A 144,179-nucleotide genomic window follows, 5' to 3' on the forward strand; every position below is an offset into this window, starting at 1 on the left:
TAAAGTTAGATTTTTAATAAACCGTTTTCTTCCCTTGCCTGTCTTTGAAATCGGACTTTCAGCCGTCGCGGATAATCCTCTGGTTTTATCTTCTGTATCAGTTGAGTTTTGTATAAGAAAAGTTTAAACCGTGTAAAATGTGCTGTTGGAACCTACGAGTCATGCGAAGTTGAGTAGCTTGACTCCGGATCAATGTCTCTGGTCCCTCTTAGACACTTTCTCGCACGCGTTCCATATTCGCCTCTTTCTTTGCTGACCGTGATTTTCCCATTCGTGGAAGGCCAAATACTGAATCCTATTGCAAAAAAGTATCCGTTACGCGACGAATCATTAATTCTGAGGGCAAGACTGTAACATTAAAATGTTGGCAATATGCTAGCTGTGTTCTAGCAATTGAATATTGGTTTTCAAAGTAAAACTGAACGATTTTGGTGCGTTGCAGGGTTATGAATTTTTCAATAGTGGATTTTTAGATTACAGGTCACAATTTCTAAAGAAAAAAGCTGACAACAAAGTTGTAATAATAATTGGTTATTTATTCTTATGGAGTGGAAAAATATGATACATGATACCTAAGATTTAATTTTTCGGTGGAGTGTAATTTATGATGAAGTTTTATTGTAAAATTATCATGTGTTTAAATAAACCAAAAAAGCTTTAAAAATTCGAAAAATTGTTCTTTTTTGTTATGTCGGCTCTTCCACATTCAAAATAACCTTTAAGAAATGTTTTTTTAAATTTTGTATGTTTATTATGTTAAATGAATGAAAGTATATTTATATATTTTTTTTTTTTAATGAATTATGTTAAATGAATCCGCTAAAAATTTATAATCACTAAAAAGTTATCCGAGGTTTATTTTTTGGAGGTGGGAGTGAATTATGATGAAATTCTATTGTAATATTACGACAAAAAAGTTTTTCATTTAAACTTTTAATACGAGTAATATTAAAACCAAAAAAGGTTGGGGGTAATGTTCGTACATTACCCCCATTTTCTTTTGTATTTTGGGTTTCCTGGGTTATTTAACTACAATAAACGCAAAAAAATCCACACCCCATTTTTTATTGATTACCATATTTTCTTTCTTGCAGCATAGCTCTAGAACTGTGATGGCATGAAATTAAAAATTATTAATCAGAAAATTTATTATCGGTCCAAACCCCGTCGTGACTTATGGGATACACGGTATATTTGGGAGAATTGGTAGGAACTTATAATATGAAAGGAAATTTTCATCAAAAAACAATAAAAATTAGCTGTTGCATATAAAAAAAAAATGTTCACTTCCTTTCTTTTCTACTACAAAAAAAAAGAAATAATAAAAACATAAATAAAATCAATAAATTTTATGTATTTTCAAGTTGAAATAAATTAGATGTAATTTATTGCTGCTATTTTTTTCAAATATTGTACTTAATATTTTACGACTTAAATATAATTAAAGCCGAAGTTTTTAGTAAAATATTAATTATAATTACTACTGCTATTACTGTTACGTGTGTTATTTTACTGTTATTGCTAATATTGTATAAGAAGATGGGGTTCAAAGGGATTATGTTTATCAGAGAGTTGTAGATGGGAATAGCGCAGTGAAGTGGTATTATCAATCGTTATGTACTGGTGCCCGCATGTTCTTTTAAAAAGAGATTAAAGCGATAAGTAAAAACTGGATTAGTATATAAATCTTAAACATATTTATCCTTAATTTACTGCACGGTTTTTTAATAATGTTTTTATTTAATTTTTATTTTTTTGCCTTTGATAAAATTAATTTTAATTTAATTATACTCATACATCCAGAAAGTATTTTCTATAATAAAACGATAATAATTTTTTATTTTTATTAATCCATATTTCAAAGCAAATTACTTATAAAATATTTACAGTCGCAACGATTATCATAAAAATAAACGTCTTTTAGAGAAAAAAAAACCATAAATAATTAATTCTTTGTATATAGACATAACAGTGATGAAATCAATAAAATTATGTTTCAAATTAAACTAGATATAACTGAAAAAGTTTTTTTTTTATTTTCAAAAATTGATTATAATTACAATGGATCATGGTATACAAAAATTTACGTAAAATAAATTACTGACCTGTTTGAGCAACGTTTTCGTTCTTTAAATTTAAATTCTGTGTGTTTTTTAATGAAATTTAGTTATAGAAAAATATCTGAATGAATTTATTATGAGTGCAAGATAAATTGAATATAACTCTTGCTCTCACATACAAAAGATAACCGATTTGAAATAATATACTAATAGTAGCTTTTATATCATTATAAATATCAACATTCCACTAGTTTCAAATGCTTTATTTAGGTAAGTTTATTAAAAAATACAAAGTAATCATACGCTTTATAAATAAAATTCCATTAACTAATGGTAATATTATACTCAGGATTCATAATTTTTTTTTTTTTTTGTCTTCAGTCATTTGACTGGTTTGATGCAGCTCTCCAAGATTCCCTATCTAGTGCTAGTCGTTTCATTTCAGTATACCCTCTACATCCTACATCCCCAACAATTTGTTTTACATACTCCAAACGTGGCCTGCCTACACAATTTTTCCCTTCTACCTGTCCTTCCAATATTAAAGCGACTATTCCAGGATGCCTTAGTATGTGGCCTATAAGTCTGTCTCTTCTTTTAACTATATTTTTCCAAATGCTTCTTTCTTCATCTATTTGCCGCAATACCTCTTCATTTGTCACTTTATCCACCCATCTGATTTTTAACATCTCCTATAGCACCACATTTCAAAAGCTTCTAATCTTTTCTTCTCAGATACTCCGATTGTCCAAGTTTCACTTCCATACAAAGCGACACTCCAAACATACACTTTCAAAAATCTTTTCCTGACATTTAAATTCATTTTTGATGTAAACAAATTATATTTCTTACTGAAGGCTCGTTTAGCTTGTGCTATTCGGCATTTTATATCGCTCCTGCTTCGTCCATCTTTAGTAATTTTACTTCCCAAATAACAAAATTCTTCTACCTCCATAATCTTTTCTCCTCCTATTTTCACATTCAGCGGTCCATCTTTGTTATTTCTACTACATTTCATTACTTTTGTTTTGTTCTTGTTTATTTTCATGCGATAGTTCTTGCGTAGGACTTCATCTATGCCGTTCATTGTTTCTTCTAAATCCTTTTTACTCTCGGCTAGAATTACTATATCATCAGCAAATCGTAGCATCTTTATCTTTTCACCTTATACTGTTACTCCGAATCTAAATTGTTCTTTAATATCATTAACTGCTAGTTCCATGTAAAGATTAAAAAGTAACGGAGATAGGGAACATCCTTGTCGGACTCCCTTTCTTATTAGAGCTTCTTTCTTATGTTCTTCAATTGTTATTGTTGCTGTTTCGTTCCTGTACATGTTAGCAATTGTTCTTCTATCTCTGTATTTGAACCCTAATTTTTTTAAAATGCTGAACATTTTATTCCAGTCTACGTTATCGAAAGCCTTTTCTAGGTCTATAAACGCCAAGTACGTTGGTTTGTTTTTCTTGAATCTTCCTTCTACTATTAATCTGAGGCCTAAAATTGCTTCCCTTGTCCCTATACTTTTCCTGAAACCAAATTGGTCTTCTCCTAACACTTCTTCCACTCTCCTCTCAATTCTTCTGTATAAAATTCTAGTTAAGATTTTTGATGCATGACTAGTTAAACTAATTGTTCTGTATTCTTCACATTTATCTGCCCCTGCTTTCTTTGGTATCATAACTATAACACTTTTTTTGAAGTCTGATGGAAATTCCCCATTTTCATAAATATTACACACCAGTTTGTATAATCTATCAATCGCTTCCTCACCTGCACTGCGCAGTAATTCTACAGGTATTCTGTCTATTCCAGGAGCCTTTCTGCCATTTAAATCTTTTAATGTTCTCTTAAATTCAGATCTCAGTATTGTTTCTCCCATTTCATCCTCCTCAACTTCCTCTTCTTCCTCTATAACACCATTTTCTAATTCATTTCCTCCGTATAACTCTTCAATCTATTCCACCCATCTATCGACTTTACCTTTCGTATTATATATTGGTGTACCATCTTTGTTTAACAGATTATTAGATTTTAATTTATGTACCCCAAAATTTTCCTTAACTTTCCTGTATGCTCCGTCTATTTTACCAATGTTCATTTCTCTTTCCACTTCTGAACACTTTTCTTTAATCCACTCTTCTTTCACCAGTTTGCACTTCCTGTTTATAGCATTTCTTAATTTCCGATAGTTCCTTTTACTTTCTTCATCACTAGCATTCTTATATTTTCTACGTTCATCCATCAGCTGCAATATATCGTCTGAAACCCAAGGTTTTCTACCGGTTCTCTTTATTCCGCCTAAGTTTGCTTCTGCTGATTTAAGAATTTCCATTTTAACATTCTCCCATTCTTCTTCTACATTTTCTACCTTATCTTTTTTACTCAGACCTCTTGCGATGTCCTCCTCAAAAATCTTCTTTACCTCCTCTTCCTCAAGCTTCTCTAAATTCCACCGATTCATCTGACACCTTTTCTTCAGGTTTTTAAACCCCAATCTACATTTCATTATCACCAAATTATGGTCGCTATCAATGTCTGCTCCAGGGTAAGTTTTGCAGTCAACGAGTTGATTTCTAAATCTTTGCTTAACCATGATATAATCTATCTGATACCTTCCAGTATCGCCTGGCTTTTTCCAAGTGTATATTCTTCTATTATGATTTTTAAATTGGGTGTTGGCAATTACTAAATTATACTTTGTGCAAAATTCTATAAGTCGGTCCCCACTTTCATTCCTTTTGCCCAGCCCGTATTCACCCACTATATTTCCTTCCTTGCCTTTTCCAATGCTTGCATTCCAATCTCCAACTATTATTAAATTTTCATCTCCTTTTACGTGTTTAATTGCTTCATCAATCTCTTCGTATACACACTCTACCTCATCATCATCATGGGCGCTTGTAGGCATATAGACATTAACAATCGTTGTCGGTTTAGGTTTTGATTTTATCCTTATTACAATGATTCTATCGCTATGCGTTTTGAAATACTCCACTCTCCTCCCTATCTTCTTGTTCATCACGAAACCTACTCCTGCCTGCCCATTATTTGACGCTGAGTTAATTACTCTAAAATCACCTGACCAAAAGTCACCTTCCTCTTCCCACCGAACCTAACTAATTCCTACTATATCCACATTTGTCCTACCCATTTCCCTTTTTAAATTTTCTAGCCTACCAACCTTTTTCCAGCTTCTAACATTCCACGCTCCGACTCGTAGAATGTTATTTTTTAATTTTCTGGTGACCCCTTCCTTAGTAGTCCCCACCCGGAGATCCGAACGGGGGACTATTTTACCTCCGGAATATTTTACCAAGGAAGGCGCCTCCATTATTGCTATGTGAAAATGCAGAGAGCCACATTTTCTTGGAAAAAAAGCAGCTGTAGTTTCCCATTGCTTTCAGCTGCGCAGTACTCAGAGGACTGAGTGATGTTGATACGGCCGTTTAAGTCGCCCTGACTCACGCCCCTAACAACTACTGAAAGAGCTGCTGCCCTCTTTCAGGAATCATTCCTTAGTCTGGCTCTCAACAGATACCTCTCCGATATCGTTGCACCTTCGGTCCAGCTACTCTGTATCCCTGAGCACTCAAGCCCCCTCACCAACGGCAAGGTCTCATGATTCATAGAGGAGGATTCATAGAGGATTCATAATTTAACAGATAAATACAAATGTGTTAGATCATTTTCTTGAAAAATAATCAGAGAATTAATTACTTTAAAAGTAATAACATACATCATGAATATTTTAATTGATTTCTAGCGTACAAAGGATTTATTTTCCTGTTTGATTGGAATTAAATCTATTTATCTTGAAAAACAAAGATAAAACTTTTTATCTTAAAATTATTTATATTTTCAGATTTATACATTTCTGTTAAGGAATCGAAATCAAATCTAGACCAGGCTTACTAAAACAAGGGAGGTTCGAAGGTATTTTTTCTGTTTGTTACTTTTTTCACTGATCCGAATGGGTTATCCAGAATGAGATATCCTCCAAGATGCACGTAAAAAATGTAAAATTATAATGTGTATTTGGCACCGTTGGGACTGTCTGTATAATGAATACAATTATTTTCAGTAACACCATTTTGTACCTCAGATATATGACGTCATAGCAGTAAGAAAATCTAGGAAAGGTTGTATTGAAATAGATTACTAAACCTGTGCCTGCTGAAGAAAAATTCATTATTTTCCTATTACTTCTACTCTATAAGAAAAGAAGTACTTTGATATTATTTACATATTTATTTTTATAAAGTCCAAACTTTTTCAGATACGCATGAAAACTTCCATAAATGACATGTTAATGATATGTTGTTAAATTTAATTTTTCATCGCTAATTTATTGTTTGGTATTTTGTTTTGCCAAAGTGAGAAATACGTAGTAAAATGTTTTCTAAACTAACTTAATTTAGTTTTATTTTCCCGTCTAGATAGCGTTATATCATAGCTACAGCTCTTAAAGTATTGTAATCGGTCCAATCTGGGCATATGCAGTTTTCATCGTATATTGACGTTTTGACACCTAAGGAACTCAAAAAACCTAATGGAATGTTTTCGGATATTAATGTTCTTATGTACGCTTGTACGGTGTTGGACCCTAAATCACCTTTATATCTGCAGAACTACAGGACCTATTTTGACCAAACTTGGACAATTACTTCTATATTTAGGGCATTAATGCCATTCAATTTTCAACTTAAAAGATCAAGGGGGTTAGCTATAAAGGAAGGTCACCCTCAGTACCTCAAGATTTTGCCTGATTAACGTCTGTCTTTCTTAAGCACATTTGTTAACAATTAAAAAAATAATATTTACAAAATCGCACCCTACCACAAAAAAATGTTCTAAACTACAGCTATATTGTGACATCACAGATGAGCAGTAGAATTAAATTCTCGGTACCTCGTGCGTTAAGCCTTGTGGCCACACCAGTCTATGAAATGTTTTCTATGTAAGTTGTGAAATTACATTAGTTTAGTTAGTGCCCACCGTCGCTACTAGTACCGCCACACCCACGCGATTTAAATACGGTATGCGCGCGCGCTTAATTACAGCCATTGAATTAAATAAACAAAAAAATATCATATATTTAAATGAAACGATAAATATTTTAAATTGTGTGTATATGTGTGTTTAAGCCGTGCTTAAACACTATCAGAAACAACCTACAGTTGTCACCCGTTTTTTAATTCAATGAAACTGTACGTAAAAATAAAATCATCATTGTCAATTAATGAAAACTGTCTATGATTAACTGGAAACTGATACGACTGATACATGACTGATATGACTTACGAAAACAAAAATATCCACGTTAATAGAGTTTTTTAATTTTAAATTGATTTTGGTCCGTCTTGAAAGCAATAACTACGATATGATTTTCTCATCGATTTTCATTGGATGATGAAAGCTTTAAAAATAACAAATAGCCAACATAGCTTAATACTTTAATGTATTCTCGTATTTATTTAATATCTTTAGGAAGTATAATTAATTATTTCTGATTTATACACTGCCTTTTTTAATATTTTTATTTATAGTCGTATCACCAATTAAAATCATTAGCGACTTATCAGTGTAATACAACTTTACCGGTAAATTTGAAGTCTTGAACGAACTCAAGTCGACTACTCCTGAGACGTGTTGTTAATTGAAACTTAATCACCAAAGAACAACGGTATCCACGATTTAGTATTCTTTCTTTCTTTTTCCTGTTTAGCCTCCGGTAACTACCGTTTAGATAATTCTTCAGAGGATGAATGAGGATGATATGTATGAGTGTAAATGAAGTGTAGTCTTGTATTGTCTCAGTTCGACCATTCCTGAAATGTGTGGTTAATTGAAACCCAACCACCAAAGAACACCGGTATCCACGATCTAGTATTCTAATCCGAATAAAAGTAACTACCTTTATTAGGATTTGAACCTGAGAACTTTGACATCGAAATCAGTAGATTTACGACGACGAGTTTACCACTAAATCAACTCGGTGGGTCTAATACACTGCCTAAAAAAAAATCAGTAATTACATTATTATTGTTGATTATCTGAAAAATCTCTTCAACATGAGAAATATTATTTTATTTCATTATACGTATCTCCGGTTCTAATAATTACTAATTAGATAATTTATAATATTTTGTAGATGAAATTCTTTTTATATCATATTTCATTGATATTTAAGTTAATTAACTTGATTTTTTTACATATATGCCGTATGCATTTTGATATAATGTAATATCTTACATTCAAGCTTTACATTTATAGATAATAAAATTTAATAATTTAAACTAATGATAATGTTCTCTACCAACTTCAGTGTTTCTGGAACAAATTACTGTAAGTAAACTTTAGTTTTTTGTGGTTTATGCATATATTATATCTGTCCATACCATATTAGTTTTCAAGCGTTTTTGTTCAGTCGTTCTGTCAGAAAGACAAGTTTACAACACTGATCGACTTAAGAAATAAATTCCAGTTTACAAAGAAAAACAATGTATTTATGTTTCTCTGAATTTCATGTTGTAATTGTTTATACAAGTAAAAAAAAACAATTTAATTTAAATTTTTTATAAACTGTTTAACTTTGGAAATAGGTGAACCCATAATTGAAATAATTATCCCCCCCTCAAAAAAAAATGAAAACTTAAAATAGCTACAAAAATTGATGTGAAACGAAGTGAAATTTTGTTTTTATGTTTTCTAATAAATTTTACGGTAGCAATACTTTAAAAGATCAATTTAATATTAGTTATTGCACTTTTGTTTATTGCAATTTTAATGCAGGGTTGACATTTTCTGGTAAAGAATAAAGTATTAGATTATTAACTAATTGATCTTTAATTATAATTAATTTATAATTAAAATTAATTTATTATACTATATTTTCAACTTGCATACTGCTTAAATTAAGTGGATTACTTACAAGTCTCCCTCCATGAGTTGTTGTTGCAGTGCAATAACAAAACTTACTAACACATAACCCTAGTAAATTACAGCTCCTATAAAAATGAATTTTAGGATCAAGTAGATTTTTATCTAATTTTCCACATCTTTTTTTTAATAAAAGACAAGATAATAATTAAAGTATCACTTTAACATAATTTCAGGTAATAAATGTTAACTGTACACGGCTTTTAATTATGAAAAAATGAAAATTATTTAAATATTTTTTCTTGAATCAACCTTTTGTTTTTTTTTCTTAATATAAAATAATTCAACAGTGTATTTTTTTGTGAATAAGTTGACATAAAAAGATACGGTATTTTTGAAAAAGGTTTTTATTAAATTATGCATTTCTTTTTTACAAAACCTATTACGTGACAATTCTCCATTATATTAACGACTGGGTAATTTAAAAATTCTTATCACCAGATCATATTATCTACGTTTTTATTTTTTATGACTTTAATTACTTAAAAACCTCCACAACACGTTTCATTCTTCCTTACAGTATCGATACATGCGTAGTACCTAAGGTACAAGAGTCGTTCTCCTAATCAGAATTTCATGCTCTGAAAATAGTCACATATATGCATGTCACTGAGTATATCATGTGGATATGTAAGAGAATATTCCTCTTGATACAACTATAATTTAAATTATATAATATTATTACTTAATTACTATTTTAATTATGATGTAATATAGCCTTTTATTGTAGGATTAGCTACTAAAATCGTTAGCAACTACTCTGGTGTTTCACCCAATTAAAATTTTCCCCACCCTATCAAGTTATCGAATCAAGTACATTCAGCATTATTTTTTAAAATTATTATTTCACTCACTGTGATAAATTATAATACTTAAAATATTAAACTTAATACTTATGATACTTAAATTATAAACTTTTTTATTTACTAAACAATTCCTGCTATGTCAGTGTTTTTACAGTCGTTCGTTATATTATTTATTTTCTACTAAATATAATATCAACCGAAAGAAAATTGGGAATTTATAAGCATAACATTAAAATTTCGGTTCTTGTAGCAATAAGAGAAGTTCCAATTTATTTATTTTTGATCGATTTTTAGGTAATAATAAAAATCAAACGATTAGTAAATGCATTTCCGAACTTTTTTGACCAGTATTCTCACTAATGTATTTATATAATAGTATAGATTTAAATGTCATATATTTTGCTTAACGTACAATCAAGTTATTAATAGGTTCAGAAATCATGAAGTTAGTATGTATAAATAAATTTTATTTTCATAAATATTGTTTTTTGTACATCCCTTGTCACGCTTTACATAAAATCAATATATCATTTAATTTAAGAACTGAAAAAAAAATTCCACGGCATTTTGAGAGTATTTTAGAATTAAATTATAAGCTTTTTTATTTACTAATTAATTCCTGCTATTACGTCAGCGATTTTACAGTCGTTCGTTATATTATTTTTTTTTTTCTGCTAAATATAACATCAACCAAAGAATTACTTTAATTTATGGATCGGAATTGATATGTTCCAGAATTCATACGGATAGTAATGGAAATTATTATCTATCATAATTGCCTTATATTAATACATTTTTAAATATTTTTCTATTAATGTTTTAAATAAAATCTCACTTTTTTTTTCTAAACAATATAAACTTAATTGTAAACCAAATGTTTACGAAAAATACAAGTTTAACTTTTGGGATAGTAAGAATAATTCTTGCCAACAAATTTTAATATCCTAATCTTACTTTTTTAAAGATTGAAGTCCAATTCAAAGTAGGAAAATATCTTTCTTGTCTATAATTCTTTGGTTTATCAAATTCCTTTGACATAGCAGTATTATAATTGGCCGGAAGTAGTATTGACGGCATAACCAGTTGTGTGATTGGTTCTAGGTGTACCTGTCTGCTATGAATTTCCTTACATCATGTTACCTTACCATGAACGAATAACTTTTTTTCATCGTTATTAATCGTTTTATTCTTTACCTTTTAGTGTTAAATTTTTTAATAATTTTTATATTATTTGTTGGTAAGTTTGGCATTAAATGCTTATTATTAGTTCAAATGTTCATATTATTTTCTGAAAAATTTGTATCTCATGTTAAATTACCTTAACCGTTTAGTTGAAGCGCTTACCACACATTACAGTTAGCTAAAAAGTAATTTATGGAATATTTAAAGATAAAGGATTAAGGTAGTGATTAAAAATATAATGATACACCGATTCATTTATAAATATTACTTTATTAAAAATATTATTTTTTCTTTAGGACAGTCAGTCAGTAAATGATATGTTACAATCTTTGTAGTTATAAATATAAGAGAAAAAAACTTTTTAAATATTAATAAATTCTACAATTTCAAAATATATATTAATGTTTTCAAATTTTACTCAGCGTTGACAACAACTTCACCATTTTTAAAAAGTTGTTGAACTCTTCGAGGATGAAGCTTCTCACAAGAAACCGAACGTAGGTAACGAATAGGCGCACCTCTTAAAATACTTTGTAGTTGAGGGATGCTCAGCTCTGGATATCTACAAACACTTAAGATTTGTAGTTCTGGGTACAGAACTTTCTGTGATTCCCATAACCATGTTGCAGTTTCATCCCACATTCTTGGCGATTCTAAAAACAATCCTTTTAAACGGTTCTTTTTTCCGTGACCTGTTTGAAACAAAATTTATCTACTTTGTAAACATTGTAACCTAAGTTTTATACATAATTTTACTCGTTTGCATAAATATAATTTTGTTCACGTAATCTTCCTCGAGTGACAAAAACTATCTGACAGATTTATTTTCTTGACCTTTCTCAGTGCAAGAAACAGTTTCATATGTTGAAGGACACTGTATTATTTGGAGTAAAAAAATATTTATTCTGTTACCTTGTTCCTTTGTATCATTTGTACTTTATTAAAAACTATATATATATCCTAAAAAATTTTATCTAAATTACAACAAATACTGTATGGATATATTAAATCTAGATTGATTTTAAATGTATACATTTATTATATAACATTAAGGTGACCACAGGATCTTTCAGTAAGCTGTATTTTTATTAAAGAAGACTTGCCGAGTGCTAAACTCGATGGTTTTTTAAAATGTGTATGGCTGAATAACATACGAACTGTAAGCCCCAATGGTTTGTCTCCAGTAATATTATTTTTTTTAGATAGATTCAATACCGACCACTTTCATTTACAAATAAAGGAATAAAGTGACAGTAAGGTTTAACCATAATAGGAAGCTCTCAATCTGTAATCGTTATTTATGCAGTAAGTATTCATCTATGATATTCCTTTCGCAGCTAAAAACCTGAAATTTTCTAACCACGTTTTCTATGAATTCATTGGTTTTCTAATATAAGAAAGAAACATTACGACAGTATGATCTTTCTATATGCATTGCTATGAATGCTGACTACACAGTTTTAAACCGTGAATCAATGTATTTATTCTGACCAAACATATTCCTAAACTACAGAACTAGGAATATGAAAATTTAAAAACGGAATCCATATACGGCCATTACAGTTGCCGTAACTGTGGTAAAAACGTTTAACCTCCATTCATCCAGGTCCAATCATCTAAAAGAATTTCAGTCAAGGATAAATGAAATACCATTATTTAGAAAAATAAAGAGATTAGACTATTCTCATTCCACAGTACCTCCGTATGATGCAGGCTGGTGACCCTCCTTTTAAAAGAATTTCATGAGGTTTTGTTCTGCAAGCATTTCAAGAAAATGTGGTATTTCTCTTACTTTTTTTACTGTATAGATGGAATTTCTCGATGAAAACTCTCTTAGGAATAGAATGATAATTTTAAAAAATGACGCATAGCAATATTTTTAGCCTATTCAAATCCATTTTCGTTTATCTGAATTATTAATAGGATTATTTTGGTATTTAAATTAGAAAATCTAAAACTGAAAAAAGAATAAAAGACTATAAAAAACGTAAAACTATTAAATTTGAAGAAAGTCAGTTCGGAGTTAATTTTATTCAAACATTATATCCATGACGTAGATTTTATTATTTACTATTGTAAATAGTAATGTATATAATATTGTAAATTATACTGATTTACTATTGTAACTACGTTTCTGAGAAGTTATAATTTAAAAAAAAAATGTTTAATGTTTTTTATAACATTAAAAATACAGGTTGGAATAAAACAGGAAATAAAAAGAAATTTTAATTGCACATAAAACGTCGAAATTTTCATTAAAAACAAATTCAGAATACCAATATTTAATTTATTTGGAAATAAGTTTCAAGCATATATTATTTTCAAATTCTCTTCTGAAGATGAAATCACACAGATCATCAGATCATACTCGTATAATGTCTTATAACAAATTTATTTGCTAATGTAGACTACATGACAATTTGGAATACTCTTTAACTAGAATAGATAGGATTGTTTTCACCACTGACTCTGTGTGATCTTATAACAAAATATTTCATTTGCATTATTTAAATTTTATTTAAATGTTTTACAATTTTTTTTAATCTTTATTTATAGTCGCATAAAGAGTCATTAGTGACTCATCACTCTGTGTGTATGTACTAGTAAACGTATAGTCTTCAACAGGCTCAGGCCGACCATTTCTGAGACGTGGTTAATTGAAACCCATCCACCAAAGAACACCGGTATCCATAATCTAGCATTCAAACTTGAATACTATCTTTATTAGAATTTGAACTTTAGAACTCTCGACTTCGAAATCAGCCGATTTATGACGACGAGTTTTACCACAAGATCAGGCCGGTGGATTGTTTTACAAACTTAAAACATGGTATTTTATTTAATGTTTACGAAGTGTATATGTTTGTATAACGTTAATGTCAGATAATTTCCTTTTTTGACTTTTATTTTTATTTTTTAATAAACTATAAAAAGAATAATTTTATGTTTAATTTTTTCCTATTTTATATTTTAACATAATGTATTGATAATGTCAAATTTATTCAAATAACTGCGAACGAAATGCTACCAAATTACATTTTGCCTATTCACACACAATATTGTATTAAGCATCGTTTAAAAGAATCAACAGGTTTTTTAAAGCAAATTCAAACATACAGTTCAAAATGAAAATCATCTATTACATATTATCATTAATAATATGTTTTTACAATATTTTTAAAACCCATTTTCATAAGATTTAAGTTAATCCATTATTCTTATAATTCAGTCAGTATCAAATATATTAGTTGTTACGAATATTCTGATAGACGAAAATGATAGAATTTAAAAACAGAAAAAAATTGTAATAATTTTAAAACGAAAAGGAAACAATAAATAATAAATAGTAAAATATACTACTACTCGCTGGTCTAGTCTATTATTGGTTAAACTGAACATCACAAAATCAACTGATTTCCAAAGTCGAGAATTCTAAGGTTCGAGTGCTTGTAGAGGCAGTCGCTTTTATATGGATTTGAATGCTACTCTGTGGATACCGGTGTTCTTTGGAGGTTGGGTTTCAATTAACCACACGTCTCAGGAGTGGTCTACCTGAGTTGTTTAAAAGTACACGTTTACCGGTACATTTGCACTTACATTGCATTACTTCTCCAGCTAGTCAGACCTGGCAAGCCGGTAGTGTTTGCATATAGACAAACACTCATCCAGACCCGGCAATAGCTGGAAAACTGGTTGGAGAAAACAAAATATATTACTGACTATTTATTTGCAAATTTTATCAGCCGATTAATAAATTTTAACTGCTGACTCCGGAAAGTATTTGTAAAACTCTATCTTTTTCAAAAGGTTTTTAGAAAATATAATTTAATTATATCTGGCTCAGATATTAAATTTTTGGCATTAACATGAGAGAATTTTCACTTAAAATACAGATTTTCATTGAAATTCTAACCGTGTTAATATATTTCAGGATATTTTCGGAAAATAACAATTACCTCTTTTTAGTCAATTTTTATATTGCGTAAAAGAATCATTTTCGCAATCATCTTTTATACTTTAATTGTAAAATGAGTTTAAATAATACATTGTTGTGTCTTTTTACGTTATTTAATTTACCTTTCACAACATTGTTGTCAAATGTATCAACTGCCTCGTAACCACACTTATCATCCAAATATATATCTATTATTAAAAATAAGACCATTTTTCATGGTTTCTTATTGATTTATTAATTGTTTTGAATATAAAATGTTAAAATCAGAACTCTCCCTTACGTGGAAAATGATTTTGTTTCGAAATTGTTTATTATTCAATAATGCAAAAGGGTCAGGTTGGCAGTGATGTTAAAAAATCCCCTGTTACATCTTAAAATAACTAGCCATTACATGAATGTGTTTGTTAAAAGAACACAGAAAATAAATTTTTTATTTAATTTTTAATTTGGTTTTTTACATGTCCATGCATTTTAGATATTTATAATTTCAGAAAAACAAGTTGACGCTCGATTTGTAGATTGTTTGTTTTAAGATTGTGAATGTTGTACCGTATATAGAATGTCAAGCCTGACCTAAAACCCAGTCGTTTTAGACGAAAGGCAGAAACTTCACCGCCGTGGAGATCGGCCAAAATGAATATGAAACTAGTTTTCAAGATGTATTAAAATTTTACTGGACATGATTCCAGTAAAATTTGAGTCATGAGTCCGGTGTGCGCCGTTTTTAGCACTAAAGTAATTATTGTAATAAAAACACATTAGAATTGTACATTTTTATTCAATTTAAAAAAAAATGCTCAGGATTTTATTTAACGTTGTTTACTTTCCAAAAATCATTAACTACAAGTTAAAAGAAATATACATACGGTTTTAACTGAACATTCCGTTTGTAATTAACATTCGTCAAAGGTGTAATTATTTCTTTTATAGATTTCTTACTTTTGTAAAATAATTGTAGAATCTGTAACCCAAATTTTGCAATTCAACAGTTCAAAATTTATCCATTTTTAATCAATTTCTGTTCTTTATCAAAAAAGGGCTTTTTAGCTATGGATCTTTAAGTTGTTTTGTAATTAGTAAAAAAAGATTAATTAAAAGAAATATATACAATGTTTTATTTAGTTCCAAAAGCGATTATTTCAATTACTTCTTCAGGCATTCTGCTTTTATATATTTTGATGATAATAAATTTATTAATAAATCTCTGTGGATTTTTAAAAAACATATTATTTAAAGGGATAAAGAAAATTTTTTTGGGGGGAGTAAATGTGGCAATCATTTTAGGATATAAAATTTATATCTATACATTTTTTAGCTTCTATTAGGTAAATTTCATAAGAAAGCTACCTATTATAATGGTTACCATGATTCGACTTCCGGAAAATTTCCACATATTTCGCGTTCACATACCCCAGATCCAAAACCACCGTCAGTTCAAAACTTTATTTCACTTTCTTGTGGACGCAATAACTGCCGTAATTTTGCGCCAGTCACTTTCAAATTGATACATAAAATACAATGACCCAAAATCTCGATCGAGTTCATTAATAGGCAAAATCGAACCATGGGAGTGGAAATAGGGTGACTTCTTTGAAAAAATAAAATATCGCTAAGTAATATAGTTAAGTAAAATATCGAATTCGTTTAATTTTCCAACTATTCTTTGGATGAGGGCCTAAAAGCCCTCATCCAATATAGTAGGTAAAGTTTTTTGATTTGACTAATCATTGACCCAGGGGATGGGAAAAATGGGCTACGAAGATAAAAAAAAATCATACCTTCCTTAACAGGCACAGTATCGAATCGGTTTAAACTGATCGTTAATCCTCTAAACATTGCCTAAAACTTTTGTCTGAAACAATTTTTGATATAACCAACCCTTACGGCAAGGGATGAGCAAAATATTGTTGGAATTGTAAAAAGAAGAGGCTTCCCATATGCTAAACATGTGAAACCTGTTTACATACGAAACCATTGTCGTATTGAGTGAATTTAAAGTGAACGCATTTAAACTGCCGTGACGTAGTACTGTATATATTTTAATTTTTCCAAGTGACAATATTTTATGTGGGTATTGTAGGCTAATTGTTCGTTCAAATCATCTTCTCAACATCATTGTTGTTACATTTATACATGTTTTTAAATAAAATTTTCTGAAAGCATTGTCTTTTTTTATCAATACAAAGAGACAAACCTGGAATCTCCCACTAATCCTCAAATAGGTGTGTTGTCAAGCAGTTCAGGAAAAATAAGAAAATCTTGATAAACTTGGCAATAGCTTGTAGTCTAATGAGAAAACGTGGTGTCCGTAAAACATAGAAAGTAATGTTTGATTCGAGCTCGTACAATCCGAGTTCGCCTACCCTTACTTTGTCACCGTGAAATCTACCTCCGCATTCCGACGTGCCAAAAGGAATTTTTTTTATATAGAATCCCTTAAATTATTGTAAGAAAATTTTTATAATGAATATTTTATTTTAAAAACTTCCTACTTATAATTACATTTATTTACATTTCATATTATTTGAACAGAAAAAAATATTTTCTCATAGTAAAATTCAATTCCATAATTTGTTTCCTGTGTTATTCTAATAATTAATACTTTATTAATCCTGGGATTGATTAATCAAAAATTTACGATTTTTTCTCGCATTTAAAAATATGAACTTTTATATAAAGCGCAACTAAAAATTTTAATTGATATCTTTATTAATGAATCTTACTTTTATTACAGGAAATTATAAAAGTTATCCGATTTGAATTATCCTTTTTTTATCAATTTTCTCCTTAATAATCGTTTATACCAAAATGTAATGTGAAATTCATTTTAAGCCAGTTGTTTAGTTACAGTAATTTTCAGTAAACTCTCAATTAGATAATAGATAGTATCTTCTTTTTTTTGTTGTTATAGATAATTCTGAGAAATGCCATTTACTCACCTCCAATAAATGGGGGAGTGTCGGACCCGCACGGGTTCGGCTAGATGTTATTAAGAGCCTATGTGTACCCGCACCCTACCGACTAAAATTCATATCTCACCGTTTCTCCTCCTCTGGGGACGGTCCTGCAGTTTAAGCATTGCGCTGGCCCAGGAGGTGCCTTTAGGGTCAAGAGGTCCAGAGTCTCCGTGTTTCATCACCGTCACCCATCCCCACAAGTGCAGACGCACGACGGCTCCACAGGGGGCTGTCCTTTGCCCCTTCACCTTCAAGTCACTTTCTTCGCCTGAGCGTCAGGTCTTTTGTATGGAACTCTGATTCCTTGCTGGTAGAGATGGTATCTGTTTCTGTTGTATTCGATTATTCTGTTGCCTGTGATTCAAATCTATGACTTTCCAATTTCCAAATTTTTTTTCTCCCTTAATGTATATTAGAAGTTCATTAAAATTACTGTTAAGTTTCTTCATAAAATAAATCGTGATCTAGTATTTTTTTTAACAAGAAATAAAAAAACCGTAAGAATTTTACGATTTGAAAAGAAAAACATAGTAAAAGATAAATATTAATATATTTTATCATTATGTAAATATACACCTCCTCAAACGCTTCAAGAAAGTAGATCAGATATTAAAAATATTATCCTTCCGATTTTTACACCTTCGTATGGATAAATTTATTTATTTGCTAATAAGTAATTTAAACGGTTAGTTTATATCTACACTATAACAACCTGGCAAAATATGTATACCTGGCTTGAAATTCAGTGTGGCACGCCAAAAACATTGAGGCATATGATGAGTCCAGCTAAAGTCGTCACCATCAGCATAAAAAAGAAGCCTTAATCTAGGAGATGGTAAAACATAATTGCTATCAGAGCAACCGTGGCTTGGACAGCTACTAGGAGTTACAAAACCGCAACCACTCAAAACTAAATTTTCAAGTTTTTGACAATTCAGTAGGATTACATGCGGATCAACTTCCTCGATAACCTAAATAAAAACAAAAATTATTTTTTAGATCATTTCAAAATACTTTTTTTTATGATTTTTTTCTATTATTACATCTTTAATTTGTGATTTTATTAATTTATTGGAGTAAATAGTTGATTCTATATAAAAGCAGTAACTTTTATCAATAATCTTACTGTGAAACAAAGGATAATTTATGTTCAAAATTTTGGTCTCCAGTTTAATTTTTTCGTAATTTAAACGTTAAAATTTTGATGGTAAATCACATTTTTATTACCGCAGAAATAGATTTAATAATTATTAAACAGTATTAATTATTTGCTAACTTCTCGTAACTTTTATTAAAAACGAAGTCTTTCAAGGCCAAATAATTTTTTTTTTAATAAATTTTTATTATCCATAACGTATATATTATAAAAACTTATTTTAATAACATTGTTTTGGAAACATTCAAAACTCCAGGAAAATTTCTTTCTTCCCTAGTTTAATGATTGTACTCATGATTTCCTTCATGCATTATTAATAATCTAGATTTATGCCTGACTAGTTGCAGCAAGCTAGTAATATTTTGCACACTTTCTACGTGAATTTGTGTTAATTGGAATACTCAATACGAAAGGTTTGAGCTGTTGTTATAATTTACCGTTTTTTTTCTTTTTTAATTTAACTTTATGAAAAAAAAAAACTTTAAATCGACCAAAAAAGGTTTCCTAGTGGTTGAATAAAACATAAAATTTAACTTTCCTTCAAAGATAAATTTTAAAATTATATTTACCACTGTGACCCTTGTGATTCTTTAATTGTAATTATATTTAAGGGTTTACAGAAGTAATATAAAAGAAAAAAAATGGTAGAAATTCAATTCGTTGATAAAATACTTCAAATATATTACCGAATGTTAAATACTAAATAAAAATATCTTTAAAATCGTCTCGGCCTTTCATTTGGGGATACTGGAAAATCCTGGGACCCCCGTTTGCCAATGTACAGGCTTCAAAAGCTAGTTAGGTTAATTAATTCAAGATATTAAATCAAGAAAAAATATATTTCGGATTAAAAGAAGAAAAAATAATTTTTTAAAGCTTGGTAAAGGCGAATTATTCCTAAAAAGGGGTTACATCATCCACTTTTTAGGAAAGTAATGACGATTTTTGTTTTTTTTTGTATTGTTTGTCATGACGGTTTCAATATTTATAATCGCTCTAACTTCTAACAATCCCTGTTTACTTAGAGAAATATTGAAAAAAAGAATATATACATGGTGAATATTATTTCAACCATAATTGAAATTAAGAATTTTTAAACATTTTTTTACGAGTAGATATTATCAGGGTAGAAATATTTTTCACCCTTTACCACAGCAGTAACGCATAACGGTTTTAAATTGATATTTAGTCCAAACAACCCTAAGTTGTTTGTTATAAATATATATAAACTTATAAGCCTATATCCCGTAAGTATAATGTTATTTAGTTTTTATAAATATAAAAAAATCGACTTAGAGCATATTTGTTTTCTTCTTTTTAACATTCTAAAAAAGAAATTAAAAAAATAGTAACTAACATAATTTTTTTTAGCTTTGTCCTTGAAGTAATCAAAATTTGATACCTATGTAAGTACAGGAAAATGTTAGTAGCATATTACCAAACTTTTTTAAATTAGTCAAAGACCAGATTAAATTTCTATTGTTAAAATTTGTTCTAAGGGAAAACGTCGTTTGTTTGAGTTTGGAAGAACTTCATGCTCCGTGTTTGGAATGTGCAATTCATTTATATACAGGTTAGCCCCGTAGATGATGATCAAACTTAAGGTTCACTCAAGACATCAGAATAACCAAAAAACGTTGTGTGGACAAATGCCTTTTTTCTTCGTTTCATTTCGCCTTCCATTTAGTTTTAATAAAACATTTTATCATTAATAAAAATTTATATTTTGTGAACGAATTGAGAAATTTGGTGTGAATATACCTAATATCTTCTACAAAAAAAATAAGTTTGAAAATTTTATTTTTGAAAATTCCAAAATAGAAGCCGTTTAAATTTTTTATTTATTAATTTTTGGTATATTACTTTAACCAAATTATTCTTTATCAGATAAAATCTCAAAAGTTATGCAGTTTGATAATTTTGTGCCTGTTTTATTATCATTAATAATAGAAATTATTTAATTAATTTTATTTCAATACTGAAGGAAGTGAAGATTGACGCAAAATTGTCAGCCGGCACACATTCTGAATAACTAAAATAAGATAACTAATCCAGGAGCGATAGAAATATTATTAAATTCTTTTTAAACTATTATTACTAGTATTACATTTTTTCAAACTAAAAAATTAATTAAATATACAACGATAAAATGATTAACACTAGCTAATTTTTCATATTTGTGAAACCGTATATAAATATTTCATTTTTACATACAGTTCTCTAAACCGCTAATGTAATTTTATCTTAACAAACTTCGAATTATTATTATTACTTTTTTTTAAATTAATCTTCTAATGTATTTTTTAAAGTTAACTTTATAAATCAGTTATAACTGTACTTATTCAGGAGATATTTTAATATTTTTCTATCTTAAAGTTATGAGCTTCCCTTAAAATGATGAATTTTTATTTTGTAATTAGTTCATACTTATGAAAGTTACTTGATAAAGTTTCACTACGACATGAAAGACTCTTTTATTTGTTAAACCCATATTACTCTACACAAAATAGTTGGTAAAGTCAGTTAAAAATAAATCGAATTAATACCGTAAAATAATCTCATAATAAAATGGGTCATGATTTAAATTTTATTTTAGAATAACACAAAAAACAAAATTTTGATCATAAACTTAAAAACCATAACGGTTAGTGTATATAGCTTAGTTCAGTGAACTAGCCACCATATGCCAATACCAGAGCCATTACATTCTCGTAATTCTTTAAAACGAAATTATGATTAAATCATTACCTTTTTTAAATATCATAATTAATTAAGCAAAGGTTAAATTTTAAACGATTTTATTGAATTACAGACTAATAAATATTAAAAATTATGCTACATAACTACGCTCAAATAAACGTAATATTTAATACAGCGGCTTTTAGAGCCGATCATACCATTTTCCGTATCATCTTGATCGGATTCAAATCGGGATGGTAAGAAAGAATTCACAGAATCTGATGCCCGTGTTTTTTGAATAGTTCATAAAAATGGTACTTTATTTTTGAATGTCTATGTGATTTAATTATATCGCCAAATTGTGGTTTTAACATTGCTTTATTAAACGTAATATTGTTCTTTCCTAATCAATTAATCATGCCAATTTTCCTGTCATTTAATTCGGAGGCTTTTCTTGAAGTGAATTGTGGTATGGTGCATTATCTATAATAACCACTGACTGGGAGGAAAGACCAGGAATTAATTTTTTTGTTGCCTACTACATGAAATCGTTACTGTTGATACTGTCGTGATAGTCACGCCTTTTGAAATCGTTTTCCAAGTTAACATCGCCTTCAGCATGAACCCAGATTTTCCTCCAGTGTGCATTATGATTAACTAATCATCTTTATTAATCGGCTCTTTTACTCCTCCGCCAATGTCATCTGACCACGATTTTGTAGTCTGATAGAACGGTAAAATATACGATTTCTCCAAATAAATAATCGAACAATTTCCTTTTCTGCAATCGGTCATTTTTCTTAAATATTCTATCCTCTTGCACCAGATGTCTTCTTTCTCAATCGAAATTTTCCTATTATTATCAGTTTTACACCGCAAAATCTAACTCTTTCAGGGTAGCTGCTAGTGTATGAAGATCTTCGCGTAATTTATTTAATGTAGGCATTCATTATGTTTTGCGTGAAACTCGTTAACTGTTCGTCTTACAGTGCCTTGATCAGAACTGTCTTATCCAATAACTGGTTTTTAACATTCTTCATACTTTATTAGTGTGCTGAATGGACGCAACTGCGATTTATATTTAAGAAAATCCTACTTTTCTTTTCGGAGTTTTTGAACTTGTGATTTTGAAATCCCACAAGTTGCAGCTTCAGTGGTTCTTCGCATTTTTGAATGCGTATTGTATGTTTCTCTTCTAATTTTTATAACTTTAAAGCTTCTTTTTTCATAAAATCATGTACATTATTAACTATTTTACGTGCTTGAATACGAAGAGTTTTATTCTCATCATTAACAACGCGTACAGTATATATCGACTTCAATTTGTTCATGGCTTCCACCACCCTCCATCCAAAATCAGCCTACTATTCGCCCACTATCCTAATTTTTGGTCGTTTTGAAATGAAATTCGGTTTTTATATTTGGTATTTTTTTTATCCTTTTATTTCTTTTTTCTTTCTAGTTTTTGACTCTGCCCTGTGCAAGGGACAGTCGCGGTTCTCCTCAGCGACTTTCTTCCTCGCGCAAGCAAGCTTTTATAATCATCATATGCATTAAACGTGGAATATGAAAGTGAAATATTTTAGCTTCTGAAAAATTCTATGCCTGACCAGGATTCGAACCCGGGACATCCGCATAAAAGGCCGAGACGCTACCACTCCGCCACGGAGTGGTATCAGATCAGATTTTTGGAAATTATTATGATTTTTGAAAATAAGATTTGAAACTGCTTCAGGTAATAATTGCGCTTAATCGAAACAGGTATAAAAATATATGTGAGAATAGTAAGAGTGTTATGTAGCCAACTTTTAAAGTAAAATATACTTCAATTTAAAATTAGCATTGTGCGTACTAATTTGAAATTTGTATTTATTTAAACTAAATAACATTCAGATCGAACATTTTTTCATAAGTAATGGTTTTTATCTAACTTTTTAAATAAAAAGTTAAGATACGTTTTTTGTACAGGATATGTAGAATAAATGAATGTAATATAAAAAAAGAGAACATAAATTCAGTTAAAATTAAATTCTCTGATTTATACCAAAATAACAAAAGTAAAACAAAATACGGCATAAAAATGACTACATATGAATTTATCATTTCCGGTAATACGGTATTTCTCAAAAAAATAAGAAAAAATTTGTTTTTCAGTTGAAACGAGAAGCATAAACTTATGTTTTAAAATAATTCAACCTTTTCTTCAGTATTATTTTTAAAATAAAAATTACCTTTTTACGCTCACGTTTTTGTACGTACATTACATAAAAAGTAACGAAAAATTAATTTTTTTTTTTGTTGAGGAGTGCATAAAAGAGTAATATAAAATTGTATTTCCATACAACTTTGATTTAAACACAGGGAGAATTCTGGAAATCAACGAAACGATAAATTAAAATTTATCATTTAGTTTTTTTTTCTATTTTAAAATGACAGCTTGCTATTATTAATTCATATTTTTATTTTTTACCTTAAAGGTATTTTTTTAAAAATTACTTTAGCTTAGTCATCTAATTTACTATGAGTTCAACTTTTAGTAAAAATACAGATTTTTTCATTTCAATTTTTTTGAGCTTTGATACAGCAAAAAGATATTAAAAAATTCACTGATTGTAGATAATGAAAAGGTTTTTATTATTTGACTTTTACATTTTCTTGTCTGTTTTATTTTATAAATTTTTAGTTGTATAATTTAGTGTATATTGGTAAAAATATTTCACCCGTTTACTTTGTTTACTTTTTCAGTAATATGGAGGTAGGCCTGCTAAAATAATAATATAATGGGTTACATGAGAATGTAATGTTCAAAATTCCACAAGGAATTTGAACATTAAATTACACAAAAATTATCAGAACGAATTTCCTTATTCGATCTCTATCAAACTAGTTTTAATTTTAAAATGTATATACATAATATATAATTTTTTATGAATTTAATACAATTAAAAGTAATGTCTCACCTTAAGTTCCAATGCTTGTAATGACTTAGGTCCATGATGTTCTAATAGAGGTGCTATATCCGAAAAGTCAAGGAGACATCTCTCACCACTTGATACGCAGACTGTACTTAATTCTTTTAACCGATGCAAGGAGATCAACGGTTGTAAAACATCATGAGGTGTGTTTGGATCGAACCTATGAATATTTTGTTATTATATATTTGACATCTATTTAAACATCAATAACAAACAATATGAAAAAAATTCAATTACGGAAAATATTTCAAAAATTCTATATTTCTGAAGTACGATTTTTTTAGTGCATTTTTCAAGTGGCTATATTGTCTTTGAGAACGAACATATATAATTTGTAGATTCCAACTTTAAACATTTTTCTTCGTAGGAAATATTTTCCCTTTTTGAAGTTATAATAGCAAATCTTTAAGGTATAAATTCATATTTTTCGGTATAATAGTAAAGTTTTGGACATATATTATTCAGAAGTTGCAGCAGTTTAAAACTATATACTAATTCCATTATTGTGACGATTAGAAAAATATTCAGCCCCTATCTTCCTTATGTTAATAAGTAAAGGAATTAAATAAATCAAATAAATTTTTTCATAATCATATCCAGATTAATGAAGAAAGAATTACTAATTCTACATTAATTTTTAGAAAAAAATTGTGATCTTAAAAATTTTAAGCTGGGTGATATATTGTCCGATTATAGCATAATATTTGTGAGATTTCTTTTATATATTTTTTTTCTAATAATATAAAAGAATGTATTGCTTAAATTCAGTTATATATTTTGAAATATTTATCATGTTATTATGTGTTTTTTTAAATTTCAAAGTAATGTCAACACTACTTTTAAAATTTCAAATAAAACTAAGTAAGAAAAAATTCGTTAAGTTTTACTATTTCAGCGCTCTCTATAGGTGTTTTTAGTAACTTCACCCCGACAAACCGATTGTGTTATCGACAAAGTGGCACTATTCAACAATTCAAAATATTTTATTTTATTTACTCAGTTACAGAAAATTCTTCAAAGAAATGAAAGTTTCTTTTTGTTTTTTTTAATTTTTTATTAAAATTACCCAGGCTATCGAGATCCAGATTTCTAGGTTTATCGAAAATCGTTTGAATTAGTTCATAAAATAAAATAGCTTCCTCCGAAGATAGTGTGAATGGAATTAAGTGGTAATTACTGTTAACCCACTAACTAAACTGCAGTCGTCTGGCATGATCACCAAGCTTGGAAGTGTTCAACTTTCTAAATATTATAAGAGCGTAGTCATATCTCATGAGTGAAGAGACGCGAATTTTGTCATCAAAGCATTCAAAATAGAATTTAGGTTTTTTAAATTCAAATTGAAATGGAAAAATGAAGCTACAGTTTAGAGTACAAGAAAATAAAAAATACAATATGACTCTAAAAAATAATTAAACACAATCAAAATTATGCCAAAAACCACTAAACCACCCAACACATAACCTCAAATTTATGATAACAATGAATAGTATAATAAAATTAAATTCGAAGCATACAGTAAGTTTTGCTAACCTATTTTTTCAGCTGTTGCCTAAGGAGGTGTTTACGTCCACTGGCGTCCTTGAGGGCATCAATGAAATTGACGGTTTGGCATGGGTGGCCGATCTTGCACGGGATCCAGATTGTTGGGCTAACTCGAGGCTGTAGAAGGAGATGCTCTGGGGCGGAGCCTGTGCTTCGGTCGGGCTCACTGCGGCTGGGCCAAATGGTGGTTGGCGGCATCGGTGCCGCGGACCTGGCCGACGGGGCGGTGAACATAGGTGGAATGAACTTTGTGGTGACAAAGGACTCCTCTGAGGGCGAGGAACGGTCGGTTACCCGTATGGTGGATGGAATTAGTTTGGCTAGTTCTGGCCGAGAATCCCAATGTTTGTTTTTGTGGCTGTCAAGGAACGGCGGATATATACTCAACCACCTTATGAAGGTGGCTGAGTATATGGCTCAAAGGAATTCTTCTACTCTCCGAGTACACACACACACGTGACTTCGTTGGCTGTTACGGGAGTCGAGTCCCGGTGAGAAAGCCGGTGGGTCCCCGACCGCGACGGTCGTACGCGGATCTTGTCCGGGCAGTGAGGGATACCGTGTCGGCACGTAGGAGTCAAAAGATAGGACCTCCACATAAGAGTTCAGGATACTGGTGACGTTGCTGTCAAGTTGGGACAACAAATACTGGAGAAGGTGGAAGGTACCACTGCCACAGCCGGTAGGGGTGTTCGGCGGTTCCATTTGCTGATAAAGGACATCTATGCCCTTACCTCGGAGGAGGAATTGTTACGTGACATGAGGAAGACTGCTAGGGATTCGATCACTATTGATGTCCTCTCCCTGTGGCTGTCGTATGGGGAAACTAAGGTTGCGTCAGTGACGGTTCCGCCATTGCTGACCGAGGCTAAATGTTGGCCGACTTCGTGTAGGATGGAAAGATTTGGGTTTCGAGGAGGTTCGCCGAAGAAAGATGCTATCAGGGTTGAAGCATACGACATCGAGCAGGGTCCTGCAGCGGCTCCGACAAAAGGGAGCGTTGTTTTAATTGTGGACCTCTGGAAGGGCTGCCAAACGGAGGTTAAATGTTCGGGGGTTAAATGTTTCCCCTCCCAGTTCCGGGAGGGGAAACAAACCAATGATGTACTCAAAAAAGAAAAATTCTAATTTTTCAAGTATTTAAATTTTTATGCCAAAAACAGCTGTTTATAATTTTTACAAATTCATAGTATTTTTCTGTTGTTTTTTCTTTTTTGTTTTAATAACAAAAGCTGATTCTTTTTTTTTCTTAAACTTTTTTTCAGAATTTAATTCTCTACAAGTTTTGATGATTTTTTACTATAATCATAAATAAATTAAAAAAATATTAGCAAACCAAAAAAAAGCAACAGTTTTAACACTGTCGTGACATATTGGCCACCCAATATTTATAAAATATATTTTTCCCATTAATGAACATCATTATCGTTTTTAAAACAAAAAAAAATATCAACAAGATAATTTAATATAAAATTTCATTTACTCGTTATAATGAGTAAAGTAGCAATATACTATTAAATAATATATAAATATAAAACATATTTATACTATATAAATAATATAATAAAATAATATATAATATCCATTCAGTGTTAAAATGAAGCCAACAGGAATGCAATTCACTCATCAGTTTTTCTTCTACGTCTGACACTGGTGTTGGTTATCTTGTGAATGGTTTTTCAATTTTAATAGTAATTTGTGTCTCATGTCTGGTATTTTATAATCTTATGGTTACGGCACTTAACAGACACGAAATGTGAGTTACTAATAAGTCACGAAATGTTATATTTCGTGTCTGTTACCATTAACAAACACAAAATATAAGTTAATAATAAGTTAGTATTCCATGCTCTACGTGTCTGTTCAGTTGTATTTTTGTAATATCCTTTCAACTATTGTTCAGAATATTAAAAAGTAGTATTAAAGAATAATAAGAAAATTATTCCAGTTGGTAATATCATAAATTTTCACAATTTAAATACTTTCTCCTCACGAAGGAAGTAAATAAACAAAAAAACAAACATTTAATAAAGTCATAATTCTTTACAAAGGTAATTCAAAACGGTCGTACAGTATTTATTGATATCATTTTTCTTTAATTACGTTGAACAAATAAATGAATTTAAGTGTGTTTCTAGTAAAGCAATGTTGTCTTAATTACCATGTATATTTAAAGGTCAGCGAGGAAACAATAACAACCTGACGCAAGTTTATTTAGCAGTACATTCTATATTGACAACTTGATAGTTCCAAAGAATTGTAAGCATCATCAGTGCTATTCAGCTCACAATTTCAATTTAATTCGTTTAAAGAGAACTCTTCCTTTCCATCTGAAGAAGATCGTGCTTGCGCATAAGAGCGTGTAAATGTAGGCCCTGTGTACGTGTGTGTGTCTGTGTGTGTGTGTGTGTGTGTGTGTGTGTGTGTGTGTGTGTGTGTGTTTGCATTCTTTTTCCCGTTGACTACATAGAACACATTTTATTAACAATGAATCAGTCAATCGATTTCAAGTGAATTTTTATTAGCTGCTTACTCTGCATACGTGTTCTATTTAATAAAATTTTATTTGTTCTAGTTAAATAGAATTTAAATATACCTCTCTTTCAAATACAAATTCATGAAAAGTATTATTTAAAACGGTAAGGAAATCATAAATAAGAATTATATCATACCTCATCGTAACATGTTAAAGATATTTTTATATTTATGACCTCATCAGTTTTTTTAACTGTTATAGAGTTTAAAAATAGAGATTTTTTTAGTACTGAATTTATTTAGTTATTATTAACGAACATGGAATTTATTTTTTATATTACAGAATTTATGAAATATTTTTATCATGTTGCACTTCAGCATTTTCTTTAATTCTGCGTAATTCCACATATCCTATTTAAATTCACAGTATTGAAATTAAGTTTATCGCATTATGAAGCCTGGATTTATCTCAATTCTTCTTTGACATAAGCGCCTCTAGATGGATTTTTGTAAAATAACAGGACGAAAAACAGAAATTATCGATTAGAAGCCTAAGGGGGTCCGTTTCCACCAAACTGTGCAAATATAAAAAAATCCCTTTCGGCAGGCCGGAAGGCGAAGGTAGATTTCACCGGTGGAAAGTAGGGGATAAAAAAGAATACCACCGAAAAATTAAGAGAAACCTCAAATTTACTCAATACGACAGTGGTTGCATGTGAAAAAAAGTTTCACATGTTTAGCATATGACAAGCCCATCTTCCAGCAATTCCAGCAAAATGTTGGTCTTCCCTTGCCGTAAGGATTGGTCATACAAAAAACTTGTTTCAGAAAAAAGTTTTAGGTAATGTACAGAGGACTAACAACCAATATAAACCGATTCGATACTGTGCCTGTTAAGGAAGGAATGCTTTTTTTTCTCTTCAAAACCCATTTTTTCCATCCCTTAGGTTGGTGATATCAAAAAACTTTACTTACAAAGGTATTGGGCCCTTATCCAAAAAAAAGTAGGAACTTTAAACGAATTCGATATTTTACTTAATAAGAAAGTTATAGCTATATTTGGTTTTTTCGATATATATATATAAACTTTTGAGCTGACGGTGGTTTTGAGACCTGGGGATGTGAAACGCAAAGATATGTCGAAATTGTCTGGAAGTCGAATCATGGTACCCATTACTATAGGTAGCTTTCTTATGAAATCTACCTAAAATATTAGATTGTCAAAAATAATATTAATAATATAAAATAATATTAATTTTAAACTTATTATTCATATTATAATTGATTATAAGCGTGTCATTACACGTGTATTATTCGTATTTTTTTATGAATTTTGTTTTTATAAGATAGACATTTTAATATTATTACGTTCTATTAAACGGAATGTTTTACTCTCTAATTTTTAAATAGATAATTTAATTTTTAAATAGCAAATGTAATAATATTTGTTATTACTTTAGACCTTAACACTGGTTTATAATTCTATTTTGTAATATGTCGACATTAGAATATAAAAACAAGTATGTATATATATATATATATATATATAATATAACCTCTTATTTCTGGGTTATTACCTTTTTTTTCTATTTAGCGCGGAAATAACGTAAGGTATAACTTCAGAGGATGAATGAGGATGATATATATAATGTAAATGAAGAGTAGTTTTGTGCAGTCTCAGGTCGATTATACCTGAAATGTGTTGTTAATTGAATCCCAACCACCAAACAACAATGGTATCCAATATCTATTATTCAAATTCGTTAGAAAGTTATTCTTGCCTTTGCTAGGAGTTGAACCTTAGAACTCTTGAGTTCGAAATCAGCTGATTTGCGACGACAAGTTAACCACTAGATTGGGTTTACCAATTACGCTTGCTACTCTTTAAGATCTGCGAAATCGAATTGTTACAATAATAAATACAATAAACAGGGACCAGTTACCAATAAAAATAATTTGGAACCAATTAAAATAATTAACTGTTATTTATAAATATTGATTTTTACATCCTTGAACGAAGTAAAAGAAGTATTATGATCGCGAATAATTTCAATTTTCAGATTTCAACGAAAATTTCCACTTGAACATCCCTGAATCCTTTTTGACTATTTTCGGTATGACGTCTGTACGTACGTATGTGCTTATTTATCTCGCATAACTTAAAAAAAGATTAGGCGTAGAATGTTGAAATTTTGTTTTAGGACTGTTGTAAAATCTAATTGTGCACCTCTTCTTTTGAATGCAATCGACTTGACCAAAAGTGTCCAAAAAAGCCCAAAATCCAAAAAAAAATTGTATTTTGGAGTTTTTCTTAACTGTGGTTAAGACAAAGAACCTTACCGAAAGGAATATTTCAAGCCTCTATATGCAATAGATATCCAACCCGTCAATTTTTTCGGGGATATCATTTTCCAAAATCGGAGCAGCACATCAATTACCGATGATTTTACGTTAGGTATTTCAAGTAACTAAAAAGTTTTTTCTTCCAAATGCATAAAATTAATGTGAAAGAAGAAAACTTCCGTAATGAAAATCCCATACTTTCCCAGAATTGTTTTACGTTTGGAAGTTTATAACTGAACTACAGATCGTTTCTCCAGAATCACATTGCTGGCTTAATGAAATATTAATTGATATAGCTGCTTTTTAAATATCAACTGTAGATTATTAATTCTGGTTTGATGTATCAGTGTAAAGATTTGTGAATACAAAAAAGGATTATATGCCCATTTTATTTTAAGTTTTTTGCGTATCAAGAGTAAAAACTTTTTATACCTATCTGTATAAAATAACTAGCTCTACCAGCCACACTTCGCTGTGGCACATTGTGGTTGCATGGATGAGAAATGAGAAACAAAACAAAGCATACGTTTTATACAAGTTTAATTTTGCAATACTTGTGGATATACAATATTTTTTTTGTTTTTCCACTGTCTGCGTAGATATAAAGGCTATCTGGTTTGCCGACTCGGGAACACGCAACATACAGTTGCCGATGTGAGAAACAATCCGCATCTAAATCTAAACCACACAATTCTAAAGATTGACCTTGAGCTTTATTGATTGTGATTGCAAATGCCAATCGAATTGGGAATTGCAATATTTTAAATTAAAATGGTGTATCGGTCGGGATTATGGGTATTCGAGGAATGAGAACATCTTCACCTTTGAAAGGCCCCGTTAAAATCGTTGATTCCACTACGTTATTCATCAATTTCTTAACTGCAAGTCGTGTGCCGTTGCAGAGTTTTGGCTGATTAATATTCCGCAACAGGATAATTGTCAGTTTTTGATCGAACCGTTGCTAAAATCAATCTAACGAGGAATTTTTTACCAGTTCCTCCTGGCGCATCCAAGAAGAAGGTCCCCCAACTCCCTCATTTATCATTTGCATTATGCGATCATAAATCCCTTTCTGTTCACGCATTAATTTGGGAATGTTTAATTGGACATATGACTGAAGATCACCAATGTTGTAACTCTGTTCACGGCGTAAATCCACATCAAATGAAGCAATCGCAGCTCGGGTGGGTGCTGGCATTCCCAATTGACTAAGAACTTTACTGGCAATAGCTAAGCACTTGTGTTCAATATTTATCAATGCTTCGTTGTAAATGCCTTCTGTAAATTCCATGGTCATATTGGTATTTTCTAGGCGTACTCTATGCAAAATATCCTCAGCCATATGCAATCGATATCTTTCCCATAACTCTGTGTGTGATGAAGGGAAGCAAGCGGTCAATATAATTGCGAATAATGCGCGAATTTGGTTTGGATGTGCAGTGTTGCACGCGTCAATAACACATATATCCCACTGTTGGTCGTTTTCTAATAAATTCAGAGCTTGGTGAAAGGCGCAGCTCAACCACGACACGATCACACAAAAGCACCTCGATTAAAGTGAATATTTAATTCAGATTGTATAATAATCTGAATCAGATGCAAGTGGATACGTTTTTTTTTTTGTTAATAAACAATGTAATTGGGAACAGGTATTGTTTCACAAGTGACTGCGGTTGTCGTTAGCTAGTATGGCGAGTGTTCCCCTCGCTTCTGGCAGATGGCGCGGTCACTGGTACACAGCTGACCGTTAAAAAAACTGTTTTCTCGCGGTCGCGGGTATGTGACTTATGCGAAAAATAAATAAAAACAATCTTTGATGCGGGTTATATATGGCGCTAAAATTTGAGCTCAATCGGTGCAGAACATTTTGAGTTTTTGAAGTGTACACAAACGAACTTAACATTTTTATATATAAAGATTTGTGGACTGCGAAAAAAAGCCCTTAAGTCGTGCGAAAAAACACATCATTTAAATGCTTACAAAAGCAGAATAACGCTTACAAATTACAGAATAATCAAACGGCGTTGATTTCAGATGTTAATAAACTGCTAACGTAAGTAGAAGTTGTGCTGCTTCAGTGTACAACGTGATTCTCGAATATGAATCTACTAATGAATTACGGTCTCCAAACAAAACAAAATCCCGCAGGTCAATTGAGAAAAAGGTGAGATTTTGATAAAACGCGATTCGTAAAAAAATTACATGAATTTGACTTATTTAGAAATAGTTTAGCGGTGTATTATATCCTTTGGAAGAGAATTCGGTTATTGTCTTCGACAACGCTTCTTATCATTAAACGAAAAGAATTCCAGCCGTGTTATAGAAAAACAATGATATCAAAATGTGGCTTAGTTCAAAAGGAATAATTTTTGAAGAGGTTTAAGTTAATGTTCAATCATTGCAAAGGGTTTCGCGTAATAAAAGTAATTGTAGTCCGTATAAAATTGGTTTGACACACAATGCCATATTGGTAAGTCGTGTTTTTATTCGGCTCCTAACGAATATGTTTGCCGGCCTCCGTGGCGCGAGTGGTAACGTCTCGGACTTTAATCCGGTGGTTCCGAGTTGGAATCACGGTCAGGCATGGCATTTTCATACGCTATAAATGATTCATATCATCATCTAAAGCAATGCATAACGGTGGTCTCGGAGGTTAAAAAAAAAACAAAAAAAAAACGAATACTTAGTTGTGTAGTTTCAGTGTTACTATTTGTGAATTTTGTTCTTTGCTTTTACATAGCAAAGAACGCTAAATGACCAAAAAACGATTGTTTGGTCATATATATGTAAAAAAATAACCTAGCAAAGGATTTTTTGGTCATTATGTAGGGATATTATTTTCTGTGTATTTGGTTATTTCGACTTTTTTTGTTTGCATAGTCTTAAGTCTATCTGGGCTATAAGAAAGATGGGTGTTTTAATTTATTTACTGTAAGTCATCCTTCTTGGTGGCTTTTCTTTTTATTTTGGTGTTTTTTTTTGTATTTTTTTAATAAAATACAGATGTTTTAGCTGTTAAATATAATTCAAAGAAATTTGTTACTTAATCAGTTGTGATTTTGTTTACATTGGCAACGGCCATACGGGCTCTTTGTGATTGGTCGTTGTGTTTGACAGCGGCCATCTTGCATTGATCTGATTGGTTTTCCTTTGTTTACATTTCCAAATTAATAATGTACAAATTAAAAATAGATAGATAGATTTATTAAATATAGATGAAAACAATCTTTGATGCGGGTTATATATCGTGCTAAAATTAGAGCTCAATCGGTGTAGAACATTTTGAGTTTTTGAAGCCGTACACAAACGAATTTAACATTTTTATATATATAGATAATATAACGTTACTTATTATTAGCACTAATGAAATTATTTTTAAAATAAAGAAATTAATTGTTTAACACATAATTGTAACACATTTAACGGAAATAATCGAACAGAAATAGTTAAATTATTTATCAAATACCTGTTAAAAAACAGGTTATTCAAATAATGTTTAAGATTGCTTGCTGCGGTCACTCTTTGAAGGTTCGATTAATGCCAGTTACTTCGCAAACTGATATTGTTCATTTTTCTGATTTTACAGAAACTTTTGTCCTTTATCATGAAAAAATACATTATTTTATATATACTTTGTTATACATTAATAAAAAGATCTATTTTAATTAAGCCGGATTATTAAATAGAGAAAATAAATTTGTACGAGTAAATTCTTTTTCAGATAATTTTAATAAGTTTAAACTTTATGAAAAGATCGCTTGTTAGAGCGCTCAAGACATTTTTTTTCTTTAAAATTCAGTTTTTCTTTTTCTTTTCACTGCTTTTTTTTACTCGTATTTATCTAGATATAACAAAAAACTTTATTCTTATCTTTTTATTTATTTTTATTTAATTTTAATTTACTTAATTATATATATATATATATATATATATATATATATATATACAGAGCGATTTTTGGGGAAAAGTAAATAATTTGGAACTGTATCTGGAGCCTGAAATAAGGAAAAAAGTTCATATAAACATGTTTCGAAAGCGCTTTGTCATAGACCCGGATTTCAGTCCTCCCGGTGAAATGAGATCATACTGAAATTTTTAAGGCGTTATACAGGATTAACTTGTTGATTTCTTATGCTTTTTGACCTGAAAAATCGAATAAAATCGGTCCCAAAACTGTATCTCCCGTATGTTTCATAATATTCAATGAAGAACGCAAAAATTCGGTGAAGAAAAACGCTTCTTTTAGGTTTAAGTAAAACAACTTTGTAAAATTACAAATAAATGCGTAAATTTTATTATCAAACTTGTCGAGAATTTAATTCTTAGAACATTGATGTAATAAAATCTATGAAAAACAAAAGTAATCAACTTTTATTATTAAACAGAAAACAGAACAAAGTACAACAAAAGTATTTTACGACTTTGTAGAAATTAAAAATAGTTGTTTTTAGTACAATAAGTTTAGACCTTTAAAAAATTACGTAATTTTAGTTTACTTTTAAAAAAATACATACTGTGGTTTTTATATTGTATTAATTTACAATAAATATACAAAAATTCCATCATTGTCATCGATACACTTTTCAATTCATTTCCATACATTTTCTGTCTTAATGCCTTAATGCCTGCCTTAATGAGGGCAGCAGCATTGAGAATGCGAGCGATCAGTTTATCAGGTGGTCTACTTTTTTACTTATAACCTCGAATTTCAAAATGCAAAGGTCCCGTGATCTAGGTGGTCAATTTTCCGGCCCTCTTTGTCCAGTCCACTTACCAGTAAATTTTTCATCTAAGAATTTTCTTGTTTCATTCGTGAAATATGTTGTTGCTCTATCAGCTTGTTAGAACATTTGCCAATGACAAATTTTTAAGCACTATATGGAATTCAATTTTTAATAATTCCACATAATTTTTCCCCGTAATACGTTGTTCTAATATGAAAGGGCCTATTAAATGATTGTCATACCAAACGTTCACCGAAAATCGTTGCTAGAAATTTGTTTTCCAGATTACTTACTCCTGTGGATTTTCTTCAGACTATCTTCGTGAATTCCGTGTGTTTTTTTGCCCTTACGGGTAAAAGTAGCTTCGTCCGAAAATAGTATGAACAGAATTAAGCGGTAATTATTGTTAACCAATTGACAAAACTGCAGCCGTCTGGCATGGTCACCAAGCTAGAGGTGTTGAGCTTTCTCTACATGATAAGGTCGTAGTCCGTGAGCATGTAATTTTCTCCCTACTGTACTTTGTGAAATATTGAGTCGTACAGAAATTCTTCACGTGCTTGTTGTAGGATTAAGCTAAATGTTTTCCCTTTCATCACGATGCACCAGTTGACGTTCAGATTACACGTTATTATTGGGAAGTGTACCAGTCTCACGGAAATTATTAAAAATTCGACAAAATACGGTTTGGAACTACTCGTCCAGGATTTTAACAAACTAATAACATTTTCTCAAAGTTTTTTCAATTTATTATTTTTTTTTTTTTTTTAATAATAAAAATTGATTTTTTGTTTTTTATAGACTATTAATCAATTTTCTCAGAATTGAATTCTCTACAAATTTTGATAATAAACAGAATGCACTTGTTATTCATTTAACAAAATTATTGTACTTCAAACCTAAAAAAAATATATTTTTCCGCTCCGAACGTTTCTGTTTTATGTTGAATATAATGAAAATTAGGAGAGATACAGTTCTGGGACCTTTTTTATTCGATTTTTCACGTCAATAATAAGAAACTATCAGGTTTACCATTTTACGCAACGGTTAAAATTTTCTATATTACCTCATTTCCATGGGGGAATTGAAATCAGGACGAATTTTAGAATCAGTTCCCAAATACTTCCCTTTCCTCCTGAATCACTATGTATATAAATGAATTAAAAAAATATTATCTATTTTATTAATGTTATCACTAAAACGGTTGCCGGCAATAAAACTTGTAATAATTGCCTTCGCCGTTCCTAAGAGTGAGTTAAGATGTTGAATAACCTATATTTAATGATCACTAGATAAATGATAAATAAAGTGAATTTCTTTCGATATTTTCATTGTGCAGAATAAATGACTGCACGTAATACACCGTTCACAAAAATGCATGCGATATTCATTACTAGGAGTATGATTTCCTCGTGATTTACCAAAGATTAGATCATTCATCTTCGAGTAATGCCTCTTGTACCATCATTAGCTTTATACCTGTCACATTTAATAAAGATAGTGTAAAGCATCAAATTAATGTCTTCTTTTCAAACTAAACTAAACTAGTGGCAATATTCTTAACCAATTTTCATTGAAACACTTTAAAACTTTGCTGAACTGTCAACAATAATGGCAAACAATCCATAATAATCAATATAATTAATTTATAAACTTATAAATCAGAATTTAAAATTTAAAGAACATATAGATAATATATAGAGTGAACGATAATAATAATGGTAGAGATTATAAAACTAAAGTAACACTGAATAAAATTTTGTTTACTGAAAACTTTTAAAGATCTTGTTACCAAACAAGTCCACAAAGGAATAATATAATTTCTACGTTCAGAGATACGAATATATGTACGTAAACTAGTATGACTATTAATCATGTTATACTTAATAATGTTTACGTAAAATAAAGATTTTATGATGTCTGTGAGCCTTGAACATGAAATAGATGTATAAATTTGTTAGTTAAAAACACCTCAGTCGTAGAAACATACAATAAAGTTTTATTAAAAAATTTATGAGAATTTTACTCATTTATGTAATCACCGAAATCACCTCATTCGCCGATGACACAGCTATCGTTGCCGTTGACGAAGTCCTTGGACTATCCCGCATGGCTAAAGAGAAGAATTAAAGTTAATCAGAATAAATCGAAGCGCCAAGAGAAGAGGTGACTGTCCCAGTGTGAAACTAAACGGTGTTTTGATCCCACAATCAGAGCGGGTACAGTACCTTGGATTGCAACTCGACGACGTTTGATCTACAGTTAACTAGTTAAGGAGAAAAGAAAAGCAACTGAACGCGAAATATAAGGAACTGAATTGGTTACTGAAGAGAAACTTACGCATTAACTAATGAGATTTTGAAACACAAAGTTATCCTACAACCAATCTGGACTTATCGTTTGGAGTTGTAGGGAACAATAGGTAAAGGAATCTCGATGTCACACAAAATTTCCAAAATAAGATAAGGAAGACTAAGGCGCCATGGGACAGGGATTGATGAGCTTCACAAATATCTATAACTTCCGTCTATTCGTGAGGTTATGAAACAGTACAGTATTAAATACATACAGCGTTTAGAAAATCACGTCAAAGATCTGGAAATTAATCTGCTTGATAACAGCGAGGATACCCGAAAGTTGAATCGTCTACACGTGCTATACTTAGGGAATATTGGGTGAAATATTGTAATTATTATCACAGGTATTATTATTATTTTTATTTAGCTCTTTATCTTTCATTAATTGTTACTCGTTATATTTATCTAACATTGTTTGTGTCTATCGTCTCACTAATTGGTTTCGTCGAGTATACTTATGTACGAGTGTACATATGTGTTTCGTCTTATTTATTTAACAGTTCGTTAATTTTTATTAATTATTTATTTATTTATTGTTTAACTTTGCGAAACACGAAGTGAATGCAGTTATATTCTTGTGCTTAAGAACTTTATTAATTGATAACTTAAGTAATTTTATTTTATTTATCCATAAGTAATGATTGCATTATGAAAGTTCAGAAAGAACCCATATTATTAAACGATTTGCTTATGGTTCCACTTTAGGAACCCACTGTAAATTAACTTGTTGAAGAAAAAGAGTTTCAGTTTTTTGTCTTAAAAATTGAGAGACACTGGTCGATAATATGACCAGCCAGCTTATTGAAGATAAAAAAATATGATGAAGAAAAATTTTGATAGTAAACTTTTTTAAAGATGTAAGATTCTAGAAAAAATAACCTAAAAATATTTTTTAAATATTTCTTAATTGGATAACTGTATCATCAAAATGATTTTTTTATTCGTTTATAGTATTATTATCGCAATAATAATAGTAATAATAATAATTGTTATAGTACACATTAATTTCACTTTCTTTTTAATGTTGCAGGTAAAAAATCAATTTCTTTCTTTACACCTTAACATATACGGTAAGAAAATAACATTTTTCAGTCTTCTGTAGTAAATATAAAAATTAGAAATAAAAAACTGAAAGTAAATGTATAAAATAAAATAATTATTTTTATTTGAAATTAACTATAATTACGATTTGAAGTAGATTGCGTGAATGTATCATTCACGTAATGAATGTGTTTTGTTATGTGTACGTAGTTTACTTATCTACAACAACAAAAATTCTTAACTTTTTGCGTCTGATATCTTATAGCAAAGAATTATTGAATAAATTATACTCCACCGCAAATTTACTTTCAGAAATGACGTAAATAATTTGCAGTAAACTGATTATCTTTTATCAATAATAAGCTTTGTACCTTCGTTTCAGAATAATCAAATCGGTATTTAAGTATGGCTCTAGTTTTATTTACCAATTTAATACATACATGCCAATTTATTAATAAAATAGCTAAATAAAAGTAGTTAATTTAATATTTATTGATAATTAATATATGGTTAGAAAATAAAAACAAATACTTTTGAAAGACGGATTTAGAGTTTACTACAGAGCTCCCGAATATGAATTTTCATTTGTTCTGATTAATTATCAAAATGACCATTTTAAAGTGAAAATATATTTATTTAAAATAGTTCTTATAATATACTACTGCTTCCAAGTTTGTTTTACTTTTACTGAAATTTTTAGTATCTTCCAGATGAAACACATACTTTGGATCTTGAGACCTCGAGAATACTCCTTCCCAACAGAAAGTGATATTATACGTAAATACTCATAATATCCCTAAGATTCCAACACCATGAGCAGTAGCAGCTTCCTCTTTTTATGCATTTTCCCCCTCCATCTTGAGGTCAAATCTGCTTTGATATGAACAATGCCTCAGGGAGAATGTGAGGTGGTTATTCACTCCTGCTTCTGCCATCTTCGTACGGATAATCATTATCAACATCATGGACACCGTGTGCCACTTGCGTTCGGTCTACAGCATAGTCCCCATGATATTAACTGGAAAAGCACGTAAAATTCCCTCCAACATGCTTTTCTGTGCGCACACGAACTCCGTTTGTTCTGCAGTGTCTTCCTCCCGTAATTGTTGCATTCCGCAAACGTCAACTCCACAGGTATCTTGTAAACGTTCACAGGTATGCTTTAAGAACCTCTGAAAAGTAAGCAACTGGGGCTGTAAGCAACATCAAATTCCTGTACTCGTGCTCCAGCCTTCTGAAGTTCCGTAATCAGCGTCCTTAATAATATGGTTCCTATTATATAGGAACCGTATTATTTATGGTTATTAATAATATATATTATTAATAACTTTAGGGAATATGCCAGAACGTAGCCGAGAAGAAATTTAGCCTGTAATCGAGCTGACTTAGAATCTGCACATTAAGTAATACACCACCTGATTAGCCTACATAATGTAACCCACCGGGGTGGTCTAGTGGTGAACGGGTCTTCCCAAATCAGCTGATTTGGTAGTCGAGAGTTTCAGCGTTCAAGTCCTAGTAAAGTCAGGTATTTTTACACGGATTTGAGTACTAGATCGTGGATACCGGTGTTCTTTGGTTGTTGGGTTTCAATTAACCGCACATCTCAGGAATGGTCGAACTGATACTGTACAAGATTACACTTCATTTACACTCATACATATCATCCTCCTTCATCCTCTAAAGTATTATCTGAACGGTAATTACCAGAGGCTAAACAGGAAAAAGAAAGAATGCCTATTTAATGTACGTTTTTTTTTTACATCTATTTTTATTTTTTATTCTTCTCCATTTTTTCTGATATGTTTTCACTGTTTATTTTCTCTGAAGAAGTTAAGTCATATTTTTTATGATTGGCCGTATGTATATCAGAGCTTTAACATTTTATGAAACTAATCCAAAGATATTTCCTTCAACAACATCAGAATAGTTTATATTTAACATCAAAGATAGGTTTTCTTAATAGTAATCATATGTAATCACAGTTACCTAACTAATCTTTCAGTTATACTGAAAGGTTAGTATATGTTGTTAAAGTAACTGGTTTTCAGCCAGTTTGATATCACTAGAATATTGTACTCTTACAATAAGTTATGTAATTATAATAGTGTATAAAGAAGTAAACTAAGATTAATAATAATAAATAGACAATATTATTTTATTTCTTATTATTCTTTTTTTTTATTTTATAGTTTTTGTAAAGCTTTGTGGGCCGAGTTTTTATAACATAATTAATCTGGGTAAATTTATTTTGATAATAGTTTTTTTTTATAAGTTATAGGCCTACATTATTTTGAACGTAATGATTTTTATCTTATAAATTATTCACTAAATAATTTTTCTTTAGTTACGTAACGCATTTTCCACCATGTATGTTTAACTTATTATTAACTTCTAATTCAACTACTTTCTGGTTAGTCTTCTTGAGATATATTTCGATTTTTCTCATTTTACAGTCCTTTTTTATTTTTCATTTTATATGCTTTCTAATTTAAAAATCTTGTCATATCACATTTTCTAAAATTTTATTTTTTCATCTTCAATTTTATTTTTCTAATGTATTTAATTATAACCACATAATTAAATGAATTACTGTAATTATAAACTAGTTTAACAATAACAGATAAATAATAATTAACCTGAGACGTACGTAGCACGCATCGGGACACAGAGCAGTGGCGAGTCGTAGGGCGTCGCTCGGTAGCACAGCCAAGGGAGACAAATGACTGCGTACCTGTCACAAAATAATATCGTATCACGCTATTATAATACAGTTCACTTGCGCAAAACAATTCACAAACTAATGAACAATCATTAAAGAGATAACCAAGTGCCTTGGGAAATTTGGTAACAACATAAACTGTTGAACTTATCTACATACAATATGATGCAACTTTACAGGTAGGCTGGTAATAAAATTTGTCTCCGTATAAATATTCTAGTCTATTTCCTCTTTGATCAGCTATGAGTAACACATGTTTATCGTCCATATCTACTTTCTGTTGAATTATGTAACACACATCTTAACTGTGCATACAGAATTAGGTGGTAACTTATGTTTAGTTACTGGGCTAGATTAACATAAATTTTATATACAGGTACACGTTATATTTCTTAATGAATTTGTTACTTTCTTAAAATATAAGAGTTGAACTGTTTATATTCTAAACAGGTAGTTGAAGCACAAACCTTCGTTACAATAAAGGAAAAGAGTTTTCCTAATTTTAAAACAATTTCTGTAAAGGGAATTACTTGCACAATTAATTAAAATTCTACTAAAAACACCTCCGCAGTCGACTTCGCAGTCGTAACGACCTTCGCAGTCGCTACTATACCACTACCAAGCCATTATTTACTCGGTTAAATTAAATCCAATTACTAATATAATATTATAGGCTTGATATTTTCATTTTTTAATAATTATTAAAATGCATTATTACGCGATACGTCATGCATTCATTATGTTAACCTTACAAAATAAATTCTTTTGCATTATAGTGGCGTTTTTATAATTTTTATGTTTAGTTCTTGATTCGTGTAAGAATGATCGGGTAAAATTTTTTATGGCCTGCCACACTTCATGGAGTCATTTAACCTTTAGTCGACCATAAATTTCTTTCCCTTGGACAAACTGTATTTTTCTAAAGAAGTACTATTTGTCGGACTCTGTGGCGCGAGTCTCGGCCTTTCATCCGGAGGTCACGGGTTTGAATCCCGTCAGGTATGATATTTTCACACGCTACAAAAAAAGTTTCGATTTTACCTCAGCCTCTGAAACAATACCTAACGGTAGTTCCGGAGGCTAAAAAAAATAACTTTTTTTTAGCATAGGTGCATTTATTTATTCCTTAAAGTTGTTCTCGTGTAGTAATACAATTTTAATGAAAGCAACTTAATTTGATTTAATAGTTAAATTCGATATTTACAGTTGGATGGGTATTGCGTATCGGTTATTGCTATTTTTATCTCTGTAGGTAAAGTGATAGATTAAGAATGGCCAATCATTAGCCAGCAAGAATTTTTAATGGCCATTTTTTATTGTATATAGCCACCAGCTACTTTACGTGGATAAACTTTTTGACATCTATAATGTTACGACGGTGGAGTCCATTTGACAATACTGAATATATTTTTTTAAATTTCATATATTTTTGTCACAATTTTAGTTTGCAGAAAAAATACTTTTTATTTTCTGCAAAAAACAAATATTGTTTTTATTTCTCTTCTACTATATTTATAAATCTATAAGAATAACGGTTAAATAAATTAACTGATTTTCGTGTAATCGACTTCATTATTTAAAAATAATGTGTTAAATAACCAAATATTTATATTTGATTAATTTTATTCAGAATGGCAAATTGTTAACAATATATAAATATGTAATATAATTATATTTTCCACTTACCAACATTTTTCTTGCAAGAATATTAGTAAGTGGAAGACATAATTATATAAATATTTATTTATATTTGAAACTAAAATATTTGTATTTGATATATATATATATATATATATATATATATATATATATATATCTTTCTTGTTAAAATAGATTTTTTCTTCTTAATTGTATCAGAGCTTTAAACTCTTATAAAAAATAAAATAATTATAAAAACTTTCTTCAACAGAATCAAAATGGCTTATATTAATATTAAAATTATATTTTCTTAATAGTAGAGTAGTTTATATGTATATATAATTAATATATAATTATAATGATATTATATATATTTATATAAGTTACGTCATATGAGATAATTTCTTATCCTTAAAAAAAATCGTCATATTACTCGAAAATACGTTTTCTAATGACATAACATAGTATAAATTTTTTTTATTCTAAATTATTTTTAAAGGTTTATGGGCTCTGTTTGAAAAAACAAAGCCCCTCGTGTTTGAAAAAAGAGTTGGCATCTCTAGACTAGATCGCAGGTTTGCAAAAGATATTGTTAAAAAAATAAATATATTAACTTTTCATTAAAAATGGAAATAATTATCAAATTTTCTCCAACGACAACAGACAACATTATTGCTATCACGTGAGTTTTAACATTTTTTTTTTTTGGTCGAATTATAATTAATTAATAACTTATTTAATACTTTATTATATTTAGTTAAAACTTATGTCTTGAAACATTTTGTATACAAATCACCTTAAGGCTTGACATTTTTTGGACGCTACATATATTTTATGCACATACCCGTCAACAAGCTTTTACTATATGTAGTCAAATAACAATATATTAAAAATATGAACAATGTTTTTAAATAGTCAGTAGTCATTTAATACTAACAGCTATTAGCTTAGTGAAAACTCCTGAGCCTAAATATGAAAAATTTCAATGTCTCGTGTAAAATAATTTTTTTCAAAATAACTTCCTTAAGTAACATTAGGGAAATGATTTTTTAATTCTTTGAAGTTATTTTTTTAGTTGTTAATTGCTATATTTCTTAATTATTATCAAATTGCTTATTTAATGTTGCTGCCACAAGCCGTTAAAACCAATTTTTTTTGTATAAGCTGGGAAAACTGAGATTATTTAATGAAAAGGTTAATCTGAATTGGTAATAAAAAGGGTCTTCTCCTTTACAATTTTTTTTTTTTTTTATTGATATCATGAACTAATTCTTGTCTGACTCGATAAACATAATTACCAACAAGTCTATATGACTACATAATTTTATTTACGATTATTTTAGGTTAGGAGAGAAATTTGTGATAGAACCTTATAATGAGACGAAGAAGGTTGAAGGGCTGTATATTAAGAAAAACAAAATTAGCTAATTTTATGATAAATGGACGTTTAGAAGGAAAACTACAAAGAAAAGAAAATAATGAGTGTGCCAAATTAAGTTTTCCACTGATGTTAACAAATATTTAACTTATATTCAGACAACAATCAAAGGAACAGAAATAATACTAACTACAAAAAAATTCCTATTTACAGGAGTTACTCAATATAACAGTATTTGGTATAGATGAAATGAAATAACTTCATTGCAGCAATTTTCTCAGTTTATTGTATTAAGGAAAACTGAATAATTATCCGCTTACGTAATACAGCACACTAAACTCCAAATTATTTCATGTAGTGGTTATTCTAAGATCTCGTAAGGATTATTCACAGATCGATGGCTGTTTACAGATGAGATGGCCCGATAAATGAAATCACTTTTCATCTGAAAAAATGTTTATAAAAAATATTTTCACTTAAAAGATCCAAAGATCAGTAGCAATATTCAACCCGTTTAGGAGTTCACTTATATTTTGGATACACGCTCTATATAAAAGTTTATGATACGGGATGGAGTAAAAATGTTATGGTTAGAAGATTTTTAATGGATAAAAACGAATGAATAATAGCAATAAAACAGTTAAATAAATTTTCGGTTATGATTCCAAAAATACGATTCTTTTTACATTTTTTTAGTTTCTAAAATTAAAAATATTAAATATTATTGAATAAAATTTTACAATTCGTTAGTTACATACTTTTAATGCTTTATAAAAAGCGTACAAATGGAAAATATGAAAAGAGCCTGTTTAGGAAGGGAACAGTTTCATTGAGTGCCCTGGAGTAAAACATTGATGGAACAATAAATCACAGATACTTCTAAAGGAGATCAGTTTAAAGCTTTTGCAGATAATGAAGATGATCCAATGTAGGTTTCCTTTAATTAAGAACACCTAGTTTCGAAAAATCGGATCAATTTTTGTTAATTTAAAACTTAAAAGGATAATCATAAATATTTGTGAGATAATTTATCATCATTTTTATCATAATTACCATTAAAAATGTAATTGGATATCTTCAATCGTGAAATAAATAAATAAATCGTAATTCGACTTCTACAAAGTTTCATAATGTTACTTTCTCTAACTATAAATCGGTTTTTAGTTCTTAAATACGCGTGAAATATTTCAATGTTTCAGATAAAGGAAAAGGAAATGTGTGCGAATAAAGGAAATGGTATTCGAATAAATTACTATATCATGATCTTCCTATTTTACTCCGATAAATTTAACCCCGACCACACCGCATAAAAATAGATATCTTATCCTGTATTAAAAGGAATATTCGATACGATATCAGAGAACTGATATCATGATCAATGTGCGACATGTCCGAGACACGGAGCTTAATGGGAATGTATTGAATGAGACGCAATAGAAGTAGCGCAAAGGTCGTTGTGATGAGCCGAGTTATTGGCAGGTTCAGGAAATGAGTTTGGGCGGTGCACAACCCACAATACCCTATATTGTACCATCACAATGGAAGCTTGTTTCCGGATTAATGTTGAGAGGTCCAGTGATTTTACCCCCATGATATATTATAAAAACTTTTAGCATTTCAAAATATTATCTTCCCTTTTTTTTTTTGAAAAGTAACTTTTCAATAGTTAATACTTCCTTTTTATTGTACTTTTAACAAGAAATATTACTTTTTTCTTTAAATATAGAAGAGTTAATAGATTCAGAAATAAATGCATTTATGTTTTATCTATTACTGTAATATAACTGAGAATTTTAACCATCTTAGCTTTATATATATATATATATTTAAATATAAAGCAGCTAGTAAACCGAGGGCTTAGCAACTCCACTAAAATATGTACGCAAAATTATTTGCACTTTTGTAATATTAACAATAATAATATAACTAAGAACCTTTATTAATGAAAAAAAAATTACAAAATACAAATATTGCATAGCTTTTGAACATCATAAAATTATCTTATTTTAAAATGTACAACAAAATACGCTATAAAGCATATAAGTTCAACAAATAATTCATACATATTATGATATGAACTCCAAAATTTTTACTACGCTAGCATCGAAATTCGGATAAATAACAATTATTTCTGAATGAAAGATGATAAACAGATTGATAATTATAATAATAAAAATAATACAAATATTAAAAATAATGCTAACAATAATAATCATACGAAGGATTCCAAATTAAAAGAAAAGTTAATAAAAAAAGTATGAATAATTAAAGACACAAACTCTCTCTTTCTTACAAATGAAACTAGATTTTTCCAATCTGCTCCGTCTAAAATTTGCACCACCACCTCCCTCTCTAATTCTTCCTTACTGAACCATCTTATTGTGAAATATTCCATGAACTGTCTACCTAGAAAATGCGCCACATCTTCTTCCTGTCCCAAATTTTATTGTGTAGATAAATGCTCAAGCGATAGTAACTTGTTTGATTTCTGTACAGACTAAACTTGTAGATTCTGTAATAATGCTTTCAACTCTCATCTGAACATCACAGAGGATGATATTTATCTGTTACTGGCAATTAAATTTAAATTAAACGGATTTTATTTCCTTAGATATAGGAATATTTTCACAAATCGTCACCAAAAGAAAATAAACTTATTACAACTTCTTATAATGTATAAGGATAATAAAAGAATACATTAATTATTGAATACTCTAAAAGTGGATTGTGTAAAATTATTATTATCGAGTGAATACTGATTCGACGTTCACCAGCAAGGTGTCTTTATGTCGGTTTAAATTCTTAACTACAATTTTTTCTTGATAGAAAGTTTTATTAAGGTTAAAAATAAAATTGGTATGTAATATTTTGTAAAGCAGGTTTTCTAAAAAAAATTAAATGGTTTTTTTAGTTAATTTAATTATACAAATTAAATCAATAAATCAATAATATTTAATCTTAATAATCATTAATAAATTTTAATGTAAATGAAATTCAAATAATATTTATTCATTATACTGATTCCTTTTTTAAAGTTTGAAAAGTTAATCACGCTAACTTAAATTTAATCGACTTCGTTAAATTTATATTTTCATTATTCTTTATCTTGAAATATGTATTCAAAAGGAAATAGTAATTTTATTTTTTCAACAGATGCTCTTTAAGATTTTGCTACTTACGTAAATTTCTTAGAATGCATTTTATTTAATAATTACAGAAGCCAACAAAACATAACTTTTTGAAAATTTTTTAATGTTGATAGCTGATTTTGATGTTTTATTTGGTGCTGAATATCTCTGCTGAATAATCTAACCTCAGTTTTCTCAGTCACTCAATGTTTCTTCACAATGTGACTGTTATAAAATATGAAATTAGGAGAACGTAGAATATGCATTAAAAAAACGTTAGAATATGAATAAAGCTTATATTTAAGTATAAACATGAAAATACTTCTTTATTACATAAGCTTCCATGTGTCCATTGGCTTATATTTTCTTTCCTCTTCTTCTTAAAGCTTCTGCTACACCTTCTTCTTCAGTACATCGTTTTCTGAACTTCTCCCTGGAGTGACCAACAATAGTTTCCCATGATATTGGTATTTCAGCAGCGGCCCTGATACCGCCTTTCCATCACTTTGATATCTTGATAAAAACGGTTCTCCCTTTAATTTAAAGTCATTTTTGATTCGAAGTTTAAATCGAATATCATTTTTCGGATGTCAGATCCAACAAATACACCTTTTTTCAACTTAGCTTCTGATAGATGAGGAAATTTTTCGCAGAGATACCTGAAACATTGTCCATCTTTGGTTATAGCTTTCTCAAAGTGTTTCATTAGGCCTTATTTTATCTGTAAAGGTGGCAGTAGAGTGTTTACCGGATCCAAAAGGTTCTTGCGCCGAATGTTCTTCTCTCCAGGTTTTAAAAATTTTCTTACAGGCTAGTTTTTTCTGGATCAATGTTGATTCCTTGCCCTATTGTCCCATTAATATAAGAAACATGGGAATTTGGTGAAACCGCTTTGCTGGCCAGAGAGCATGCGTGAAAATCGCTACATTTCATCCATCCATGAGCGGAATAGTTTATTTTATTTAAAACTATATCAAGGTTTTCATAGCTTTCCTTCGTATGCACAGAGTAAGCAAAAGGCAGTGATGCATAAGTATTACCACTGTGTAACAGAACAACTTTCAAACTATTTTTAGAAGAATGTATAAACAGCCTCCATTCCTCCTATGTATATCCAATTTCGAATTCATTATCAAACCGGCAATATCTGAGCAGTATAGTAAATTACCTTCTGGATTGAAAAATCCAGAAAATGTTTGCTCTCTTCTCTTATACACATATATTTGTTCCTGCTGCCAGCAAGTTCGTTTCTTTTAATCTGGAGCCAAGCAGTTCAGCTTTTTCCTTCGTTAAGCCCAAATCCCAACCAAATCATTTAGCTCGGTTTGAGTAAACAATTTAGATTCAAACTTTTCTATAATACATTGAAACTCATCAGACTGCAACACTAGACATAACCAGGACAACATCATCAAAAATCTCTGGTGTTGGAGGAACAACAAGATCTGGACCATGGCCTACTGGCCGGATGGCAGATGGAAGGTCAGATGGCAGATGGTACGTTATTACTTTTTTATTTTTTGAATTATAACCAGTAACATCATCGCTACAAAAGTAAAAATTATTAGAATAGTTTATTGGCTCCCTCGATATTACTGGAATAGCAAATCTAAAGACTTCTTTCTCTTTTTTCGACCATTTTCGAAGATCTTCAACACATACCTAGCATACCTTATGTAGCGCCCAAGACATATCCTGATCATCAAGTTTAATTCCAAATTATGAGATGTACGCTTTTTTTATGAACTCTAATGTTCCTTTAATATTTTTTAATCACAAATATAACAAGACTATTAGGAAAATTTTTACAACCATGACTAACTATTGCACTTTAGACGTGCACTGTAAGGTAGAAAAGTGACTTTAACAAAAAAAAAAAAAAAAACAGCTGTAAATAGTTCATAGACCATATATATTACATCAATGTGACCAATGCCATCTGGATGTAAACTAATTTTAGCCGTTTTAAATACCAAATTATAATAAAATACCGTTGAATTCACTAGAACTTTTATTAAAACACTGAATTTTGAAATGTTAAAAAATGATGATGGGTGATACGGCTTTTTTATCGTTATATACGGATTCAGTACATTTAAGGACTCTAAGAATTAGGCGAAATCATTCAAAGATTTTTTCATCGATGACCTGTCTTAATATTGGAATATTTAATATTGGAAGAACAGGTAGAAGGAAAAAATTGTGTAGGCAGGCCACGTTTGGAATATGTAAAACAAATTGTTAGGGATGTAGGATGTAGAGGGTATACTGAAATGAACGACTAGCACTAGATAGGGAATCTTGGAGAGCTGCATCAAACCAGTCAAATGACTGAAGACAAAAAAAAAAAGACCTGTGTTATAAAAATAGAATTTTAATTAAAAAATAATAATTTCTCTGTAATAAATTCAGGAATAATTAAGTTAATCTATATTATCATATTTAATTTACATTAATATTGTCTCGTTTGTATAATGGTTAATTTTTAAAACATAATGAATTAGATCCGGTAAATAAGACCACTATATTTTTATCAGTACCCCTGTTTAACCCAAGCGAGTTCAAGTCTACCTAGAAAAAAGTAGGAATAAAACATATTAGTATGTTTTGTGTATATTGTGTGTGTGTGTGCTCACATAGGTATTTGAATTTCAAAAAGTTGAAGACTAATCTTAACAGCTTAAAACTAAATTTGAACCTTGAAGAGAAACATTTTTTGAAGTTAAAAGAATTTACTCATTTAAACAATTTTAATGGATAATAAAAGAACCTCCCCCACTCAATTGTTTTGATATTTCTATGAATACAGAAGAGGGTTACAATTTTTTATAAATATACACTAAAATTAAGGGTTAACGTGTCTACGTACTTGAAGCTTTAGTTTTATCACAAAAGAGCATTTACTATTTATAAACCAATATTTAATTTTCTTTTACGCGCATACATTATGAAAGTAGGTGAAATTTAATCTCTCTGAAGTATTTTATTTATTCATTAGCTTATTCCTGCAACTTTAAATCGAATAGATTAATTTTCTTTAGTCTAATATTAATGGAAAATAACAAATCCATATCGAGAATTGAACCCAGAATAATTGATAAGGTACCAGCATGCTAACCACTACACTAACTATCCGGCCTGATAAACCTGCTTGCATAATACATTGCATTATACCGGCAATACATGACTAGAAAATCAATTTCTTTTGGGCATAATTAATTTATTATGACTGTAGTTCCCTGCGAAACGTTACCGACATTACTTTATAAGTGATAATTTTGTCCAGATTTTATTAATTAATTAATGTTATTAAGTAAAACTCTATGTTACATTTAATTTTTCCAAGTTAAACTTTAGAACTTGAAAGGCTTGAAAATTTCCCGACGGTTTTTTAATTATTAATAAGGTGTAGGTTGTTTACATCTAAAAAGACACTTGTTAAACTAAAAAGACATTTGTTGCAGTTGTTTTAAAAAACTAACAAATTTCCGAAAGGCGATTATGTATTATTTAATTTCGATTAAATATATTTACATTAATATTTCGATATTCCATATATACTTAAAGAAAAATATAATCGCATAATTATGTTAATTGCAATATATTTCTGCAATGATTCCCAACGGTGAGTACCAGAATACTAGAAAGGGTTATCGGAAACACATCAATCGCGCACACCGAGCTTCTGGCACACATCTGGTATGCTGGCTGCAGACAACCCTAAATTATTCATCCTGCGTCAACCGCATCCTCCAACGTACTACTCAGCAGTTCCTTCTTACAGTACAATCCGATTACATCGCAAATCAGGTTACTTTCGCGGTTTTAAATATTAAAAAAACAAAGTGTTCAAACGGATTTATTACATATAACTATTTCCAAAACGTTATTTCTTATTCAGATGGATATTTATAATATTATATTATCAAAAAATCCTTGTTTTTTCTTTATGTAGTTTTACAAGTAAATTAAATTAATTATTTTACTAAATATAGCGTGTAAAATTTTGTGGATGAATTCTAAATTTATATGATTTTTAAAATTTGTAAATTGTTGTTTTAGCCAACGATCATCCCTTAAGGACGAAGTTATCGTAATAATTTTTTTTGTAAATGTATAGGGCTTTTATATTACCTGAAGATCTTCTATTTAAAAATACATAAAGAAACAATAAAACACTTTTCTCATTACAGGGATATCATTCTGAATTTTTTCTATTTGAAAACAAACCAAACACACTGTAATTTGATAATATTTTAAACGCACAATTAAAACAAAATAAACTAACGAAATTTGACAATTCTACGCTAAAATTGAAGATTTTTATTTTTGTTTTAATGGTTAGATTATCTGAAAGGAGTTGTTCAGGTAATGATTTTTATAATTGGCCCGTTGAATAATTTTAATACTTGCTATTTAATAATACGTGCTGATTTCCTTTAAAGCGTAACTGTATGTAAAAGGTTTATGTTACGTCTCCAATACCTGCATAAGATTGCTACTTTATAAAGTCAAAGGATTTTACTGTACTTCTAGAGATCAAAATAAGGTAAAGATGTAGGTAATAGTATGTAGGAAAAAGATGTAGGTAAAGGAATGTTGGAGAAAGATGTAGGTAATAATATGTAGGAAAAAGATGTAGGTAAAGGAATGTTGGAGAAAGATGTATGTAAAGATGTAGGAATTATACATATTAGTATGTGTGTGTGTGTGTGTGTGTGTGTGTGCGCGCGATTAATTTTTTAGAATTATAACATTTTTTCTTGTTTTATGCATTATTTCTATCATTTAGAACATTTTCGAAGCCATAAAATGATTATTACGGGATAGAAGGCGATTATTTTAACTTTTTAATTCACTTAAAATATCTTTTAACTACTTTCTATGCGTCTTCTGTCACTTCGCTCTCTACGAAAAATAACGCCGAATAATACCTCACATGTTCATATTTTTAATATTATAGAAATCTAGATAGTATAAATACAAATACATTCATTTCCCATTTCAAATAAAACTTTTCTTTATTACTTTTACTCCTAACATAAAATTTTTAGTCTTTCATTTGTTTTATTTTCTGATGAGAAACATACTAATTAACTTCGTTCAAATTAAGTTATTGTGTAAGATGCCTCATTAAAAACAAGTGATAAATTATTCTTCAACATGATAGGGAAGTATTCCTAATTTTCTGTTAATAATCTAAAAATTATCTTTATGCCTCATCTCTTTTAGTGATATATGACAAGTGGGCGGGGGACGCGCAAGCCAGTGGTGTATGGTACCACGCTTATTCCGCTAAACTGTTTCGTGGCTCAGTAGCCGTTATGCTTTAGTGCGACCGAATGGGGTGGTGACGGGAGAAATGCCAAGCAAACCAACCAATGCCTCATCTCTTTATGGAGTTTGCGAAACTTCATGGAAAAATGAATTCAACGAAAAGATTGAATAGAAAAGATGTACTACACCATAATTATAACTAGGTCCTAGTATAACCGCCGGCCTTCGTGGTGCAAATGGTAGCGTCTCAGATTTTCACCCGGAGGTCCTGAATTCGAATCCCGGTCAGACATGGCATTTTTCACACACGCTACAAAACATTCAACTCATCCTCTGCGGAAAGAATTTCTTGACTGCGGACCCGGAGGTTAAACAAACAAAAAAAAAGGTATCCAACCTAAGATGTATGCTAAATACTTATTAAACAAATCAGAAATCTAGAATACGCTCAAAAAATCATTTACGAAAAGATTTACTTAAATCTTAACCTTGAAACCATTGTAATTGTTAAATGTCATCATTAGCATACATTGCGGAAAAACTACATAAATATACATATAAAATAAGTAAAAAAGCTTTTTTTTAATAATAATAATAAGCAAATAACTCAGTAATACTGACACGGAAAACCGTTTAAATAACGGTTTTCCTTTTAAACAACAATAATACAAAGCGAAAAATTTAGTTTAAAATCATCTAAACATTTAAATCCTCAATCCAGACTGCCCACTATGACGTAGGTGAGCCTCTTTTATAGGTTAGGTAAATGATCATATCTCAAGAAAGATAAGTCTGTTTAAACAAGTTTTATCACAAAAGAGAAAATTTATCTTAGGGATTAGGTTGTGGTAGGCAGCTTGGATTGCAAGTTTAAATGGTTTTAAACTAAATTTACCTTTCTATTACGATTTCATTAAACAACAAAAGTTATTTCAATTGTATTTACTTTTATTTTTTATTCTTATTCTACAATCCTGGATAAAGATATTTTTTATATAGTGTTTTGTAAGTACTATTTATTTGTCAAAATTATTTCATTTAATTTTTCATATTTTTTTAAGCCCACCAGGCTGGTCTAATGGTTAACTCGTCGTCGCAAATCAGTTGTTTAACAGCTGATTTTTGAAGTCAAAGTTTCTGAGGATCAAATCGTAGTAAAGGTTACCTGCTTTTATACGGAATTGAATGCTAGACAGTGGATATCTGTGTACTTTGGTGGTTGGGGTTTAGTTAACCACATATCTCAGGAATGGTCGGCTTGATCTACACAAGACTATACCTGATTTACATGTCTTAGTTATCACCTCATCTTATTGAGCCATAAGGAAGTTGCTTATTGTTTAGTAGTTGAACAGATTCCAACGTACACATTAAATAATAATTTTTTTTTTTTTTTTATTATTTAATTGTTCGTAGTATCTCCTTATAATGATTAGTTAAAATCGAAATACCAATCTTGATTTAAATTTCAAGGAAAGTTTTTTGTAAATGGTTTTAGGAGCGTAATCTTGTTTTCCAGTTTACAACTGCTTGTAATTTATTTATTTAAAATGGAATAAATAAATACGTAGGATTGTAAAAGAATATATGTACATAAACTAGATATGCAAACTAACTCATATTTTTGTTCTGTACAGATAAATTTTCAATACATTAACAAATGTAGTGGAAATAGATTTGGTTAAGAATAACTAAGATATATATATATATATATAATACTGAAATTATATTCTATTATATGAAAATGAATGTTTGTTTGTCCTGTATGCATTCTTAAACCAATCATCCGACTGCGATGAAACTTTGGTGAGTTGCTGTGCGCACGCCCACGAAGATTTCTGAATTAGTTTGGACCCGCTAGGTGGCGTTGGGGTTGAGATATTTCGAAAAATTATATTTATGGGTCTGATTTCGCTCATAGTTAGAATATACATTAGGTGAAAATAAATTTTTTTGTAAAAACTATACCGCTAGGTGCCGCCGGTGTCAAAATATTTACGAAACAAGTATAGAGACTATAAAGTTTTATATATATATATATATATATATATAGAAGATTACCTGTACGGAAAAGATACATATTACAAAATTTTACATTTTTTAAATTTGCCCGGAAGATTTCGCCAGCAAAAAAGTACCTCTCTCTTTTTCCTGTTTAGCCTCCGGTAACTACCGTTTAAATAATACTTCAGAGGATGAATGAGGATGATATGTATGAGTGTAAATGAAGTGCAGTGTAGTCTTGTACATTCTCAGTTCGACTATTCCTGAGATGTGTGGTTAATTGAAACCCAACCACCAAAGAACACCGGTATCCATGATCTAGTATTCAAATCCGTGTAAAAATAACTGGCTTTACTAGGAATTGAAAGCTGGAACTCTCGGCTTCCAAATCAGCTGATTTGAGAAGACGCGTTCACCACTAGACCAACCCGGTAGTTAGCAAAAAAGTAGCTAAGCAAAAATAAAAAACCTGAAAATCTCGCAGACAAAAGTATCTAAGCTCTGACACTTTATCTTAAGCGGTCAAAAAAAGGAGAGTGTAAAAGTGCATTACTGAATAAAGTATAAAAAATAAATAAAAAAATGTTTAACAAACTTGCATACTGTTGCATAATTAAGATAAGATTTTATTAAAAGGTTTGTGAGTTGTGCGCACGCCCGCAAAGGTTTCTGAGTTAGTTAGACCAGCTAGGTGGCGCTGGGGTCAAGATATTTCGAAAAATTGTATTTATGGTCTGATTTGGCTTATATTTGTCTAAAATGACAAAATATGGGTCACCACACAATTAATCACATGTAAACATATAGCGCGGGCGAAGCCGTGACGGGAATGCTAGTAGGTAATATAATAATGAAACATTAAGGTGCGTTGATTTTTAAAAAATAAAAGAAAAATTAAATACAATATTAATACAATAATATATATATTAAATCATGCGTAATATGTACTCAACAAATCTCTTTTTCGAGATTTAATTATTATATCATCGAATTTTTAAATTGTCAGGAAACAGTTGAAATATTTCATGGGAATATATCTATTGCAGTTATTAAGAAAAAAAATAGATTTAACAGACTTTTTCGGTAGGATTATCTCTTCTAAGTTCTGATTGGATTTACACTCATTTTAAATGTTGTGAGTTTGTCATAAACGAATCACTCACATTTAAAAAATGTGACGACAATTTGACTTACAAAATATTTTAAATAATCCGTTTTCTACGTCTTAATTACATTATCATACGCACCTATCCCCCCGAAAGTTATTATGTCATAATCCATTATGAATAGGATAAAGGCGTAATATCTCATCCTTAGAGTTTTATGGAAATTTTAGTACTTTTATGGCATTTTACGATAAGCTAAATGTATGTAATATAATCAAGAAATCCCTTGACCTGCTTAACCTCATTAGTAGTTCGTTCAAACCCTCGTCCATCCCACCTCGTAAAACAGCCCATCCATATATACACCGAAGTATTTGCATGATTCAACGCGGTTTATTTCCTTGCCATTAATGTTAATACTTAACTTAGAAGGAGTATTTAGAAGGAACTTGGTTGTTATGTAGATAGTATCTACACAACTAAGTTATTCAAACAGTCTTACTCAAATTCAAGGATAATTAAATAGCTGCCAATCTTTATAAAATAATTGCACATTAATTTCCGTACGAATAACCAAGACCTTTCTGAACAAAAAGTAATCACTGTCATATACAATATAAATTTTGGCTAATAAGTGGAAAAGTTCATTGATGATCAGGAAAAAATATAAAAGTCAACAGCGTCTTATGGATTTCAATATTTAAAATGGATGGTTTACTGCTATTATTTTTAGATTCCGCAGATTGTGTTCTATTACTCAAATAATTACAAAGTGCTCTACTCCGATTTCAGTAATTTTCCAACCATACGTACGACTAACCATTTAAAAGCTTAGGAAGGTCCAGGAAAGTGGACCTGATGTAGTAGTATTACTGTTCATACTTTCCAAATTATAATTAGATACAAAAGCAAGAGCATATTGGAATCCTCTTCTTTGCCAAAACCCAAATTGATTTTTTTTAATAATATTAGTAGTTAAAATACAGACCGTATTTTATAATTTTTTTTTTAAATACTTCTGCGATGTTTGAAATGTTTCAAGACGGGAATGCAGTTCGTAGGCAAGTGCCTATCAGCAGATTTAAAGATTGAAATGATGTCTACAGCTTTCACAGGTTTCAGCCCGATTGTTTTGGTTTTAGAGAAATTAAATATATGTATTCCAGAGGTTTCCTTACATAAAAACTAACACGCGTTTTAACATTTTTATCATCAACGCCTCCAGTTTTATAGCACATTTGCAAAACGATCAGCTTAATTTCAACAATGTTAACTGGCCTTAAATATATATACCTGTTGTTAAACAGATTATCATAGATATTTAGGTTAATTTTTACAATATTATCTGCCAAACTGAGCCTACACATCTTAAAAAAAGTGTGAAATTTATTCCCCGATTTTTTGGGTCAGAAATCTTCTGATTTTTTCAAAATCATACTTAGTAATTATAATCAAGTTAGCGAGCGACTTGGGTATGATTTATTCTTATTTTTCAATCCTAGGTTGGGTACATCAGCCAGCCACTTGTACGAAGTATCTTTTGAACAACATAAAACTATAAAACCAGGCGTTATTAACATCGTTTTCCAATGAACATTTTGATTTTTTGTGTTTTTTTGTGCTTTCTTTTTTTCTTTTAATAGTGGCACAACTTTGAGGTGTTGAAATTGATTCATTAACACCTAAACTTTCAAATCAGGCCCTTGTATGTTTAGAAAATGGTTGCAGTTAATTCTATTACAATTTTTAACAAATTCGAATTAAGGACATTTTTTTTATTAATATTATGTTGGGGATTAAAGTTAAAAGAATAAAAATACAAGGGACGGAAATGTAGTGCACACTGGAACGTAAGAGGAGAACAAAATGTTTCATAAAGCGATATTCTAGTAGTTTCATTCCCTTACTATTAACGTTCCTAAACTAGTTGATCTAGCCCTTTCGTTCTCAAAGTGGCGATAACGCCCCCTTGTAAGCTTAAGGGGGGACGGTAAGAGCCCACAGAAAATTTCGGACGTTCAGGCGGTCTAGGAAGGTGATGACTGATTAAAAAAAAAGACAGATAATATGTTTTCCTGATATTTCAAACTAAAAATAAATACCTACTACTCTAGTACAATAAATTAAAGTAATACCTATATTTTATAATAAAATATGAGTATTCAAACTTAATTAAGTTTGCAAGCAAGAGTCTTAGAGAGACTAATAAAAAAAAGGAAATTAAAACTTGAATACTTAACTTTTTGACAGTATACTTCCTCAAAAATCATCAAATTAGTGAGAAAAAGTTTTAAAAATTTGAAAGTTTATCGTGTTTGATCGAGCACATGGGGAAAACGAAATGTTTTCATTAAACTGAATTAAAGTCATTTAAAAGCTTAAGGGGTTAGCTTTAATTTGTTTTTTTTTTTTTTTTTTGTTTATCTCACTACGATTTTTCTGAACCAAAATATTCCACTTTAAATAGAAAAGACCAATTTTATCTTTAATGCTACACATATCTCCCGATCTAAGTAACGTATTAATACAAATAAATATGGAGATTAAAAGGGTTTGATCTAGCTGATCTAGCTTTAATGACAAATTGTGAGGTCTTTAATGTAGTGTTGTAGTTTTTTCTTTTTGTTCATTTTGTGCCGAGGTATTTAAGTGTTTAAACATTGAGATTGCAACATGTATCACCCGCTCTCAGCTTAACCCAAGATCATGGGTTTCTAGAATTTCAGTATGGCTTTATTTCACTTTGCCCAGTAATCGTGGCGAAATCTTTCACCATCCGTAACTCGCTGACGAAGCATTTCCGGAACCATGTTTATATAAACTTTTTTCATTATTTTCACTGCTAGAACTCGTCCCGAAATTCTTTCCGTTTTTTCGTGTAACACTGTATATAGATCCAATAAAATTTTAATGACTTTTTAATTGATTAGTACGATCCTTCGTACTATCCTTTGCAAACACATCTCCAAAATATGTTTAAAAAATTTTATTTTTCTTTATTCCTCGTATAACTTTAACGATATATAATAATGAAGTGATTCAGAACTTGTAGTCCATCAGATTTACCGGAAATTCAATTTACGGAAGACGACATAATCATCAATTAGAATTATTGAATAAGCACATCGCGCAAATAAAGATTATAATGATCACACAGGTACCTTGTAAATGGCAACTGCGAACTCCTAGTACCATCTATGGAAATACTTCTTCGGTACCTAATTTACGGTGTGCCCTCATTAAAACGTTTATTTGTGCTAAGTTATGTGATAAAGTATGATTAAGTTAGTTTTAATATTGTGAAGATCTCAATGAAACTAAATTTACCATCGTAGATTTGATTCCATGCAGATTTATCTCTAATGTTTCAAAACTTATAACTGCGGGGTATTCAGTCACAGGACGAATAAAGAAAATATAAAAACATTTGACTCCTTAATGTGACTTGGATCAATAAACCATTTTCTTTTTTTAATTCATTAAACGAATTTTACAGTAAAAAAAAAATAATGTTGCGTTTTAATTTATTTACAAAATAGAAAATAAATAATGATATTTTTTAATGAATTAAATAACTCTTGTCACAAAATAAATTTGGAATATTTTGCTGCGAGTATAATACAGTATTCGAAATAATTTAAATTTAACATTTTTGTTTTAATGCAATTATTTAAATTTCAAGAAGTTTAAACTAATTACTACTTACCACATGAGAAAAGTCAGCATCCAAATTAAGTAACTTGTAACGAGGAAGTGCGGTACTCTGACGCCATTGTTGAGCATGCAAATTGTAAAGAGCTCTCACTAACTGATAATGTTCTAATAATCTAAGGGATGGGGCATGTTTAATTATCGTACATAACTGGGGGGCTCCTACGCTTACTCCTGTTAAATGCACCTCTGTCAGTCCGATTCCCTCGACTGGTTTTCTCCTCAGCGCCCATAACGATCTGTGAATAACAAAAGCTTCTCGTTAATAAATTTACACTACAAATACGTGTTATATACAAATTAAACTTTTTATTTTTAGCCGTCATACTGTAACTTAATAAAATAACTTTGTTAATTAATAAATTTCAGATTTCATTTTTGGTAATGGAATTACCAAAAGAAAAGTTTAATTAACAAATTTAATTTTTAATTATTTTTACATTAATAAATATTAATTGCTTTTCTAACGCAGTATAACAACTCTTCCTTTCAGTTGCCGCAGAGAATCTGTTATACTATTGTCAATTTACGGAAACGTTTAATATAACAATTCTAAACACACCCACATATTTTTTCCCTGGACCTAATTAGGTTATTAGTTTCTCTAATTCATTATCCTCCAATGAACTTAAAAGAAATGATCATAAAAGAATATTTAATTTTTATTATATTTTTTTCCGGAGTGAATCTACTTATCGCATGTAGTTTAATATATATATATTTTTTTTTTATATTTTAGAATTTTTAAATTTTGTTTAATATTAATTGAAATACTGTTCATGAAGTTTTATGCATTGTTAAAAGCGTAATACATAAACTTTGAAATAACTTGATCTGTTCCAACGGCATTAAAGTTGAATGAGAAAGAACGTCTGAACCCCGCTTTTCTAAAACATTTCGTTATATTTAATAAGCGTAGTTTTATTTTTTTCTATGTTCCAGTTATAAATAAATGCTACATTCTAACGTTATAGCTTCATATATTCGCCGAATTCTGAAGTACGTTTGGTATATATTTGTATATAAAATACTGAAAACTTATCAGTTAATTTATCGGTTTCAAAAAATCGACTTTCGTAAATTATAAAAGGCTAAATGGTGTATCAAAAATTTCTGTTTTTAATTTTTATTCTGAACGTCAATAAATTTATGTGATAAAACATTTTGTGAGGAATTTACTAATATAAAACTATACTAATTCACATTTGAGAATATATCTAGTTCCGAAAATCTATAATAGGCGATAATTATCTCAATTCAGTTTTACTCGACGAAACGAAACATAACTATTTAATCTCCTTATCCATTTTACTGATTTTTGTCAAAATATATATTACTTTTTTTTTTCCATTACATAATGTATAAATATTTACTTAAATATTTATTTAAGAATATATATTATATTTAATATTTAAGTAAATATTTATTTACTTAGATTCCAATATGTTATTTAATTAAATCCTACAATTTCATATTTTTTAAAAAAATAAACATTTTTAATTGGTTTGTGATTCTCTAATTATCTAGAATTTTTGATAATTAATTTTTCTTTTTATCTAGAATAATGACCGAGTCCTGGCTTCCTGGGCGGGGCTTTGTGTCCTTCCGAGGTAGTATGAGGCGAAGACAACCCTCCCCCGGGGCTGAGTTTATGCTCAATTGTGTGTCCAGCTCCGGTGGCGGGGTAATTACAGATGTATAAAAAAAATTTTCTACCATTTGATCATTTTAATAATTTTCCCTTTATTTAAGAAAATTTACAGTTGTATATTTTTACATTTACTAAATATTTTGATATCGAGAAATAGAATTTTTTGGAAGATTTATGTAAAAGAGGAATCCAACATTAATGTATTTTTAACTACCTGACATTTACAAATACTAATCTATACAAATATTAATCACAATTACGAGAAAAGTCTTCTTTATTGTGAGTTTAAGTCTCTCATAATGATTTTCAGGGAATATGGGAGTATCATAAATGACTAAATAACGTGTAATATATTACTTAAGAAAATATACCTTTGAGAAAATGTGACAATTTATTTGACCTTTCGGAATTTGAAGGAATAACTTTATTAGCAATAAATCAAGCAAACATTGAATCTGCTGATGTTTTCAAGCATGATGGTTTCATTTTTGAAATATAGAGTTATTAAAAAGTTATCTGCGATAAGAAAACCTCTTTTCTAAAAAGACCATCGTGGTATTCTCTGGAAAATCTTTAGGGTAAAATCAAAGTTTCATTGGTTCATTCCTTTTGTGAAGGGTTGATTGCAAAATTATAATCTATAATACCATATATTTGAATTAACGTTAAAATATTTTGATCACAAATAAAATAAATTTTTCAGAAAATTCAAATAAAAAAAATTATTAAGTTTATTAAGAGAAATCAAAAGTTTGTAAATAAGTTTTTCAAAAATGTATGAGTAAACAGGGAGAAAGCTACTGGCCAGTATGAAGCCGGTTAATGTAGTAATTTTTTGGTTTGTAAATATGATCTTCACTGAATTGGAAGATTTTGTAGTTTTTAGGTTGCTAAAAAACCGAATATGTGAGAAAAACAATAAATTTTCTAAATATTTTAGTTGTAAATAGGTTGTAGCCTAGAATTATTTTTAAAGAAAGAAGAGTGATTTATTTGTTCACTGATTTCTGAAAGCCGAAATTGTTTCGTTGGTTTTGAGAGGAGAAGACTGTATTTCTTTTATTTTGTTACAGAAATAATATTTACTATATCATCATGTGATTTAAAGAAGTTTGATAAATGAGATTTAAAAAATTCAACGTTTTCAAAGTTTGATTTAGCCTAAAATTGAATGGGAGGGTATGCAGTATATATAACAGTCAATTGATCTAGTGTAAATAATTATTACGAAAAAAATGATTGGTTGGAGTGAAATTAACGATAAACACAATTTTATGTTATTTATACTAAATTTTTTTTCGACTGCTTTCAAATAAATTTTTACTAAAACATTTTTTGTGGTCTCCGTTAAAATCCCACAAGACAACTTTCCTGCACTTCAGAACCCGGCAGGCAATCAGACACTGTGGTAAACAAGTGACATACGTTCGTTCCCACGATACAACACAGCCGTATCTTGAACCGAGAGCTCCTTTCCTTACCCCAAAACATTGGATTTTACTTAGATCGCTTTGTTATGATTTATACTCCCCGTTGAAGCTATCCTGTATTATATTTCCTTATTCGCAGAAATGCTGCAATATTTTGTGAACGTATGTTCCAAACATATGTGTAACCAATTTTCTTTCTCCAGAACTTTGTGCATGCAAAATCGTATTTTATTTTTAAGTATTCATAAATTAATGAATTACTGTTTATAATTATTCGACTGTAGTTCGTGCATGCTTATGTTATATTAATGATAAGTTTTATGAATTAAGTCACTCATTTGAGAGAGGGATAACCACTCTCTCCCTCTCTCTCTCACTCTCTCTCTCTCTCTCTCTCTCTCTCTCTCTCTCTCTCTCTCTCTCTTTCTCTCTCTTTCTCTCTCACTCTCTCTCTCTCACTCAAAGAGAGGTTATCCCTCTCCGAAATATAGAAAAACGGTTTTATCGACTGAAAAAAAAGCGACCTCTCTTAAAATTTTCAGCTCCAGGAACAGACCATTCCCTAATTGCCAAAATATAGAAATAAAACATGATACAACGAGCTAAAACATAAAATTATCCGCCACTGGATCCAAAGAGTGGGTTTCCAGTATGTACTTTATAATATATGGTTTTATTTCAGATTTAAAATATCCCATTTAATATCGGATTTTGATATCCAATATAATGAAGAACTATATAAAAAGGTTATTAGAAACGCCAAAATGGAAAATTAAAAAACTTTAAACTCTGAAATATTTCCGCTTGGTGCTTGAAACGGCTAAATATTGAATGTTGAATGACTCCTTTACAAAAATTAAGATTAGCGTAGAAATTACTATGAAATTTTAATAAATAGGGAGAAATTGGGGAAGAGTATGTTTTTTCCGTTGTTTTACTTGTATTTGTGTGAGAGTGTTGTATTAGTCAAATCACTTTTCAATTTTTCAGTAGTTACTTTCACAACATTATCGACTATTTAAATTTTATAGCGAAAACTAAATCGTAGGGCGTTAGCAACATTCTTTGTAAACAATCTTAACATTCTTCGTAACATTAGTAACATTCTTTGGGCGTTTTAAAGTTGTAAATCCGTGGGTTGGATGTAACAATATATACACGTTATTAAGATAATATTTCATTCCACTTAGTTAAGAAAGTAGTTTTGTATTTAAAAAGATATCGTATTTCTTATGAAAAAACTTACTTCAGTGGAAAAGAATTTAACTTGTGCAAAAACAGATCTCTTTACTGCGTGGGAAGACAGAATAAATCAGCAATTTTTTGTAAAACTAAACTTCTTTGTAAGGATTTCACATGACATGTACATTGTTTCATTGTGACAAACAGACTACAATGAATTCAATATGTTCTGTTACAATTATTCATTATACGATATATTTTATTTTTTAAAATTACTATTTACATTAAATGTAATTTTACATTTTCTATTAAAAGGTTTAATAAACTTATATATGTTTTGAGAGGATTCTATTAAATATAATGGGTAGTTTTAATGAATTTTATTCATCAACTAAACTAAATAAAAAATAACGTCTACTCTGTACGTAATCTAAATGAATATTGTATAACAAACAAATATTGTTTTTTTTTTTTATGATTAATTCTACACATAAGCTTAAAGAGTGTGCTTGGGAGTGTGAAATGGAAATTTTGTAGAGTATGAAAAAGGCTAAGCCGACCGGGATTCGTACCCGGGACCTTCCACATGAAAGACTGAGACACAATTATTGCGACTTCTTTTGAATAAGTAGTTATTTATTACAATAACTTTATAGTATTCTGTGGTATACGACAACGATTAAAATTCTGCAACATTCTTTGTAAAATAATCTCTCTCTTACACAGTGGCGGTTCGCGAATAGGCACTGTGCATCTGTAGCATCCCCTATTTTCACTTGATATTATCGATAACATTTAATATAATGAGTCCTTTTTTCTTTAACTCTTTCTTCATACTTGCACAACATATAATCCTTAAGCTTAATGTCAGTAGCCATCACCCAGTTTATGAGAAAGATAGAAATATCTTTGTGTGGAACTGTGCGCTTTACAGTTCCAGCCGCGTGGTGTTTGGCTGTTGTGCGCATGCGCTCATAAGAAGCTGCACGCGAGGTTGCGAGGGAGAGAGAGAGAGTTAAAGACCCCTGGTGTGCTAGTAAAAGGTAGTTTTTTTTTACTCTGTGTGTGTATGGAACGTTCCTTCTTCGTTCCTTTTTCTAGTTTAGTCAGTGGAGTTTAATTGTTTTTTAAGTAGTGATCAGAAGATGGCGGAAAGCAGGGGCTCTTTGATTGCCAAATCTGTTCAAAAATACGTTGAAAGGGCGAAAGAGAAGGTAATTAGTAAAAACTAATTATGTATTTGTTTCTGTGTACATAGAAATTTAAATTAAGCACCATTGGACTACAGTGTTTTTAAGCGGGCATTTTATTAAGTTATTATCTAATAATACTAAAAAATATTATCTGTATTGACATTTTATTACTTTTTCGGTTAAACTGAATACAGGTTTTAAGCACAATGTGCTTAAAAACCGTGTACGATATTCTTGAACGTGATAAAGTGTAAAATTAGATTTTATCCTGCTTCCAGCTATTGTATTCGATTAATTTTTTCCGGTTCTTTTATTTTACAGATAACTTTAACCACGGCCTTGAAAAGACCCAGAAAATAATTTTCTGGAGCAGCACCCCCACTAATTTTAGCCGCCACTGCTCTTACACAACGTAAATAGAATCACTGCTGTTCCCTCAGCCCAGGACACTCCCCTGGGCTAAGTAATACTTGATTGTTGCCGGCCCAGGGGAGTGGGACAAAAAAAATGTGCTGTTCCCTTATCTGAATAAGCTTAATCATGTTATATTCGTTTACAGTGTGTGAGCATTTTTTGCTTGTAAATATGGATTTTATTTTTGTGCATCTGGTTAGCAATTTTATACTTTTGTACATCAACACGACAGTAACCCTGATTCATAAGGTAAAAGATTACTAATCTTATTTATATTATCTGTAAGGTGAAAATAAAGTTAGATTTCTTTTATTAATTATTTTAACATTATTTATTTATGTAATATGTCAGTCAACATTTATGTAGGTCTCTGAAAAAAAAGATAAATAAGGTACTCGTGTGTAACGAGTAAACACTTTCATATTAAACCCCTGTTTTTTTTTTTAATAAAATGACTACTCTTTTATTACAAGCAATTTATATGTATCTTTGTACTTTTTACATTTGTAAAGATTTAAACTCGAAAATATAAATAATATTTTAAAAATTATAAGTTAACCTTTTACGAACTCAAGTTCTATTGTACAATAAGAAGTATACAATTCTAAATTTTTAAAGCAGTGATTCTAAATACGTGTATCAGTCGTTACGCATTTTGTTGCGAAGTAAAACCTTTTTTTTACAGTTATTCGTATTATTTAAGGAAAAACAAGATACTTGCACACAATTTGTGAAGAGATACGATATCCTAAGGCGGTTCTTTGTAAATGTAAACGTTTTCATTTCCAAAGTATTCTTTTTTCAGATATCTGTTGCTCTCCCACTTTACCAGTATTGTTAAGAAACACTTATTTATTTAGACAAATAAAGTAGTCTAGATGGTCGCTGATGTACTTCCTGGAATCCCTTGCTTACCGCTTGCAAACTAAAATGTTTACCGTAGAATCATGAATGCGTCTTATGTTTAAACGGCAATCTAAAAGTTTTCAAAGGTAAGGTTTTTATATATATATAAAAGGTATTTCTCCAAATTGTGTTTTATAAATAATCATAATCTAAATTTATTGAACAAAATAATATAAATTACAACAAAAAAATATATAAAATATAAAAAAATTAAAAAAGTATATATATAAAAATAAAAATATAATTATTTTGTTTTTCAACAAAATTTACATAAATTAATAAAGTGCAAAAAAATTTAGTTAGAATTCAGGTATTTATACTTTATATTTCACGATTACTGTGAAGGTTCTTTTCGGTTATTGAATCAATATTCGATAAATGTTAGACAACAGTTTTTATTTTTACTTTCCTTAAAGATTTGTTTTGCATGAACTCATTCTAAAATAAAACTGTTTTTAATTGAAAAATGAAATGGGTTTTAAAATAAACAGATATATCAAATTTCGTTGACATTCCTATCTGAGATTGACATGGTGGGGTTATATATATTTAAAAGCTGAAAATGGTACATATTGCCATTATTGTCCATAAAATAGATATTAAATTTTTTTTTAAAAGTTGTAAGAATACTGAGTTTCGGTAATACAAAATAATTGTTTATAGAAACATTTTTTTTTTTTTACTTTCTAGTTGTATGACTTTGTTGATGCGTATATTATAATTATGATTCTGGAATTTATGTTGTACCATAAATATATGAATCTTGTATCTTGATGTACCGAATTTTGTCTCTCAATGGTAGTGAAAGGCTAATTCAACGCACCGTAGATCTGTCGGATCAACAATAAATATACAAATATTCCCATAATTAGGTAATATTTCATTTAGGTATTTACTTATATGTTTTAATATTAACATTTAATTTTAAACACATTAATTTCGAACTAACTAGACAATATTTTCTTATTGTTAATGAAACAGTTAAGAATAAGCAATTTATGACAAACCAAGTGGCGCGAGGGGAAGCGTCTCGGTCTTTCATCCGGAAGTCCCGAGTTCAAATCCCGGACAGGCATGGAATTTTCACAAGCTACAAAATTTACATTTCATCTCATCCTCTGAAGCAACACCTAACGGTGTACCCGGACGCTTAAAAAATGTATAACAAACCAGTTAAATAAGGAGAAATAACTTATTTTCATTATCGAGCTAATGTATCGCAAATTTTATATTATAAATAAACACATATTATTCAATGCTTAAAAACATACTTTAAAGTTGCGATATGAATGTATACATACAGTGTACTTCACGTACTTACCCTGTATTTTGTACTTTATTATAAATAAGATAACCTAACTCTATATATTAAAATTTCTGATAATTGATGATGGAACATATGTTCTGAAATTCCTTATTTTATAAATCATGATCGTCTTCATCATAATCATCATTCAAGAACGGATGAATTTCTAAATTATTTTTTATTTTCTAATGAAAATGGGATGGTATCCGAAAACGATTATAATAAAAAAAAAGTCATTAAAAGTAATTTTAACGGTTTTAAAATTTTCGGTATAAAATTGTCTTTCTACCTGAAAAAGCTTTAGTGAATAAAAATAGGAAATAATTTTTATTTTAAAATTCCTAAAAGATTTTTACTTAAAATATAGATGGATCTACTAAAAATCTTCTCTACGAAAAATGGAAGAGGCTTAAAATGTTAGAAAACTGCATCTTTATTAATATAAAAGCAATACAGAAGAAAAATAAAGTCAAAAAGATTGTTGCGGAGCGTTAGATTAGCCTAAAATGGGGAAAAGTTTTCTGTCGAAAGATCTTTGAGTATCATAACTTCTTAAAGCTGCAGTATATATAATAACAGTGTAATAGCCAACAATGATGACCACCAGGAGATTCGTCGAAGATCTTCAAATAATTCCTAAACCAATGTAATCTTATCTTTAAAAAATTGTTAATTTCTATGAAAATAAAGGGATCACTCACTAGAGTAACATTACAAAATAGAAGAAGAATATCAAAATTCATTTTTTGAAAATTAAGGCTTGAAAGAAAATGCTAGTCGAGCTCAGAACCTCCTCCTTTTGTTGCTCCCTTCCCAACTTCATTTTTTTCTACAACCAATTTAAAAATATCCATATCTAAACCCCATTTCTATATGTATACAAAACTCCTGAATTTAAAAATTTCAATTAACATTATACATTTAAACTTATCATTATATTTCTCTAAATGTTAATTGAAAATAAGGAGAAAAGAAATAATGATTTAAATTAGAAAATTTAATTAAAAAGAATGTAAAATTTTCGATTAGACTGAACAGATTGTAGAATACATAAAATACAAGTGTTTTATGTTTTGTAATTTCTTAATTTATAAAATGTTGGCGTGTAAATAACTAATAATAGTAATAACTTTTTTCCGTATGCAAGGTTTTTTTCCATGAAAATTGTAATAAAAATATTAAAATAAATAATTTGTATAAAAAAAGTACTTTTAAATCCCAACATTTTTTTTTCCTAAAAATTCTCACATTTTTTTATTATATTATAATAATTCGGCACTGAAAATTGTTGAATAATAATTATATGTTTTAATTTATACTCTACTTCCCCCGACAAATCGCAAATGGTAGGACAATTATTTCATTACGTTCGTATATTTTGGCCTGTTCTCTTGTAACACTTAAAGGATAAATAAATTCCAATACAGTTTAAAATTATTAATGCTTATTTTGAGAGGGTTTTCTGTTATTAATATTTCAAATTATATTATTTAGTAGTTGTTTTTATTGAAAACAGTTCGGTACGCTTATGTGTAATGGTTCTTCTATAATTAAACCGGGTTCAATTAATAATCATAAATACACACACACACACACACACACACACACACACACACACACACACACACACACACACACACAGAGAGAGAGAGAGAGAGAGAGAGAGAGAGAGAGAGAGAGAGACAGAGTGAGAATGAGAGGCATTCGTATTAATTCGAAAGTTTATATTTATTTATTATTCGAAGTTGTGTTTATTCAGACATATAAGCAGTTTAATGTTTTTTTTTATTCAATATCCAAGTACCTCCAAACCAAGAATCTTTATTTTTATTTTTAATTCCTTTTTTTAATTTATTCGTTAATTTGTTCTAATTCGTTAAACTTAAATTAGCTTTAACTCATTAATTTAAAATTAATTCGGAAAACTTCTTTTATTCATTACTTTTAGAGAAAAACTTTTCTACTTTTCATATTACATTTTTAACACTACACTAAATGAGCAAATATTTCCGATTTATAAATGAGTTGGACGTATGTTTATACATAAAAATATAAATTTTTTTTAAAATCTCTAATATGATTCTATACGGCTTTTACGGTATAAATTATAAATGTACTGTTAAGCGATATATTTAACGATTTTAAAGTAACTCCTAATTATTATCCTATAATTAAAGTACTTTTAAAATTATTATAAATCCAACTTGATGGCTTTAATGATTTCGGCCGTTTTATATCGATTTGAGTAAATATCTTGTGGATCAGCTAATATGAATGACCATGAGCAATTTTATACAAACAGAATTTAAAGCAGATAGTAAAATTGAAAGAATGAATCTAAAAGAGACGGAATATATCGTAGCTGGAAGAAGAGAAATCCAGCGTGAAATCCGCGTTTTATCGCAGAATTCTAACCACCCGATAGATGTTAAGAGAGACTTGTTGTTGCGAGTGCCTCGAGTGTGGCCTAATGATCCCATTGAAACGTTGCACAACTAATTAGAGAATCCCCCTTTCCCTTAAAACTTTACTGAAAGATCGTACTAGTATATATAAGCACATTGGTAGGTACATAAATACATACAGTAAGCACCGGTTTTCTCAGCATTTATTTTTAAAAATAAATGACATGAAATAAATATACATATTATTTATATCAGCTGATTTTACCTCCTGACTAATGTTATATTGTTTATGTACATATAACTAGTTCTGATTGACCTATTTTCGAGCAACATGAAACACAATTTACATATGCAGATTTATTGTCATTATGTCTTGTTAAATAATATAAACTGCAGTAAAGTACCATCTTGTTTTATTGCATTTTTAAATCTAAAATAAAACAATATCGGATAACCTGATTTGGGAATTTTTTCTTATGTTCTTGAATAAATGTTTAGTTTCAAAATATTTTCTATATGCAGATAATTTCGAATTTTTTTCCTTTTTGAATTTAAAAATTAAATGTTTGGTTAAATGAATAATTTGTCTAAATTACCTCATCGTAAAATATCATTGTTTAAGAATTTATTATTATCATGTTTATTTTCACCGTTTATAGCAGTAAGCTACAGTAAAAGATAATGAAATTTTTGTATAATACATGTTTTTCTCTTGTAAAAGTATAAATTAATGAGATTAAAAAAAATAATAATAATATAATAACAACTGTAAGTAGATCTTTAAATTCAAGAGCAGATAAAATATTCCTGTTTACTGAAAATTTTATACTTATCTTACGTAATCATTTACAAGTCGCTGCTCAGTTGTAGTTGTTGATCTTCTACTGAGTGAAGAATTACACGTTTCAGCGCTGTGTATTTGCTAGCGCATAAAATAATCTCTCACCATGGATAGAAAACTTAGCTAGACCTACGTTAAGATAATTTTATTATCCTATTATCCTACACGTAATTACTAAGTGTATATGTCTACGTATGTCTCGAGTAACTCCCATTAAGTTATAATCAAGTCAACGTCTCTCATACGTGTATCACTTTTAATAATTAAATATCAAAGTTTTCTGCGCTATATTCGCAAACTCTAAAATTTATCCAGGTAGTAACAAAATTACTTAATTAAAATTATTTCATTCCATTTGACTTACTTGTGAAGTAATGCCGCTTCAGGTAACCAATTAGCCGGTACTAATTCTCCAAGATTTGATAAATCTAAAGGATTTTCTTCTGTGTCGAAATCAATAGCTGAAACTGTTGGTGGAAGTAGTGAAAATTTATTAGCATCAAGACCAGTTTTACACCATGGAAAACAAACTCTCTTCAATGCCTGTAAAATTTTTGTCTTTTAATACTGAATTTTAAAGTGTTTAATTTTATCATTTTACATAAATTCATGTGTCTTCAAATATGGTCAAATAAAGAGATTCAATTCTACAAAAAAAAGTATGTAACTTATAAACATAACAATAATAATTTTAAATAAATGTGAAGTTTTTCACGATTTTACCATTAAAAAAAATTGTCTAATTGCAATGATAACAAAAGATGAAGACTTGTATCGAATTTAATTATGCGATTTTTTAACAATTGATTCGGTATCTTTTCTACAATTTAACGAACTGTTAAATTGTTATTATTTGTTAAATACGTTTGAAGTGATTGATAGCGTTATTTATGATTTGTAATAATAAATATTATTAGTAAAATGAGTCGAATCTTTATTTTTGTAACTAATATAGAATTTAATGAAGTAGTATACTTAAAAACCCTTCTAACCATTTTTAAAACAAGAAAATGGAATTTTATCTAACAAAAAAATAATAAATAAGTATTAAAAATATATAATATTTATTGTATTTTTTTTTTTTAATGAAAACTTAATTAAAATGAAACTTACCTTACACCTTAGAGCAACAAATTTCAAAAGTGATTCTTCCAAATCCAAAATAGCAAATCTTATTTTAGGTGTTAAGAATATACGCCAAGAGTCATTCCATCTTGTCTTTCCTAGACTAGCGCGTACCAATAAATCTTCTACAATTACAGCTGCTGTGAAAACGCAAAAATTTTTAAATATTTTTTCCAATTTAACTCTGATTATTTTATCAGTTCATATTCCAATATAAATTTCTTACGTTATTAATTTTTATTTAAAAATCACAAAGCTTTACTACAGACTTCAACTTTTAAAATCCATTCTGTACAACGAATACCTGTCCCAAAGGTCAGAAATTTCTGATCTTTACATAGAGAAGCTTCAGAATAATGGATTGGACAGAGAATCGGATATCGGATTTTTTGGTTTTCATGCAACCGGTTATAAAATCGTATTATCACAAAATTTTGTATTAGTATAAGGGAGAAATACATATTTTCTATGTTCCACAGGAAAACTTACCTTAACTTTCAGAAGCAAGTATTATAGAACAATATAAAACACAAATTATGGTGAAATTTTCGTGATTTTTTATTTTTTCATATTCTTATTTAATGTTTTCTGGACATACAATCTTTTTTTTTTCTTTTTTTATTCTAAATGGAAAAAATATCTGTTGATAAATGTTCTGCTATATTGTCTTGGACTTCATAAACTATAGAATATTAAATCTTATGAATGAATTTATAGTTCCCTTTTTTCTGCGAGTTAGTCACATCAAAATTGCTTGTGACTTTGCATTCGATTTTTAAAAAAAAATTTAATGTTAAACGCTAACTCTATAAATGAAGTAGCAAAAATTTTTGAAAATTCAATACCCCAGTTTAAACTTAATGTACCATGAAGTATTATGTGGCGATGAGACCGGTAAAAGTATTTATAAGAATTTATAACTGCCAGAATTATTATTTTCAAATGAAATGGAAAATCTATTCCAAATATAAACAGTTATATCCACTTTTATTCTGAAAAAGGGATGTCAACTAACATCAGAAGTAATTTCCAATCGCATTAGCAGTGATGAGAAAATTCAGCATTACATTCCTGAAGAAATTTTAACAGATGGACTAAAAAGAAATATAAAAACGTCAGGCCATGATTTACAGGAAAAACAGAAGATTCGATTCCAGAAGTAACGGGACCAGCAAAGATGTTTTAAAGGAAAAAGTTTTAATGTGTTTTAAAATGTTTTAATGAACCTTCTGCTTCAATTATTATATCTACAATACATCATCCCGTCACTCATTTTAGAATAAATTTCTTCTAAGGAAAATAAGTAAAAGGCAATTACAGTAAAATAAAAAGAAGAATTTTAAATATATATTTAAAATTCTTCTTTATTATTTCTTTAGTTATTTGTAAATAATGTAAATATATTTTAAATCAATTATTAGAATTAATTTACTATTAGAATAATAGTAAATTGTACTGTTACTAGAATGTTATTTTCCAGTAACAGTACAATGGTTTCCTTTCATAAGATAAAAGATAAAAACTATAAAAATTTAAATCACATCACTAATAGATGTCGCATAACTTAAGAGATAACAAATTATTCCTGATGTACAATTTAACCACCAACTAAGCTAATTTTAAACTTAATTTACGGTAAATTTTGTTTTTTAACAGATTTATTTTCTTAATTTCGAAAAATCGTAAAAAATTAGTTTTAAAAATATAAAATTGAAACAAATACTAAAATGAACAAAAAAATTGTCAAAGTGATACGAATAACTAAGTTTTTATATTTTGGGAATTTGGTACGTTTTCAGTGGAACATCATATTATGTATGTTTATGGGTGTTTTATGTAAAATTTTCTGCTATGTTATATTTATAAAATAATTCAACAATTTTATGAAAATATGTAATTTTAAACAAAATTATTCCATAAATCATTACATTTATTCATTCATTCATATCTGCATAATTCACAATAGTGCAACAACTGATAAGAATATTTTACAATCTAAATGTTTTTTTGTGTATTTCTCAATATGTTACCGTTTATTATATAACTGAAATGTATATTATATCGTTAAGGTAAAATTCACTGTAATCATTAACTCTCACCTACACAGGCTTTTGCCAATGCAGATGTTATTCGCTGTGTATGAAACAATTTAAACATAAATATATAATTTTCTAATATTTGATACTTGCATATCATAGTATAAATAAATAAATTACATTTATATTTTAGAATAATAATGTTTCTAAATAATTTAATTAAGTTTAATTTAGTCTGAAGCTTAAAAATAATCACAGATTCCTTTAATAAATAAATAGTAGATCGTAAAATTGATGAACTTAGCTTTCACATTTTTATTTTTATTTTCTTCAACCCTTGATTCAATATTCTTCAATTTTTCTTTACGTAGAGGGATTATATGTAAATATATAATCCTACTACGTTGACTACAGGAAGTTTAAAAAACCAAATAAAACTCTTTTGTAACTTCACTGCAATTATAGTTTCCTTCGTTTAAATTATTCTGTCTCCAAAATACAAAATCATAAATCAGTTACTACAATTATAGTTTCAAACTTATGAAGCGTTACTAATGAAAGCTTTGATATTAACTTTAATATGACTTATATAACTTTAATATTTAACTTTAATTGATATTGATAGTTAATTGATATTAATTTTATTGATATTTAATTTATCAGTCGGAGGTTCTGAGATTTTTATGTTTTCCACAACCTACCCAGCTATCAACCTCAAGCATTCATAACAAAAAAAAAATAGTGGAAAAATCTGTATCTTTCAATCTGTATCCAGAATGCTGCTTTTCTGTAATGTGGTCATTTCTTATATGATCATATCCGGAGTTCAATACATCAACGTTTACAACCGATCTTTTCTACAATTATCTGCTTTCCCTTATTCCTGAAACTTTTTATTCTAACATTCTGTTCCTTGAATAGCTATGCGTTCCGTTTTTAGCCCTATACACAACATTTTTATCCATTCGTAACTTTCATGATGAGAGTAAGGTAATCAATTTTCTTAAAAAGACTAACTTGACTAAACGATTTCTAATATATTTCTCATACTCTCTCACTTAGACTCTGAAGAAATTATTCATCCAAGACGTCTATGGTGATTTCATCAATCGACCTGGGAAAATTCATAAGCAAAGCAAATTAATCTCCAATGGAAAATTCAGGAACAATTCATCCTCTGTTGATGTTAACCTATTAATTTTTATCTGTTTGGTTTAATTACGAGTCTATAGCTTATAAAAAATACTGGCTTGTTAATTTTTTTTTTGAGCAATTTATTTTTACATTCTGTCGCAAAAATTATAGTCGAACCATAAATAAAGTTTTCTTGCTAAGAGTAACGTATTAGGAGATCATTTCAAAAAACAATATAACCCTCTTCAAAAAAAAGATCAAATAAAGAAAAAAAATAATTCTAAAATAATAACAAGACTATTTTTAACATTTGACCCTACAACAAAAGTCTTACAAATAAATTGAAAAATGATAGTGACACCAAAAATTATTTTATCATAATGATTTTCAATAAAAATTCACGATAAAATTTATTAATAATGTTCCTTCCAATAAGGTCGGATGATGATCTACAGGGCGGCCAGTGTGTTTCGAAGGTATTACGGAAACGCAGGTTACGTCGTTCGCCTCCGGCACCTTAAGTCACCAAGAAGTCTAAAGCTGGTGGCGGGGAATCGTCCTCAACCGATGAGGTCTCTGAACGAGAGGAGTATGTGTCACCCGTACGATTCCCATATGGAAGGGGGTGAACAGGAAGAAGGAAAGAGTGGGGGAAATAAGGGCATGAGCTTCTCTATCAGGAAGAGGTGCTTTTCCCATAACTTGGCGGTTTTGTTAAACAGTGTCAAGGAGTTAAGTTCACTCGTTCAACAGCATGTGAACACGAAGGTTGATATCAAACAATGTGCTGATCATATGGAGGGCAGAATACGCATGCTGCAGATGTTTAAGAACGTTTTGGATAAGGCTAAGGAGTCTCAGGGGAGTGGGTCTGTTCGGCCGATTATGGTGCAGGAGACGACTCAGACTTATTTTGTCGTTTCGGACGTGTCTACACAGACTACACAGTGTCTACACAGATGGGGGCCTTAGCAGACGGCGGTAACGTAGTCGGGCGATGATCTCCGACGAGGGGTGAATGATGGGATGATGGTGGGTCCTCATCAGATCATGTGCGGCTGGTTTTGAGGTGCTGACCTGAAGATGTGTTCCAATCTACCAGTCTACCTTGGTGGAGGACATTGCCGGGTTGAAAGGAGGTCGTAGCCTTGCCTGGATTGTCAACTTGGCGGCCGGGGCTGATAATCGTACCTACTGCAGATGATCCGGAAGGCCCCTTGGATCCGTGACTTGGCCTGTGCGGCCAAGTTGAAGGCAGGCCAAGTTTTAGTGGAACAGTCGTCTACGCGTGCCCATTCGAAGATGACGACGGGTGTCAACATGATTTTGGACGTATAAACTACTCCATTGCAATTTACTCGGCCGCTGGGGACCGGGTGATGGCCTGCACCATTTGTACGTTGGTTCCGCAGGTCATGACATCCCAACTCCGTCGAGGAAGACACCCGCCTAGTGACGTTCCCGGTCACCACCCCCCCGTTCCTAATCCTGATGAGCTTTAACAGGAAAACCGCAGGTCATGACAGATGGGCAAAGTAGGATGGTTTGCTTCTGTGGTCCAACTGGGAGAGTTGGCCACATTTTACGACGTACAGTGGAATATGCCAGCCGCTGAGTTGGGAGGAGGTATTGTATGAATCTTCTGCGTTCATCGTCGGTGCCGCAGGAAATGATCTCTGAAAGGAAGCAGCCAGTGCGTCTGCCGACGACTACAATGGTGGTTAAGGCGGAGGGGAGAACCTATGCTGTACTCCTCCGCTCCGTCAAAGGGGCCTTATCACCCGGTGAAGCCGGGGTTCTCTCCGCCCGTAAGGGCTCCGATGAGGACCTACATATCTGGGCACGACCTGCTGGTGGCGCCGCAGAGCAACTGATATATGTTTTTAATAATCATATGAATTCTTTTAACGGTTAATCGGCTAGACCAGTGATTCCCAAAGTGTACGCCACGGCTTCTTCACAGGGTCCCCGTGAAATATTGTAAAAGCTTCATAATTCATTGAACCAAGACATTCATAATTATTAATTTAATGTTAATAAACTAAAAAAAATAATGAAAATACACGAGTTTAGGGCGCCATTGAAAAATTTTAATTTAAAATGGGCGCCGCGACTCGGAAGAGTTTGGGAACCACTGGCCTAGACAACAGCGAGGATATCCGGCGACTGAAACGCCTACATTTGCTGGACTTTGAGGGTATCTAAGTGACTCTTAAGTTGGTTCAACTTCACATATATGATGAGCATCTTTCTATGCCTTGATAAGGAACCTAGCTTCTTCCATTTATCTCCATGAGCTTATTATAGTACTATTAGTCTTTATTTGTCGTTTTTCATTGGACCTTTCTAAACTTTTGTATCTAAGTGGTCTTATTCAGTACTAGTTTATTAATATATATGATCTTTATTTATGTACTTTATTAATTTTTTTTTTTTTTTGTATATGTACGTTTTATTGAGGGTATTCCTTAGGAACCCCTCATCGTGTTCTTTTTTTAATACAATTTTCTTGTGATTCCTTACTCGGAACTAACTGTAAATAAATAAATTGAGAGGTAAAAACAAGTATACTTAAAAACTCATTAAAGGTAATTATAACTTTGTAATGAGTATTTTCGTAATGCGTATGTGTGTGTTATTTATTTATTTCCTGCTTTTTAAATTTATAGAGTTGAGGTAATTCTTTCACAAATTCCTTATTCAGTTCGTTACTTATTGCATACAAAAAGTTAAAACCATTTTTCTTTTATTTTATTTAGTTTAGTTTTATACGTAACAGAAACACTAATTAAAATTATTTGATAGCTATGTACTTGAACGAGTTTATTTTCTTCCTTTTTTTAAATTTAATATTAAATCTAATTTTAGTTATACTAACCTAGTTTATCTAATGGTGTTGTATTACTGTCATTATCCCAGTCAATAGTGGATTCTAATTTCTCCAATATCGGCACAAGCACATCCAAGCACTGATGGTAGAGTTTACGGGGATTTACCATTATCCATCCGATCTTAAAATCAAAAATCAGAATAAGAAAAAAAATTATTAATCTAAAAAGTTCGATAAAAATTCATAAATAAATTTATTTTTATTACATCATATCAAATATTCAAACTACTTACTAAAACAAAAACATATTTTACTAATCTTTTATTCAATACAAGTTTAACCAGTTATATCTCTGACAGACTATTGAATTTTCGTTCAAGCAATATTCACCAAATACAAAAACTTTTACGTAACTTGAAATCAATACTTCCACAGTGTCTTATAAAACTTTAAGTATTTGTTATTAAAATAACCACTGATGGATATAACCAAAGGTCATCGATCAGAACACATTTAAATTATTTATATTAGTAAACATATTTCATTTATCAAATATTGAAAGTAACGTTTTGAATGTTATATTCAAAACATGATGCGTCTGAAGTAATAAATTTATTTTTACGAAACTCTTTTCGTACAATATACCATTACAAAAAAAAAATTATTAACTTTTAAAAATATTCTCTTATTGAATTTAATATTTTTATTTAAGAATTAGCGTACCCCGTCATGACTTCGCTCACAATATAAATGTGGCTTCATTCGCAATGCTTTTTTAATAGCAAACTAATTTTTTTATAAATAAAAAATATTCAATCAACAATATTATATTTAGAGTTTCATTAAATCCTGATAAAACGTTAAATAAAAACTTTTATGAAAAATACTGAAAGAATATACGATAAACAATGAATTGTTGCCCAAAACTTAAACAAAGGAAAATAAAAAAGGAAAATAAGAAAATAGAACAATATTTGTTAGATCAATCCTTCTTATGAATGAATAAAAATAGTTCAATATAAAAGTCCAATAAAGATATACAAAAAATGTATTACAATCCCAAATCTAGCATCCCCATCGCGGCTTCGCTCGTGCTCTATGGTTACTTGCGCTTCCCATCACGATCAGAGGGTCATGGCTCGCTTCGCTCTCCCTTCCCGTTTTCTCCCGTTTTCCTTTCCTTTTCCCGTTTCTCATGTCCTTACATCCCTTTCCCCTTCCTCATTCCTCTTTACTTTTTTCTCTTTTCCCTTTATATTTCCTTTTCCCCTTTTTGTCTTTTTTCCATTTTCCCCTTCTTCCATTTTTACCCTTTTACCTTTTTCGATTTTTCCCTTTCTCCCTTCTTCCCCGCGCGTAAATCGGCCCAGTCGTTTTTTAGTCTATAGTGGACACATATATGGGAAACATTACAATGGAATCGTAAAATATTTAGTATAGCGTATGTTGCTTTAACGTTCAACAGATAGCGCTGTTAACAAGAAATTTAGTTTTTTATCGATTTGAACCCCTTAAAATCAAAATTTCGCAAAATCTTTTCATAGTGCACGCCTACTTAAAGATATGAAGGTACCCTTAAAATTTCAAGTCTCTACCTATAATAGTTTTGGTTGTACGTTGATTATGAGTCAGTGAATCAGTCAGGACATTCGCTTTTATATAACAGATATATTCCTCAGCTTTAATATAAACTAAAAATAATAAAAATCCGTGATTAAAATTTAAGCAAATTTTTATATTGTAATAAGTAGCCTCTAGCAGTTGAAAATTTTATTAAATAAGATTTGAAAATCAACGTGATGAATTTTTTTTAAATTTAATAAATATTAACGATTTATAAAACTTTTAATTGAATATAAATAAATTAACAGTTATCAAATTTGTTAAGAATCAGATTACAAGAAAAATTCGTTGTTCATTTTCTGAAAACATATGGATAGTGAACTTGAAAACTGATCATAATAAATTTACTATTAAAGACTAAGTACAAATAAAACGACAAAGATTATATTAGCCGATCCAACTTAAAATCAAGGAATTTTACACTACTCCCTTTCTCTGCTAGGTGTAGAAATAGCACCAATTTCAGCTAAATTTTCGAGGTATTCAATTCAGGCACAATAATTTAGATTAGACTACAAGCTAACCTATTTTCTGCTAAAATAGCTCAAAGGGCATTTTTTATTTATTTTTATAAATTTCAGGTTTTTTTTCTGAATATACTCGTATTAATTGATTTGTAAGTGTATTTTACGATTAGTTTTCGCACTTAAAATTATTTTTACAATTCTTTTCAAACGGTTGCATTTAATTCGGAATTTTTATTTCATTTTTAACAGTTGTTGAATGTTTTCCCAATAATTCTATAACAATATTTATTAAAAAGTTTTGTCAGTGATTCTCTCCGCTACATCACTATAGATATACTTTTAAAAATCACTTTGATTCGAGCAAATTCCTTGATAATTTATTTAAAGAGAATTCATATTATTTATTGTTAGTCTACTACCTACGGAAATGAAAAATAAATAAACAATAAAAATAAATGTAATTTAAAAAAAGATTTCATAAAAATCACTTATTTCGGTTATTTTTATCTTTTTCCAAAATCTAATAAAAAAATAGAAAAAAAATATTTCGTGTAAAAAAAAAAGAGTTCTGGACGTTATTAGTATTTTTATGTTAATTCTCTTTTTGGTAAACAACATAATTATTTATGGCCTAGATTGTGATTTTTAATTAAGGTAAAAATAATATGTTGTACGTGTGAACATATTGGTTTATGTGTACAGCATGTTAGTATTATTATTAAACACGGTAGGCTAAGTTAAATCAGTTTAAGTCTTCACGTCTGACGTGAAGACTTAAATTCTATGCCATTCTGAAAAAAGTGGGAAATTTTATTTTGCATTCAGTAGTAATCAGCTGATACAATTAATAATATTCAGTTGTTCATTAATTTTTGTGTCTATATTGAGAGTAATCGCGTCTAAGTGTACAGAACAAGAATGAAGTTTTATACTTCAATGTTGATGAAAAATAATCAGAATTATTTATAAAGAATTTCATGTGAAATAACCTAATTTTCTACTACCAACTTGTTAATATTTTTACAAGGTAACATTAAATTTGAAAATGAGATATTTTCTTTAAAAAAATAACCTTAATCACTTCAAGATGTTAATTGAATGCTATTTTCTTTTAAGAAAATTATAGCATTCAATTCTATTTTTATTACAAAATTTTATCGAAAAAAAATGTTTGATCATTGTTTAAACGTTCCCGTGATTACATAAGCGCATTTAAAAGATAATTTGAGTACATTCCTCCAAGTGTTTTAAATGAATAATAATAAACTCCTCCTCTATGAATCATGAGACCTTGCCGTTGGTGAGGGGGCTTGAGTGCTCAGGGATACAGAGTAGCTGGACCGAAGGTGCAACCATATCGGAGAGGTATCTGTTGAGAGCCAGACTAAGGAATGATTCCTGAAAGAGGGCAGCAGCTCTTTCAGTAGTTGTTAGGGGCGTGAGTCAGGACGACTTAAACGGCCGTATCAACATCACTCAGTCCTCTGAGTACTGCGCAGCTGAAAGCAATGGAAAACTACAGCTGATTTTTTTCCAAGAAAATGTGGCTCTGCATTTTCACATAACAATAATGGAGGCGCCTTCCTTGGTAAAATATTCCGGAGGTAAAATAGTCCCCCGTTCGGATCTCCGGGTGGGGACTACTAAGGAAGGGGTCACCAGAAAATTAAAAAATAACATTCTACGAGTCGGAGCGTGGAATGTTAGAAGCTTAAAAAAGGTTGGTAGGCTAGAAAATTTAAAAAGGGAAATGGATAGGGTGAATGTGGATATAGTAGGAATTAGTGAGGTTCGGTGGGAAGAGGAAGGCGACTTTTGGTCAGTGGTTTTTGAGTAATTAACTCAGCGTCAAATAATGGGCAGGCAGGAGTAGGTTTCGTGATGAACAAGAAGATAGGGAGGAGAGTGGAGTATTTCAAAACGCATAGCGATAGAATCATTGTAATAAGGATAAAATCAAAACCTAAACCGACAACGATTGTTAACGTTTATATGCCTACAAGCGCCCATGATGATGATGAGGTAGAGTGTGTATACGAAGAGATTGATGAAGCAATTAAACACGTAAAAGGAGATGAAAATTTAATAATAGTTGGAGATTGGAATGCAAGCATTGGAAAAGGCAAGGAAGGAAATATAGTGGGTGAATACGGGCTGGGCAAAAGGAATGAAAGAGGGGACCGACTTATAGAGTTTTGCACGAAGTATAATTTAGTAATTGCCAACACCCAATTTAAAAATCATAATAGAAGAATATACACTTGGAAAAAGCCAGGCGATACTGCAAGGTATCAGATAGATTATATCATGGTTAAGCAAAGATTTAGAAATCAACTCGTTGACTGCAAAACTTACCCTGGAGCAGACATTGATAGCGACCATAATTTGGTGATAATGAAATGTAGATTGGGGTTTAAAAACCTGAAGAAAAGGTGTCAGATGAATCGGTGGAATTTAGAGAAGCTTGAGGAAGAGGAGGTAAAGAAGATTTTTGAGGAGGACATCGCAAGAGGTCTGAGTAAAAAAGATAAGGTAGAAAATGTAGAAGAAGAATGGGAGAATGTTAAAAAGGAAATTCTTAAATCAGCAGAAGCAAACTTAGGCGGAATAAAGAGAACCGGTAGAAAACCTTGGGTTTCAGACGATATATTGCAGCTGATGGATGAACGTAGAAAATATAAGAATGCTAGTGATGAAGAAAGTAAAAGGAACTATCGGCAATTAAGAAATGCTATAAACAGGAAGTGCAAACTGGCGAAAGAAGAGCGGATTAAAGAAAAGTGTTCAGAAGTGGAAAGAGAAATGAACATTGGTAAAATAGACGGAGCATACAGGAAAGTTAAGGAAAATTTTGGGGTACATAAATTAAAATGTAATAATGTGTTAAACAAAGATGGTACACCAATATATAATACGAAAGGTAAAGTCGATAGATGGGTGGAATATATTGAAGAGTTATACGGAGGAAATGAATTAGAAAATGGTGTTATAGAGGAAGAAGAGGAAGTTGAGGAGGATGAAATGGGAGAAACAATACTGAGATCTGAATTTAAGAGAGCATTAAAAGATTTAAATGGCAGAAAGGCTCCTGGAATAGACGGAATACCTGTAGAATTACTGCGCAGTGCAGGTGAGGAAGCGATTGATAGATTATACAAACTGGTGTGTAATATTTATGAAAATGGGGAATTTCCATCAGACTTCAAAAAAAGTGTTATAGTTATGATACCAAAGAAAGCAGGGGCAGATAAATGTGAAGAATACAGAACAATTAGTTTAACTAGTCATGCATCAAAAATCTTAACTAGAATTTTATACAGAAGAATTGAGAGGAGAGTGGAAGAAGTGTTAGGAGAAGACCAATTTGGTTTCAGGAAAAGTATAGGGACAAGGGAAGCAATTTTAGGCCTCAGATTAATAGTAGAAGGAAGATTAAAGAAAAACAAACCAACATACTTGGCGTTTATAGACCTAGAAAAGGCTTTCGATAACGTAGACTGGAATAAAATGTTCAGCATTTTAAAAAAATTAGGGTTCAAATACAGAGATAGAAGAACAATTGCTAACATGTACAGGAACCAAACAGCAACAATAACAATTGAAGAACATAAGAAAGAAGCCCTAATAAGAAAGGGAGTCCGACAAGGATGTTCCCTATCGCCGTTACTTTTTAATCTTTACATGGAACTAGCAGTTAATGATGTTAAAGAACAATTTAGATTCGGAGTAACAGTACAAGGTGAAAAGATAAAGATGCTACGATTTGCTGATGATATAGTAATTCTAGCCGAGAGTAAAAAGGATTTAGAAGAAACAATGAACGGCATAGATGAAGTCCTACGCAAAAACTATTGCATGAAAATAAACAAGAACAAAACAAAAGTAATGAAATGTAGTAGAAATAACAATGATGGACCACTGAATGTGAAAATAGGAGGAGAAAAGATTATGGAGGTAGAAGAATTTTGTTATTTGGGAAGTAAAATTACTAAAGATGGACGAAGCAGGAGCGATATAAAATGCCGAATAGCACAAGCTAAACGAGCCTTCAGTAAGAAATATAATTTGTTTACATCAAAAATTAATTTAAATCTCAGGAAAAGATTTTTGAAAGTGTATGTTTGGAGTGTCGCTTTATATGGAAGTGAAACTTGGACAATCGGAGTATCTGAGAAGAAAAGATTAGAAGCTTTTGAAATGTGGTGCTATAGGAGAATGTTAAAAATCAGATGGGTGGATAAAGTGACAAATGAAGAGGTATTGCGGCAAATAGATGAAGAAAGTAGCATTTGGAAAAATATAGTTAAAAGAAGAAACAGACTTATAGGCCACATACTAAGGCATCCTGGAATAGTCGCTTTAATATTGGAAGGACAGGTAGAAGGGAAAAATTGTGTAGGCAGGCCACGTTTGGAGTATGTAAAACAAATTGTTGGGGATGTAGGATGTAGAGGGTATACTGAAATGAAACGACTAGCACTAGATAGGGAATCTTGGAGAGCTGCATCAAACCAGTCGAATGACTGAAGACAAAAAAAAAAAAAAAAATAATAAACTTTTTATTAAATTCTCACCCGGTATAATAATTATACAGAATTATATAATGTAACAAGTAAAAAACTTTTCTAACTGCTGATCAGCGATGATACCTGCTATTTTTTTTCCTCTGGTTAGGGGAGTAATCCCATTTACGGACAAAGTGTCCGTAAATTTTAACAGATAAATATAGTAATAAAATAGCCAATTTAAATGCTCTCCTGGTTTGAGTGTAGCATAAATATGTGCCCACAGTCGCCTGTAACATTTTTCATTTCAGTATGACTAGGCTGCACCCCCCAAGTTCTTCGATTTTTTTTAAGAAATGTAATATTGATTGGATAACGGTAATAATTTAATTTATTCAGATTTTCATTATCACTTAGGGTTACGATGTGTCCGAAAGGAGGTCGATCTATTTGCAACTAAGTGCAAAATAAGATTTAACGACCACGTACACTATCTAGCTGTTAACCTCTTAGACAATGGGGAAAGTGTAAGGCGATTAAAGCGGGTACATGTATGGGAGCTAGGAACCTAATAGTCGAGTCTTTCTTCTTAAGTTGTGCATTATCCAAGTATTTATGTTTACGTTTATGATCATTTATGTCTCTATACTTTTTATGTTTTGGTTTTATTCGTAGTACTAGACATTATTATGATTTCTAGTTCATACTGGTAAGACGATTTGTAGTTCATTATTGGTTAGACTTAATAAATGCGTATGCTACAGTTGATTTACTGTTGATGTCTAAGAAATATTTAATTATGGTGTTTCAAGGAAACCCCCTTTATAACTTGATTATTGTCAAGAAATTTACTTATGGTTCCTAATCTACGAAACCGATTATATATATAATTTTAGATTAAAAAAAAAAATAGACTCGTTAAATGTTCTATTTTATTTTTCAAATTATTGTACTTTTATATGGAATACCATAACTGACTCTTACTAAAAAAAACTTTGTAAATCTGTCATAGAAACTTTACTCACCAACCTTCTAAATTTTTTTCTATATTGGTTTGTTTGTCTTTTTGAAGGATATCATTTTAACAGAATTCTTATGAAACATAGTAAATAAACTTAAAATATAAATCACTGATAAAATCTTATCTATAACGTAAATTTTTTTTTAATATTTTTTACGAGAGTCGCTCGTTTGATTTCGTTTCGTTGATTTATTTCAGAACAAAAATTAACCCTAATAAAATTTTCAATAACCTCCATAGAAAACATCTTTTTTACTCAGATGCTGGGAACTGTACCAAGTAATTTAGTTAAAACACGCGATAAAAAAAAAATTAGAATGTATGTATATTAAATTATTACGTATTTCTCCTAATACCCTAATTTTTTTTCAAGATAAACTGCAAATGAATAATGTAATTATTTTAAATAATTTCGATATATATGCTGGAAACTATCTTAAACATTTTTTTATAATTATATTCATAAAATATACATCTGTATATATATATATATATGTGTGTGTGTGTGTGTGTGTGTGTGTGTGTGTGTGTGTGTGTGTGTGTGTGTGTGTGTGTGTGTTATGTGTAATTAATACGTACATATGCATATATAAATCTTTATTTATATAAATCTGCTCTTCATAGTCTTTAACACCAACATGTTTTACGTACATATATTTATTTTAATTTAAGTATCTATTATGGTAGTTGGGGTTCAATTAACCACACGTCTCAGGAGTGGTCGCCTGTGCCTCTACAAGACTACATCTTATTTTCAAGTCATATATATCATCCTTACTTCATTCGACCGTGAGAGGTTGATTATTGTTCACTAGTTGAACAGATTGCAACGTACACATTAGGAAAATAAATAATGAAATGTTCATCTTAATAAAAAAAATTATATGTCTACAGTATGTGTAACAATTATGAACAGGTCTATGCAAAATTTTGTGGAATAAACATTGGTCTACATATATACATAACACCAAGTTTATTCAGCTGATCAATATTTAAAAAATTGTGTTTTCTTTAATTAAAATAAACATTAGTAAAGTTCAAAATTAACCGCTTTATATTCTAAGCTTGTTGAGAAAATTCTTTACATGGAGGTTAAGATGAGGTATTTTTTTTAATTTATATAGTGAGTTACACATTGAAAAGATTATTTGTTTCCTAGTCATTTCCTTCTTTTAAATTTATTCAATTAAAAATTTAAGAATAGTTTTACGTTTTAATTTTTGTATAATTATAAACTGAGTCATTTAAATTACCTTTTATGCTAACGGTTTTATTTATAAATTAATTAAAATGAAGCTATAACAATAATCTTTTAGCATTACACAGTTTACCCGTTTTCAAACATTAAACAATTTTTAATTCGTTATTTGAAAAAAATAATATTTTAATGAAAAGTAATTAATTCATTAATAAATATTGATTTTCTTTTGTAAATATTGTAACAGCTTACCTGTAATGCAAAATTCATAGAAGTTAACTGCTCGAATTAGGAGGTCCAGAATGTGCTTGCTAAGAAAGCCGCAGTGCCAGTCAGAAGCTGGTCGATAAGCCCTATGGGGACATCGCCGTCAAGCACAGTATTCCGTTTGCTACTTTGTAGCTTTCAATAAATCAACCAGGATAGATATTATCTAAATATACAGTATCTATTATATTTCCTATCTACAATTTAAAATATGTTTACTAAATTATCTATCGTTTAAATAGCATTTTTAAAACAGATTGATTAACTATTTGTTTCTATCACAGAAGAGCTTTGTTTATTCTTTATTCAGTTTTTTGTTTCTTTTGTTTCGAAGGGCAAGATCAAAGCCAAAGGTAGGAGGTCAATATAATTGGGAGCACAAAATTAAAATAAAAGAAATTTAGAACTCAGGACTGGATTTCACCTTCATAATTTTAGTGTGTGTGTGTGTGTGTGTGTGTATATATATATATATATATATCTACACACACATATATATATTTATATATATATAAACCGATCGTTATAAAAATCCGCTTCAAGGATTCAGGGAATGCTCCCTCACATTGAAATAAATAGAAAATTTTAATCATTTGTGCGGAAACGCTTAGTTTACCGACTATCCGCCATTTTATACTTTTAACATAAAAATTTATTTCTGAAGAATCAAACGATCTGAAATGTTGTATATTGGTAGGTTACCCAGAGGTTTACTTGTATAAAAATAATGAACCTTCTCTCAATCCATTTGAAAATGGTGACCATGTAAACCTTTAAATTTTAATATTTTTGCAACCGCTTGTTTATTTAAGTATTATGTAAAAATTTATGTAAAATGTTAAAAGTTTTATGACAAAGGAAATGACATCTTGTTTATTAAAATTTGTTCCTAAATAACAAAGTTATGGCAAAAATTCTTTAAGTGAATCACTCTAGATTAAAAAACAAGTTTTCATTTCCTCCTAAATAAAATTAAATAATGTTACCGTGTAATAAATTATTATGATTTAATAATATTGAAAGTATTACAATAAAATAAAATATAATTGAAATCAAAAAAATTATATAATAATATTAATATTGAAAAATAATATGCATTACACGTATTTCGTTTAATGAACAGAAACTGGTTATTAATTTTTTTTTTCAGTTAAAATGTATTTAACGATAATAAATTATCGATGAGATAATAAAAACGTTGATAAAAGGAACTATAGTAACTGTTCAAAATGGTGGCCTTCATTCGAAGTACTTGCCTACAGACGTCTTTACATTGACTGTTGGACTCTCTCACTGTTCAAAGATGTCAGTGTCTGATCAATTCTCTCCATCAATTTGGAATTCTTGTGCTCAATTCTTCTGTGTATCCACGGGGCTGTCATGTACAAGTTTCTTTAAATAGCCCCATAAGAAAAGTCAAGAGGATTGAGATCGAGAGAGCTTGCAAGCCGTGTTACTGGTCCTCCTCGACCAATTCACCTCTTTGTCAAATTATTTAATTTTATTTGGGAGGAAATGAAAACTGATTTTTTAATCTAGAGTGACTCACTTCAAGATGTTTTTGCCATAATTTTGTTGTTTATAAACGGATTTAAATAAATAATGTAATTTTCTGTCATAAAACGTTACATATTTTTTGTAATAACGTAACATTTAAATAAACCAACAGTAGCAAAGATATTAACAATTAAAAAGTTTACATGGCTGCTATTTTAAATGGTTAAAGAGATCAGGTGCATTACTTTTATATAAGTAAACCTGCACGTTTACCTAGCAATATTTCGTATACTGCTAGGACCCAAGCAGTATACTAAATTTCAGGTCGATATAATTAATCTTCATTTCTGAGAAATAAATTTTTATGTTAAAAATACAAAGTGGTAGATGGTAGATAGCCGGTGAACTAAGCGTTTCCGGACATGTTTTATTTTTATTTCCATGAAGGATACCAATCCCTGAATTCTTAAAAAAGTTTTTTTTAAAGAGCCAATATATATAATTTCGATATCTGTTTTAATGGAAATATTATAAAAACAATGTTTTCATTATTAAAAATAAAAATAGCAATTATTGTTTTTATATATATATATATATGTTTAAATATAAAATTTTTGATATGATTGATGATATTATTATAATAATTAGCAATCGCGCCTTCGGTAAAATTAAGTCAGACTAATTCTTGGGATCCAAATTAAAGATTAAATTTAGTAGTTTTATATGAAACCTGACCTGAAAAATTGAAAATAGTAGGACCCAGAATGGAACTTTTAGTTGTTTTTGTGAAATCTAAGGTAAAAGACAAAAGATTAGGGTAAAAAACACACTATTTTATGTTTTACGTAAAATAATTTTCATAAATGGGTAATATACACATAAATGTTTTAAATAAAACATGATAGACAATGTAATTCTGAATAAAATAGTATAAATAAAGTCGTAATATATTTTAACGTAAAACGTAATAATTTCGAAGTTAATTAAATCAAAATATATCAAAATCTGTAAAGTATTAACTAACTATAAACGAAACAAAATTTTAAATATTACAAAACAAAAAATTAAATATTTTAGAAAAATAACAAATACAAATACAATCACCAGTCAAACATGACCTAAAACTTCTTCGTGAATGCCACTACGTATAAAATATATAATAAAATGTACAGGTGAATTCCTAAAATTAACTAGAGATAATGGTGAAGCCTTTGATTTCATGTTACTCATGCCAAATTCAGTAAATAGACAAACCTCATCAAAATACTACGATCCGGTTTTTACTAGTTACGAAATTAATACGCCCTACAAAATCAAATAAATGAATTTAAACCCCTTTCTCTTTATAAAAGTATAATAATTTTTATTTATAAAGATATTTGACAAACATATTAAAAATAATATTAAACGAAATAAAAAAAAAAACTTTTATTTTTATTTATAAAAATTATTATATTTAATATATATATTTGTGTCCACTTTAATTATGTGAACAATTTGTTAAAAATAATTCATTATAAAATCAGAATAATTATTAAAAAATAAAATATAGTACATCGCATCTTAAAATTCTTATATTAAATTAAGAAAATTTTCTTAATTTAAATGGTGAAAAATTTTAGAAAGAAGAGAGGGATAAATCTAAACAAAACAAAATTGAAAGGCATTAACGTCCCCATTAACATTCAGTGGTAGCCGACCGTAAAAACTACTACGTTTCACTCAAATATCAAATTTTCACTTTGACAGTATAGTTGGCTTATCAAATGCAGTAAAAATGTAATTAGAGATGGATTTTTCTTTAATAGTCAATTAAAAAGCTGGAAACTACAAAATTGATAAGATACTTAATTTTCTCTAGGAATTATAGTTACTAACATCATGACGTGAAATTCATTGTAAAAATTTATAAATATTTCTTAGCAAAAATTAGATAAAGTTAGAAAAACTAATTTAAAATTTTATAATTATTCCTTCTATTCCTTATGTAAGGATTTTGCGCTTTAAAATTAATAGGATATGAATGTAAATCTTTCCAACAGCTTCAAAAATGCAGTAACTTGACTAGAAACAAAATGTTTTTTTTTTTTTTTTTGCTCAATAACAATTATAATTATAATCGGCTCTCCTGCAGAGCCATAAGTAAGTTTCCTGACGAAAGCACGCGATAAGAAGATCCTTAATGAACCCCTAATATAAATAATACGCAATAAATAGTTGCAAGTAAACTTAAAGTCAAAAATGAAATTTCAAGCTGTCATAAATCACAAACCATTAATTTCTGACTGGAAACAAAATAAAAAATAAAAAATTAAAAGGAAAAATATTTGGTTTTTGTTTTACACATTTACTTACCTTTATTTTTAAAGTTAATTTTATTTTGTTAATATAACATTTTTTTACAGCTTTAGTGCAAACTGAATGAAATAGCTTGTAAGTATTTTCTGTACGACAGAGGTACAAATTTAAGGATTTTGTAATAAAGGTCTTTTTCTATCTTTACAAAAAAACTTAATAAGTTTTCTGTTTTTTTGAAAAGGTAAGAATTTGTAAATAAAACAATCATGATATTAAAAAAAGTTGATTTGTTAAATTTTATCAGTACGGGAGATATTTTATTTTTTCTATTTTATTATATTTTTTTTTACTACTTTATTGAAAGTTAGTTTCATAAAAATAGTGGGGCTCTTTTAATAAAATGTTATAATGTGCATAAGCTTGAAATATTTATTTAACTGTATTTTCCCTCTTTATTTTTCACAGTTAGTTGATCAGTTATAATACATAAAATATACAGAAATGCTAAATTTAAAACTATACATTGACTACAAAGTAATAGTAATTTCAACATAACGGAAAAAGATTTTTTAACGGATTTAAAATGTGTAAAACAAGTATTAATACATATAAATAACTAGATTGAACCAACTCAAGTTGAAATATGAATATATATATATATATTTATATATATATATATATATAAATTATATTGAAACCTGAGGTACTATTTTTAATATGTTAAAATATTTTCAACTATTTCTGTAGTTCATCAGAGATATTGTTATTACTCTTACCACAGGCTAATTTAAATATAATGTCGTTTTATCAATAGGAATGCTCGTTTGTAAGATATGATAAAAAACTTTATCAAATACGAATTACGTTTTTTTTTTTAATTGCATATTACCGTTGGTTTTTTCGTGCGTTTCAAAATATTAGCAACAATGAAAGATATTCTGAATAACGATTGTATACAAAATAGATGACATCTAAATATATTTGAAAATTAGGAAGGAATAATAAATTAAATTAGAAATCATTGGTTAAAAAATTATTTGTTAAATGCGTAATGCATATCTTATACCTATAAATTATTGAATAAATTTGAAGATCAGGAGAACTTTTTTTCCTAGAAGTCACTAAGTTATAAACATTACTTTCATTTCCGTTGTAAAGTCGACAACAAAGCCTTTTTTTTGCAGAAACAATATTATTCTATCCATGTATTATTAAATAATATTAATTTTACAAAATTGTTAGTCTTGAATTCTCCGCATAATATTCAACGTGTTCAAATAATTTTCATAAACGCCTTCTAAATTGTGAAATTATTTTGTAATTATTTTTTTTATATTTAATAACTTTGAAATTAGTACGTTAAAATTATTTCATGTAATCATATTTTAAACAACGGTAAATAATATAGACTTTAATCAATCTACTTTTTTATTTTATAATAATCATGTATTTTATAATACTACTCAAATCAAGATCTTACCAAGGTTTCTTAAATTTACCCATTCAAATACTGGGTCAGTTCATTCTTTATTCTGTAGAGTAGCGTCATTTTCATGTACAGATGAAAATCAAAGATTTATTTATTTATTAGATGAAGTAAGAAGAAATATTTGTTGTATCTTCGTGTTTATGTTTTGTTTTTGATCACATAATCATTATCTTTAAGAAAGATATATAACTAAAGGAATTCGTATTTCTTTAGTTGTATTCCTTAAACCCGATTGTTTAAGGAAAAAAATAAATTTTTGTTTTAACTCGAATTGTGTAATCGGGTTATAGTTAATTTGAATTTTAATGTTTAATGATTATGAGACCTGAACATATTGGTTTTAATTTTGTTGTTTGGTTCATCAAAACAGGTTGTGCCCAGTTTCAGTGTGCCGGCACACTGAAACTGGGCATAATCGTAATCCAAAATTTATTTAACCTACAGCTTCTCCTACATTATACCCCAAGAAAATATTCTAGTAACAAAAATATAGATTTCTAAAAACGTATCAAAATTATTACCCTTTGGTTGTTTTTTTGCTGCATTAAATTAGTATTTTATTAGTATTTTTAATTACCATAATTAATAAAAATAAATTATATGATTAGAATACTTACACATTGTAGACATAGCCTGTCATATTTTATAGATAAAAGTTACATTTTCTATAATATTAAAAATAATAAAGACAATCGCAAAATGTTGAAAGTAATCTTCATATATAATAACTGTATTATAATTTTAATTTTATTTACTTAGTTTGTATTATAAAAATTTTCACAATTAAAACTTTAATTTGTGTTTAAAATTAATGAAAAAATTAAAGTTTTCCTTTTAAAATTCCCCAAGTATATTAAAAAGCAGAATAAATTAAGATAAGTAAATGAATATTTCTTTATATTAAAATTCTCATTACCATTTAAGCTTGTTTGTTGTTGTTATTCAAATATTGAAATATTCTAGAATAATGCATAATAATTTTGTTTCGATTTTTCTATTAAGTTAAAAGAAAATAAAAAAGAAAAAAACATTATTTTTGACTTACATAATATATCTATAAAATATAAAAGCTTATATTTTTTTAAATAAGCTATATAGAGCTTTAATTTTTCAGTATGTAGGAAGCAATGCCAATGTATTTTAAATACAGTTGCATAGTTATACCTACTTATAGACCTTCTAAATGGCAGGTCCCGTTTTCAATTTCTAGTGATGGCTTGAATTCAATCAATAATTTATTTCATGTATTCATCCACGGTAAAATTTATAATTATATTATATACTTATATTATTTCACATGTACAAAAGAAAATTAGATAAATATTTTGCGTGATTATTTTATGAATCTGAAAGTTTAACAAAAAAACAATTGATGTGGACACCACATGAATTCCTTGTACGCCTATTAAATTAAATATATTTTCTATTACATTTTTTCATAGTTTTTTTTTAATAATTGAATTATTATTTATTGTAAAGCTTTTTTACAATCAAAGGTTAATAATTATTAATATATCAATAGATTTACAAAAAAAAAGGGAAATGAAGTCGCATTTGAGCCGATGTGCCGTCCGTTCCCTTGTAAGATCCAAATATTTCATTAATTAAAATTTTATTGGGCTATAACTCAATGAAAATAAGTAGCTACTACTTATGATATATCGTTGAAAAGCTTTCAATGAGGAGTTATTACTGCAGAAAAAGTCCAAAATCCAATTTTTTTTTGTATTTTATACTTTTTTGGACACGTTTGGTTCAGTCGATTGCAATCAAAAGGGGAGGTGCACAACTAGATGTTACAACAGTCCTAATCCATAATTTCAATATTCAACAGCTCATAGTTTTTGAGTTATGCGAGATACATACGTACGTACATATATACGTACAGACATCATACCGAAACTAGTCAAAATGGATTTAGGGATGGTCAGAATAACTTGAGTTATATAATACAGGGATGGTCAAATTACTTGAAAGATATATACGTACAAAATCAAAATATACAATATCCAGTATAAATTTTTAGTACAAAATCAAAATATTTTGATTTTGGCCTTTTTCTTAATTACAGTAATAAGCCCCCATTGAGAATTTTTCAACAATATGTCGTTGAAAATATAATAAATATAAGTGGTACTTATTTTCATTGGTGTCAGAGTTATAGCCGAACAAAATTTTAATTAATGAAATATTTGAATCTTACAAGGAGAAGGCACATCGGTTTGAATTCGACTTCATCTCCTTTTTATTAACTCTTTTTTTTAATTTAAATATATTGATTTATTATAAAACTTTTTTACAATAAATAATTATTCAATAATAATAATAGAAAAAAATATGAAAAAATATCAGAAGTTATTAATGAAATAAAATTTTATGTACTTTCATTTTAAAAAAATGTGCACATGTAATTTAATAGGATTTAAAGTACATCATGTGATGTCCACATAAGATTTTTTTAATATCTATTTATTGTATTATTATTATTATTATTATTATTATTATTATTATTATTATTATTATTATTATTATTATTATTATTATTATTATTATTATTATTATTATTATTATTATTATTATTATTATTATTATTATTATTATTATTATTATTATTATTATTATTATTATTATTATTATTATTATTATTATTATTATTATTATTATTATTATTATTATTATTATTATTATTATTATTATTCTATATATATCTAAACCTTTTATTATACTATTGTAGAACTGAAAAAATTTTCCTTTTTTAAAGCTACTTAAAAAATCCTAAAATTAAATCATGATTTGATATTTCAAAATTCCACATGATTTAACATCTTCGATTATATTTATATCATATGAAAAAAAAGATCAGTATAATTTTTTAGTACGTGACATGGAATAATATACAAATAAACTTCATAGGGTCAACGAATACTATTTTCTCTGAATTTAAGTTTATATCGTTGTTTTAAATGGTTTACGTATTGAATGCGATTGAATATTTTATTTTATATTTAAATAAAAAACTATAATAAAAACAACGATATTGTAGTACGGAGAGTTGAAAACAAAAACTTTAAATTCATTAAAAAGAATTTAAAACAATCTAATATGAATTCTAAATAATATTTTCTATCAAATTTTTAAAAAATTGGAAACCTTAACAAATTTTTTTATATATTAATATATAGAACGAGACAATAAAAAAGTGTGATTTAAAATAATAACAACGTTAATATGTTATAACGTTTGAGTCGCATAAATTCGCTTAACTGTTAATGGGATTATTATCATGTACCTTGTATATTATCTTTCAGATTATACTAACTATAGTATAAATTCCACATTAATAACAGCGGTCAATCAAATAACACAGTACAATGCAGCAGAATTGACGTAAATGTATTCTTGTATTCTTCCGTACAAATGAGTGACTAAAAACATTGACCTCCAACATTATATAGTATTTTAGAAGGCATTGGAAAACTGCTTACTCAAATAAATAGATTCAGAAAAACGTATTACGACTAGCCATCAAGTAAGACTTCTTACAACTGTACAAAATCTGGCTAATACCTGTATTATAAATGTTTACTAAGACCATTAAACAGTTTTCGTTTAAGTTAAATCTTTGTTTCTTATATAAATGTATAATAATTATTTCGTTAAATTCTTAAGATAATTTTAACATATTTAAAAACACGATCTGTCGTTTTTATTATTATTTTTTTTTTAACTGAATTTTTATGGGCATCGACTACTATGGTCATTAGCCCTCGACACATTCTTTAAAAGAAATTATTATCTCCATCAGGATCGTCATATGTAAGGGTGTAAAGGGCCCTTACATTTTATTTAAAAACACTAACTTCACAATAAACATTAAGACATAAAAGACAAGGACAATCACAAACACTTACGGGGTGGAAAGGGCCCCGATATTAAAATTTGAGATAAGGTTCTCAAAAGACCATGAAATTAAAATTTCAACTAATCAATACCATTTCTTTCTTTATATATATATATATATATATATATATATAAAACTACCGCTTAGAGATTCTTTTATCACAGCTTTAAACTTTCATTTTATAGACTATTAAGAAGTCCACTGGCGTGTAAAAATGCAACTATATTTTCTTCATTTCCATTATCCAGATCAGCACTAATGTTATTTGTAAGACGGAACCTCTTTTTGAGATCCTCATATATGGTACACTCTTCTATTAGATGCTTGATTGTCAGTGTTTTATTACAAACACCGCACATTGGTCTCACTTCGCCGGTTAACAAATATAAATTTGTTAATCGCGTGTGACCGATTCTAAGTCTGGTCACCGCTACTTGTTCGCGGCGAGTCAACTTAAAGTCGCTTTTCCATTTATAAGGAGAAGTTTTTACTGAGTTTAATTTTGTATTTAAACTCCTCCATTCAGCGTTCCACTTGTTTTTTACTATGTTTGTTAGACGGTTTTTAACATCTGCCACTCTTACAGGAAATGCATCCAAATCATCGCAGACTGCCTTTCTGGCAGCTTCTTCTGCGATTTCATTACCTGTAATACCAGCATGCCCCGGAGTCCATACAAATACGCATCGCTGTTCTCATTGTTTTAGAACGTATAAAATGGACAGGATGTTTGCAATTAGGACATCCTTAATGTTCTTGTTCCGAATTGCGACAAGTGCACTTAAAGAATCGGAACATATTAACACTCTCTCTTCGCAATAGTGTTCAGTGTAGCGAAGAGCTTGCTGAATTGCAGTGAGTTCTGCTGTGTAGACACTGGCCACATCTGGCAGTTTCCAAAAGTGGGCTTCTCCATTTACATATATTGAGCATCCAACACCATGTTCGGTTTTAGAACCGTCAGTATAAATTCTAATATGTTCTTCGACTGCTGCTGTCATTCTTCCACTGCTATTCCTTTACGATATCGTATTGAATCCTAAATAGATAATCTCTTGAAACAATTAAAAATCTTTTCATGAAGAGAATTTTCATTTTGAATGATAATGCTAAGATAAAATATAAATACATAGGTATAAAATCAGATACGTAAATATCCTTCAACATATATGTACTGGTATAAATATATAAACGATTTAATATGATCGTATATAAACTACGTTCACATATATTGTTATTTTTAGATTTTTCATTAACAGACGGATTACCAAAAGATTACTCAAGCTTTCTAAAGAGTTTTATTGTTTTCTAATTATTAATTTAACTGACGGACTCAAATCGCCCTTTATAACCATAACCCACCAACATTTGATACAACAACAAGAATTATACAAATAAACTGAATTATCACAACACCAATAATTATTATACTAAAATGATTTTAAATTAAAAAAAGTCTCGATGAATTATAATAAAAACAGCATAATAATTGTTTAAAGCAAACAATTAGCAGAGGATGATTACTAAGACACTGCATGAAAGTAAAATAGGAAAGCCTTTTAATAACCCAGTTGTTTTGTAATTTTGATTACAGCTATTTTAAGAAATTTAAAAAACTAAATGTAGGCTTAAAAACATTTTTTATTTGGAGAAATGAGGAATTCATTATTTGAGAAGTTGCAAAGAAGAAAAACTCAAGACTCTTTGCTAGGATTGTATTTTGCATAAAAAATTATTTAACTAAAATTCGCATAACTTTATAGAAAGTAGGATCATTATTTTGTTTAAAATTTACACATAAAACTATTTTAAAAGTTCGTTTTGTTGCCATTACATATTATTCTTAAAATTTCGACTAATTTTTACAATCAGAACTAGAAAACTAAAAAGATTAGTTGATATTTGACTCTAATTTGCCTTTGATCCGGAGATCCGGAGTTTGAATCCCGGTCAGACATGGCATTTGTCATACGTTACGAAATTCCATATACGAACAAGCTTCAGAGCTTCTTTGTAATTCATCGATCAAATAAAAAAATAACTTTAACATAATTCTAATGTAGAACAACAGTGGTTATTATTTATCCGAAATAAACCAGTTCTGTCCCTCAGATTCAGTAACCGAAAAGTACTTTATTCTTTATTCATCAGAAAACGTAATCCTCATTCAGATTCTTTTCTTTTATAACCATTATATCTAAAGTTATTCTAAGGTAATTCTAATTTAATTTAATTAAATAACTGAATCTGTCACCTTTCTGACACTGTAAATTAGTCATAGTAGAACATTGTAAACTGGGTTAACAGTTTATTACAGATCTTCAACTCATAACGTAGCTTTTCAGTACATCTTCTGAATTACTATAAACGAGAATTCAACGTAGAACTCATTTCAAGAATAAGTAGGGAAAATTCTTCATTGCTAAAGAATACCAAAATGTTCTCCGGCATGTTTGATTCAGTTACAAAGAAGCATGTACAAAGAATAATAGGATTGTTATTTAGTGATTGAAAAAATTCAAAAATTAAATAATTAAAACTGAAACTATTTTTATCATGAGTGTTCGAACCCGATTGAAAATGTTATTTCGTTCTTAGAAATTTAAAAAAATGTGAAAATATGTTTTCTCGAAAAAACGTTTTTTTTTTAAATTAATAATTTAAATTTATTTCATCTCTTGATTATTTATTTCATACCTTTATCTCGGCTACGCCGATAAAGCTACGCAATTATTTTTTTCAATTCAATAATTTTAATCTCTATTTGTATGTTTATGGTAAAATAATCCCTTTTTATTAAAAATCAATAGCCAAAATTATGAATTATTTTAACAACATACGAATAAGTTACAAAATATCAACCAAAAATGTCCAATTAATTAATTTTTAGTCAGCTTCAGTTATTTCTTCAAAGATATATTAAAAGAAAAATTATCGTAATAAATTTTTAATTATCAATTTTTTATTATTAAATATACAATAACTTTCTTGATTACACTTAAATCTTTTAATTTTAATTTCTGAAGCCAAGATTCTCAACAAAATAAAACAGTCAAAATTTTCAATATTATATATTGACATCGTAATTTAAAGAATATGTTTCGACTTTTTAAAAATTTGGCAGCTCTTGCATCAGTAAGCCTTTTTTTAGTAATTAAAATATTCGGAAAAATTGATTTTAAATAAATTGAAATCAAAACTTATTTATTTATTTTTTTTTAATTTGGGAGTTCCTCCAACACCGGTGGGGTATTATTTTAGTGATTTTATTGTTTAACAAAAAACACGTTTTGAGCATTAAAAATTTAAAATTGCGAAAAAATTATTTTCATTTAATGAGCTCCCATACTCAAGAGGTAGCATTCCGGTAAAATTAATTTTTAAGAAAACAATCCCTAGTGGTGATAATAAATTAAAAAAAAAAAAAACATTTAAATTGGTTTTAAAATACAAAGTTACAGCTAAAATTCTAAATAAACAAATTTTTAATTTTCTAGGAAGAGGGTGAACATTTTTGACAATCTTTTTTTCAAGTAATACTAAGGAGTAAGGGATATCAAAAAATCTGATGTAGGTACCATACAACTTCCTTATACCCCTATTAAATTACATTTAAATGAAAAGTACAAAAAATGTTATTCATTAATAACTTCTGATATATTTTCATTTTATTATTATTATTGAATTATTTTTTATTGTAAAACTTTTCTTACAATCAGAAGTTAATAACTACTAATAAATCAATATATTTAAATTAAAAAAAAAAAGATATGAAGTCTGATTCGAACTGTCGTGCCTTCCCCTTCTAAGAACCAAATATTTCATTAATTAAAATCTCATTTGGCTATAACTCTGGAACCAGGGCTTTTCTGGACACTTTTGGTTCAGTCGATAACAATCAAAAGAGGAGATGTTACAACTGTCCTTAATTCAAAATTTCAACATCCTACGGCTAATCGTTTTTGAGTTATGCAAGAAATATACGTACGTACATACACTCATACATACGTACGTACAGACGTCACGCCGAAACTAATCAAAATGGATTCAGGGATGGTCAAAATGGATATTTCCGTTGAAATCTCACAACCGAAATTTTTCGCGATCACAATACTTCCTTTACTTTGTACAAGAAGTAAAAATTAAGATATTTACATTTTAAATGCATTGGGTAACTTGAAAGATGGATTTAGATTTAAAATAAATTTATTTTTTTTAATATATTTTGTTACTACAGACCAATGGAGTGGAATGGGAAAAACGTGTTTTAGTGGTTAAATTTATTGCAGACTCTTATAAAATTTCTTGAATTGGTAATATCCGGAATCATTCCTGTTTCTAATTAAAAAATTGAATATCCTTCATTAATTTTACCTTCCTTTTTTTATCTTCAATGCCTACCAGTTAAGCTAGGATTCATATTCCAGCCAAACCAGTGCTAGCTCAGAAATCAAGTTTTACAGTCATTTGTTCATTTACTTCCGCTAAAAAAATTTTATTTTTTATGTTCAGATATTCCGAATGAACATATTTTTGTTTCCAAAATTTACTTCACGTATCTTTTCCTTTAATCGTATAATTTTCAAAACATTTCTTTTCATAATTACCTCCCAAAAGATACTTAAACCATTGCATAAAAAAAAAAATCATTCAGCAAGTATAACCAATTTATGAACATCTGTATAATGTAATTGAAGTAGATTACATTACAATTACATTATTGCTAAAAGAATAAAAATGAATTTATTAAAAAACTAAAGAAACTCGCGAAAGAGATGATCTTGTCTGGGAGGATTATTATCGAGCTAACATTTCCTCCACTTTTCATTTTAATGAAAGACATTTCTTAGAATATGTTTCTAGAGTTCATTGCTGTGCAACGGGCTTAATAAATAAAAAGTCTTTATAGAACGATATTTTAACATTAATTACTCCATACAGTGTGCATTAATTATTCCATACAGTGTGAATTAATTTACTTTTCGGTTTGTATTTATACTAAAAATGACAATATTTGAAGTGATTTTTGTAAAAATGGATTTAATGTAACTATAACAAATATTAATCTGTGAATATGTGTATGTTGCTTTTTGTTAGTAGAGTATTAGAGTTCCTATAATGTAGAACAAGCTGGTTTTTTTTTATTCCCTTCGGTACTGTAAGCTATACTAACCAGTTAATTAATTAAAATGAAATTAATTAATTACAGATTATCATTATTGGATTTACGCTAATTTTAACAAGATAATTTAATGCAACCATGTAAAGTGATCCTATCCCCTTGGTAATTCAGTTTTTATCAGAAAGACATTCTAATTAATTTTATAAATAAAAAACCAAAAGAATTTTTTATTAAATATTTTGCAGATAATTATTCACTTTATCAAAAAAATAACGTACATCTAATAACTATGTTTGTAGATTTCATGTTTAATTTTTAAACCTTTATATGATGTAATACATGCCAGTTTCTAATATTTTAAATTATTTTTTGTGCTTAATTATTTACATAAATATATAAATAATTAAAAATTGCAAAACTGACAACGTGCAATGGTAACACTACTGTCATCAATACATAATATTAGAAAGAAATATTAGTAGTATTAACTTATTAATATACTGGATGTAAGTTCCCTATATTTTTTCTACAATTGTAAATTTAGAGAATCTTGACCAATGCCATATCTATTTTTGGCAAATCTTTTTTTTTTGGCTATTTTTAACGTATTCTAAAATGTTCTTGTTTCCGCCATATTGAAATTAATTGTATTTTTTGAAACGGTACAGTGGTTTTATGACATATCATTTCGATGTAAAATGTAACGAAAAAAACAGTGGTGAAAATTGTGTATTGATATTTCTATCTTTTTTGAAGATATTAACCATTAAACACCTACTGTGAGGGTGCTTTATTTATAAATTTCCACTAAAGTTTTATTAACAGTAAATAAATCAGGTAAAAATAAAAATCGCTTAGCTTTTGTGAGGTTGAAACAATTGTCCTAATTCATTTTTGAAGTTACGTTAATTAAAAATATGTTTAATTTTGATTAGCTTCTTATTAGCAATATTGTTTTGAGAGCAATTGCTCAAAATGGAATTCTCTAACTTCTATGCAATCGTATATTCAATCTTGAAACTCCCTCCTGATATTTGCAAGGGTATCACGGATAAGTAATTGGCACACATCATTGACCCTGTTCCTCAAGTCTTCAATATCTGCAACAAGGGGTTAGTAAACAGTGAACTTTATATAGTCCCATAAGTAAAGTTCTGGTGGTATAAGATCTGGAGAACGTACTCACCGTTCCACTGATACTCTTCAACCTATCAATTTTTCTGGATATTTTGGCATTTAAGAATTCTCTTATTTTTCTGTTAAAATAGGGAAATATATTATGCTACTGGAAAACTGTTTCACCTTGCAGGAATTATTTCAAGTATTCTTCCTTAATGATTTTAATCACTGGTTTTAATATCTGCAAATACTCAACTCCTGTAAGTTGCCATCAATGATTAAAGCGCGATTATACTGTTATCTAGAATGGCAATCTAAAAGTTAACTTTTTAGAATTTTGGGTGCTATTTTCAAGTGATAGATGTGTTTACTGGTATCCTAATACAATCAATTGTATCTACTAACAAACCCATTTTTATAGAAAGTGCATTCATCACTGAGGCAGTTATTGGTGTACAAATGGGTCATCTATCATTATATTGTCCAGTTCGTAAAATTGAATCCGCTGTTGTCAATCATCTTCATTGAGTTCTTAATTGTATATGCATTTTGTCAAAATTGAACCTAATTTTTTTTTTAAACGACATAAAATATTTCATAAATTTTTATATATGCCAGTATTTGATTGTTTATAATCAGCAAAAAAACTCTCGAGGAATACCAATGTTTTATCATCATCTAGAGGCCATTGACCATTGTTAATTTATATTACTTGCTCCAAAAATAAATATTATTTTATTTTTTTTCAAGTGTACCTCTATTATAATAAAGATTCCAGTAAGAAGTCAATACGTACTGGTGAACAAATTTAAAAAATCACAGACAAACTAAAAATTGCTAAAGAAAAAGACTTATTTTTAAAGAGTACCCATTATAGTATTACCTTTAATAATAATATAGTAATTGCACCACAATAAATAAATAAAAATAAAGAAACAATTAAATTCTACATTCAAATTGTAACTTTTATTAGTTAATCCTCAGTGGAATGAAATATCAGTTATTAAACAAATACCGGGCTATTAGGTTCAAAGGATTTGAAAAGAAGAAACTCAATGAATGTAAAATGAATCAGTAAATTTTTATAATTTTAATTGTTTTTTAGTATTGTTATTTTAGAACAGAGTTATCCAAATGAGCACCCTAAGTCAACAGATGTTTTAATAGCTAATATCTTGAAAACAGGTAAAGATATCAAGGCCCAGTTTTTCCCATCGAATTTTTCATTAAATTTTACATAGAAAGACGCTTCATATGATCATAGTGGCATTTAAAATATTAATTTTAATCCAATATGCCGGAAACAAGATGGCACCCAAAATTTTAGAATATGTAAAAAAAGTATTTACACAATGTATATCCAAAATTGATATTACATCGGTCAAGATGCTTTACATTAACAGTTAAAAAAATTAATGCGGTAACTGGTTTTATAATACATTCTGTATATCCGTAGCAAATTAAATTAATTAGAAATATATTATCAAGTTATTAATATTATAATTTCAATAATCATTAAATATTAAATTAATAAACGTAAATTTTATATCGTAGAGTCATATTAAGTACTAAATTATTAAATACTGTAGCTTCAAAGTTAATTTAATGATTAATTAAACATTTTATAGATAGTATTTAAATTACTCATTCAGTAAATGTATTCAATATGTTTTAATTTTTAAAGTAGTTGATCTGCAATAAAGCAAGTAGATAATATACTCAACTTTTAATATTTAATTTTTAATTGATTATTATACTCTATGATAGTTATGAAGGGTTTGCTTTAGGAGTTATATTCAGTTCCTTTGCACTACTAATAAAATACCAAATTTTGTATTTAACTACTTTATAAACAAAAAATCGTTCAGCTACGAATATGAGTTGTTCTTCTAGAAATACTACTATTATATTCTGTACCTTAGTCGACCTCAAACTTTTCAGTTTATATTTTATACAAACACATATATATATATATATACACACACACACACACACACACACACACATACATTCTACAAGCTAAAAGAAAATATTTTTTCCCACTCTTAAGTTTGACCTAACTATAAGTCCGCCCTGCTGATAGATCATAAATTAAAATACAACCATTACCACAAATACCATGGAAATTGAATTCCAGTTTAACAACCAACTAGATTTCCTAGTATGCTTATCGATAGAAATTAATTTAAACATTATAACGCAAGACTAAATAAATTATACACAGGTTCCTCTAAAACGATTTAGTAACGGCAGGATCTATTAAATTTCATTTAATAACATATACTACCTTAGAGAAATAAACTTAAATTTGAATAACAGGATATCTAATCCTGGTTTAAATTCAAATTTAATTAGAAAAAAAAATCAATAAAAATATTACCCATGAATAAATTTTCTAAAATAAGATAAGACTAAACTCTAAAAAAATTAACGCGAACTTGATGTAAAACCGTAAATGCTGGCCCAACATTATTTTTGCCTAAAAAATATAACTTAAGGTAAAAAAATAATTAGGTAATTAATATACGCTGGTTTTACTGCCACACTTTTGATAACGGAGTAAATGAACATAAAAGATACAATAAGATTAAAATAAAAAACGAAATCGAAAGCTTATATTTTAAACACTAAATTCAACTATACGCGTAGTTTTTCGTACCTGCATACATTCCATAGATATATAACTACATTACTCCTCTTATCCAGTTCAATAAACAGATAATTTCAGCCTCCCTTAAAATAAAATTTCCTAACCACCTTTTTCTAAATTCCTTAAAATGACACAGGTACCCATAAAAATCGTAAAATATTTTCCTCCTTTATGGGCACTAAACACGTATAACGAACATAACCGTTCAATCACTCGCCCTTTTCGGACTAGAATTTATGGCAACACTGAGCTTAAAAATTATAATAAAATTTCTGTTATAATCATCTCTAAAGTAATTTGTTTCCCCAAGTTTTATAGTTAGTTTATTTAAATTAAAATCAATTTATCCTAACTATCTATTTCTGTTTTATTTCCTTCCTTAATCATGCCTAACGGCTCATACATTTGTTTTACCCACTCTCGAAATTTTTTCTACCCGGGAAATCAAAATTAAAGTTACATCTTTTAAATTCTTCCCAAATCCTGTACCAGCTGATTTTTTTTTAAATCACCATTTTTGCAAACTTACGCGCTAGTCTCTCTTCTGTTAAAGATGTGAAGAAACATAAAACCACTTTGTCTGTAAATACAAAATCTAGTCCGGAGAGCACCTCAATGTCCTATTACTCCTTCTATTAGGTACCATTGCTTGTTTTCCAGCTCCTCCGTCTTTATATATCCCCGCACTTCAAGCTTAGACGTTATCCCCAGTTTATAAGCGGCTCGATAGAGCTGATCTCGATTGAAAATGAAATGCCACTCTTTCCAATAACTTCTTTAACAATCTCAAATTTAGTTGATGATGTACTTTCATTAACATGAGAGGATTATATAACTTAGTAAAGTTTACACCAAGATATTTAAACTAATATACGACTTCCCATAAAAAAAAAAACATTTTTTCATTGTTATAGTCTTCCCCTCCAATTCATAGAAACTATAAATTTGAATTTATTTAAATTTAGTATTATATTTCACTTCTTTTTTTTTTAGTCTCAAAATCACATGTAGAGAGCTCCTGAAGCTCCTCAAAAATTAGATACTAATATTCCTATACAGAACATTTAATGTAAGTACACATATAAAATTAGGGCAGAGAACAATGCCATTAATAGTAGTTCAACACAAATAAAAAACAATCATAAGAATTCATTAACTAGTGAAAAAAATTAAAATGAAACTATAATTAATAATGAAATAATAATAATTAAAATTGAAAGAAGTGAAATGCTAAGTTGAAAAGCTCCAACTTAAACCACACAGTCACAAGGTCCAAAACGTGGAGTCATTTTATCTTTCTAACGTCTTCACTCTGGTAGCTTATTAGTTAAATACTTCACGTGGTAGTTTAGACGCAATTTATAATTTGAACTGAATCGCTGTATTTCTTGCCGAATATAAGGTAAACCTAGGTTTACCTTATATTATAAAAAACAGAGAAATCCATGAATATCTAGATATTCATGGATTTCTCTGTTTTTTATGTACCAAGGCGCTTCTGTGATGCTTGTTAAAAATTTGTTTTGGAATCGCCGATTTCAAAATAGATTCCACTTAACACAAAATAAATTAAAATTAGTAATCATCTTTTACAATATAGTAGTTTTGTGGCTTACAGTACGAAATCATTCGATTATAACAATATTAAGATTATGTATCCATGTACCCCACAAAATTCTCCATGCAAATTGTCGTAAGTAATAAATCAAATAATAGAGGCGCGAGAAGACATCCCTAACTGACTCTTATACTAGTCGGGAAGGACCCAGTTAATCCTCCTTTGATGGTAATAATATAAGGGACTATTAATTAATACTGTTATAAATTTAAAGCGTAAACTTGCCCTGCATAACTTTTAGAACAGTACATTCCTAGTATGTCAAATACAGATTTCAAATCGATGAAAAAGCAATGTAATTCATTACCTTTTTCTTACGTTTTATCTGCATTATATTAAATAAGTTAAAAGATATTCACTGTTGTTAATCAGCTAGAAATACTTCGGATATTTAGGTATGACTGTAGAATAAATTTTAATAAATAGTTATTAAAATATTTTAACAATTAGAAGGAAAGATTGAAATCGAAAGTAATAATTTTTCCTCCGTATGTTTCTTAAACTGAGCTTCTATTTCTTTTTCATCCTTATTCTTCTTCTCCTCAACGTCACCGTATGTTTCATTATTCACCTACTGCATACCTAATTAGAAGTCCTTGTTGAAAAGATGATATGAAGCGAATGATGTGATGCAAAATTCACGTCAGCCACGTGACTTATTTAAATTTGGTAGTATTATATTTTATCAAAAGACTTAATTCTGCTTCTGGAATGCCTTGAACATCAAAGGAAACGTTTTAAAGGGTTTAAGTTATGTAAAATTCTAAATAATCTCATTTTTTAGAAAATTTTAATTAGTACTAATTTAATAAATAATTTTATGTATCTTTTACAATAAAATTATTGAATTAAAAAATAAATAGTTCTGAAAAAATTTACCCGCCAAGTGTTAAATTAGTCGTGTTTTTGTGTGTGTTTTTTTTTATATAAAGTTGGTAAAATATAAAAATACATATTCAGCTTTCTTTAAAGTAAACAAATAAATTCCATAATAATTTACCTGAGATGTCGCCAAATATTTCAGTTATGTATTATTTTTTAATTTACCAAATTACTGGAATATATTATAAATGTAACACAATAAATGCTGATGTTAACTTGGGAGGAGTTTTATTTTAGTTCTTAGTTTTTCTTTAGTTTATGTTTTTTTTTTTTTTTTAACGTAAATATAATTTATAATACTGATTAATGAAGAATTCTTACCACAAAGTTTCTTTTTTTTATTTTCGTAATAATTTAATTTCGTTAGTAAAATAACTTTGTTGACAGTATCTACCCACATCCCTTAAATTTAATTATAATATTTTTTGTCGTAGCTAGACTGCTTTCTGTACTCGTTACGTTATTTTTCCCTTTTCCAGCCTTTCCTCTGTCTCTATTCTTAAATTATCCTAGTTTTAATATCAAAATTTAAAAAAAAAGTTTAAGATACCTCTTGTTGTTTTCTTATCCATTTCTTTGATTGTCATAAAAATATATCTGCCTGATAATGTACACATATTTATATGCAATTTACTTAGCTTTTGTGTGTAAGAATACTGTTTGTCATACATTTACATATACATAGTTGTTTAGTTATGTATACGATACGTTACATATTTGATAAGTATATATATATATATATATATATATATATATATATATATATATAAAGCGTAGAAATGTCGCATTACAAGAAATTTTTCAATATGCAATTTACTTATATTAATTTTAAATAAGTGTATACCCCTTTCCTATGTTATACGTAAAAATTCTTATCTAAATATGTAGGATTTGAGCCTTGTATACTTTGGTTTAAAATGAGAGTAAGAGATTTTCGATCCTTTAAATCAGTGTTTCTCAACCTTTTTTTTTTATGGCGGACCGGTAGAAATATAGAAAAATATACAGGGACCGGTAGACCCTCAGCTTAGATTTTTTGACGTGTAAAAAAAATTATTTATGTTAAAATTTATATTTTTATGTTATTAGCAATTAAATTTACATATACTAGTACATAATATTAATTAATATTATTTATTATATCTATAAACAACAAAACAGTATAAAAATGAAAATCAGAAAATAAATAACAAAAAATAAATGAGGTTGTTTTATTTAAAAATAGGTAATACAAACAAATCATATTATAAACTAACTGTAAATAATGAAAGTTAGTGAGAAATTTATTGTAGGTCATTTGCACAATTGTTTGAATGTCTGGTTGTAAATTACTTAAATCAAATGAATTTATTGATAAACAATTTCTTGTTTTGGTTTTAATAAGTGTCATAGCTGAGAATCCAACTTCACACAAATATGTGGTTACAAAGGAAGTAGCATTTTCATGGCTTTATTATGCAAATTTGAATATTCATTTTATATTGCAATCCAAAATTTAATTAAATTAATAGTTGGAAATTTGTTTTATAATGTTGTCAACTCAGATCCAAGAGGGACGTTCTTGTAGTTATTACTTATCAATAAAACGATTAGTTATCCATAAATTCATCTCCTTCAAGTTTATGTTTGTAGGGAAATATTTTTCAAATCCATCATATAATGACAGTAAATGTTGACTTATTACTACATTCAGATTATCAACTATTCCTTTTGTATAGCAATAAAATCGTTATAAAAATTACATCAGCATTATTTTATTCAATTTTTTTAATCAAAATTTGTTGTTTTTTTTTTAAATGCTTCAATTTTGTTAAATAAATTAAATGTAAATGTTATACTTCTCTTCAAACATAAATTTAAGTCGTTTATGTAAGAAAATGTGTCACTTAGATATGCCAGTTTCACTGTCCATTACATATTTGATAATGGAGACTGTTCTTCAACAAAAAATATCACCACTTCATTCCTTAAGTCGTAAAGTCTGGGAAACACTTTTCCTTCAAGAGCCCTCTTACTTCTAAATGAAATAAGAGATTTTGGTGTTCTGCTCCTACCTCCTCACCAAGAAAGGCAAATAATCGAGAGTTAAGATTGCTTTTTTTTACGAAATTAAACATTTTTGTCGATTGCAGGAGAACATCGTTTAATTCAGGTGACATACTTCTAGCTGTTAAGTACTTGCGACGTATTATGCAGTATGTTAGTAATATGTCAGGAGAAGCGATTTCTTGAATCCTTTTTGTTACTCAGTAATGTTTTCCAGTTATATTTGCTGTTCCGTCGGTACACAGACCGATACAATTTTTCCATTTTAAGGAATGGTTATTAATATACGAATTCAATGAATCAAAAATTTCGGAACTTGTCATGTGCAACTCTTAATCATTGCAAAATAGTAATTCTTCTTTAATTTCTTCAGAATAATAGTCACTGTACCGTAAGTAGCAGAGCAAAATAGCTTTTTTAGAAGTATCACATGTTTCGTCGATCTGGATGGCAAACTCTGATGATTCTTTAATACTATTTATTATTTGGTATTCAATATTTTGAGATAGAGTTTCAATTCGACGACTAATCGTATCATTTGAAAGAGGAATTGATGTGATCTGATCTGCAGGTGAGGGCCCAAACATCTCATTGAAAACATCAATTAACACCGGTTTAATTAAATTTTCTCCGGTTGTGAACGATTTTTTTTTGTTTTGGCTATACGGAGTGAAACTAAATATGAACACTTCAATTGCGAATTATTTCGTATAAAAATTTCTTTAATTTTTTCTTTTGGAGATTAAATTCTTGTTTTTGTCCTTCAAAATATTCCAATAGTTTCTGTTCTAGTTCGGGATGTCTTGATTTTAAATGTCGCAACATTTTGGAAGGTGTCATTGTATCATTAATCTTAACTCCTTACATATAATGCACATCGTACGTACATCGTCTTCCGTAGAATTTGGCCAAAGTATAAAACCATATTTCAAGTACTCATTATTGTAGCGTCTTGTGAAAGCAGATTTATTTTTCTTGTTTGATGGATATTCATTTTCTGTCCACTCGATATTCCAATTCCGATAGTAGAACTTTCAGTGCTAAAAGAATTAAGTAAAGTACCTTCTATTTTTTTACTCGTTTTAAGAGGAATAAAATTTTGTGGTTTGCAGTAATTAACTGTAACCTACTTCAATGTAACATTAGTAACGACTGCGTAAAGTAAAGAATGTAATTACAGATGTAGTGTTTTCAATAAATGGAACATGCGCATAGCATGACAGCATTACCTCGCAAACCGGTGGTTAACAAACATTGCTATGTAGCGTATCTGGCCCGTTTAAAACTTTTTTTTTTAAATAATAAAAATAGTTAAACAAACTGAATCCTAGCAGAAGAATATAATTACATTATTTTACTGATCTATTTCTGCCTTATTATTTCTTTCTTTCCTGTTTACTTATTTCTTCCCTACGTAAACTTACTTTATTCCTCTGCGGTTTACGACATTCGAGAGAGGTGGCTGAGGTGTCTCCGTTACGGACTTGACCTTTGTCAATATGAAAAGTGTATAGCAGCTGATGAGTTGGGTGATACTGGACGAGGAGACGTTAAGCGACCATCTTATGATCTCATTCGAGATTGGTGGCAAAACCCTGGAAGTGCAGATAAACTTCAGGAGATCACGTTTCCAGAAACACAGAGCAGGGCAGTTTAGAACTGCAATTCAAACTGAGATTGGAAGCATCGGGGAAAGAAAGGATGGTTCAGGAATTGAGTAGAATCATAACTAACAAACGGGGCTCAAGGACCATGAAGACGAGACCGCTGCCAATTGTACTCTCATCAAGTGGTTTTTTACCGAGTACAGGTTTGGCAAGGAGCTCTTTCCAGAGCTCGAAATGGGAGTCGACAGATAAGGCTGCAACGCAGACTTAACTTCCGGACAATCGCAGGATACAGATTCATAAGCACAGAGGCGGCATCATTGATGGCGGGGATTTTTCTGGTGGATTTGCAACCTGGGTTGAGTATCCTCTTTATTGTAAACGGTAGAGACAGGAGGTCAGCAGTAGATTAGCTGTACACGGAGTGTACTGGCTAACGACACCCGAGGGTAGGTGGACATACGAGCTCATCGGAGATGTCAGAAATTGGGCAGAGAGGAGACACAAACTTCGAGTTTGCTCAATTCCTGTCTGGCCATGGGTGTATTCGTGATTACTTACAACGGATGGGTAGGAGTATCACCAACGATTGCGGAGAACAGGACATTTTTTTGATTGATTCCTGCGAATCAATGCGGAACATGTGGTGTTCTCCTGCCAAAGGTGGCGAGGTTTGAGAGTCGGACTAGTGGAACAAGGAATAGTAGACGGGAGTAATATAACAAGAGCAATGCTTAACAGTAAGAACAAGTGGGATAAAGTATTGACGGTGGTCTCCACCATGATACGTGGAAAGGCGCATGAAGACAGAATTCAACAGAATATGGATCAGCGGATGAACCGAGGCACGGAGTCCGAAGACAAATGATCATGGGGCCAGCCTCTGGGGTTGGGCGGCGGAGGCTCCCTGGAGTCGCCGTCCGTCAATCGCCTCCAGGGGACGCCACGGGGTCGTTTCAAATCGGATAGAAGAGAGCGCGGGTGATCGCGCGTGGGATAAGTACATGCCATAGGGATTAGGTTCAACCCCTGCGTGATTGAAGCGGGAGGATTTTAGCGGGTGAGAGCCCCGCACTGCCGTCAGAGCGGGCCTGAGTGGTTCTGCCAGCCACTCTGAGGTTGTGCGGCTGGCAGAACTTTTTCCTCCCTTACGGAAAAAAAAAGAATAAAAAGGAAAAAGAGATGAATATTAATTCATCCTGCTTTTTCCAGAGAATCCTTTACCTTACACTTCGTGATTCATTTACTTTTTCCACCAAAAATTTAAATTTTTTTTTTTTTCTTTCGACTCTCTCATTTGTTTCATCATAGTTTTTTCTTTGATAGTTTTAAATGTGTGTGTTCAATATTTGGTCAAGGTCGCAGACACAACGTTGTTCGAGAAACCACAGTTTTCCCGATTTCGCATTAACGGACTAGGGTTTGTCAACAAATCTGTGAATGAATAAGCACCATAATCCAAGGTTGTTTATTATTACAATTCTGACCTGTGTGCGAATGCCGATGTCAGCTGTTGCCAGTCTGCTCTCTGTGTGCGTTGGGTGTTTTAGCTTCGGTGCTGTGTACATTGTTCTTTTATTGTCAATATATCATCGAGTCAAACTCTTTACAAGATTTTAGTTTTCTAAAGACTTTATTTAATATTTTACTTTCTGCTCACGGCTGTTTCTGTATTGTCGGAAAAGCTAGAATTAGATTTTTTGTGCTCGGTAAGGCTCGTCGTGCTATGTGTTTTCGTACTGTAAGTTAATTATGTGTCTGAATTCATGTTTTTTTGTTATTTTGTGAATGTAATTGTAATGTTTATTCAATAGTTCTTAGTTACGTCTTCTGTTCTTGTAACACAAATGTTATATATCATATTTTTCTCCATTATTACAGTCGATGCATAAATATTTCTTGCGTTTCTGGTATAATTATAAATTAAACAAACTTCAAATAACGTTGATGTGCTGTTTTATTTGTTTTTTCTCTCTTTCGTATTCACTACCCAATCCAGACCATCAGATCCTCTCAGAACAGTGTGACTTCATTAATTTCTATAATTAAACATTTTTCCGGTATTTACGTACAATATTGTGAAAGCTAACAAAAAATTAAGTTCTCTCAATATAGGAACAAAGAAATATTTCTACTTGTCGTTGAAAAGTCGTTGAACTCTTGTCGTTGAAAGAGTAAAATAATCGGCATACAATGAACTCAGTGATAATGACAAAGTACGATAGGATTTCTACTCGTTTAGATAACAACAACATCACTGCTATTGTATTACCACAATAATACCTGACACATTTTCTTTAAAATTGTAAATTATCATATGGAGGTCAGAGCGAAACACGTTTTAGTTAACACCACTGTGCTTAAGACTGAAACACCGTTGTACTTAAATGCAATCACTGAATCTATGTGTCTTCCAGACACCATTTCTTTTAGCGTCTAACAGTACATCTTGATCTTGCAACTAAGAATGTAAACAGATTTACATTTGTATCTCACATAAAAGATAGCACAGCAATACTTCCGGGTGTTTAATAAAGTACTTATGTAAACATTTAACGACATTTTGTGTATCACACATCAACCACTTAATCAGTTCAAATTAATGAATTCTATGTGTATATTCTAAATGTTTTCTGACACTTTTTTTTTTTGACTCTCCTCCTCTGGGCCGGTCCGACTGGTTGGTATTGCGCCACCCAGGGGAGTGCCTGTTGTACTCAAATGGGCCTTCCCACCTACCGGCTGTATGTCCGGCATGGCAGGTCGGCCCACCGGTCAGTTCTTTTGAGTCTATTGATATGCCCATCTATATATATCGCCACGCCATACCATGATTGTCTTGACGTGACGATTGGGTCTTTTCTTTGATATTTCCTATCAAGAAAACCCTTGGAATCCCCAGTGGCTCATCGAAACTGGCACACCTCAGCATGCCAGTCCTCACCACTGGGGCTATCCGCCCTTCCCTATACTAAGATCAGAACCCCAATCTCCTCTCGTCCTCATTTTTCTGCGTTAATATTTTCTTAATAGCTGAATCAACCCTCTTCCAGGCATCTTCACTCTGCAACATGTGATTAATTAATCTGCCGTTACCATGTCTACTAATTCTTCTCTCCATTTATGGCAGTCAGTAAATGTGTGCTCAACATCATCTTCGCGATCGCAATACATACATTCCGTCGTTGCTCTTCTACCGATTCTGTGCAAGTAAAAATTAAAGTTGCCATGCCCTGTAAAGTATTGTGACAGGTGAAAATTCACTTCCCCATGCTTCCTATATATCCAGCTTTTAATATCGGGGATGAGTCTCTTTGTTCTACCTCCAGGGCCATTCTCATTCCACCTGTCCTGCCACTTTGCCATTAGCCGCTGCCTTGATTCGTGAATTCCAACTCCCTGGTCTCTTTCAACTCTTAAAAGTGCCAATAAATCAATCGGTGGGACTCCAGTGAGCACACACAAATCCTCATAGGAGATCGTCCTATATGCAGAAATCACTCCAAGCAACAGTCTCCTATGGGTCTTGATCATACGTGCCAGGTTTTTCTTTATTTGCACTGAAATCCACCAAACCGGCACCGCATAAAGCATGGACGATATTACCGAAGACGCTATGACCCTTCTCTTTGACGCCTTCGGCGCTCTTTGGTTCGTCATAATGATATTTAAAGATTTTATCATTCTGTCAGCCCTGTTACAAACTTTGTTTATATGTTCGGTGAACATATACTTATGTTCACCAATAGCAGAAACTTATCAGTTTCTGCTATTGGTTCACCATTGATCCTGATATCCAGCCGATCAATGATCCTTCTTCCAGTGAAAGTGATAAATTTGCATTTATCAATGTTCAGCACTAAATTTTTATTACATAGCCAGTTTTCTATCATCTGTAATGCCAAATTGGCCTTATTTTGTACTTCCAGTGCATGTCTATCACTCGCAAGGATCAGCAGGTCATCTGCATAGGCAATGACCTCGACTCCTGCAGGATAATCCAAATTCAGGAATCCGTCAAAAGTTAAAACCATAATAACGGGCCCAAAACGGAGCCCTGGGGAATTCCACCGTGTATGTTGACTTCCAAATTTCCACTTTGCGTTGCAATTCTGCACGATCTGACAGAGAGGTATCTCCTCACCTGTCTCCTAAGATATGGGCTTATGTTCTTAGCCAATAATGCACTGTGAATATGGCTCCATTTGATGGAGCCAAAAGCATTCTTAACGTCTAGGAAGACAAGTAACGGTATCCCTCTTGTTCCCCAAGTACCTCTTCTGACATCTGCTATCCAAGTAGTTACTTTCTTTGCTGCCAACACGGTGGAGCGTCCCTTCCAGAACCCGAATTGATTGACGCTTATACCCACGCCTTCTTCAATTTCGCATACAATTCTGTTGGCGAGCATCTTCTCTACCGCTTTGTCCAAGTTATTTAAGGGACTCAGCCGTCTAAATCGAGACAGACCTTGATCATCACCGCCTTTAGGGAGGAAGACCAACTTGGCTTCCCTCCAACATCGCGGGAATGAATCATTCTCCAAGCCATAATTAGCTATATCAGTCATCTCCCAGGGAAGCTGTTTTACAAGGCCTTTGAGTATTGCAGCAGGGATTCTATCAGTGCCGGGGCTCTTTTTATTACCGAGTTATAAAAAAAGCCCCGACACTTACGTTTCTAATTTTATTTTTTGTTTTTTGTAGTTTGACAACTACGTTTCTGACACTTACGTTTGTAATTTATTACCTGACTACAACTTGACTTTTTTCTCATTTAACTCCTCCATAGCGAAATGCTAGCGTCTCAACCTTTCATCCGGAGGTCCCGGATTCGAATCCTGGTCAGGCAAAGCATTTTTCATAGGCTACAATATTTTATTTCAATATCCCACGCACAATCTTCAAGCTTATGTGGCGATATTTTCAAGCCAAAAAAAGAAAATTTATATTCCTCGTGTAGAATTTGTATTATTGCAGTAGTAAATAATAATGGAAATAGATATATCAAAAGTTGGTTAATGTGATATTAATACAGGAATATTACACAAACTTTTGAAATATCATACCTTGATGTTATCGCCTTTAAATATTAAACACGTCTAAGCTAACAATTATAGCATTACTGAAGTCAACTTTTCTCTTTGTCATGTAATGTTAAAGGCAAATTGTCTACCACTGCATTAAACAAGATATATTAAACAAATCTGTTTACTTATTAATCCTAGTAATATATATATACATATACATATATTAGTATTTTATAAAAAAAAGAATGATTGTTGATAAATTCGAAAATTAAGAGAGAAGAGTCCACCACTTCGATCGTTAGTTTCAGTGTTCCACTTTTTACATGCTTTATCTATCAGAAACCGTAAAAGAAAGTGACAGAGATTACAACGATTTCCCATTATGTAGTACGTTCAACAGAAGTTCGATACAACCGTTTTTTATGCTTCATATGACAAAAATCTTACAGTTAAGTTGAAATTTACAATGATAAGTTTAAAGTATTAAAACTTAAAGTATTAAGTTCCGAAAATAACTTAAATTTGCACTTATGATACTATGAGTACTTATTGCATTATGTGAGGAAGTAAAAAAATGTTAGTTTCAATTTTATTTTTTAATGATTTTCGAGAGTTTACTTTTATTCAATGTTTTATTAGTAATATTCATCACAAGTAACATTCATTTATCTTTGATTCCGTCCTTGAAGAGCTCATATGTTACTGGTACCTATCTAAATATTTTTATACCATTCATTTTTCTTCAGATGGTCATAGAACCGCCCTTTTGGTTTTAGTCAATGCAACACTTCCTTCTACTATTTTTCTTTCTCTTCCTCTTCTAAAAATATTCCTCTTTATACTTTTTCGAGTAATTCAACGCTTAAGATTTTAACCTCTCCTAATTACACTCCCTTTTTCTTACTGGATTCAAAGTATTCCATGTCTTTCTTCTATTCTTTTTTTATTTTTTTTTTTTACTTTTAACTATAATTTTAATACACTCTCGCATTATTATTTCATGACATTCATTGGCATTTTAAAATGTCTTTATTAACCCTCAATTATTGTTTGTTAGAGTATAATAATATCACTTTCATGTAAACCAAGTAAATTGACTGATTACAATATATACGAAATAGATAAAGTTACCTATATTTAACGACTAGCATTCTTTATTTATTTAGCAGCAGAAAATCCAAATAGATTCATAAAAATTTTCTGGCCTGCTTAGAGAAAAATTAAAAAATTGATATGATTTAAAAAGATTTCCGTTATTCTACACCATTATACAATTATTTCTCATAAAAAGTGAAGAAAATACAGTAAATAATATTACTAAGTTCTGGCGGAATTATAAAAAAATGTAAGATGTAGATGGTATGGGTGGATATTGCACTGTAGGGTAAATTACCATCCTTCACGGAAAAATATTCCATGACCTTCCGCGATTATGCACTGTAAAAAGGTAACTATAAAAAGGTTATGCACTGTATAAAGGTATATATAATACGCTGGTAGTCATAGACATTTGCATGATAGATCAAAAACTGAAGAATAATGAATAGAATGTATAAAACAACTATAGTATGTAACTAAATACAAAATAATAACCGGGGAATAACAATAAATTCATCCAAAAGTATAGTATTTAAAAATATTGAAACGAAATTATACAGAAATGATCAACGCATTTGTTTCAATTTCTTGATATTTACTTACAATGTACGTTTCATGTCATAACTGTGATTATTAAAGGCAGCCTGGTATAAGATAAAATCGTTTGTAAAAATAGCATTACCATTCTTAAGAATAATAAATATCCCGTGTGACGCATATTACGCGAATGACAATGACTTTGTTTCCAGTTATCTTTTTTACTGAGAAAAATACACTGTTGCAAATCAGCGTACCAAGCCCATTGAACGGAGATGATATTCAGCCCTATAACTTTATCGTTTACTCTGTCCACCACACAGACTGGCTCTGACAACAAAAATTACTTTCAGATAAAACAACTCTGATTAATCCCAATTGTACCTCAGATCATTTACTTACAAAAGAGTTTTGAGAAGTGATGTAAAGCAACAAATTAGTGTACTTTTTACCACTAAGAGATACAATACATTGCATTCAATTTCACCACTCAAAGGAATATCAACAGAAATATCCAAAACACTTAACATAACTGAATGAAAGCCTGTGAACTACTTCTGAATTGATAATGTTTTCATATATTGCATAATATACAAAAATAGGATAATCTAAAAATTTTTGGTTTATCAAAAATATGTTAGTACTTACATCTTGAAAATTTCCAGACCTATTATACTAAAGTGAAAATTAGGATATGACTTTAAGCTTATTTGAGGAAATATTTTTTTGAGAAAAATAGTAATTTTTCCCAAGCATAAAGCAAATAATTAAGCTCTTTCTTTTGTTTTATAACATATTTTCTTATTAATTGAGTAAGCCTAAAATAACTTTTAGCATATTTGGTTAAAGTAAAATAAAAACCTACAACTTCTCCCTGAGAATATTTTATGTGTAATTATTTAGGAAAAAAAAACTTATAAATTTTCATTATATATAATATTATATGTGAAGAGAAACAAAATATTTCATCACCTTCGCTCCTGATTATTTGAATTAAATTTGTAGTAATACTTTATTATTGCAATTACACTTACTATAATTATATTTATAGTAATTAGATTTCTATGAGATATAATACGTTTACCATAATTTATATTCAGTTTCCAATCTGTGGTTATATATTATAAATATATCTTTATATATATTGTCGCCCAATAGTTTCGACGACGTGCCGAACGGCACGTGGCACTTAGAACTTTGAGGTAGTCCTGAAAAGAGCTGTTTGGAGTGGTGACCCTGAAAAGGGCCACTTGTGTGTTGATGAGGTAGGCCTGAGAAGGTCTGTTGTGTCCGAATGCAGGTCTCCGATGAAGTCGGTTCGGTCCAGCGGGTGGTAGTCGGGGAGTTGCGGCTCATCCAACCTTTCCCTCAGTGGAAGTTGACCCGAGCTTTCCCTCAGTGGCAGTTGGATCCCCAATATAGCGTCAACTATTTTGGTGGCCCCTAGGGCCCAAAGTGTCAGGTCGGCGTCGGTCGCCTTCCGCCGAGGCGGTTGGTCCCGAGCGGTGCTGGTCCGGCTCCTTCTTCACCGGTACGCCTTCTGCCGCTAGCGGGCTTCGTTTCGGACCGGCGAGGCCTGCTATTCCAGCTGGGATACTCATGGCTGCCAAATCCCAGCCAATGTTCTTCTTCTTTTTCTCTTCGTATGCTCCTGATTGTGGTCTGCAAGAGAATACCTCACGCTTTGCCGTGCGCTTGCCTATATAGTTACCTGCGAGTGGTAGGGCCCCAGCGCCGCTGTGGTAGAGGTGAAAATTACTTAATTTCTAATTAAATCTTGTAGTATACAGACTTATTAAATCAACATTTCATTAAGTAAAACGTATAACTTTTTTTTTATATGATTTCGATAAACAAATACGAAATTAAATTCATTGGCTTCATAGTCTTATAGTAAGGCATCGCAGTTTGAAAGCCACGTCGCGGGATAATTGCATACGATTATCACTACTCTCATTTGCGACTATCTTATCAGCAACATGAGTTAACGTAGTAGTAGTAGTAGTATAGAGTAAGCTGGCAACTCAACTTGAGTTTTATTATGTCTCAGTCGGATACGAACCACGTCTCATCAATTTGAAAGTCAGAACGTAACGCCGAGCTACGCTAACAATTTGAATAAATTTAGTGAGATGTGTAATCTAATTTCTCTTTATTATTAACTTCTATAATTAGTTTGTAAAGTTAAATTATGTACATCAGTACAAGTACCGGATTTTGGTACATATGTCAGAGTTATGTAATATATAATTTCAAGAAAGTTTACAGTGAAATGAATAACTCATACAAAAGGGTGGTAGAACATTCAAACAAATTATAATCATTATTTTAAAATTATTGTCACTTTACATTTACAATTTTATCAATACTATATTTGAATTACATTGAATCTGAGAGAAATTGAGTATGAATGTTATTCAGTCATCCCGGTAATATTTATCAGTTTAGAATATTTGTCAACCGTATTATTGATTGTTTAAACTTGCTTTAATTACTTATTTTTGCTTTAATCTACGATAAAACTTACTTTAAAGTTGTATATATTTTTATTTCTAAAAATTGAATGAACAGTACAGGTTTTTAGTACAATATTATCAGTACTTTTACTCTAATTAAAAATGTATACCCTTTAAAATTTAATTTTTAGAAATTGAAAATTATAGGCACTTTTTATTATTACAACAAATTATTTTTTAATTAAAATACATCAAATATAAATAATGCACAAAGAAGCGGTTGTTGAAATGTTTTGAAGAATAGAAAACGCTGTAAAAACCGTTTTAAAAGGTTTCATATAAATTTAAAATTAATAACGTTGAAATTTTGACATCATTATCACACATTATAAAAATCATAATTTTCAAATTATGGAATATATAAAATAAAAATTTAATATAAGTAAAAGTAAAAATGATTATAAAATAATAATAGTAATAATAATGATTAATATCAAAATCATTAAAGAAACATCACAAAAAGAGTGTCACTACATGTGTTTATAATATTTATTATTCACGTGAAAAAAGGTCCCCCAAATTAAAGCATACAAAAGGTTCAACATCTCATATATAGGAAAAAAATTTTTATAGGTAAAGTTGAAATAAATCACTGGAAAAAAAATAAAAATGCAAACAATGTCATCAGTAGCAATATATGAAAACAACGTTATAGATCAAACAAATATGCGTCGGTAAATAGACATAGCTATAATTCGTAGACTATCAAAATGAATTTACACTATGATAAACTCATCCTTTGTTTCCACCCCCAGGTTCCATCTCCGGGTCTCCGGGTAACAATCTCCTGAATACGTTTCTCAACACATGGAAAAGTTTCAGTCGCCTGATGTCATCGCACTTGTCCAATTGATTTACTATCAGCTAATTTACTTGTCTTTTTAAACTCTGTTGTACCGCTAGCTAATTTTTTAGATCTCTTCGTAAACAGAAGTTAATCCTACAAAATCATGAAATTTTGTCTACCCCTAACACACCACGGTAGACGTGAAGAGATAGCCAACAGACACTGCCGCCGGAACAACAGCGCCGTGTATTTGTCCTCCCTCCTCTTAGCTTTCATACGGAAAGTCTCCAGTAATCGGCTCTACTCTGCGTCGAGAGTCATAGATTGGTAACTCGCACTTTCCCCAGAAAGTGTTCCACTTGGTCCTCGAACAGCCAATTCTCTCCTACGGGTGATCCGTCTCCCAGTGGGAGCGAGAAATTCATCGCCCGTGAGCGAGGTCACACCCTGAGACCCTTGGGATCAGACATCACTCAATAAACGTACAAAAAAAATGTCAAAACGTAAACAAACCCAGTAGAGCTTCTAAACAATTCAACTAGGTTAACGTAATGTAATCCACGAAATAAAGTTTCCGATTATGGAAAACAAGTACGGAAAAAATAAAAGTCTCCAAAATTGAAAAAAAAAAAACAGGAATAAATAAGGTAAAAAATATCACAATTTTAAAACTTTATAAATAAATACAGAATAGTAAATAAAACAATGCATAGCAACGATATAAACACTCCGTAGCAACGCTTTTCTCTTTTTTTTTCTGTTTTCTGTTTAACCTCCGGAACCACTGTAAGGTGAGTGGTTAACCACATCAGAGGATGAGGGAGGGTGATATGTATTAATGTAAATGAAGTGTAGTCTTGTACATTCTCAGGTCGACCATTCCTGAGATGTGTGGTTATTGAAACCCAACCACCATAGAACTCGCGCCCGGCCTCCGTGGCGCGAGCGGTAGCGTCTCGGCCTTTTATCCGGAGGTCCCAGGTTCTAATCTCGATCGCATTGGCATTTTCAAACGCTAACAAAAATTGTCATTCATCTGGTTTTCTTAAGTAATACCTAATGTTGGTCCCGGAGGTTGTATCCACGATCTAGTATACAAATCTGTATAAAAGGATCGTATATCCGTATAAAGGATTTGAACCTTAGAACTCTTGACTTCGAAATCAGCTGATTTGCGATGATGAGTTTAACAACTAGACAACCCGGTGGGTCCGTAGAAATGCTAGGTTACTACTAAAAACGTCATAATAAATTCAAATAAATACAGTTACTGCCCCAAACACGAATATTTAATTAACAAACAAACCACGCAGCACGATCAGTCAGACGCAATAAACATCGAAAAGCGATAGCCTAGATGGCCAATACCTAACCAGGTTACCGCAAAAAAAAACACAAAAACTCAATAAAACGGAACAAACAACGAATAGAACTTAACAAAACAACGAAAGAATGTCAACAAAACCAAATATATAAATAAAAACCACAATTACGGTAGCGACTCACAGGGCTGAGCGAGACACGACCGTACACCACGAGATCTCAAAACCAACTCAATCTCACCTAACCTAAATTAAAATTATTTGGTAAAATATATCGCCACTATTTTCTGTGCATTTCAGGGTACACTTCAATAACACCAATAATCACCTGCAATTAAGAATTTTCAGTTTTTTTTAAAAAAAATCTTTTGTTAATGTATGTTATTCATCCTTAGTCACAAATATAGAAGCGAACATGCGTCTATCCGTAAACTGTAAGTGGTGCTTAAAAAATGTTCAACTGAATTTTCTTGGACCATTACTGCATCTGTCCTTCAATTAATTTATATACTCTTCAATGTTTTTTTTAAGATAAACATAAGTTACATAATGGCAGTATGTTTTTATTTAGCTTTCCATCCATAAACCATAAGTGATTAGTGATAAGTGATGCAATATGTTAAGTGTACATCGAAAGTTAAATCTAATTTTCTTCTTTTCATGCTACCTCCTTTAATTTATTCTTAATTTAACAATCATATTCTATTATTTATTTATTTATTTATTTATTTATTTATTTATTTATTTATTTATTTATTTATTTATTTATTTATTTATTTATTTATTTATTTATTTATTTATTTATTTATTTATTTATTTATTTATTTATTTATTTATTTATTTATTTATTTATTTATTTATTTATTTATTTATTTATTTATTTATTTATTTATTTATTTATTTATTTATTTATTTATTTATTTATTTATTTATTTATTTATTTATTTATTTATTTATTTATTTATTTATTTATTTATTTATTTATTTATTTATTTATTTATTTATTTATTTATTTATTTATTTATTTATTTATTTATTTATTTATTTATTTATTTATTTATTTATTTATTTATTTATTTATTTATTTATTTATTTATTTATTTATTTATTTATTTATTTATTTATTTATTTATTTATTTATTTATTTATTTATTTATTTATTTATTTATTTATTTATTTATTTATTTATTTATTTATTTATTTATTTATTTATTTATTTATTTATTTATTTATTTATTTATTTATTTATTTATTTATTTATTTATTTATTTATTTATTTATTTATTTATTTATTTATTTATTTATTTATTTATTTATTTATTTATTTATTTATTTATTTATTTATTTATTTATTTATTTATTTATTTATTTATTTATTTATTTATTTATTTATTTATTTATTTATTTATTTATTTATTTATTTATTTATTTATTTATTTATTTATTTATTTATTTATTTATTTATTTATTTATTTATTTATTTATTTATTTATTTATTTATTTATTTATTTATTTATTTATTTATTTATTTATTTATTTATTTATTTATTTATTTATTTATTTATTTATTTATTTATTTAATTTATTTATTTAATTTATTTATTTATTTATTTATTTATTTATTTATTTATTTATTTATTTATTTATTTATTTATTTATTTATTTATTTATTTATTTATTTATTTATTTATTTATTTATTTATTTATTTATTTATTTATTTATTTATTTATTTATTTATTTATTTATTTATTTATTTATTTATTTATTTATTTATTTATTTATTTATTTATTTATTTATTTATTTATTTATTTATTTATTTATTTATTTATTTATTTATTTATTTATTTATTTATTTATTTATTTATTTATTTATTTATTTATTTATTTATTTATTTATTTATTTATTTATTTATTTATTTATTTATTTATTTATTTATTTATTTATTTATTTATTTATTTATTTATTTATTTATTTATTTATTTATTTATTTATTTATTTATTTATTTATTTATTTATTTATTTATTTATTTATTTATTTATTTTTTCAATCATATTTTTGGTAAAAGAATAGAAATTAAAATCCAGAATATTCGTTTCCAAACAATTAATTTTAATTAAAATACAATTAATTTTTCAAAAAATAGTAATGTAAGTGAAAACAGAATGATTTACCCTACACGTAAGATCAAAACTACCACGAGTTAAAACTTCCACAAAACTACCTCATATATTTTGAAAATTATTCATTATTTTCAAGAAACGAAGATTAAAAGTTTTTTTTTGTTTCCAGATCAAATTATACTTCCCAGTAAGTATAAAAATTTACTAAAAATTATAAGTAATAATTTATAATTAAATAATACTTTAATTTATAATTCAGTAGAAATAATTTATATTTATAAACTATAGACATATATATTTCCCAATTAAAAAAAAAAAACACTTTAAAATTAGATAAAGTAATGTAATTAAAGTATGTAATTATCATTATATTTATGTTAATATTTTATATTTTATATCACAAATATAATACTTCAAATACAAGCAAGATATTCATATTTTTGACTAGAGTAAATACTTTTCATTTTTATTTTTAGATATATTTAGTTTAATGCCCTGTTGCTTTATTGTGCGTAACTTTCAAAAAAAGTATTTTATCTTTCAGTTTCATTCAAAATACTAATTTCCCATTATGTGTAATGTAATACATAAATAATGGTCCAGAAAGTTTTAATTCCTTTATTTTCCGTGTGATTTGGCTTACCAATGAGGCCCACAGTAACATTTAAATTAATTCTTATTGTTGTGTATTAATTATATGTTTCATGGTCATTCTTAATTTTAAATGTTACACAAACTGTAAAATCAATTTTTATGCTAATTAAGTGGATATTCTAAATTAAATAAACGATTTATTTTCTAGAATACCGTAAAAATTCTGGAATTATCAGTTAACGGATAATGAACTCAGGATATTCTTGTGTTTTTCAGTAAGTATTGTTTGTTCAGAAAAGCAAGAATGACGGGAGGATTTAGAATTATGAGCAGTGCCTCCCAAAGGACATGATAAGACAAGATTTATGGGTATGAGTTGTCCTGTTTCTCGATCTAGTCCCATGAGAGATGGGCTATGCACCCTTGTCTATTCTAAAACGTGTTTGTCTCTTAGTTATTTGGTGAATTAATCTATTAATTATTTAACATAACTTGTTTACACATTCTCAACTGTTTTACTACCTTAGATTTTATCACTTGTATTTTTCACTTTTATATGGATTTATTCTATTATGTGCAGTGCACATTATAAATTTTATATTTTATCACAAAAATGCGGTAAGTTGTTTTATTTAATCTAGAACTAAGTTTTTGTTTAGTAAATTTATTGAAGTACTACATTAATTTATTTTTCTTTGATTATTATTTGTTTATAATTTGTCGAGATATCCGTTTTATTACTTTATTTACAGAATACTGCGTTTTGTTGAGAGTTGTATAAATTCAAATAACTGTAAAATTTATTAACTAATTTAATTGCTCACATCAAACAAGCGAAAATAATAATAAATACATTTTAAATGTAATACATTTTAAATGTATATTTTTCCCGTACGTTACAAATTTTATGCGCTGGCTACATGGTTTTGTGCTAGTAATTGTTCGGTTTATTAGTGTGTAGGTTTTATATGTAATTTCATACAGAGTGATATTAAAGTATGGAAACGGCTTCATATTTCAACACTGAAGGATATCAGGGATAGAAAAATTTCGGATCTACTTAGTTATAAAAATTACTACTTTTGGTGTTTTTAGTATTTTAGTATTGTGAGCACTCAGCACACACGGGCCCGCGCTCACACACACACACACACACACACACACTATACATATATTTATTATTTATTTATATACTGTCTACGTACTTTTATTATATTCTGTTTTACTTTTTATCATATTTTTTTGAGGTATTTTCCTTTCTAACTTGATTTAGAAGATATTTCTATCCTTAAATGTTTTCTTTTTCTAGGTAAGGAATCTTCACGTTCTCCTCTTTAATCGGTAAGCTGATTTCCTTTCTTCATATAAATAGTTTGTAGTTAATATTTTTATAATTTTAACCCTTAACGTACTGATTTACATTTGGATTTTGCTGCATTTTTTTCTTTTCAGCTTTTTTATAGTACAGAAGAAACTATAACGTCTGGTAAAACGTTTGCCTTCCAAACTTTGGAACTCCTCGACCGTATGAGTTCACTCAGTTTATGAATTGCTGTTCATATTTGTGGTCATGGCATTTTTAGTTTTATAAATTGAATAATAATTAATTAATAATTTTACCTTATTAGTAATTAAATAATTCTTTTTTAATGAGCTTATTGGATTTTTTTTTTCATTTTTACGGATCTATGGATTGCATTAAAAAAATAACTTTATATTGCATTTGGTTTTTTTTTCTCTCATACACATTCATTCTTTGACTAATTGTCTCTCTCTTTTTGAGAAAATTTCTTCCTCTTATTCCTGTTGGTTTTTCCTGAAAACTCTTGAATTTTTTTCTTTCTGAAACTATTTCGGTCCAAAATGTCTTCTTTAATATTTAATTCTTTTAGATCATTTTCGATATCTAGGAACCAGTAATTTTTAATTTAGAAAGATATAATTAACGATTCTTTTTTTAATCGATTGTTGTCCATTTTTTTAAATTGTCCGTAAATTCCTAATCTTTTTCTCTTAGAATATGTTTTAGATCTCTGGCAAATTTCTTAATTTTATCGTAAAATAAATAAAATCTGTTTCCTTATCTATAAATCGCAATAGAGTAAGATAAATATATATATAGAAAATTAATACCTGCAAAGAAAAGTGCTTTGCGCAGGTATGAGTCGTTATGTTTTGACCAGAGATAAAATTATAGATATCTTAAAAATATTATAACATATTAAGTGCAAACAGTAGAAAATAAAATTAAAAATAACCTTTTAGCCGAAAAACTACAGCATTAGTATTTATAATATAAACAAAATTATCATTTTAGCATGTAAGATAAATACTTTTAAATTAATAAATTTTTTATTATTATTATTTAATTTTTATTTATTTTTTTTATGTTGGTTTTTAGACACTATTTTATCACCAAACATTCTGTCATAAACTGATTAATAATTATTGGTCGGGCATAAAATCTAAAAAGTAAGTTAATAAAAAGTTGTGAACTTATATTTTTGGTATTTATCGTAATATTTAAGTTACCGATGTTTTGAAATATCTTTTTTAAAATATTTCAAAAAAATTGAAATAAATAAAACAATTGAAGTTACTAAAATGATTTGTTGAAATTATCTCCATGTATTAAATTTATATCGGTAAAAATATTTTATACTTTTCAAAACTATAATGTTCTTATCACACACTTTTTTAGAAATTATAGTTTTTTATTATTTTAAAATATACTTATATTTTTATAAATTTTATAACTTCTACCATTTAAAAAAACACCTTGTCGTTTTTTATTTATCTCCTACGCTCGTTTTGCTCCAAATATTCAAGTTTTGGAGAGAAATGGAGGGTTTTATTGACACCAACCTACAAAAGGATATCAGCAGCTAACGGCAATACATTTATTTAACATCTTGACCCGCTATCATTTTACATAGGTGTTTGTATGGAAATCAATAAAAAGAAAATATATCAATTTTAAAAGAAAGATTTTGCTATGGTTCAAAAGCGAGGAAAATTACTTGTGATTTTGTTTGTATAGGTTGAAAGTAAAATAAGATTAATTTCAAAAAGTTCTTTGACAATTAGTGTTTTTAATTGAGTTAAAAAAATCTGTAAAAGTATCATAATTTAGACACTTACCTTGTTCATCGTAAAAAGTCATTTTTTTTAATGAGCTTATTGCTTTTTTCCGTTACGACCATCTATGGATCGCTTAAAAAACAACTTTGCGTCCTCATTTTATTTCCTTGTCTTCCAGTACTTTTTTTTATTCTTTGACTAACTTTGTCTCTCTCTTTTTGGAAAAATTCTCTTCCCAAAAAAAAGTTCCATTTTTTTATTATTAGTGTTAATCGTTCAGTTTACTTAGCATAGATTATACTTATAATATGATTCACCTAAATCAATTCATAAGTTTACATAACTAAGTCATTTTATTCGTGTAATAATTGTTTAATGAATAACAATTAAATAATTGTAAATAAAATCGTAAAATAATACATATCAGTTTTTTCTTATTAACTTCCGAGACCACCTTAGGTATTACGTCAATACATATCAGTTAAGATTTTAAGAATTTTACGTTTAAGAGTTTGTTAATCTTACACACACGACTTTTATTTTATTATTATGTTTTAGTTTACTATGTTTTATTTTTTTAATTTTATAATATTGTCAATGGAATCATTTTAGACGAGTGACAAACTATGTTGCGTATCAGATTAGACAGCAGATGTAAACAGACGTAGTATTGAAAAGTATAAATGATACATATACTCGACAGTAAACTGGCGCCGAGATACATTGAATGATAAAAGTGAAAGCGTAGTTAACACTATGGTTAAATTTATTTAATTTGGTTTTTCTAATTTAATTTGGTTTTAATATTTTATTTGTTTTTTTTTTTTTTATTTGGTTAATATTGCTAACGATAGATACCTCAGATAAAAAATATCAACGTTTCAACTTGCGGCATCATAAAGAACCACGCTTCTAACTTGACCCGTTCAATTTATTTCGACCTTAAATTGGGCAAAATTAAAAACAACTGAAAAAATATGTATCAAATTTTCACTTGCACAACTTCAGTTATACTCCTGCAACATATCTAATTTTCAAAGAAATCGATCAAGTAGTTTTGGTGATCGAACCTCAAAACTTTATGCATAGGTCTTTTTTCTTTCTTTTTCCTGTTTAGCCTCCGGTAACTACCGTTTAAATAATGCTTCAGAGGATGAATGAAGATGATATGTATGAGTGTGAATGAAGTGTGTAGTCTTGTACATTCTCAGTTCGACCATTCCTGAGATGTGTCGTTAATTGAAACCCAACCACCAAAGAACACCGGTATCCACGATCTAGTATTCAAATCTGTGTAAAAATAGCTGGCTTTACGAGGACTTGAACGCTGGAACTCTCGACTTCCAAATCAGCTGTTTTGGGAAGACGCGTTCACCACTAGACCAACCCGGTGACGTTATGCATAGGCCTATAAATATATAAATAACCCCAGTTTAAGTGATTATTTTTTCGTTCCCCTCATATCTCAAAACGTAAAGAAAATTCATTTTCATCTCAGATTCCCATCAGCGACCGTAAGTTTTACCTTACTTTTCTTCGAAAAATCGGTAAAATTAAAAAAAATAAACAGTCCCTTGTATAAATAATAGAATTATGTAATACGTTTTGGTATGTTTTTTTTAGTTTTCCTTTAAAACAAATTAAGTAAAAATGCAATTGAAGTTAAATTAATAATTTTTATATTCACTTTTAACTATATAACACATTTAGTTAGTACCATATTTAGTTTAGAGATAAACTGGATTTAATAATATGATTGAATTAATTAACGATAAAATTACAGTAATTTATACGCTGTCAAACATTTTACCTATTTAGTTTGCCTGAATAAATAACTGACCACCAGAACACAATATTTTTATATAATACTCTGCTCAAATAAAACTGTATTTATTCAAAAGTATTATTATATCCTTTGCCAAAGAATATACGACACTATATAGACGGTCAACTAAAAAGTCGTTATTTATTGCAAGCTTTTAGTGACGTAGCGAACAAATTCTGATAGAGTTCAGTACAACAGCCAGCGGCGTGAATTCGCTGTCATTTTAATCATTTTTCATTTGTATTTCTAAAGCCATAAATGTTAAAATTTATATTTTACATTTCGCAGTACCGTGCACACCTGTGTACAAAAGAATCAACCTTTGTACCGAGTAGCTTTCATTTTGGTTACATCAGTTGGTATATGCCTTTGAAAGGAAATGTCGTATTACAACTTTATTTTTTAAAAAGAGTCTTTTGGTAATTTAACTTTACTATATACGTAATATTAAATCATTGTATATTTTTGTGTTTTATTAACCAAATTATCACATTTTATTAATTTTATAATGATTTATAAATACAGATATCATTACGAGTAACATTTTTATTATTTTCATGTAAAATTTATATAAAAAAATTATCCACGTAACCTTTTACAGGAAAATTATGGATATTTTATTTATGGAAATTTTCAGCATATTTTTTTTAACCCTCAATTCCAAACTAGCCCTCCTTTATAATCGTATTTTATTATAACGAAAAAATGTTTATAGTAACTTACTTAAAACCTGAAATAGTATTTTATAAAAATATCCCATTTATGCAAAAAATAACTAAAAAGACAAATATTAATTTAAATAACACAGAGAATAAAATAGTACACATTTTTCTTTCTTTTATTCTCTATATTTTTAATGCTTTAAAACATATTTTTCAACTATTTTTACATAAATGAAATATTTTTCTTAAATACTATTATAAGTTGTAGTAAATTACTGTAAAGAATTTGCAGTAAAAATTAAATATTACAGTGATATTGAAAATAAAAATTATTTAGAGAAATAGAAGAAAGGACTTTAATCCTTAACCCTAATTTCTAATATTAATAATCTATTATTTCCTTAGTGTTTTAACTAACTTAATTGTTAGATCAAGAAAATAACGGATAATATGTTAGATAAAGAAGAATTTCTTCAAATATAATACTATGAAACTTTCTACCATTTACTTATTTTCAAACTAATAACACTATTACTAAATCACGAAATTAAATAATTAGAAGTATTTACTTCAATAAAATATTTAATTACGTGAAAGCTCTATAAAGACATTTCGTGCTTGAATAGTTATACATTACTGTGCCAGAAATGATTACCTAGCATTGAATCTTGAAAAGTGTCAAAGAGAAGGTTATCGTATTCATTCTTGTTCACCGCACTAGTATATTTATTATTCAGTTGTAACAGAATTGTATTTAATTTGAGTAATAATAAATCAGAATTTACTGTATAGAAATCCATACGTTGCACTAAACTACCAACAAAGTATTATTTCCTTAGTTTTGTTAAAGTCTAGGAATCGTTATAAATTTAATAACTGTTAACTCATAAAACTACTCATTCTTGTATTTTATAACTCACATTATTTTATATGACTGCTGTTAAGTAGAACAATTTCCATGAAGGCTAGTATTAATATTTTGTTTTTATATTTTATACAATCTTAATCACATTTTTTTCTCATTATTTCAAAATTAATATTATCAAGAAAAAAGCTGTTACCGTTAGGTAGTAAAAATTGATTCATTTAAAAAATGTGTTTATAAAATGATAAATAATTTTAAAAATTCATAACACAATAAAAAATTATCCAATATTTTCTATTAGAACTGTATCAAGCATTTTACGAATTCTTACATCAAAATACAGTTCTGGATTGCAAACACTTTCTACTCGTTAACATTTGTTTTGTTTTTTACATAATTTTTTATTAGATTGAATATGCTGAAATTGATCCGTTTTGCTTTTTTGATTGATTATTCGTCATAATAATCACGGATACTAATTAACTTCATAACATATTATGTCATGCAAAAACATTTTTTCAAAACCTACTGCCTGAGTTGTTGCTCAACGCATCCACGTAACACAGTACATATCAAGAAATAAATAACAAAAAACCATAAAATGATTTTGACTATTTCTGGTTTTCTGTAAACTAAGCGATTATGTTAAACTAAGTAAATGATACTAGATGTATCTTTTACTAAGTAAATGTACAGGATTTGCATGGAGGCTCCTGCTTAATGATTGTAAGCAGTAGCCTCGATGTATCCTGCAAGTTGTACAGTCATTCGGCCGGAGGTTGAGGATGCAAGATGGCTCCATCTGCGTCAGGAGTTGTGTCTTCAGAGTAACATCATGCTGTCTTTGAGAGACAGCTCCACCCGTGAGGGGTGGGAGGCTTCGGTTTTCCACCTTTAATAATCGGGTGGGGACTGCTTTGAGATGCCAATGAGGGGAATGTAAGAACTTAGTCCCTGTGGAGGATCCCTTTGGGGGTTCCCCACTAGAGGCGAGGCGTCAAGTTTTGGTAGGAAGTTCCCTTTTGGGAACTCCTCATTTGAGGTATAGCATGCAACAAGGTCCCGGCTACCTAGGCGGAGCCTTGCGTCCTTCTGAAGTAGTTTAAGGTGAAGGTCTCCCCTCTGAGCTTGAGTTTATGCTTAACTGCGTGTCCGGCTTCGGAGAGCGGGAAAACTATAGATGAAAAAAAAGAAAGTAAATGATATTAATATTATTAATTAGTTAACTTTCTTTAAAACAGTAGCAGACAATAAAAATTAAATTGGCAATAATATTGAAATTTCTAACATTAGTATAACTAGAAATATCAAGTACCAGAACATATCATTTGGTGTTCGAAATTCGGAAATTGTCAAAAGTTTTTTTTACTTGTAATTCTCCCACCATTTACACCAACCAGCTATCCTAATTATAAAGTGCTGTTTCAAGTACTACTAACGGGTTCACTTACGATAAACACGTTTGTATCTTCTTTTAAACAATGAATTGTATTGTTTTATATCCTAAAAATATAAAGCAAAAAAATTATGATGCGTAAACTTAATTTACTAGTTTCGTCTTTAACTCGTATCTGCGTAACAGCTGTGTGATTAGATGTAACTAACGTTTTTGGATGAACGCCAGCACTGAATACGGTGCTTCAATCTCCTACATTATACATCCAAGTTCGTCCCATCATATTATTTCTAATGTAAATTTTAAAAGATGAGGTTTCACATACATCAACCTTAAACAATTAAGACCTCAAATAAAATAGTTTATGGAAAATTATATTGTGAAAAAAAAAATAATCACCTTAAAAGTAACAGGCAATAATTTAAAACATAAACTTTATCTGCAGTATAAAGAAATGTGCTGAACGGTTGAAATAAATTGGAAAACAAGAACGGTTTAAAGTTTTAATTATAGAATAAAATTTAAAACTAAATGGGTGTTTTGATTTTTAAACAATCATCAGTAAAATCTGATAAAATAATTTATGAAAAACATGCTAATTAATAAATTGTTAAATAAATTAAAATAATGATGAAAAATGAACAAACCTTAACGAAAAATTATTAAACAGGTATTTCTTATAGTTTATTTTGTAAAAAATATTTAAAACCTTTAAACATTTATGTCATTTTTAGCAAGCCCAATGAAAAACTTAAAATTAGCTTAAAAAATTTATATCACTTAAACTTCTAAGTCAGAAAATTAGCTTTCAGCATAATTAATTTTCCGTAGTTAAGTGTTTTTTTAAACTAACTTTACGCTATCCGTTGATTGACTAAAACAAAAACAGTAGTTTTTATTTTTTTCTTCATACTATAAACACTGATCAAAACATTTGTTTCATAATGTTTCTTATGTGTTATTTATCTATTAATTAAATTTTTTTTATTACATGAAATAATAAATAGAGATGGTTGAAAATTTTGACAGATGATGTAAAAAAAAGAATAGAGAATTAATATAGAACTACAGTTTTATTCGATTTTTGTGGTTAAAAACCATAAGAAATAACTAATCCTGCCGCTTAATTACCGTCATAAAAATTTCGGTACGAGGTCATTTCGTAGAAGTAGCTGAAATCCGAGGGAAATTTTTCACTAGCCGTAACTCGCAAATGAAGCATTTTAAAACATATGTTTATATGGATTTTTCCATTATTTTCACGAGTACAATAGGTTATGAAAGTCCCGGAGGAACTTCGTGATACACTTAAAGTATATATATATATATATATATATATATATATATATATATATATTTGTAGCTGGTTCGCGGCTCGAACAGGTATTGAGAGATTGACAAAATCTATTATATGAAAATTATTATATAATTACAATTTCTTATTTAAAAACATAAGTAAAAAAAGACAAATCAATAATAATAAACGATAATAAAACAAATAGCAAAATAATAGTAATCATAATCACAATAATAATAGTGGAGTGACGTGGTGGAAGTCGAAAGTGCTTTTCAGAAATCTGACGAAATGGAAGGCCTGGACACAGGAGAGAGCAGTGTATTGAAGTAGCACACTGTGCATTATGTGGTGTGGAGGGCTACCGAGCAAGGAGTTGTCCGACCACAAAATGAAATATCAGCTGTTTAATACTAACAAGTATAGGAATGCCATGGATATCTGTTGGGCGACGGGCCAGAGAGAGACAGTGGATGTTATCCTCGTCTCGGAACCCAATGCGGCGGCGGTTAGGGGACCACGATGGCTAGTCGATCAGGCTTCAGGAGCTGCAATCGGTCTCCCGACTGGAGGTATTCCGGTGCTATGTAGTGGTGTAAGAGCGGGCATAGTTTGGCCTGACCTTGGTGGTTGATCGTTATTTGTTACCATCACTTGCCAAACTCTGAAATGCGAGAATTCAACGAATTCCTGGATGATTTAACTGATGAGATCACGAGACACAGAGGCAGGCATATGCTTTTTGCGGGGGACTTCATTGCGAAGTCTCCGGAGTTAGCGGGCATGAAAATCAGCATCAGAGAATTACACCTAAATCAGCGAGTTAGTATGCTCGGGCTGACGTGTATTAACGGGCCGGGAAATACGTTCGTGAGGAGAACATCAAGGTCGGTCTTAGATCTAGATTTTATCAGTGAGAAACATATGAATGAATATCATAGCTGAAGAATTCTAGAGGAAGATTCCATGTCAGATCACTTACTGATCGTATTCGACACGGCATTAAGAAACAGAATTGACCATCCGGTGAGGCCAGCCACCTCTCTGGTGGGCTGTATCAGGATCGCTCAACAAATCTACCAACAACTTGTAGGGGTAGTTTCCCTAGAAGAGCTGGAGAAGACGGTGACAGAAGAATGTGAGCGCTCCAGGATCACTTGCAAAAGACCTCGTCGCAGACAGGTACATTGGTGGAGCCAAGAGATCGAGGGGTTACATAAGCAGTCTTGAGCTTAAAGGAGGCCTATCAGAGAGGCAGAGGTAGGGATCATGACCGAGGTCTTGAACAACTTACGCAGTTAATTTCGACCGGCTAGGTCGAAATTTGATCGTCAAATATGCGATAAAATGTGCAAAGAGAAGGTGTTGGCGAGAACTCTGTGACCAAATATAGGTCCCTAAGGCATAGGCTATCAAATAGCCACAGGAAAGTTTGGTGGCGGCTTAGAATTATGCAATTTGAAAGAATTCATGAATTACATGTTTACTGTCTAATCACTTCAGTCAAGTGCAAGACGTTAAATTAATCACTTTACCTTTATATGATCAGTTATTTTTTTTCTGTAAAAGTCGTTGTACTACTGTACACACAACAAAACAACATATTAAAACTGTAATAACGTATTTACTTAATAATACATGATACCTAATTGGGAACTTATATGATTCATGGCTTTAAGAAAAAAAAAAGGTCGTTCCTTTCTACAATAATCATCCATAGAATAATTCCATACATCCATAGAATCCATACAACAATCATTCATTTCTACAATTTACATTATCATAGTATAGATGTACATCTTTGAAGATATAGTCATATCCTATGTATCAAATAATTAAGTAAATATATTCAAATTATTATTTATATCCAGAACTGATCGTATATTCCTACATTTTACTATCAGAGAACAACCTTTGCGACTAAATCCAAAAATATGTATGTTTATCGCGTCAATCATACAGTTCCAATATCAAATATGTTAATTATTTCTAAATTTATAAGAAATGAAAATAAAGTCAGATACATATTTATTTTTCACTTCATCTACACGATGTAATTTTGTTTTTCTTTTGTAAATGTATATTTTCTAAATAAGCTTACAGTTATAATTAGATAATGAGAAACAATCTTGGTAAAGTCAAATATGGAATTGGATAATACAAACATCTAAATTTATAATTATGTGAAAGTATTGGGCATTTTGAGTAATTTAATGTATGAATTAATATTAATCGGCGTGACCAGACTTAGAGGAGTACTTTGTTATTTACTCCGGCAATTCTAGAGCTACAATGAAACCCACCGGGTTGGTCTAGTGGTGAACGCGTCTTCCCAAATCACCTGATTTGGAAGTCGAGAGTTCCAGCGTTCAAGTCCTAGTAAAGCCAATTATTTTTACACGGATTTGAATACTAGATCGTGGATACCGGTGTTCGTTCTTTGGTGGTTGGGTTTCAATTAACCACACATCTCAGGAATGGTCGAACTGAGAATGTACAAGACTACACTTCATTTACACTCATACATATCATCCTCATTCATCCTCTGAAGAATTATCTAAACGGTAGTTACCGGAGGCTAAACAGGAAAAGAAAGAAGAAGAACTACAATGAAGTTAGAACCACGTAGGTAGAGTCAAGTAAAAGAAAAGAATACATTATTTTGACAGTAAAGACGAGTATTCTATAAGTTATATATTGAAATTAAAAAATAAAACGAAAATAATTCGCTCTTAAACTATTTTATAATTTATAAGCTCTATTTTATTAGCGTTGAAGTTTTATCAAAACATTTTTTTTTTTTTTAACTACAATGATATTTTAAAGTTCGTAAATATTTTTCCACAACTTAAACATCTGATTAGTTTCTTTACGAATAAAAATATACTTCACTTTTAGCTGATAAAAGTTCATTTAGCCTGAGTTTAAAATTAATGCGAAAATTTGTTTAAATATCAAACAAATATTTACGATCGTAGTTTCTAAAATTCACTTACCAAAAACTAATGAAGTAGAGTAGCATAGAACTCCTGTTATAATAAATAATATTGCGATATTATTCTAATATTTAATTTGAAGAAGACATTTCTTCGCCTCCAGAACAAGTCCGTAATGAACTGACTTCTGTTTAGTTATAAATTTACTTTCATTATAAACTGACGTGCTGTAAATTTCCTTTAAAAATATTATCCAATTTAAAAGTAACAAAACTTAGATTTTAAAATTTAATATTCACTTATTTTAAAATATTTTATTATCGGATATAATCTTAAGGGTTACAATTTTAAAACTAAATGTTAACACGTCTCCACTTATCGAGTAAACAAACTGTTCTTCAAATATAAGCTGCTTAAATAAATTTCATTTTCACAATTTCGATAATTTCATCATTTCATTTTCACAATTTCCATAAGAAACTAGTTAGGTAATTTTTTATATCGAGCGCTATCTGTGTGCTGAGTACGTAGTTAAGTAACTGCTACGATTTGTTTATTTTCATGTTGCGTTCCACATAAAACTAAAGTCTTCCGCTTTACTTATTTTGTATGAAGTTGTCCTTGTTTAAATTTGCGTTGACAATCCCTATTTATGTTTTTATATAGTTTTATGGCATTTCACATGGATGACAAAACCGGTTTAAACAGAATTTATTAAATTCGTTTAATTAGATATAGCAGTTTAGACGATTGAGATCATAGTCTGCTACTTTTTACTTAAATTTACTAGCAGACCGCCCTTTCTTGATGAAAAATAAACTTTGGTATTTACTGGCTCAATATGCCCTCCACGATAAAAAAAAAAAAATGGGGAAAATAAAACCCGCTTCCCTTTTAATGAAACGGTTTTTAATTTACGTCCTAACTACACATTTCATCAGCAAATTTCGAGCGATGAAAATTTAAGCAGGTAGAATTATATAAATCTTTCCAAAAATGTTTTTAAAAATTTAATCAGGGGTTCCTTCTTCATCTACAGGATCAACTTTTTGTGACATAGATGCTATGTATGATAATTTTTTAAACGATTCCAAGGAACAGAATCGTGAGAAAATAGTGCAACTGCAGCCAGAATAAGAATGACTAACGTTATATTTTCTGCCAACTTGGAAATTGTCTTTTCCCTTTCAGTACTGCCAAAAGGATATGACTTTAATATATTAGATATGTATTTAAAAATGTTATTCATTGTATACTTATAGAAGTTTACAAATTAATAATTATTTTTACACATTACGTGATTTTGATTCTACATGTTGGATACAATAACTGTTTCTTAAACACGTATTTAAATCAACCATCTTCTCAATGCCAAGTACAACCAATATAAATATTAATTTTTATAATATAATTTCTAGATTAGCAATACTGAAAGTAAATGAACTTTCCATTTTCTCAACAAAAAAAATTGAGAAATTTTTTTCACTGCTAGAAATAATTCAAGCGAACAAAATATGAAAAAGATTTTATTCAAAATTTGTTTGTTTTTTTTTTAATAAGGATATTCTTATTATTCAACTTAATGGCGTTTTCATCCCGCATGCTAACAGCGTGCGATACCTAGGACTGGGATCGTCGTTTGACATGGAGGGTTCATGTCGTGAGAAAAGGACAAACATAGCATAACATTAAGTTTAGGGAGATGTACTGGTTGATAGGCAAGGGGACGCAACTATCATTACTTAACAAGCAAGTGCTGTACTCAGCGGTTCTGAAACCGATTTAGTATAGGATGTACGGAATCCAATTACGGGCCACAAGTAAAAGTAATATCGAAATCCTACAGCAATTCCAGAACAAACCATTTAGAAATATAACAGAAGCGCCGTGGTTCACAAAAAAACACTGAAATGCACGTTTGTCTGGGATTGCCAACCGTTCTAGAACAGATATATGGCGATTTGGTACAAATAAAAAATAAGACTGAACAAAAAAGTGAACTGGTTTGCGGTTATCTCCTAGATAATAGCGAGAAAGTAAGGCGCCTAAGGCGATTGTATGTTGTAAGTTATCCGGGGTTTGAGGTGAATCAGCTACCATAGAGTGTTGTGTATCGTCAAAATTCTTCATTTCCGTTCGTCATTTACTTTTTTTGTTGGTTCTTTGATTTGTTTAATTTTTTCTTTGTTGGATTTTTTATTCTTTGTATGATTAATATTTTTTAGTGCTTTCTTTGCTTTTTATGTTCTGAACTTTTGACTTTGATCAATGTTCTTCTTACTTATCTTTGCATGTACTTATTTTTGTTTAGTATATATTTATGTCTACTATATAAGAAATGTATACTCATGCATAAATATAGATAGAATGTTCTTTGTGGAATTTCAATGGAAATCTGTGTCTGCATGTCATTTCTTTTCTTTTTTTATTCAAATCTATTTATTTATGGTTTCAGTAAATTGGAACCAGATTGTAAGTTAAAGACTGCGGCAAAAAAAAAATAATGTCATTCATGGTAGCAAATAAGACCTGATGTCAGTAGAGCATGGAATATATCAGGTAATACAATATGAATGTATGTACAGCTAGGTCTTGTATAAAAGTTAAAAATTCACGTTTTGTTAATAAAAAGTAACCATCATAGTTTGTTAATACGTTAGTTTCTTAAAACATTACAATACTCTTTCATTCTTAAATTACCAATTATAAGGAATGCAATAAATAAGCCACAAAACAAAAAATAAATTACCCCTTTCAACGATATATGGTTTAAAATGACAAATTAAATAGTAACTTAAAGAAAAACAATTAAGGAGTGATTTAAAGTTTAAATTGTTCGCATTTGTTTTTCCCAGATTGTCAATCAGCTAAAACACAATCACATATTGATATATAGACTTTTTTGCTTAAAATCTTTCCTATTAAATAATGAGCAGTTGTCTCAAAACTGAAATGGTTATTCCCAATATACAGAACATGCATAAAAGATATATTTTTTTACTATTGTTTATTCTTTTTTTTTTTAATAGGCAATATAGGCCTATTTTTAATAATACTATTATTTGTCATAATTAATATCATTTTTTTATTTTTTATTATTTTAATATATCCTTATAAGATTTTTTTATACAAGTTTTTATATGTATTTACGTTATATACTTATTTTGAAGAAAACTGGAAGGTGCTAGGTCAAGGATTTTCTGGAGTGGTTTAAAGAAATATAATGGAATATGTTTCATGACAGAGGGACTCAGTGGAGAGGTGGTTACAGCTATTCAATAATGTCGCGTGAAAGTGCAAATAATATTTCCTTCCCATCTTATAAAAACTGAAAAAATATATTTCAGAAAAATATAAAGTATTTCTTTTTGGATGCATACATATTTGATATTACTTTATAATAACATATGTGAAATACACATAATAATAATAATACTAATAATGTGTGAAATTCATGTTATGAAATTTACCTTGTTTTTTTTTTACAGGAAAAAAAATCGTGTTTTATCTAATATTTGAATAAATATAACACAAAAAAAATCATTCAGTAATATCTTTGAGGCAATTTTATTGATATGTCAAATATTTTAAGGAATTTTTTTTTTTTTTAATTTTGGTAATGATACCTTTGCCTGTTTTCAGATTTTATGCATGATAGAAATGTCATGTAAACAGATAATTATATTTAAAATTGATTGAAAGCAGGAATAAAATATCTTCATAAACAAAATTACTCTAAAATAATGGAAAATTAATGAATTTAAATAACTAAACCACTGAAACTGTAACAAATTAACAAACATGCTGATGCGTCAAAATCTCTCTCTCAACCTTCTATCTACCAAAATTTTTCTTCTAATCTGAAATCAGGTTTAGAAAGTGGCCGTGGTTGCTGCTGGCGGATATTAAGTGCGTTTCTGTGTATGATAAGTGTTACGTTCCGAACGATAATAATTCATTCCTTTGCATCGTATATCCTGTATTTTACCAACAACAGTGTTAAGCTGTGAAATGTTAAGATATTAAGCTGTAACGGAATTGGTAACTTTTAGCGTTATAAGTTAAAAAGTATTGATGTCACAATAAATATATAATCCATTTAAAACATTTTTAGAATAATATGAGTAAAAGGAATTAAAAATCATAAAACGTTTTAATTCGATAATAAAGGACAAAATTTGTAAACAAAGATAATAATGATTAATTAACTAACAGTAAATTAATAAATGGGACATTGTTATTTTTTAAAAGTCTGTTTAAAAAAACTGATGTGGACACCGCATGACTTCCTTGTACGTCTAAATTACACATTTAAACTGATTTTCATTTAAATTTATTTCATTTGAAAGTGAGATAAAATCCTCCAATTCTTTAATAAAAGTGGACAGTTACACAGTTGCTAAAATATTAGTTTTTATTAACATCAAATATTTATACAACTATTAATTCAAGAATCTTACCCGAAAAATTAGGATAGAATAAAATTCCCATGATTACTCTTTAAATAAACTGTCTACCAAATGATCCAACAATAAAACCTTATTATTTTACATCGTAAGGTCAAAATTAATATTTGTAACCAGTATATAGGAGTTCACTAAACGGAATAGTTTAATTATTAAACTTTTATTTATACGACACACCAGAAATCTTGGGCATATAACGCACAAGTGAACAAAAAATTTCAAAAATCACCTTAAATTGATCACAATTCAAAAATGTATTTTATTTTTCTGTCAAATATTTAATAAAATTATTTTTTTTAAAATAAATATACACTTTTTATAAGATTTGTGAGAAAATCCAAAAATAATACCATTCTGAATTAATTAAGCTGAATTAATCAATTAATATTAAATTATCAGGTATTTCACCAAATTTATTACATATGCACATATGTAATGCCTATTAAATTACATTTACACATTTTTTTAAAGTACTTAAAATTATAATTCACTAATAATTTTTTTCATTTTTTTATTATCATTGAATTATTATTTACTGTAAGACTTTTTATTCAATCACAGGTTAATAATTATTTAATCACCATACCCGTATTTAAATTGAATAAAAAGAAAAGTTAAAAAAAAACAAAAGGAGATAAAGTCTGATTCGAACCGATGTCCCTTCCTTTTAAAATCCAAATATTTCATTAATTAAAATTTTAATTTAATTTCGATTGCAATCAAAAAAGGAGATGCACAATTAGCTGTTACAACAGTGCTAAATCCAAAATTTCAACATCCTACGGCTAATCGTTTTTTAGTTATGCGAGATACATACATACGTACGTAGAGACGTCAAACCGGAACTAGTCAAAATGGATTCGGGATGGTCAAAATGGGTATTTCCGTTGAAATATGAAAACCGAAAGGTTTCGGGTTCACAATACTTTCTTTACTTTGTACAAGGAAATAACAAGCAAAGATGATATTAATCATTATATAAATCAGTGTGACTACTTTCATTGTCCTCCTTTATAAGATAGATAGCGTGCCTTGTCTGCAATACAGAAGGTCACGGGTTCGTTTACTAGATATTCCACTCAAAAAAATAAATAAATAAACTTCTTTATTTATATCATTGATATTGAATTTATTAGGTTTATTCAGTTAAATAGTTCCGGTCAGTTTCGCTCATTATTTTTAGTAAAATTTCATCAATATTTACTGATATTTTATCATCAATATTATTTACTGAATTTTGCTTTGATATACCAGTAAAAATATTTTTAAAGAAAACATATTTTTAGCCGTTTAGAAAAAAGAAGAGATGTTCAATTCGACCCAAATGTAGTTATTATTTTATATAATTTCAACAATTACGACCATATGCACCTATTTAGATGAGTATTATTTTTTATTAAGAAATTTCTTCTGGAGATCTAATGTTAAGTTTCTTCCACATAATAACAATTGAATGGTTAGAATAATACAAATATTAAAAAAAAACTCTTTGGTCTTTAAGAAATTTTATTCATTTGTTTGTCATTGTGGTCGCTTACAAAAGTATAGCAGTAAAAAAGAACGCACACTATCGCATTCCTCTCACTTGGTAGTTGTTACTATATGTCGATCCTCTGTACTCCTCTGTTTCTTATCCTTATGAAAACAATATTTTTTCTCTAATAGTCATAAAACTAAAAAAAATAATATTTTTTTTAATTATTTTTTTTAATCGGCTTTGAAA

At 29.4% G+C, this 144,179-nt stretch overlaps 1 protein-coding gene across 1 annotated transcript; it reads right to left on the bottom strand.

The window, feature by feature from the left end:
• Positions 1-11,378: 11,378 nt before the first annotated feature.
• LOC142319857 (uncharacterized) lies at positions 11,379-116,494 on the bottom strand. Its single transcript, XM_075357529.1, has 10 exons — positions 116,069-116,494; positions 78,663-78,795; positions 72,603-72,754; positions 71,854-72,032; positions 60,157-60,400; positions 41,837-41,931; positions 24,698-24,872; positions 18,633-18,873; positions 12,401-12,415; positions 11,379-11,682 (listed from the first exon to the last, which is right to left on the bottom strand). Exons 1-10 carry the CDS (start codon positions 116,492-116,494, stop codon positions 11,405-11,407), a joined length of 1,938 nt encoding a protein of 645 aa, XP_075213644.1. The 3' UTR covers positions 11,379-11,404.
• Between the last annotated feature and the right edge of the window lie 27,685 nt (positions 116,495-144,179).

The sequence above is a fragment of the Lycorma delicatula genome, chromosome 2 (genome assembly GCF_047948215.1).
Source record: "Lycorma delicatula isolate Av1 chromosome 2, ASM4794821v1, whole genome shotgun sequence".
Classification (NCBI taxonomy): Eukaryota; Metazoa; Arthropoda; class Insecta; order Hemiptera; family Fulgoridae; genus Lycorma; species Lycorma delicatula.

Coding starts and splice junctions, on each gene's coding strand:
- LOC142319857 (XM_075357529.1), bottom strand. CDS start 116,494: ATGACTGATATAGCTAATTATGGCTTGGAGAATGATTCATTCCCGCGA. Junction 72,755..78,662: donor AACACCATTAGATAAACTAG/GTTAGTATAACT, acceptor GCGTTTTCACAG/CAGCTGTAATTGTAGAAGAT. Junction 41,932..60,156: donor ATGCTGACTTTTCTCATGTG/GTAAGTAGTAAT, acceptor ATTTTGTGACAG/GTACGCAGTCATTTGTCTCC.